We start from the raw sequence: 115380 nt of genomic DNA on the forward strand, positions 1-115380 counted from the left end.
ACATACCCACAACCTGACTCAGTACAGTATGTCTCAAAAGCAGAACGACACAAACCCGTCGCTTGCCTTGTCCTACAGGTAGCCCCACCACCCACCCCACTTAAACAATGCACGAACCCCACTCCACCCCACTTAACCAGCCCAACAACCCTTTCCCTCCCTCTCGCCCACCCACTCCACCTAATCCGCCTGTGAAACCACCAGCCTACACTAACCAATCCACCCACCCAGTTACCAACCTACCAACTCGCATACCATGCTCCACAAGTCAGATGACTCTCAATTCAACACACACACACACACACACACACACACACACACACACACACACACACACACACACACACAGACGGGGTGGATTTCCTTATACTAAAGATGAGTCTCACCGCTGAACTCAATCTGTCGGTAGAAAATAGTATCGGGTACTCTTTACTGGGAGTTTGCCAGGCCATACATAAGAGGCTTCATTCCGGCTACATACACATGATTTTATGCGATACGAGTAAATAACGTGCTCGAGCTAATCAGGGAATTTATGACGAAGGAGTTTATTTATCCCAGGATAATGTCTCGTCGGACAAAATGAAAGATGGTTTTTTTTCTGGGTAACGCCAGTTGATTTTGTAAAAAAAAAATTGTCAGGTCGCGTACCTTCTGTTAAATGCCTTATGTTCGCATTATTTTCCTCTGGTGATTGGCACCTGGAGATTTTGGCAAACTCATGAGTATTTTTCTCATTAACTGGATATCTCGCTCTGGACAGAGAGGCAAATTACTTGCTTAAGCACAGCTTTTTGTTAAACTAACAACATTTATCTCCTAATTCATTATTCCAACGAAAGCAATCCTAAAAAAGAGACAAAAAAATAACTTTATCACAATGCAAGTTCTAGTGACTGATGGAAGTAATATTCACACTGTGGCCTGTTTTCAATGGATCACAGGAATCCAGGGTTTCTCATCCCTTGCATTTCCCTGCGCCAGTCTGCCTCCACCTCATTATTCCAAAATTCACAGGCCCCCACCATACTTCCTCTCTCTCTCTCTCTCTCTCTCTCTCTCTCTCTCTCTCTCTCTCTCTCTCTCTCTCTCGGTAACAAATGAATGCTTCGAACTTGTTCACTTTTTGTGTTGGCTGATTCAAATCTACAGTACAGGAAGTCGTGGACTGAAATCAATGAAACATATTTAAGTTACTTGCTTGGTATTGTATGACAAAATATAGTTACTAAATAATAAATGTGATAAGTTCGTATTATCAGAGTCAAACCTTCAAAGTAGATATTACTATTGCTTTATTCATTAGTACAAGCCCAAAGCTGAAGGGATATTTTTCGACAGAAATGCATCGAAGGCAACTTCTGTGTTCGTGAATGCGACACTGCCACATACACAGGTTGGCTGGACGAGGGTGGCTAAGAACTCCTGGCCGCAATAGTACATAAATATATAATTTTTTTATTTTGATTTCTTTTTTTTTTTTTTTTTTTTTTTGGTATTATATTTTGTAGACCTTATAAAGAAAAACCTAATCTAAAGACCCTAAAACTAATCACCTAACAGACAAATCGCTAACCTATACTAAATCCTACAGAGACAAATAACTAGACCTACATTAATGGTATTAATACCTTGACTAACAGAGCACCATTTTTTTTTCTGGCCTATCGACCATTGGGGCCAAAGCCCCTGATCATTAAGGCCATATATGTATATACACACACACACACACACACACATATATATATATATATATATATATATATATATATATATATATATATATATATATATATATATATAGACACACTTCCATACATACATAGACACTTTCATGCACACGTACATATATATATATATATATATATATATATATATATATATATATATATATATACAGTATATATATATATATATATATATATATATATATATATATATATATATATATATATATATATATATATATATATATATATATAATAATAATAATTTTTATTTTATTTGTTTTTTGTATCTATTTTTATTTTTATATTTTTATTTTTTTTAATTTTTGACCTTACATTATTCATAAACATAAATACCTAATCTAAAGACCATAAAACTTCGCCTCCTTGTGCCTCTTTATACTGAACCAAGACAGTGTCCAGGATTCGGCTAAAACTGTAACACATTACTTTGTAATATTTTCGACCTCCTACGATATTTAAAGAATGTGAGAGATACGTTTGCACTTGACATACGTAGCAAAATGACTTACGATGTTGAAATTTTTGTGATAAGCGTACAGGAACTACTATGATAACGAAGCCAAAACAGTTAGGAATTCAAACAGTATTATTACCCGCTTCGAGTTATATGCCTACGTGACTGTAAACACGTTTCAGTAACATGAATTTCGCGCTTCACAAACGACTATCTTCAATATTCTTACTTCAGACATTTTCAATTCACCACTGCATAGTACACAAGGGGAAATCTATTAACTTCGGCAGGTAAATCTCTAAATCAGAATAGAAAGAAAGACATTCCCGTTTCTTTTTTTCTACTAAACTTCCGCGGTTATACTACTTTGTTAATAACGGCTGGTTCACTATGTATAAACAATCATATTCACATCAATGCTTGACTTAGTACTATCAATTTCAGAATCATGTTCATATTATGAATATCAACTAAGACCAGACTTAAATATAAGATATAACGGTTAAATGAACTGTACAGACTATATGATAATGCCTAAGATTATATTTACAATACTAGCTTATACTAACTTATACTAATACTTAAAATTATGGCACTACATATAGAGCAGGTGAGAAGTTTCGAATACATGGGTGCTGTTATATCAGATGAAAGAGGAAGTGAGAAGGAAATTGTAAGAAGAATTGGTATTGCTAAAGGAGCTTTGGGACGTATGAGAAAAAATTTAACTAACATAACTATGGATATGAGGTCACGAATAAAACTGTTGAAATGTTTTATCTGGTCAACGCTATTATACGGGTGCGAAACGAGGACAGTAAAGAAGGAAACGAGAGAGAGATTACAAGCAGCTGAGGTATGGTTTTTGAAAAGAATGATACGAATATCATGAATAGAAAACGTAACAAATGAAGAAGTTCTGAGAAGGGCAGGAGTGGAAAAGGAAAGGATGAAGACTGTAAGGAAAAGAGATGGAATTTTCGGGACATGTCATAAGAGTAAAATAACTTGAAAATGACTTGTTTACTTGGAAGAATAGAGGGAAGAAGAGCGAGAGGAAGACAACGATTAAAGTATATGGACTGTATAAGAAGCAATTTACAAAAAAGGATCAACAATGTGGAGTTTACCAGGATAGCTGAGGATAGAGGAAGATGGCGCTCCATGGCCACTAACGTCACATGACCGGCACTTCGCGGTAAAGTAAAGGTAAACTACTACAGTTGATTATGGTAGGTTGTAGTAGCAGTCAGAACTAAAACAACCACACTGAAATGGCTTGTTTTTGTTACCGTTCGCCCAAAACCTGTGCAATGGATGGTAAATGGTTGAGATGAAACTCTTCACGGCTTGTCGTAAGTACGGACTTTACCGGGTTAGTGATATGCTGCCAGAAGTGATCTCCTCCCACTTTGCACCTTCACTGACTGCTGCACGAGACGCCGATCTTCCCTTTATATATCAGCGGCTAGCATGATGCACCGGCGCAGATACAGGTGTTTTCAATGCGGTTAACTCGCCTGTGACATTAAGGCCCAGAACCCGAAAGTGTATACAAGCTTCCACATCAATTTGCCATATATGGAGACGCCTACTGTGAACCAAAGTACTAGATCAGACACGTTTTGTATTTGTCACATACGTTATAAATTATCGTTAAAAAATGAGGTTTTGCCTTTCACTTTTTTTTTTTTTTTTTTTAAGCACACGGATATTACTGTAAAAAATGGAAACATCATCCTGGTTTTATGGCGGCATATGACCTGGCAGTTGCGACGCCAGATTTTAATTATATTCAATCAGTCAATCATTTAATCCTGTTTTACGAAGTCGATATTTTCTTACTGCGCGAGAATTTAGTTTCATGTTGTGTGAGTTAAAAGGAAAACGTTAAAATTTCAAGATACTATTATTATAATTACTGCATCACAAACACTGTTCTTTTTCTATTCTGTATATGGTATGGATAGTAAATAAAAGAGCATCCGATACATGGGTTAAGGATTGCTATTTATATGGGCATATGTTTTGTCTATTTACAGTATTTATCTACATCCAAACGCCTTACTGTATTCCCGTAAAAAATGGTCACAAACAAATTACTTCAATAATACTCTATCCTTTGTCATTTGGTTGCCCTACCTGGAACTCACCTTCCCCCCCCCCTCCTCTAATATAGACCTCCACCCCATCCGTCCATCTCGTCCTTGGTCTCTGCCTCCTCCTCACCCTCAGTTACATACACCAAATTCAGTCTCTCATTTTCCATTCTCCCACTATGACCAAACCATCACAATTTCCACCCAGTGATTTCTATCTCATCGACACCAACACCACAACCCTACTTCACTTCTTCATATGTCTTTATCTCTCCATGTAACTCCGTAAGCTCCCCTTCATAAATTTTAGTAGTTGAAATTACATAAAGTGAAAGATACTGATATGTTATAATGCGAGCTACTAATTAAACTGATCCAAATATACCTGAGCAATCCGCTTATTTTCATATCCACTCAACTCCAGGAGCAGTAAATGTTTGTCACACTCTTTTGCAATCCATATATCCATTATTCAGTCGTTATTTACGCTGTCAGAATCATAAAGGTCCCGAGCGAGACTATTCGTTTGTGTGGAGTAGACTGTAGCACCAGTCGAGAAGGGCAGTACTCCCGAGGTGGATGGAAAGCTGATGACAGGGAGTGCTGGAGCTCCCGTTTCATCAGCCCTCAGGATTAGTTCCTGACCATCCCCCTTTGCTGAAGTTTTTCAGTGTCTCAGTTACACAGAGAGTAGGCCAGCATGCTCTCCAGTACAAATTTCTCTAACTATCTTCACCAAACTACATGCACAGTACACACTACACTTCCTATTCAAAATTCACCATAATGGCGTCGATTCACCAAGCCTCGGAGTCCCCAGGGAGGGGACCATAAATGCCCCCGCCATCTGCCCCTCTCCCGGTGACGACTCGAAGTGCCTGGAACCACTGTCTGACTCTCTTCTTCTTCATTTCTGCAACATTCGCGGCCTTTCATCTAACTTTCGCTCTGTTGAGCACCACCTCTCCTCCTCTAAACCTCACCTTCTTTTTCTAACGGAGATTCAGCTGTCTGAGGCAACTGACAGCAAACCCTTTTTCTGTATCCTCCTACTTTCTCTATACTCATTTCAAAGCCAAAGGTGGCCGTTGTGTATACATACGCAACGACTTATCTTGCTCTCGTGTTCCTGAACTTGATTCTTCTGAATTCTCCACACTCTGGCTTCGGCTTTCCTGTCATTCTCTGACTGAATATATAAGTGCTGTTTACTTATCCCCTAATTCTACTGACTATCAAAAATTCTTCGACTATCTTACTTCTACGATGGAACACATTCTCTCCATTTCTCCTTTCTCTGAAATCTCCATTCTTGGAGATTTCAATGTTCACCACCACCTTTGGCTCTCCTGTCCTTTCACGGATCCACCTGGTGAACAAGCCTACATCTTTTCTATCCTTAATGACCTAGAGCAGCTTGTACAGCACCCTACCAGTATCCCTGACCGCCTTGGAGAGAGCTCCAACATACTTGACCTCTTCCTCACAACTAATCCTTCTGCTTACTCTGTTAATCTTTTCTCTCCGTTGGGCTCCTCCGATCACAACCTTATTACCTTAACCTGTCCTATCACTCCGGTATGGCCTGCGGACCCTCCAGGGAAGCGTCGTCTGTGGCATTTTAGAGCCGCGGACTGGGAGGCCCTCAGGCAGTACTTCTTTGATTTTCCCTGGAATGATTATTGCTTCCGTGGCCGTGAGCCATCTGAGTGTGCCTTGCGCATTACAGAGGTTATTCTCTCGGGCATGGAAGCATACATTCCTTTCTCATATCCTTTGACTAACGCAAGAAAGCCTTGGTTTAATTACGCTTGTTCTAATGCTGTCCGCAACAAGGAGAAGGCCTACAAAAGGTACCGGAGCCAACCCACCCCTAAATCACATCGTCTTTACGTTTCTGCCCAGAATCGTGCTAAGTCTGTTCTTCGCTCTACTAAAAATAATTTCATCCATACTAAATACTCTCTACTCTTCAACTCGAATTCTTCCCGCTCATTCTGGCACCTTGCCAAAAATCTTTCTAACAACTTTACCTCATCAACCTTCCCTCCTCTTTTCTACTCTGATGGTTCTGTAGCTATTTCTTCTACTGATAAAGCAGATCTCTTCGCACAGACTTTCTCCTCCAATTCCACTTTAGACGATTCCGGTGCTGTTCCTCCATCACTTCCCCCCTCTGACTTCCTCATGGCTGACATTGAAATTTCTTCAGTTGATGTATTTTCTGCCATCACTGGCCTCAGTACTAACAAGGCATATGGGCCTGATGGGGTCCCTCCTGTTGTTCTCAAGAACTGTGCTTCTGTGCTTACACCCTCCCTAGGCAAACTCTTTCGCCTTTGTCTGTCAACTTGTACCTTTCCTTCTTGCTGGAAGTTTGCTCTCATTCAGCCAGTCCCAAAGAAGGGTGACCACTCCCAACCCTCCAACTATCGTCCAATTGCTTTAACGTCCTGTATTTCAAAAGTTTTCGAGTCAATTCTTAATAGAAAAATTTTAAGGCGTCTTTCCTATCACAACCTTCTTTCCGATCGTCAGTATGGGTTCCGTCAGGGACGCTCCACAGGCGATCTTCTCACCTACCTTTCAGACTCCTGGTCATCCTCCTTTCGGGACTTTGGCGAAAGCTTTGCCATTGCACTTGACATCTCAAAGGCTTTCGATCGAGTCTGGCATAAATCTTTAATTTCCAAACTGCCCTCCTACGGTTTCTATCCTTCTATCTGTGCCTTCATCGCTAGTTTCCTTTCTGGTCGTTCTATAGCTGCTGTTGTAGACGGCCATCGTTCTTCTCCTAGATCTATCAACAGTGGTGTTCCATAGGGCTCTGTCCGATCACCAACTCTCTTCCTTTTATTCATCAATGATCTTCTCAGCTGTACATCTAACCCTATCCACTCATACGCTGATGACTCCACCCTTCACCTTTCCATTCGATTCCCGCAACGCCCATGTCAACAGTTACTTCAACAAACAAGGGATGAGGCTATGGCACACCTAATGTCTGACTTGGCTCGTATCTCTGACTGGGGTAAAAATAATATGGTTGTCTTTAATGCATCTAAGACTCAGTTCTTACACCTATCAACCCGACAAAATCTTCCACAGGTATACCCACTAATGTTTAATAATATTCAGCTTAATCCTGCATCATCCTTGAACATGCTTGGGGTTTCATTTACTCGGGACTTATCTTGGAAAAATCATATTACATCTCTTGTAAAATCTGCTTCCAAGAGATTGGGTGTGCTAAGCTGACTCCGCTCTTTCTTTACCCCTGCACAATTGTTGACTCTATACAAGGGTTTTATCCGCCCCTGTGTGGAGTACAACTCTCATGTGTGGGTAGGCTCCCCACATACAGCTCTTCTCAATAGGGTGGAGTCAAAGGCTTTTTGTCTCATTAACTCTCCTCCTCTTACTGACTCCCTTCAACCTCTGTCTCTTCGCCGCTCTGTTGCATCTTTATCTCTTTTCTATCGCTACTTTAATGGTCACTGCTCCTCTGAACTGTCTGCTTGCATTCCTCCACCTCTACGACGGGCGCGTAGCACCCGTCTGGCAGCAAACTCTCATCCCTTTTCTGTCCAACTCTCTAATGCACGAGTTAACCGTTACTCCCAGTCTTTGATTTATGCAACAGGTCAGCTCTGGAAATGTCTCCCTCTGTCTGTATTTCCTGCTGCCTATGATCTCCAGTCTTTCAAACACAGTGTGTCCAGGCATCTCAAAATGATCGGATCTTGAATTTGGCTCTCTATTGTATTTTGTTTTTCTCTTGGAGGGAACTGTTACTGCGGGCTCATGGCCTTTGGTTCCTTCTTCCTCGCAAAAAAAAAAAAAAAAAGATAATGAAGGAGAAAATGACCAGTTGTTCGTCCTTTTAACTTTGCCATCCTTTACATTGTGATTTTTGTTTATTAGTAGTAAAATATTGAGACTGTGGAAGAATTCTATTTTGTCCTTATCACTGAGTAAAAATGAATGTTTGTCTTACTCTCCTTCATTATGCACCTCATCCACACATAATGCTTGCCCCTGAGTGGCCTTGTGTATTCTGTTCTATCCGTTCCGCCAGTTCAGTCTTGCTTGCTATCTGCCACTCCTGTGTTGCATGCCTACTGTACTCTGTTCTGCCTTACCCTGCTATTATTGCCTTGACCTGATAATTCTGCTCTGCCCTGTCTTGGCCTGCCTGTCTTGCTTGGCCTTCCGGCTCTGCCCTGGCCTCTCCTAGCTGCGCCACTCATTCTTCACTGCTGTTCTTAACCCTCACCAATATTCTCCAAAAACTGTCAGCAACATCATTTTATAAATGCACTAGAAAGGTAAGTTTACTTATCAGTACTGGCTCAGATCTTACTTAACTACAGCTCTGACAAGCTCCTCAGCTGTCTCTGGTCTGGGTGGCAGCCTGGGTAAGGTGAGAGAGGCGATGAGGCTGTTGCGATATGCTGTCCCCACCACCACACCGAAAAGGATCCAGGTACCGACTAGTCTGTGGTTTGAGCGGCTGTCCAGGTACCGACTAGTCTGTGGTTTGAGCGGCTGGTTGAGAGGCGGCCATAGAGTCCCTGGCCCATAAGACTGCCCACCGCCTCCAGCACCACCGACCCAGTGGCCAGATGACCGTGACGTGACCGCCACCTTTTGCTGCCTGTAATCTGTATACCAAGAGATCTCTCAAAACAGGCTTTGTTGGTTTGAAAGGGTAATGGTATGAACATTTGTGGCATTTTTGTAACTGTAATCTTTAACCCCTTATCCGTAGGGCATCACTTTCGTGATGCTCGGGTGCAATTAATCATACCGCGGGGCGTCACTTTTGCGAGACTGTGTTATTTTCAATTCGCCCGGGCTTTCAAGTGGTTGCTTGTATCGTCTTTCAGAACTGCCAGTGTCCAACAATAGTCAGTGCTGCTAATGTCATCTGTACTCCCATCCATTGTTGACAATTAAGCCATTTCTCCCCGATCTTGACTCCCCTCCCTACCTCCCCTCCATTACCCTGTCCTCCCGCCTGCCCCAGCTGCGCTGCGCTGTGCAAATCTTGCCAGGATTTTTCCACTCATTTCATCCATTGAAATGAGCCCTATGCCCTATTCTTATACAAAATAATATATATAAAAAAGGAAAAAGGTAGTTGATAGTGCCATACACCTGGAGTCGGCTAATTATCACCTGGCAACACCCCAAGTGCACTCGTTCGCTAATTTTCCCTGTTTATTTCCCCTTGAAGTATGCCATATGACCTGTTCTCATAATACAAATATACATAAGAAAGGAAGGGAGAAGCCTAAGTGATATTTACATTCACCTGGAACTACTTTTATTTATTATGTATTGTCTAGATTTCCTGCCAATCATTTCACAGCATATAAATTAGCAGCTGTCACCACGCTGACGTTGTCAAACCTTGGCGGCCCCATATCCGCCTCGTCATTCAGTTCAGTGTTGTTTCTTGAGGTGAAACCATGTCGCACTCACACCCCTCCATTTCCGCCAGTTCTAGAGGGCCCTGTGATCTCTACCCCTACTAAACCTCGTGTGGGAAGGGGTAAAGGACTAAGGGACTGCTGTGGAACATGAACTGGCTAATTTATCCGTGACAGTGATGGACAGTGACTACAATCTTTCTGGTGAATCGTGTGATGAGCCAGTGGAGAAAATGGTGATAAACTCCCAGTACGAGTGCTTCAGTGTCCCAGTTTCATCCTGGCTCCATGGGAAAGATGCCCTTAGTTACTGCAAGTGACAGTGTATAACAGTGTATATAAAATAGAAATGTGAATAATGTAAATAAAATAGAAAATGTAAATAGAAATGTAAATAATTACTAATATAAGAATATGTGTACAAATACTTGGAGTAATGACAGTGAAAGTGAAAGCTTTGCTCTTTACGCTAATTTACTGAACGAGAAAGTGAATGCCTGGAATGAAAATAAACTACTATTACTGAAGGAAACTTAATAATAAATGCTGTATATATATATATATATATATATATATATATATATATATATATATATATATATATATATATATATATATAAGTGTAATAAAGTACTAAGAATATAAAGTGCGAGTGTCTTTATGAATGATAAATGACAGAATACCAGGGGGGGACGAGCGCGGGTGGGAAGCTTGTACGCGCCCGTAATTTACATTGCTTTCACAGTGTTTTTTTTCTGGAGTATGGATTCCAAACTACTTGAAAATAATAGAATAGTGTTTCTAGTGATAATATCAGGCTGTGGTAATCATATTATGGAGTGTCGGGCAGTGTAAAGTGGAGACTTCGTTACCCAACTTCAGAAGTCTCCACAAGTCCTGCGGTAGTCGATGAAGGCTCAACAAACATCCCAGGACAAAGCTGAAGGTATCTGCCATATGCATATTTAATTATAATATTTTAGGACTAATAACTGAGTTTTGGCAAATATTTTAAAAAGGTCAGTCGGAGCGCGAATATCATCACATGTGGTGCACGTACCGCCTTCAACATGCCCGCGCTTAAGGGGTTTAATGGTTATTTATGGGTGCTTCGTGGCACTAGCAGACCATTGCACTCGCGCTCCTTCAGAGAGCTTTCAGGCTTCTCTGTCGAATCTCAGTCGTTTCCAGCTTTACAAGTTCAATTTCAATCACCTTGGAATTGCAACAAAATGGCTGAATGTATGGGGATTCTGTTAATGCAATCGAATATGTAAGATGTCACTGGTACCAGTTCATATATTCAGTTTTCAAGTGTGATCATTGAGTATTGAAAATGGCCAGTTTTCAGAAAATTATGTTTTCCCCCGTCACCACCATGAGTTCTTTGCACTACACATTACTGGCTCATAAACTGTATCTGTGTTCAGTAGTTATTCCTAAGTTACATTCAGGATTTTATATTGATGCCAATGATATACAATTTGTTGAGGAAAACATGATTTTGTGTGATATTTGTCTGTTCAAATGAGCGTCACTTTGCAACCGTGCCTGCTGCTGGTAAGATGTAACGAACAGCTGCTTCAGTGTTGGATCACTCTCCCTTGACGCATCCCAGGTAAGTTTAAGCCAATTAGGACAATTATTATTGAATGAAACACCAATTTAGAACATTTTGATCAACAGGAAATTGAAATGGACACTACTATGACCCAGTTGTAACTATCCTGCCAAGTTTTATCACAATCCTTTTTCCAGTGTCGCTCGTGCTACACAGACAGACAGACACATGCCTAGAATTGAAGCATATTAGATTACGTAATACATTGCCAAAATTATTGTCCTCTGATGAAAACACCTATCAGTGCTTTGTTCTCTAAGGATAAAATCCATAAAACATTGATGGTGCTGCATTATGAACAGATATAATAACTGATCTGCCTCAGTCTTAACCAAGGATTATGCATCATGTAGATACCTCCAGAGCGTAGGGCTTTCCATTACTCTAAATGTCTGGGATTACAGAAGCAAAACTTTATACCACTCTGCCCTGGATAATTGGATTAGCTAATGAGCAAGAACTGGGCTGGAATGTCAGTGTTGGAGACATAAAAGCAACGTTTTTCCTTACTGAAAGTAACAACGTGATTATCTTGAAATTCCATCTATCTGTTTATTGTCAGACGCCTTAATCCCGTACGGGGTGGCCACAAACAAATCGCCTCCACGTCGCCCTGTCCACTGCCATTTCACTGTCCTGCTCCCAACTCGCACCCCCCTCTCTCATATACCTCTCCACTCCATCCCTCCGTCTCATCCTCGGCCTCCCCCTCCCTCTCCCCCCTTCAACCTCACTCAAATACACTCTCCTCGTCAGTCTCTCACCCTCCATCCTCTCCACATGGCCAAACCACCTCAGTGTGTTCCTCCTAACGCTTCCTATCACATCCACATCCACACCACAACGCTCCTTTATATCCTCATTCGTCAGCCTGTCTCTCCATGTGACTCCACAGGCAGCAATTGTATGCTACTTCGTTTTTTTCGCCAACACTAGTTTCTCATTATTTAGGGTTTACCTACGTCCCATGGAACAAAATTAAACTTGTTGTTAAGTTCTCAGACACATTTGGGATACAGTATTGACCTATTGAAAGAACCTAATATTTAGCTTGCTGAATGGGCTAAAACTGCAATATGTGAACCAGATGTTTATGACCAAGTAATACAAATAACTCAACTTAGAGGTTTTTAATCTGCATTTAACCTTTAATAATACCTTTCTGGCGTTTATTGTTGCAAACAAAAGACAATAATTCACACTCTGACATCGTAAAAACTGAATTTTCTTACAATATTGAAAGTTGAAATTGAGGTTGCACATCACTATTAAATCTTACAACTTCTTTTTGTCTTAGCTATATCAAACTTCACAACCTTTTCTGCAGACTGAACTAAACCATTCACTTGACACAGGGCTGGGTGGAGCTGGGGGAACATGTTCCGACGCAGATGTTCCACCTACGGTTGATGAGACGTCGGGGACCACAATTTCCTGATTGAATTCCACCATTTCATCGGGGCAAGCTCCAGCTTCCTCCCACGAATCTGTATCTTTATATTTATCCACTACCTGTGCCACCAGAGAGCTGCACATAAACAGCCAAATAATGTCACACTGTGTGTAGTCTGCAGATACCGGTTTCAGGGTGTCTAACTTGTAGGTTATTTGTTGAGACACACTTGGACTTACTGGCGTGTCACAGATCATATATGGCATCTCTAATGTTTTTTTCAGAGCTTTGTCGTGAATAGTCATGTCAAGTTTGATGTCATTTGCTATGAAAGGAGCTTCAACTGCTAACTTCTGGGCAATCAGCAAATCAGCGCCATGAAATGAACCCGCATCACTTCCCAAGTCAATGTTATCAATTGCAAACAGTGGTCTAATTCCTTCCTTTACAAATGGAGGAATGTGTACACCTTGTGTGTTGGTGTTGATGTCATCCACGATAGCTGCTGTCATTCTCGTTGTTGTCCGCTCAACCTCATCGTAGGTGACGGAAACTTGTAGGTTATTCAAGGTCTCTACATCAGATCTGGATCTATTGGCCTGATATGAAGTCAGAGCAAGACCAACTGAAAGTGGGGTGATCTTTGATTTTTGAAATTTTCCATCAGCTGTTGATTTGTATTTCACTTGTCGCCTGGACCTAAATGACGACACAACGTGTTGAGCAAGGTTTCTTGAGGATTTTTCTATTTCCATCTCTCGAGTTACATTGAGATCCGTATGGGGGCCACTGATCACCCATTTAAAAAATTGTTGTAGCTTCATAGGTGTATTGAAGTCAACAAATGATCCAGTATAATGCCAGTCACCCATTTCTTCAATTTCCCTACGAAAAATCTGAGATGCCTTTAACACTGTTTCCATCTCATCTCCTTCTCCGACGTTTTCGTACATTTGCGCCATTAAGTTTTCTTTGGTCACTGTTGCGAAAATTATTTCTGGCTTTGGTCCTCGTTTGGCAAAATCTATTCCTGGTACTTTTTCCAGCAAGATATTTTTTATGTTTCTTGTAAGATGTTTTAGGGTGTGTTGTCACACCTTGCTCTTCAAGAAGGAGTTTATATGTGTCTTCCACAGAATTCATGTCAATGCTCTGAAATTCTGATGTACTATCATCTGTAATCATAAACTCTACAATTTGTGCTATTTCTATATCACACACTGCCTTGATAAAATTTTCATTTTCCGAACAGCTGTCAGTAGTAGATATAGATGGTTCCATAGCTCTTGTTTCTTTTCTCAAGCAATTATTATGATATTTCATATTTTGAGCAAAAGCATCCTTTTCATCATTAAGGTAAGCAAACCTGGCAGCGACTTCTTCACTTTTAGTGGATTCTTTAATGGCCAAAAACTTTTGCCCCATGTCACTGGAGGAAACACTATGCACTGCACTTTTTTCATTGCTTTGGCAAAATATGCAAAGCTCCTGGTCAAAAGTTTTTCTCGTTTTAGAAGAAGAAGTCTCGCTGCTTGTTCTACCACGCTTCTTACTTTCTGCAGCTGATGCTATGTCATCCTCATACTTTTTCTGAGCGCGGGTCAGATTACCTTTATGGCAAAGAGACTGGTAGCACTTTCTATGGTAGATGTATTTGGTGTCATCAGACTATACCAGACTTCTCACTCGGTTTAGAATATCCAAATTCTGTCCAATTTTAGTCCAGTCTTGACGAAAGGATTGTATGGTTTCTAGGGATTTTTGACTTGCAACAGAATAGGGGCCACCTCCTGACTCTTTGCAAATGATGCATTCATCCATTGTTGATGTGGTCGATATCGTTAAGCTGGCAATACAGTTACAAACACCCCATCAGTTGTCTTGCATCTGGAAAGAGATTTAAAAATAATTATGCATTTTATATAGCTATTAAAATAATGAAATGGACGCGGATGCATTGAATTTAGTGACATAAGTAATGTTTTTTGTGTAAAACATAAATATTCTGGCAAAAATTTAGTTTGCGGTGTATCCAACATATGTAGCTTCCTATATTATTGCAGACGATAGTATGTGAATGTTCAAAGCATTGGCATTTCAAGATGAATTGCATAGAAACTTAACAACAAGGTGAATTCCATTTATCTACATCTGTACCTTATGAATACGTAAAAAAAATAGAGTTGGCATGAAAAACGAAGTAGAGCCATGAAATGGACAAATGCCGCCTGACTACAACGTCCAAGCTTCACTTCCATACGTTAGAGCTGGTATCACAATACTGTAACTTTTTCACTTCCATGCTTACTTCCTTGTTTCTTATCACTGCCTTCAAGGAACCAGCAACCTTTCTTCCTTGTTCTACCCTTTCAAGCACTTCTCCCTTCAAACTTCCATCCTTACTCATCACACTTCCTAGGTACTTAAACGTACTCACATTTTCCATTTCCTCACAGTCCAACCTCACTATACATTCACTGACCTCACCTCTCTCAAAGACCATCACTTTACTTTTCCCTACATTCACCTTTAGATTCCGTTTCTTACACACTCTCCCAAACTCATCCACTAAGCCTTGCAGCTCCCCTTCGTTTTCACTTAACAACAAAGTATCATCTGCAAACAACAGTACAGGGAGTTTCCAAACATTACCCTCTCTCACTATGGCCACTCCAACATCCGCTGCCCTACTTTGTACCTCTTTTATTACCCCATCCATGTTCAGATTGAACAACCATGGAGACATGACACATCCTTGTTTCAATCCAACCTTCAAAGAGAAAAATTCACCCAGTTCATCATCCACACGCACTGTAGCCTTAGCACCATCATACATACTCTTCACAGCATTCAACAACTTCCCATCTACTCCATATATTCTTCATACTTTCCACAATCCTTGTCTATCCACCCTGTCATATGGTTTCTCCAAATCCATGAAGGCCGCATACAACTTCTTTCCCTTCTCTAGAAACTTTTCCACTAAGGATCTAAGAATTATCTGATCTACACAATCTCTTCCCTTCCTAAAGCCTCCCTGTTTTTCTCCAACTAATTTCTCTGTTATTTCCCCAACTCTGTCAATAAGTGTCCTACCATACACTTTTTTATTACACTAAGAAGACAAATGCCCCTATGATTACCACACACTTCTTTTTCCCATTTTCCTTTGTACAAGGGAATAATTATACCTGACTTCCAATCCTCCGGGACTCTGCATTCCTCCCAGGCTAATCTGCACATCTTCCACATCCATTCTACTACTATCTCTCCCCCATGCTTCAGCATTTCACCACACAGTTCATCAATTCCTGGGGCTTTCCCCAAGTTAACTTTCTTCATTGCTTCCACAACTTGTATCCTGCTGATTTCTTCCTGTCTTCTCACCTCCCTCCTTCTCCCAGCCATTCTCCAGCCACTTATACTAACATTACTTCCATCCTCTATGTTCAACAATTCCTTAAAGTGTTCTCTCCATCTGCTCACGTTTTCTCCCTTCTCCACTAGTAATCTACCATTATTATCTTTCCTTCCCCTGCTAACTTCACTTCCACCCTGTCTTACTCTCTTCACCTTATTCCAGAACATTTTCTTACAGTCCCTCCACTTTTCACTCAAATTCCTTCCAAATTCCTCATCCACTCTCTTCTTACTCTCTCTTACTAATCTTTTCACCTCTCTCTTCCTTTCTACATATAACTCTCTCTTCCGCCTCTCAACTTCTTCCACGCCCCTATTTCTCATCCATTCATTGTATACTTTCTTCTTTTGTGCCACAGCCTCTCTCACCACTTCATTCCACCATGCTGTTCCTTGCACCCCCCCTCCGTCTTCTCTTCCTTCCACACACCACATCACATGCTGCACATATTTCTTCTGTGAATATCCTGCACACACCTTCCACATCCCCTCTCTGCTCCAATTCATATTTACCCAATCGTTCCTCCACTTCTCTCTTATATTCTGCCTTTTTCTCATCCTCTTGTAACCTTTCCACTATCCTTGCAACTACTCCTTCTTCCCGTCCTTCCCTTCTTCTATTTCTCCATCTTACTTGGATCTTGATTCTGGCCACCACCAAGTAATGGTCAGCAAGTCCACTCCCCCAACCTCTATCAGCTCTTGCATCCATTACACATCTTCACATCCTTTCATCCACACACACATAATCAGTCATTGTCTTCCTTTCATTCAGTTCACCACCCACTCTTCTCATCACTCGCCATGTATACCTGTGGATCATTTTGTGCCTGAAGAGGGTATTGGCTATCACCAACCCCCTCCCGGCACAAATGTCCACTAACGCACTGTCATTCTCATCTATCTCAGCAGGCACACTCCACTCACCAACTATTCCATCCACCTTCACATTCCCTACTTTACGATTCATATCACTGATCAAAAACACTCTCTCATTCATACGGATTCACATTCAGCATACAGCTGTTGGCTCCTCATGTTTCGTGATCTCAGTTGTGCCCCTGTCTGGGTAGAGTATAATAATGTTCCCTTTTCTATTTCTGAACCACAGGCGGCTTTGTCACAGTGACGTGATTCTTCTGGCTGTGACGATATTCCTTATTTTTTTTTACATCACCTGTCTGGTGACTCCCAGTCATTTTGCTGTCATTGTCTAATAACGGATGGTGTACTGGTGAGTTGCCGGCTTGTTGGGGAGTTGCTGTAGTTATCCTCATCCCCAAGCCAGGTAAAGACCCCTGCACGTGACAGATTATCGGTCCATTTCTCTGACTTCTTATGTGTAAAATCTTGGAAAAGATGGGCATTGGTTGACTTCTGTGGTTTGTGGAAAGAGGTGACTGCTTATCTCGTCTAGTGTGGTTTTCTAAAATGTGATCCACCTCTGACACCTTGCTGTCCTCGGAATCTTCCGTCTATGAGGCTTTCATTACTAACAAACACCAAATCTCGGTGTTCTTCGATCTGGAGAAGGCATGCGACACTGGCTGGCATCCTGGCAATTTACTTCCTCTTCATGAGCTCGATCCATGGGAGCCTGCTATTTTATTCCATAGTTTTTATATAACCGATTTTTAAGCTCCCAAGTGGAGGAGGGGGGATGCTTTCTAATGCCCGTGCATTTCAAGGCGAGCTACTGCAAGGGAGTATCCTTAGTGTTGGTATCTTTGCTATGCCCTTCTACAGTACTTCCAAATGGTGTATGTGGCTCATATTATGTGATGACCTCTCAGTTCCCATCAATGCATTATGAATGCCTGATTGTGCAGGGATGTTGCACTAAAGAGTTTGCCTGTGGGCTGAGTCTCTCGGTTTCATTTTTTTTTTTTTTTCCATACAGACAGTGGCTATCCATTTTTGTCGTCTTCATGGGGTTCACCCAGGTTGTGACCTGAATCTCTGTGGTCACAGAATCTCCTCCATGAAAGAGACTTGATTGATTTTTTTTTTCTTATTTGATAGACGACTGCCTTGAGTTCCTCATATTTATTAAATTAAGGCAGCTGGTATTAAGGTCTTGAGTCTTGAGGGTTTTGGCTCATACCTTCTGGGGTGCTGACCATCAGACCATCCCCCTTTTGCATAGATCCCTCATTCTTTTCAGACTTGAACATGGATATGAGGTCGACTCGTCTGCTACAGATGCCCCTCTCTGGATGTTACATTTGGTACAATATGCAGGTGTCTGTCTGGCACCTGTGGCATTCGTGTCATCCCCAGTTTGGAGTTTGTTGGTGGATGCTGATTCTCTCCCAATGGATTTACGTCGCGAGTCATTGATGATGAGGTCTTGATATCATCTTCACTGCATTCCAGACTTAATGTCTTGTGCCATGACCAGGATTCTGGATCTTCTGTTTATGACACTTGTACTAGTTTCCCAAAGACTTTTGGTTACAGGGTCCGGCCTGTTGTGTTAGTCTTCTCTGTTCCACTGGCAGTTTGTCCACATCGGATCTCAAGAGTGGGTTTTAGTTACTTCCTTATGAAACATTTTGTAGTTCCATTGTTGGTAAAAGGAGCTCACATCCCTCTCAGGTGTCCCTTTCTCTCTTTTTAGAACATGCTTCTAGTCATGAGGGCTCTGTCCCTGTCTACAATGACCTATTAAAGACTGTTTCTGGAGTGGGCTTTGGTGTCGTCTCCCATCTTCAGTCAAGATGGTAATCTTCCTGGTACTGCTTCAGCACTGACTGCAATTCTATTTGCTCTTACAAATCATTTTTACTCTCCTCCAGTCTGTTTTTTTTTTCTTTTTTTTTTAGTGACTCCTATAGTGCTCTCTCTGCACTGTAGTCTTTTAATTCATCTCATTTGCTGGTTTTATCAATTTTACAGTGGTCTTACCTCCTTGGCCACAGTGGCTGTTGTTCGGAGTTTTGTTGGGTTCCTGTCCATGTACAGGTATCTGGAAATGAGCGAGCTGATCTGCTGGCTAAGCTAGCATCAGCTTGCCCTCCTGCTTCTGTGAAATTCCCTCCTCCCCCTCTGCATCAGCTGCCTGCATATGATTTTTACACTTTTTTGGTGTACAGAGTCGGCATTGTTGGGAAGACCATTGGGAAGTGGTGGGGCCAAACAAGATGCATGCAATTTGTGGTGGGGTGAGCTTCTTCACTTACTGAGGCTTGTCTCGCCGGTGAGAGACTGCTTTGTGCCAGTTGCGAATTGGTCACACCTGACTCTCTCATGGATTTTTATTGAAGGGCTCTTCCCCTCCAGTCTGTGAGGATTGCTTGATTCATCAGACCGTTTGGCACTTCTCTTGGGGATTTACGGCGTCAGTACCTCTCTGAGCAACAGGTGGGTGATGGTTCATACAGTGTTTTGTCAGTGCTTAGGGAGGTAGCTTGTTGTATAGGATGGGAAACCCTGAGCTTTGTGAAGGAAGCTGGACTACTTCAAAAGGTTTATAGTCGCAGCGCACGGGTCTGAAACTGTCATTATGATACCCTTGCAACCTACCAGTCAACAGTGAGTCCGATTTCGTACCATATTATAAACAGATCATATTATTATACACGAATATATTATACACGAACATTATTATACACGAACATATTATACACGAATCACACGCGTATCATATTATGCAAGAAATCGGATGCACTGTTGATGAGCAGGTTGCCAGGGCACAATACTGACACCTTCAGACTCACGCACTGCAACTACAGTATAGTACTGTTTTTTTTTTTTTTTTACATTTAGTGCTTTTTCGTGATTTTAGTGTGTTTTTATGTGGTTTAGTGTATAAATAGTTACTTATGAATAGTTACCCTGCTTTTATTTCCTGTTTTTGTTTATTGCCTTGATGTCCGGCTCCGGTTCAATTCCCTGAAGGTTAAAGAGAGGTAGATTCCAATGCTTGCCCTCCCCTGTAATGTAATGGTCAATGGTTCCCCCTTCCTCACCTCATCGTTAGGTGGAAAAAAAAGGTCAGTGATGATAATATAAATACTTTATTGAAGAGTAACTAAAGCCAGTCATGTTGCACAGCTTGTACATATTATTCATATGTGTCAGATTCCGTGCATATACCCAAGTGCCGTTCCCTGAGTCCCGGCAGTCTTGGTGCGTGCCACACTCCTTCACATATTAGTTTGGCTCTAAAACTTAGTGTACAAACGTTTTACGTACTGAGAATTTCATTCCTGATTGGTGTTTTTATGATCCGTCTTTCTGTCTGGTGTAAAATCAATAAAGTGTATTTTAAGGAAACAAATTAAAGTCATTTCAGACAGTAGACGACTTCACTAGCCAATTGGCAGTGGTTTTAACTTCCTGCCCCCCTTCCCTTATCTTGATTTCTTCCTTGTTCCTTTTCTCCTAACTGTATGATTATTGCGAACCAGGATGCATATTAGACTGTTGCAGATCAGGTTTTAGTAAGCTAGGGAAAGACGTGGAATAAGCAAAAACCTATTGTTAGCAAAGTCGTTAGTCCAGCCACAGCTCACGTCGACTGAATACAAACCAATACAGTATCTCTCATGCCGCTGGTGAGACTGAAGGTGCGTGTTGCGCTGAAGAGATTTGTGTTGTGTGGTTTTCTCAGCCCGGACTTTGAATGGAAAGCTGCTGCTGAGTTCCCTTCCCAGGAGTGCTAAGGGAGACTAACTATAACTTCTTCGTTTTCATGTGAAAGAACTGGGCCACAATCGCAAATCGAATGCTAAGACGTGGTTCCATAAAATTTAGTGAGTCTTAGTTATGAGATAGGAATCAATCTCTTTGTTTACTAGTCAGATCAGACTTTCAGTATGGATACACTTAGCCATCAACAGAGCTGACAGGGGTTACGAATTTTTCCCAGGTTAAAGTAAGCGAATTTTAACTGGTTTAGGACCCCATTCCATATTCAAGGCATTCCTAGGGACGATCGTGCCCACTCATTCCGTACACGAATATTTTATACATGTAGGGAACAACAGTACGCATTGTTTCGCTCATAAATGGCAGTAGTTCACTTGGACTAAATATATTACCAGACATTTCTTTATCCAACTTACTATCCTCACTTGCGAACAACTCATTTCATAAAAACTTTTGCTATAAATTCGTCTGGCACTACCGGTTTCCACCCTTTAAATAACTAAGTAACACTTAAAAGGTTTGATAATGTGAATATTAGTGCTTATATGTTCACTTTAAAGATGTATCTAGATGACAGTATTAGGTTACTTTAAACAGTATAAGGAAGTTTCATCAAATGCAAGCGCTTTTGAAACATTTTGTGACAATACTATCCGTTGCTTCCTAAACTGAATTTGGTCCCGCTTATGTTGCAATATATCCGATAAAAGGTTGAGTATTCCTCTGCGTAAAGTAGATCAAGTATGCAGGATATTGTACTTCAGCAAATATCTTTCGTGACATGAGATTTCGACAGTCCGTGGAATAAATCTTTTGTGTGTGCAGTGGATATCGAATGCCATAACCGCAAAACTAGCTTAACCTTGTTGATAGTGGGTTAGCTGGATGTTTGTAGTGTAAGAGGAAATGCATTTGATGAAACGCCTTTTGGCACACAGTAACTCTGAATATATTTACACAAGCCAAAGTGTATCACTGAATTCAGAGAAAGCTTGATTGTGAGAGATTTAGCCTGCCATAGACTTTGTGTGTGTGTGTGTGTGTGTGTGTGTGTGTGTGTGTGTGTGTGTGTGTGTGTGTGTGTGTGTGTGTGTGTGTGTGTGTGTGTGTGTGTGTGTGTGTATAGGAAGAGGTCCAAATGTTTCAAACCACATGGCACAGTACAGATAACAATAATATTTGTGAAAGCCGATAGGTAAATCCATATTATTTCAGTGCTTATGTTTTAAATTTCTCTTCCCTTCCTCTATTTTCTATCCATTTCAAGTATATAATAAAATAAATATTTCTCTTTTGGGGGAGGAAGATGAGATCTGTTTATGATTCATATTCTGCAGAATCTTTAGAATCTGTTAAAGAGGAACGATAATAACAGCGGAAATAGCAACCAAGTAAGGAGTGTGACAGTGGATTTCAAAGTTCCATTTCCATGTATTTTTTATATTGTGCAAGGGATCTGGTCCATTTTGTATGTACGATTTGAGTATTGGTATCAAATAATAGCCTTTTTTTCAGTATTTCTACTGGCTTATTTAAGGAAGTGAGAGAAGTTCTCCCCAAGCAGAGCAAGTGATGCCACAGAGAACCCCAGGAAGATCGAGTAGAAGGCGCCCTGCAGGTGGTTCAGGCCCAGCACTACCTCACGACCCTCCACCTGTGAAAGCTGTACTGTAAATGATTAGTTTGTATTTGGTATGTAATCCTGAGGTTAATCGTGGCCATAAAAATAAATCATCATCATCATCGTCATCATCATCATGATCCCATCCATTTTCGGTTATTAAACAAAATCAGTAAGATCCATAACTAGGAAAAGGAAAGCACAACAGTTGAACTATCAACATACCCCATACCGAAAAGGGTCATACATTTATACTTCCTATCTATGAAGCCTTGAAGCTGATCAGCTTTACCAGGACATGTGATTCCAAAACCAATAATGATAATGTCATCATATAGAATTTGGTATGAGGATACATAAATGGCCTAAAAAATATGTTATATACAAATTTATCTCTAAGGAAAGATGGTAGACAACATTTTGATCCACCGATTATACAAGTACAGTATTATGTTCTCCTAGTCTTTGTCGGATTGTGGGCACACTTTTTGTAGTGCCTGCCTGGCTGAATGTGCTAAGAGCATGTTATTCACTGGAGGAGTGAAGATGTGTCTGTAAAACCGCAGCTGGGAGACTGGGTGAGAAATAGGTTGCAAAGGTAGTTGACAGGACGAAGATTTGGAGGTTACATACATCGCCTCACTGTATGTATATCTTAAATAAACCTTAACACTGTACGACTGAGTTTAATTACATATAGAAAACGACCAAGAGCAGAGTCGAACTCCTTCATTCCGCTGTTTATATTTTATTTTTGCTACCAACAATTTTACAAAGCTTAGGAAAGTCTTAGAATGGACGGTATACAGTATGTATAAAGCCATCAATACCCACTTCATTATTAACAAGAATAAATCGTAAAGGAAGATGTACGACAGAGCCTCCTGAATGCACTTATATCTGCCACACTCACACTTGCCTTCTGGTCGACTTGTAAGGCACTTCCTCCTTGCTGCTGGGCTGCCACTCTTCTGTTCTGCCTCACCCTACGTGCTATCACCTGTTTAGTCCAGTAGTGTATGATTCCAGCGTCTTCCAGGCGATTCATCAGCTCACTGAATTTAGGGTAGAATGGTGCACCCTTCCTGGAAAAAATCAAGTACAGTAATATTAATAATCATCATCATCATCACCATCATCATCATCATCATCATCACCATCATCATCATCATCATCATCATCGTTGTTATTATTATTATTATTATTATTATTAACTAAAAAACAAACAAGAAGCCTCGGACAAGGACTGACCAAACGATGACGACCCAGGACCGGACAAAGGACTTGGTAATGAGTACATGGAATGTAAGAGGAGCGAATGACGAGGTGAAAGAGAGAGAGATTGTCCAGGTGCTTGAGGGTGCGAAAGTGGATGTATGTGGAATAACTGAAACAAAATGGGGAGGAGAAAGTGTGAGAGAATAGGAGTATGGATGGGGTATATGTGCAGGAGTAGGTGAGAATGAGAGGACAAAGGAGTAAAAGATGGAAGAAGAGCACAAGACAGTATGGATCAGTTGGGTCAAGGATTGTGTGGGTAAAGTTGAAAGTTGGAATATAAATGTGGGCGATTGTGTGTGCGTATGCGCCAACGCAAGATCGTGCTAGGAGAGTGAGAAAAGAGTTCTGGACAAATGTGGAAGTGTGCATGGAAAAGTTTGGAAGGAATGAGAGAGTGTTTTTCATCGGTGATATGAATGGTAAAGTAGGGAATGTGAAGGTGGATGGAATAGTTGGTGAGTGGGGTGTGCCTGCTGAGACAGATGAGAATGGGAGTGCGTTAGTGGACATTTGTGCTGGGAGGGGGTTGGTGATAGCCAATACCCGCTTCAGGCATAAAATGATCCACAGGTGTACATGGCGAGTGATGAGAAGGGTGGATGGTGAACTGAATGAAAGGAGGGCAATGATTGATTATGTGTGTTTGGATGAAAGGATGCGAAGATGTGTAATGGATGCAAGAACTTATAGAGGTTGGGGGAGTGGACTTTCTGACCACTACTTGGTGGTGGCCAGAATTAGGATTCAAGTAAGATGGAGGAATAGAAGAAGGGAAAGACGAGAGGAAGGAGTAGTTGCAAGGAGAGCGGAAAGGTTACAAGAGGATGAGAAAAAAGCAGAGTATAAGAGAGAACTGGAGGAACGATTGGGTAAATATGAACTGGAGCAGAAGGGAGACGTGGAAGGTGTGTACAGGATATTTACAGAAGAAATATGTGCAGCATGTGATGTGGTGTGTGGAAGGAAGAGAAGACGGAGGAGGGAGCAAGGAACAGCATGGTGGACTGAAGAGGTGAGACAGGCTGTGGCACAAAAGAAGAAACCATACAATGAATGGATGAGAAATGGGGGCGTGGAAGAAGTTGAGAGGCGGAAGAGAGAGTTATATGTAGAAAGAAAGAGAGGTGAAAAGATTAGTAAGAGAGAGTAAGAAGAGAGTGGATGAGGAATTTGGAAGGATTTTGAGTGTAAAGTGGAGGGACCGTAAGAAAATGTTCTGGAAAGAGGTGAAAAGAGTAAAACAGGGTGGAAGTGAAGTTAGCAGGGGAGTGAAAGATAAAATTGGTAGATTACTAGTGGAGAAGGGAGAAAAAGTGAGCAGATGGAGAGAACACTTTAAGGAATTGTTGAACATAGAGGATGGAAGTAATGCGAGTATAAGTTGCTGAGGAATGGCTGGGAGAAGGAGGGAGGTGAGAAGACAGGAAGAAATCAGTAGGATAGAAGTTGTGGAAGCAATGAAGATAGTTAAATTGGGGAAAGCCCCAGGAATTGATGGAGTGTGTGGTGAAATGCTGAAGCATGGGGGAGAGATAGTAGTAGAATGGATGTGGAAGATGTTCAGATTGGCCTGGGAGGAAGGTAGAGTCCCGGAGGATTGGAAGTCAGGTATAGTTATTCCCTTGTACAAAGGAAAAGGGGAAAAAGAAGTGTGTGGTAATCACAAGGGCATTTGTCTTCTTAGTATAATAGGAAAAGTGTATGGTAGGATACTTATTGACAGAGTTAGAGAAAGAATAGAGGAATTAGTTGGAGAAGAACAGGGAGGCTTTAGGAAGGGAAGAGGTTGTGTAAATCAGATATTCATTCTTAGATCTTTAGTGGAAAAGTTTCTAGAAAAGGGAAAGAAGTTGTATGCGGCTTTCATGGATTTGGAGAAAGCATATGACAGGGTGGATAGACAAGGATTGTGGAAAGTATTAAGAATATATGGAGTAGATGGGAAGTTGTTGAATGCTGTGAAGAGTATGTATGATGGTGCTAAGGCTGCAAAGCGTGTGGATGGTGAACTAAGTGAATTTTTCTCTTTGAAAGTTGGGTTGAAACAGGGATGTGTCATGTCTCCATAGTTGTTCAATCTGTACATGGATGGGGTAATAAAAGAGGTACAAGGTAGGGTATGTGGATGTTGGAGTGGCCCTGGTGAGAAAGGATAGTGTTTGGAAACTCCATGTACTGTTGTTTGCAGATGATACTGTGTTGTTGATTGAAGACGAAGGGGAGCTGAAAGACTTGGTGGATGAGTTTGGGAGAGTGTGTAAGAAACGGAATCTCAAGGTGAATGTAGGGAAGAGTAAAGTGATGGTCTTTGAGAGAGGTGAAGTCAGTGAATGTACAGCGAGGTTGGATGGTGAGGAATTGGAAATTGTGAGTACGTTTAAGTACTTGAGTAATGTGACGAGTAAGGATGGAGGTTTAGAGGGTGAAGTGCTTGAAAGGGGACAGCAGGGAAGAAAGGTTGCTAGTTCTTTGAAAGCAGTGATAAGAAACAGGGAAGTGAGCATGGAAATGAAAAAGTTACTACATGACAGTATTGTGATACCAACTCTAACGTATGGAAGTGAAGCTTGGACGTTGTTGGAAGGACACAAGTCAAGAGTGAGAGCAGTGGAAATGAGTTATTTAAGAGGAGCCTGTGGAGTCACATGGAGAGACAGGCTGACGAATGAGGATATAAAGGAGCGTTGTGGTGTGGATGTGGATGTGATAGGAAGCGTTATGAGGAACACACTGAGGTGGTTTGGCCATGTGGAGAGGATGGAGGGTGAAAGACTGACGAAGTGAGTGTATGTGAGTGAGGTGGAGGGGGGAAGAGGGAGGGGGAGGCCGAGGATGAGATGGATGGATGGGGTGGAGAGGTATATGAGAGAGGAGGGTGTGAGTTGGGAGCAGGGCAATGAAATGGCGGGGGACAGGGCGACGTGGAGGCGACTTGTTTGTGGCCACCCCAAACGGGATTAAGGCATCTGGCAATAGATAGATAGATTATTATTATTATTATTATTATTATTATTAGTAGTAGTAGTAGTAGTAGTAGTAGTAGTAGTAGCAGTAGCAGTAGTAATAGCGTTTTATTATTATTACTATTATTAACCGTCATCGTCGTGGACTTTATTATTGAATAACATCGTACTGTAGGGGTAAAGCACTCTTATCTGTGTGGGCCTCAAACCCATCTCGCCACTGCAGGTGTGCGACTTATTCCAGTGGGAGTGGGAGCGAATGTTAGCTCTTCCGGTAACGATGGTTGACAATTTTGTTTACGAGCGACCAAGCGAAGTTTACTGTAGGTGTATGGATGGAAAATTACAGTAAGCAGCCCCACCTGGCTTAGGCCTATCTGGCCCGGTCCTTCCCGACCGTCGAGCTCTTCATAGGCTAATAAATCTTTACCTAATGAAGGTAAATCAGTGATCTTGTTGTAGATGCTTGGTCGATCAGTTCAGTGTTGTAATTTATGATTCACAAAACTATTATTGCACCAGAACAATGTACAGTTTGCAATAATATAATAATGTACTACAAACGCTAGGTCATGAGCGAAAACGCCCTTCATATTGATTATCATTATTATGTCATCATTATTATAATAATAATAATAATAATAATAATAATTATTATTATTATTATTCTTATCATTATTATTATTACCAACCGCAATAGCTAAGCTGGTATTGCTTTCAATTTATGTGTGTGTGTGTGTGTGTGTGTGTGTGTGTGTGTGTGTGTGTGTGTGTGTGTGTGTGTGTGTTAGCACGATAACTTCACAACCGCCCAAGCTGTCATCACAAAATTTTACAGGTGTGTAGCAGGGAAAACAAGCGATCACGAATTCGAAATTGGTGAAAGTAAGTCAAGGTCTGTCTGTCTGTTACCTTGATAACTTCGCAACCGCTCAAGGTATCATCACAAAATTTTGCAGGCGTAAAGTAGGGATGAATATCTCCTACGAGTCTTGTTTTCAGTTTGACTGTGTGTCTGTGTGTCTGCGTGTCTGTTACCACGATAACTTCGCAACTGCTCAAAATATCATTACAAAACTTAACGGGTGTGTAGTATGAAGACCTCCTACGAGTTCGATATTAGTGAAAGTGGGTCAAGGTCAAGATCAATAATAATAATAATAAGTTATTATTATTATTATTATTATTATTATCGTCATCATCATCATTATCATTATCATTATTAATATTCACCTATTTATTTATATTAATGCCAATAGACATACTTATCCCAGCAGTAAAGAATTCCAGAATAATTCAGGGGATTTATCAGCTTGTCAAGTAAAGAGTAGAAAGAAGCTGCCTTATTTCTTTTTGTAGTTTTACTGTTTCGAAGTAGACACATGACTGGATGATGTTTTATGGGGCTATACATGTCGAAGGCTGCATTGCTTTCTTAACTTGACAGCCAGCAGAACGACTCTATCCCACAAACATTATGAAGTGCACACTTCATTGCATCATGTGCCTTGTGAGGTGTAGCCATGAAAATTGAAAGCTTAAATATGTGACCTGTTGTATGTATGTGCATGCTTTTTTTGTTTTGTTTTTTGAGAGTAAGTAGTGAGCGAGTGAGTGAATGAATGAATTAGTGAATGCAGGAGTGAGTGAGTGAGTGAATGAGTGAGTGAATGTGAGCTTTGTTTGATAGTTATTCAGGTTTTCTGTCTTCCTGTTCATGTTCTTGGAATTGCTGTCTTCAGTGTATGAGTAATGGCATTTTTACTGATTCATTAAAGAACGTGATGCTGGCAGCGAAACGTCTGAGGGCCTTCCTGCCGTTTAGCAAAGAAGATAATTAGAACGATGGTGAAAATACAAACACCACGCATTAACATTTACACACCAAAGTCAAAAATAAAGTACAAATCCACATACAATAAATCATTAGCTGACCAAGGAAGCTTACTTCCTCAAGAAAGAATTTCTTTCACTCATCGTTCACGTCTCACCAAGCACTGGGGAGAAGGTAATACCAGCCTCCTGCCCTACGCCTATCGACATATCAATGAACAGCAACTCCTAGACCGGGACAATCAATAAGCAAGTGCACAGCAAATTAAAGGACCAGATAGCCATCACAATAGGGAAGGGAGTCTTCCTTCCAGACTACAGTTCGTCTGGCATGCATGGCATATCAGTAAGCGAGCCATGGCAGCTTCGACGGTTGGGTATGGCATCAGATGCCCGGGGACACACAACCGGCATCATTATCTAGTACAGGTATGGAAAAAGGAAGTGTTTCGTGGCAAAGAGGGTTGGACGGATGGGTGGATGGTGCCACATACTCCTCAATGAATCCTCACCTGAAGCCCCATCCAAATGCTGCCTGAATGTAGATGCCACGGTTGCTGATGTAGAAGGGAGTCTGTCCAGTGCTGTCAGCAAAGTCAGATTCCACCACCACATTTATGTAGTTCTTGAAGCTGATGAAGGAGTAGCCACCAGAAAGCACTTTGACCAGAGCATCCTTGGCGTCCAGGATCTGCCCAGTAATAAATGCAAAGCCGTAATAAGGCAAAGAAAAAAAATAAAGAACCTACGCAGGAAGAGAGAGAGAGAGAGAGAGAGAGAGAGAGAGAGAGAGAGAGAGAGAGAGAGAGAGATCGTAAATATCATAGAGAATATTTGCGTATAGTTCACTTACTGTGTTCAGACGAAAATTCCTAACTCCATATCTCGGATTATGGCCAGATGTAGTCAGACTGGAAGGGTGATTTGCTTAGTAATCAAGGGACCTCATCCCAAATCAAAGGCATATAGAATTCCATGGAACCACAACCTTGAAGTTATAGAAGTGGCCCAGTTACGTCAGATGAAAGCAATCCAAATATAATAATTAGTTTTCATCTTACCTCCATCCTCCTGTAAACCTCTATGACAACCGGGTCAGTGTGCTCAGCAAAATATTCACTTGGTATTCCCCTCATAAGCCAGGCCTCAATGCCCCACTCCCACCTCTGCTGCCCCACCAAGTCCTCCAGCGTCCTTATCGGCTGAGACTTGCCCTGGACGGTAAGGTGGGCAATGAGGGAGGACCTGAACCCCGTCGTGATGATGAGGCAGGACACCAGCCACCACCCCACCAGCATCTGCATAAAACCAGTACATATTACGAAACCTTATCACCTTAATGCCTTAGGGGATGAAAAGTGGACGATAAGAGAGACTGGACAGGTCGCCAGCCATCACCCCACCCCACCAACATCAGTACATAGTATACAAAACCCTACCACTTTAATGCCTATGGGATGAAAAGTGGACGATAAGAGAGACTGGGCAAGACAACAGCCATCACCCCACCAGAGTCTGTATAACATCCACACACACACACACGCACACACACACACACACATATATATATATATATATATATATATATATATATATATATATATATATATATATATATATATATATATATATATATATACAGGTTTACGATGGAAGAGTCGAGAGGTAGGATGGGACTGGAGTGTATTGGTGTTGTGATGAGGAGAGGTAGATTGAGGTGATTTCGGCATGTGGAGTGGATGGGGGATGATAATTGGGTCCAGAAAATAAGGAGTGTTAATGTTCGGGATAGGGTTGCTAGAGGCAGACCGAAAAAGACCTTGGGAGAGATCACTGAGTATGATCTTAGGGATAAAGGACTGAACAGGGAAGCTGCCACAGATCGAGCAGTATGGAGACCCGCCATCAGGTGACCAAGGCCTATGCATGCAAGCATGTTGGAGCCTTCAATATATATATATATATATATATATATATATATATATATATATATATATATATATATATATATATATATATATATATACATGGAACCTTATCATTATTATGTTCATGGGCTGAGAGGTGGACGGTGAGGGAGCCAGACACGACAGAAACCATAAAGATATCAGTATAAAGTAAGTAAATACGAAATCTTACCACCTTTATGCTTATCAGCTGACAGTTGAATACTTTGGGAGGATTTGAACACTGTCGTAATGTTGAGGGAACACAACAGCCACCACACCGTCTGTGTCAAGCAAGTATAATGTATAAACCCTCATGTTCACACCTTCTCTCCTACATCATTTCACTTAATGTCAGACTGAGAGCAAGTCACAGGAAACATGGAGTGTTAATCAAACATTATATTGACGCTGAGTTTCTGTGTGTACCTTTACAGTTATGTTTGTTTGGTTGTCTCTCCCTGACAAAACTCCGAAACTTGATAAATGTTTTAAAGAAACTTTGCATACTTAGCCACTAGGAATTCAGTTGCTGATATTCCCAGTAATGTTCTTTGTGCTGGTGTTTCGGCCACTTTTCAGCTCCTACAGCGACTTCACGCGTGAGCTTTATGTGGCTGAGTGTACAAAGTTCTCCATGTGGTTGATAGTACAAAGGTCTCCAAGCACAGGGAATAACAGAGAAATGCTCCAAACTGATGTCCTATGACAGGCTGTTTTGGATGTCTTTGCATTTTTTAGACTGCTTAATGTTACAGGCAGCAGCAAAGCCACCATACGCCGATAGACGCACATTCAAGAGCGCAGCGCAGTAATGTGCTTGTACTGGTATTACCAAGCCTCTTATAGTAGGGAAACTATTATAGCAACCTATGCCAGCTAATGCAAAATGATTTTCATTAACTGGAAGTGAGTCACTGGAGCCTGACAGAGGTAAATCCTCCGAGACAAAAATGATATTTAACAGAATGAAATGAGATAACTGATTGACACTAAACAGACTTATATGACCCAGTGACTTAATGATTTAAATGTACCCATAAAAGAATAACATTATCCTCTCTAGCCGTTGCGGGTTAATTTGTCTTGGACGGTGAGGTGGGCATGTGTAATAATATGAACCCGGTTGTTATGAGGCATGATAGCAGCTATCAACCTATCAACACCTGTGTGAACGGCATTTATGAAATTTTATCACCTTTAAGCTAGGAATGTGATGGTTAATCTGAACTGGTTGTTATGAGGAGGCAGCCAGTATTTTACCTACTGGCATCTACATCAACCCCAGCATTTATGGTGAACCTTTGGTGCAAGATGGGCTAATCAAACAAGTTAATAGAACGGATGTTTGTTCGTGAATTGAGACAGGAAAATAGAAAGTTTTATAGCTACAATAGGGAATTTATTATAAATGAAAAAAAGAAAGACACGAGAAATTTTTCATTTCCATCCCATGTCCTTCCTTTAGAGATAAGTCTAGCTACGGCAAGGAGTTGCAGGAAAAAAGAAACAAGTTCACTGTGCTTTTTCCCCTTCTACATCAAACCAATAATCCTCTTCTTTATAGGAAGTATCCGAGAAAAAGTTTGACAGCTACGACAAAGAAGTGATTGGAAGTTTGTTGTCAAACTGACACGGAATTAACCGATTGTTGTGATATACTACAGAAAACTGACCCTAGAACAAGAAGAATAAAAAGACATATGGTGATTCTGCATTGATTAATTCTTTGTCCAGAGTGAAATATTTACTACGGCAATAAATTAACACAAGTGTGTAAGTTAATTCAGGCTGTTCATCATTTTCATGCTGTGACTGATGACAGCAACTGGGCTGCTTTATATGTAGATAATTGGGTACTTGTCGATTCTTTAAGAAGAAAACTGGTCGTAGGATCATGTGCTGCGTCAAGACATGTGCAACTGATTATATAAAAAAATAATAGCTAGCTTCTTTTTGGTTTATAACAGGGGGAAAATGATCGTCAGTTTACCCTTCGGTTAAAAAGAATTGTATATATATATATATAAAGATACAGCTTGGAATAGATCGTACTTTACCTTTTCTCAAAAAGACAATGATTACAGTATTTGTTTATAAGTTATGACATAAAAGTAATTATTTGGTATGAGATACGAAAGAGGAACTTACTATTTGAAAAATAAAAATAAAAATCTGCCATTTACCTGACCAGAGACATTGACAGAGGGGTCTAGTGGCGGCCGTTCCAGAAGGGCGCCCCAGCCGTACAGGAAGGCCGTGCTGAATTTAATTCCACGCCTACCTGCCACCCACGCCCACGCCCGCTGTAGCACCCACAGTATCACTCCCCACACCACCACTCCCACCAACACCCCCATCCAAACCTCAACTGAAGGAACATGTTTGATACAAACTTGAGTATTAGAAAAAACGTAAACATATGTTGCTAAAGGATGAGTAACTGATATAGTTCATCCACTATGGCAGCATCAAAATCGCAGGGGATTCTATGTTGATTATCTTAGACGATTATATTTTGATAAGCGAATCCCCAGGCAGATTATGAGTTACTTTTCCACAGGAAAGTTATCTGTTCTGTCAAGGTAAAAATTCTGGAGTAGATAAGGAGTTACTCACTTGATGATGTACAGTCATAAGAAAAACTATCGTTACCCTTCAGAGCTATGCACTATGACACAACGACGAAGTGTTGTGGAATCACGGGACTGGAAAGTATGCACCTCAAACCCGTCAATGTCGGTTATGTGAGACAGATATTAGAATTTGTGCTAGAGGTAATAAAAACTAATTAGATCGTTTGGCCTCTGTGCATAGAGAAAATACTCTTTATTATATTATCCGGCACCGAATTCATTAAATAAAAATATAACCGAATGGTCTGAAGTCGGCAACACATATGCAAAAAGGCAATGAGTATGTGCACCCATGCCAGACGTATGATAGTGTTTCAGCCGATACAAGCCACGTTAGTAAATTTCAGTGTAATAATGATATGTATTGCTATAGTAAACGTTGAGTAGAAGAAAAATAATAGATGTTTAGTCTCATTGCTTTAATATTTTGTTTACCCAGCTCCTGCGTCCAAAACTCCTGAAGCATCCATCTGAAGCATTTAACCACCCATCTAAAGCAAACAAATGAACTCGTGCACCCCTGCTAGACTATCATAAAAAAAAAAAAAAGATAGTCGATTGCTATAGATTGAATACCCTCCAAAATAATTTATTTGTTGTATTCTATAGATAATAAGTGTTGAATAGTAGGAAAATAATAAACGTGCCGAGTTTCATTATTAATCCCCAGCGGGGCGCTCAGGGTAACGCAAACACGTCCTATATATTTCCCCGCCATATGGCTCATTCTTGCTCATTATTCCAACTCTTGTAATGGGATTGTGATATGGTAACACTAGATATGGGAGGGGCGAACAGCAAGGACCCGCCCACATAGCCCAGCTAACGTTCGTTTAGCATCGAACATCCCTGAGGGTAACGATACTTTTTCTTATGACTTTACATAATCAGTGGAAATTCTAGAGCAAATAATGTATTACACACTTGATAATTGCCTAATCTATAGAATCTTAATGCAGCTAATGGTTACACAACTGATAAAAGCTTAATCAGTCAGTGGAAACCCTAGGGCAGATAATGGGTTACTTTTATATACCTGAAAATGGCCTAATGAGCGAGAGGTACTGCGGCAGGAGGGTGGGTTTCAGGGACGTCACCGTGACCAAATCTGAAGGGTATCCTCTGGCGTATTCTATAGCCTTAAGGCGGCCTGGTGATGGGCCCGACACGGTACAGAAATCCTTTTCCTCCCTTTGCAAGAGTCCCATCATGCCGTCAAAGGTGCCGTTCTTCTCCACGCCCCAGGACCGGTTGGGTTCCTCTTGGATTTCGAAGCTTTTGATGAGTTGAGAGAATGACCATGTAGGAAATGCAAGCAGGTTTAGGTTAATATCCTTTGACAATACAGTAAGGCAGTTGGATTGCCAATCATTGGTTTGTAAAATTTCCACATAACCCTAGTTGTGTTGTATGTTTCCTACTCCACGAATAGCCTGGAGAGTTCATTTTCTGAGGCTTATCATCCTGTCACACATTTTCACATGTAAACATTTGGTGCCTGGTGGTTTAGTGGGTAATTAAGGCACTCCAATCGGACTGAGCCTGTGTAGGTTTATATCCAAGGGGTGGTTGGGGTTTATTGCTCATGTAATGCCACTCAGGGATAAGTGAGGTTGGTCACTCTCATCTTAAATGTCAGGACCAACTTGCCTTGCCCTGGACTCCTATGCTTCTCATGGGGCAACATAGGATTGGATGATGGATGGATGGAACATTTCGGTTCAGATACACTCCGTCCATACTGAATACATGTCATAGTTGTCTTATTCAGAACTTATTTAATGGTATTAGTAGGGTATGTGTATGAAATATTGGAAGGTCTTCTGTGGAGGATATGTAGAGCACCCCCCCCCCTTTTTTTTTACGAAATTCAAGTTCTCAAATTCTCCTCTGACACAGCCTGGGACAAAAATGAATAAGCTTCCCCCCCCTTACCACACACACACACACACACACAATAACACACACACACACACACACACACACACACACACACACACACACACATGAGATAAAAAGGTAATAATGATGTTGGTGATGATGATGCTCCTGGATCCTTGTTTATTTCAACTGTTACGTAAGATTTAAAGTTGGGATAAAAAATGATGAACACAAGTATCAAACTGTTCTTAAAATCTGTCAACTAACGTGAAATTCAGGGTATGAGAGAAGGCTAGAAGCAAATTGGCATCAACTGAATCTTTAAGTGTGACGATGCTGCCCTTCTTCTTGCTGACTGGGGTGTAGTCCATGTAGGGGAAATACCTGGCGGTGATTACGTTGAACTGGTGCCCATGCAGGTTATGTAGCTCGTCTGGGGAAAGGTTAGAAAAAGTGTCAGGAATTTCTGGCATGCTGGGCGACTGTATGTGTCGGAAAATATACTATGAGTCAATGGCTACGCAGGTGTTTAACTGTTATTGGTCTTTAAGATAAGGAAAATACATTACGTTTTTTATGGCCATATGAATTATATAAGTTGGCTGGAATGAAGTGAGGAACTTGTCACAGGGAACGTATTTGAATCTGTTGCAGTTCAGACTCTGAAGCTGTCCTTTTAAGAGTAAAAAACTGATCCTAAAAAAAAAAAAAAAAGTGGCAATGATGATGTCACTTTATTCTACGTTTGGTATTTAACAAAGATTATTGTCAATTTAGGAAAGACTCTTGGAATAAGAATAGATATAATGCTAGTCAAGAAGAAGTGTCATGTAAAGGATTTACAGGTAATGGGTTTTCTTATTATTCCACTAAGTTGGATGAAATACACTGTTATAGGACGAAAATCTGACCCAGGCTATGATGAACGGACTACAGTGGAGATCTCTTAAGCTAATTATATTTATGTTGCAGCAGTAGAGTAAAAATAAAACTCAGTCACATTTGCCAAGGGTTTAAGAATACAAACCCGAAAAGATCTTACCATAGAACAGGTCCATTTCCTTAGCGTCAGGGTACAAAGAGGCTGGGTGAAGGCTGTGGTCAGACAATTTTCCCTGATAGGTCAGTTGTATGCCAGCCTCCCCTCTCCTGCAGTACATACATCGTCGGTATATATGCACACGGTCATGCTTTTTTGCTGATGAGAAAATCGTCATTATCATCACCATCATCATCGTTGTCAGGATAGTCGTCTTCAGAATTATCACTATCGTTATTGTCAGTATCATTCAGCGAAGTCATCAGCATTATGCCTCTTAATTTGATACAGTAAATTATTCAAATAAAAGAATTACATCCAGAGCCGCAATTTTTGGATATAATACATTCATTAAAGTCAGCATCTGTATCGTCATTTACAGTGACGTTGTGAGGCACAGTTCAGAGAGAGAGAGAGAGAGAGAGAGAGAGAGAGTTGTCAAGGAAGATGTACTGACCTTGAGGTGTAAGACTTGAAGGACTGAGCTTGCTAGGGTCACTTTGACCTGCATTCTGTACGGCGAGGTATATGGCGTGGATGGTGTTGCGGAGGCTGGGATGAAGCAGGACAGCCTCCATTCCTGCCCTCCCACCCACCACCACCACCCGCGTCCCAGACAGATGCCACAAACCAGCCTCCTCAATCAGCCTGAATAGAAAATAATGTATTACTACTTGTAAACCAAGTACAGCAGCAGTGACTGAAGGTTTGAATAATGTGCAATTATAGTCTTTTTTACTGGACATGCTGCGTTCTTTCTGTTTCTAGAGCAGTTTCCGCCATATATTTTTCGGTTTGAACACTGGTTGGATAGATGGAGATAAATGATAACACAGATTTAATAGAATAATCATTAATTCTTCGTAGTGATTTTCATCCAATAACATTCGACTATATCCAGTTACTGAGTCTCACTGTCAAACGGAACTCAAGATACCTTTATCAAAGGCTAACACATTCTGATTATCACTCAGTTACCTTGATACTGTCTTTACAAACCAATACTAACAGCCACTATACTCATATGTATACAGTGTATATATATATATATATATATATATATATATATATATATATATATATATATATATATATATATATATATATATATATATATATATATATATATATACGTTATCAGGAACTGTAAGACGTTGGAAATGCAAGTTTTGCCGTACAGGCTTTGTATACGTTCCATGTTGCAACATAAGGTCAGTGTGAGGGTAAATGTCAGCATAAGGTGCGACCGCTGTGTAATATGAGAATGGGTTAAGTACTGAAATCACACATGTTGCTTAACGAGTCTGTGTCAACGTACAATGTGTACCACACATAATGGAATGAAATGGAATGAAATTCTTGTGTTCTGGTTCTCCTTGCTTATTCAGCAGTCTTCGAAAGAACAGCATGGATTTGCGGGCATCTGCAGTGATATAAATCACCACAGATGCAATCATGAACTCTGGTTCCAGTACCTGGCCATACCAAGGAGAGCCTGGTCGTTTGGTGTTTTGGCATTCCAGTGCATCACCACTGTCAGGAAAGGTTGCAGAAGCCCAGTAGGTGGTATCCACTCACAGATAACAAGAAATGAACTTGATAACAGTAACTAGTCTGGATGCAGCAGCCAGATGAGTTGTAACCCCTCATAGCATGTAACGGTCTTTGCAGGAGGTAGGCTGAATTTGAACGACAGGACTGCTGGCCGCTGGTTCTTGGCTGTACTCTCGCTGCCCATAGGGATGTGTTGAGCCACTGCTTACTCATAGAGATTCGAGGTGACGCCATTAAAGTGGGGCTTCTGTGAAGGCAGGAAATGGGAAATTCTTAGGGAAACTGAAGCACTGCAAGTCTTCATGTGGCCTCACGTTATGAGACTGGCTCCTGTTGCTACCTTCTCTAGGTGTATTACTAGTGGACGATGACAAGGATATGAACGACGTTGTGGAGTAACTGTCATCGAAGTAGGGACTTGTTCAGGGGAAGAATGCTGGCATAGAATAACCCCCAGTGGCATGATTCAGAGGGCATCGTTGTTATTGCATATCCCTGGACTGTCTGGTCAAGCAGACCTGTCGACCACAAGTAAGCAACTGCTAATATGAGGCCGTCTTACAGGTACAGTTCACAACATGTGCCGTGTTGGGAACTACTCGTCGCGCCATCTCGTGGTAGGGAGCGTCTTGCCAGCGTCTGACCAAGGATTTTCCTCGTGGCGAGGTGCATGAATATATGATTGTCTGGCTCTAGGGTGGAAGCCGCAGCTGCGTCACACCCTCCAGTATGCACAGTGACATCATGTGTAGACTTCTCGTCAGTGCAATAGGGCATCGTTGTAGTAGTTAGGCTGACAAATACTGAGCTCTGTGGGACTTTAAAAATGAGATACAGCAATGCTTTTTTGATTCCTTAAAAAATACACAATTTCGGAGGTGGTTCAACCTGCAGTTAAAGTCAATATGAACATTCATTTATCGTTTTTGGGATATTCGTTTATATTTAAAATTACCCCGCTGAGAAAATGACCTGTTTCCATATCAGTTCTTCATAGAACTGGAATTACTGTTTCATTTTTCCTTTATACCAGCTTAAGTACCTGAGGGTGGTATTGGTGTTGGTAGTGTCACTGATGTGTATGATGAGTGCCCGGCAGGTGGTCCTGGTGTCCCCCCACAGTCCCTGGGGAAGGCTTTGCTGCTCCACTGACCCTGCCACCATCACCACTCCAAAATCCACGCGCCTGAAAAACATAGTCTTTTGTAGAAGTCGTATTATAATTCTATCCATAATGATGATGCTTGTTACCGTGCTGCTTCACAAGAGTTATCACATTCGGGAACTCTGTTATACGAATCTTCTGTCTTTTGCACAGTCTGGGGAACGCAGAGTGACTGGATATGCCGCGACAGTAATAGGCGCACACCACCCTCATTAAACAACTAATCTGCCTTGATATATGGCTATCATACCACTCAGGAATATGGCGGGACAACGGTATGAAAAATGATAATAATTTAACCAATTTTCAAGAATGTAAAAAAAAAAATCACTCAAGAGTTTCTGAATCTGAGGAAAACATTTGATAAAGAAAAAAAAAATGAAGTGGCCTCATCATTTTGGAACAGGGTTAAATGAAGATTGTATCTGGCACATTCGGCTGGAAAAGTTTCTCCCGCCTTTTCTAAAATCGTCCGAAGATAATAAGATTAAAATAAAAATGCGTATGGAGATACAAAGGATAAACTAAAGACATCATCATATTGAAATGGTTAATATAAAACATCTAACCACTTAGCAAAATACATCAACTTTACTATATTCATGCTCCCACAAAACTACTTTAATCCTACTGAAGTGGATAAGTGAGGTCTTAAAAGTGCTTGAAAGGGTACAGCAGGAAAGAAAGGTTGCTGGTTCATTGAAAGCAGTGATAAAGAGAGGGAAGAGGGAGTGAGCATGGTAGTACAAAAGTCGCTGCACGACAGTACTGTGATCCCAATTCAACATACAGAGGTGAAGCTTGGGCCCGGTTGGAAGGACACAAGAGTGAGAACAGTGGAAATGAGTTACTTGAGAGGAGCATGTAGGATTACATGGAGAGACAGAGAGACAAATGAAGAAGTAATGGAGAATTGTGATGTTGATGTGGGTGTGACTGCAGTGTTAAGAGAAAATTTAATAATTTGAGATGGGTTAGTCATGTGGAAAGAGTGGAAAATATGAGACTGACTAGAAGAGTGCATGTGAGTAATGTTGAGGGGGATAGGAGGAGGCGGAGGCCAAGAATGAGTTGGTGAGATGTAGTGGAGAGATGAATGAGACTGGGAGATGTGAGCAGAGGGCGTGAAGTCAAACGGCAAGGACAGAGCGACATGGAGGCGATTTGTTTGCGACCACCCCTTACGGGATTAAGGCGTCTGGCAATAGACACACGTAAAAATGAAGCATGCAGTAAATCTAACCTATCCAGACATAAAAATCTCTCCTACATTGAACTGAATCGTCTTCGGATAGCAAGAAAACACCTCAAGTCACCACAGCAGTAAAAGGGCTTGTAGAGATTGCTTAAAGCATTATGTACCTTGTATATGTAAAGAAAAATCGTCTGATGTAGCAAAAGAAAATCCAATGTCGTAATGGTACTAAGAGGGTTATTAATATTGTATTCTGTATTTAACATATTACGAGTCATAACATAGAGATATTAAGGAGGCGATCCACCTACCATACAAATATCAAATAGTTGCAACACTATATCAGTAAAGTTTTCTACTTTAACTCAGTCACTTTCATATTGTTGTTACATCTGACAGTCTCTCACATGTTGACTCACTTTGTTAATTTCAATCACTTGCCCACTCACAGGCATTCACATTCTCCCTCCGTCTCCCATTCACGCCGTGATATACGCCGACGCTTAGTGTCAGCTCTCTACTAACATGCAGCCTTCACTCTCCTGTGTTCATTCCTAGTCTTTCACTGACTCTAACACTTAGTTTCCCTCAGCCTCTCACACGCACTGAAGCTTACTTGTTTCTCTCCTTTTCATACTCACTCATATTCGGGCATTTTTTTTCACTCATTCCTTTACCCACTCAGTCTTTTTCATGTTCTGACAGATTGGTGTATATTGAAGCTTTTATATATATATATATATATATATATATATATATATATATATATATATATAGATATATATATATATAGAAAGATAGAAAGATAGATAAATAGATAGATAGATAGATAGTTATATATCTATATCTATATATATCTATATATCTATATCTATCTATCTATCTATCTTTCTATATATATATATATATATATATATCAGATCTCTCTCTCTCTCTCTCTCTATTTATATATATATATATATATATATATATATATATATATATATATATATATATATATATATATATTGATCATCGTTCAGTAAAAATGTCAACCATCCACCCTGAATGACATGTATTACCTGATAATGGCTGAGGTTAATTGTGTGTGTGGAGCAGTGGAAAGAAAAATCAAGTGACAGCCAGTGAGGTGCTGCTCCACCACCTGACCCACCATCTCAGCTACATGCTCAACGCCCACCTTCTGACTCAGCCCCTGGACCACCAGCACGAGGAGAACGAACGCACTTAAACAGAAAAGTCTTTGGTAGTCCATAGTGTCAGTCTGTAATTGTGAAAGTTAATCATCAATACGGATTCTCTCTCTCTCTCTCTCTCTCTCTCTCTCTCTCTCTCTCCTTCCTACCTCCAGACGACTTTATTGAGTCCAGGAAAGCTGTACTAAACTAAACGTTGAAGAATACATACATCTACGTCCTCCAGCTAAAACAATTTATTTCTTAAGATCTACGATGTGTGGTGGTACAGAGAATAAAGAATAAACGATGTCACAATGGTGAAAGGCTTATCTCTGTTACGGTGAAGTATTTTTCTGTTTATTCCTACTGCCTATATACGGTTGTATTATATTTAAATGAGACTATTCGAATTGCGGGGTTAGAATAAAACTCTCAATCGTTTACTAATGCTTTTTTTTTTTTTTTTTTTTACATATGAGCAAAGGAAGGAAAAACAATTATACAAGAAATATCAACACCCCAGAATACAGATGTCCTCCATTCGTAAAAAACTGTAGCAGTCGGACCTGAACTGCTGTGGGTTGAAGTTTGAGGGAAACCTACTCTGGGGAAATGACTTAAAAGAGAAGCAGTGCGAGGAATAACAGAGTTTTCGTAAGTTAGTTCAAGTTGTTCAGTACAAATAAGAACTAAACTCATTTTGAAGTTGCCTATCAGAAAGGGAAAGGGTTTTAATTAAGAAAATGACAAACGCAGTAGAAGATCTGTGATATCATAATAATGGTTTGCTTGCAAAGGAAGAAAGCCAACTAGTCTTTATCACATGGAACGCACCAGAAATATACAAAGCTATCATTTCTTAGGGCAGGCTCTGGTGTCTTCAGGCAGAGATAAGGGAATGTGTTCCACTTTAAATAACTGTTTATCGGTGTTTTGTAAACATCGGTCTAGCCATGGATCCTCAAGCGACATCTATATTTAGGGCCGCAGTCTCGTTGGTTGAGGAAGCTCCTTAACACCTTTTCCTAAGCGATTTATTTGGTTTGTCACAGTTTACTGTCTTCTGTATCACATAAAGCCCATTTAATATCGCCATATTCTGCATAAGTGACGTACAAAGGGATTTTAACCATCCATCTAAAAAAAAAAAATTGCCAAGGAAGAGATGTTAAGAATCTTGCTTAACCGATGAGACTACAAGCCTCAGTGACTGAACCAATATTCGAAGTGAAAGAGGTACTGGTATGGAGAATTTCATGTTAACGATTGGTTAACCCACAAGATATATATATATATATATATATATATATATATATATATATATATATATATATATATATATATATATATATTTTTTTTTTTTTTTTTTTTTTGAGGTGGGCAAGGAGGAGTGTGTCAAATTTTTACATGTTGAATAATTTAACTGACCTTTGAAATATTCCCAAAATTTTGGAAGACAGCAAAAGTATTGGCCAATTATAATTTCGTGAACACCTCTTGGAGCGACCCATTCAGTCAATCACACCTATGGTCTTAAGGGTACTGGGAGCTTCGCTACTGTGGACTGCAGTGATGCCCCATATTACGCCCCTTATTGTTCCACATCTATCTAGTATGTATGTACATGTTAGGAGAGAAAACAAGACGGTTTAAATCAAATTACTGTCTGACAGAATTGCGTCTCATGAACATAGGTTTTTGTGATGGACTCCAGAGGGGTCGTGATGCACTGTGCAAATGGCTAGATGGTTGACAAATGATATTCTGTGTAAGAAATTGCCAAGTACTTAATATAAGAAACTTCGTCGAGGATAATTCATACATTTAAATTAATACAGAAGTCAATGAATCCAAATTTAAGAGGGATCTAGAAGCCATTATCAAGAAAGGTCTACAGCATTGAGAACAGTGTATCGGGAGAAAAAGTAAACAAACAGGTTTGCGGTCTTTATTTCTTGAATGATATTAAAAGGACATAAAATGCTTTGCTGAGGTTTCTAACTAGAGAAGTCAGCTATAGTTAAGAGAAAGTAATATGGATATAGAGCGATGGATTAGTAGAACATAGTATCCAGTGTGTAGTTAGTATCCTTTATTTTTAGTTTCAAAATTACCGGTAGGTTATATTGGCTGGTATAAGCTGGGCATCCATCCTAGTCACTGAAACACTCAGAACAGAATTATTGCATAAGATTATATTTCTCCAGGTTCCATTGCTATGGTATATTTTCAGTTCTCCCTTTCATATAAATGATCCATGGCAACTGCATGGTGTACCTCTCGCATTACCCTGACGGACTAGCAAGAGGGTATGTTGCACGGGTGATTTTTCTTTCTCCCTCACTTATTGTTTTCAAATAGCCTGGTCATACCCCTGAGCACCAATTGCCTAGCTTTTTTTTTATGATTTAAGATCGTATGTTTAAAGAAAACAAGACACTGAACTGATATAGTTATCATTTTGTTTAACTCCGTTACTACGATGGGTTTCCTCTTAGCTGACACAAATTGTCTGAAAGCAGCAAGTATAAAAATGAACTAGACATTTTAATAAGATTCGTCACTTTCTCATGTACCGTCCAGCTGTATCTCAGCAATTATTTTCATCCTGAGTGATGCCATAATTTGTTCTATTCTTGTGACTACTTAACGATTTTGGTCAAATAAAGGGAACTCACTATACCCTTTTTACTCCGATTTAGCTTAAATTGTCATCTCTCCATCTTGATTGCTTAGTTGTAGCAACAGATGAATCTTAGAAAATTATACTTGTCACGAAGCAGTCCTACGATACGTAGCGCCGTAGTCTTGTCGTTCTGCCAGTGAGCTACGTGAAGCTAGCTGCACAAGGACAATCACATGTGCCCAGTTAAGGTGAAATAAAGATAGTATGCTAGGGGTTGATAAATATTCTATCTAATCTAACACAAATAATCTCTAGTAAATTGAAGTCTCGTCTGTGGTTAACTATTTTATAACACAAAAGACGTGCCGTACTGAAACAGTTAATCCACACCTTAAGTTATTCATTACCTTGCCACCTGCCCCTTCATTTTTTGTTTAATCTTTCTCAAGTCACATAATGTCTGCCAGTAGAAAGTATAGAATGAAAATGTGTCATTTTTGTTAATAAGATGACCAAGGAAATATATATATATATTTTTTATTGCAGTGTCAGACATGAATGAAAATCATCTCTGGAATCTGTCTCTGTGTTGATTTTGACCTGAAAAGTTAAAGTGGAGGCATGCGTCATGAGGTACTCAGTTTCGATGCTCCCAGTAAGTTAGGCCTTTGAGCCTATGGTTGGTTATTCATCAACCATCAAAGGATACAAAGCCTCGGCACCATCCTGGTTATCACACATAAGCTCCCCTATGTGTTACCCTAGTTAATCATTTTTCCTGCCAACCCACTGAGGATGGATATGTGCCTGGGCTGAGTATCGCAAGCGCCCAGCATCGGGATTCGAATCCTTACCCTATTGGGCCGGCAAGTTCGTAGGCAACCAACTAACCACTCGGCTACATTGAGTTACACCTGAATGTGTTATATTGCAGAATATAAGGTTGTACAATGGAGAGGATAAACGAAGTAGAGAGATAATATGTAGGAGCTATTATGGAAGGGTTGTGTGCCATGGGGAGAGTGATCGATACTGAATGTGAACAATCGCCTGGAGATCCTTTTGTAGAGGCCATCCCTCACAAAATGCAGCATAAGGCAACATGTTCATAACAGTATTAATATGCAATGGATAAGTACCGTAACTGAAAATGGAAGACACACATTTTCGTCCTCATGTGAAAGTCACATCATGAACAGAAATTACTCTCACTACGTTTATTCATTGCATCTGTTTTACTTTGTCATGATTTTATCCAGTTTCTGAGAGACTTTGCGATCTGGACGGGTTAGATACAGCCTCCATTACTCCTTCGCTGCTAGATATCTCTCCTTAAATAAATATAATCGTCCTTAGGTAGCAAAAATAAAGCCAAAAAACGTACTAAGGCTGAAGTGGTTATATACAAACCATTACCGTATAGGGACGTAATGGGAAAAAAGGAAAAAACCTAGAACCTCTATACAAGATGGCAGACCTGGAAACTTTATTTTCTATACAGCTGATCATGAAGGATAAGCAAATGCTTTTTTGGAGGCTTCTATCCTTTCGTTCCTTCTGCCTTTCATTAAAAAAGAAAAAAAAAAGGGTACCGGTAACCGTTTACCAAACGGGCGCATAGATTCCACCTATTTTATAACAAACTCACGCTCTCAAGGTGAGTAGTTTTGATACATTTGCAACGCAGTTAACTGTTGAAATGTGACAACAAGAAGTGACTGGAAGAAACAAAATATACCTATTTTGGGGTAGTTAAGGAAGCAGCCTGGACGCCCGCTGCAATGTTTACCGACGATCTCTTCGGCTGGCCGCGTTGTTTACCAACCATCGCTCCAACTGCACGTGTCAGTGTATCCCGTGCCAAAGCTATGGTAAACTCAATAATTTAACCAAACCAAGCCTAATCCAACCCAACATCACTTGCGTTTGACTGCCAGCATTCAAATTAAAAGATGCCTGTTAAGAACATAAAATATGGCCAGCTACTGGAAGACATCGGCGGAATATATAGGCTATGCACGCCTTCTCTAATCCTCATTTATAGTTTTCAGAGGTAAGAAGATAAAAATGCCAAGTAGTTATGGTAATCCAGGAACAGAAACAAGTACCCTGTGAAAGACTCATTTCAACATAAAACATGGAAAGGCGGCGCCAATTTGGCAATTAATTAATGAGAATAGTAATTTTACTGAGATATCTTCAGGATGACTTTTCCTACTCTGTTTTAGTTTGGTTATGGGTAGAAATTGTGTTGGCGATAGAGTACTGGGCGTATGGAATAAGCTACCTTGTGTTATATTTGCTACTCTTATCACTGGAAGTTTAAGAATAGGCGTGATGAGCATATGGCAAGTAAGGGTTGAATATAAAAACTGTCCTAGTCAGTAATTATTTGTCTATCTTTTTCAGGTTTAACTATGACATTCTCTTTTTTCCTTTTACACTTTCCCATAAAAATTTTTATATATTGTGTGGTGTTCTTTTTGACTTTTTTCCTGCTGGGTTCGGCTGGAAGGTTTGATTAACGGGGAGAGCCTTCATCTTTGCCATCCTCTTAGTCTAGTAGTTTAGTTACGCACTTGCAGGAGCTACCCAGTATGGGCCAACTGGCCTACTGCAGATATCCTCTCTTCTTATGTTTATGTGGACTTTTTAAAATCTGCCATTAAAGCCTCAGCACCAACATAATTACAATATGTGTGCCATAAATCATGATACAAAATTAGAAGACTGTAAATTTTTCTCGCGTACGAGTCCAATGCCTCCTGTGGATAGTATAACCGCATGGTGTGGGTCCAGTGGCTGGGCTGGATATGGACATTATGGTGTGCAGCCGCTGCAGCTGCGGCAGCCACCTCCCGCTGCCACAACACCGCTCTGGGCCGCTTTTTGTAGGGGCGGGTCTGTAGGGATCCCTCCTCCTGCCAGCGACGGATCCATCGGTACACGGTGGTCACGCTGGCACCTGTCCTACGTGAGATCTTACGTACGGCTGTACCCTCCTGCCACAGACGCACAATTCTGGCTCGTTTAGCTAATATTGTAGCCACGCTCGGCCCGTCATTCAACATACTCTGCCAGGGAAAGACGTTCCATGGATTATTCCCAATCAATCCAGGCCGAAAAAGTTGAGTCAACAACAATCACAGTTTGGTATCTGGTTGTAATTCAAATATTTCAGCAATTCTCGGCTCGTCACGCCACACTATATGTTGTGGAAGGAAGTTTGAAGCATGATGCCATTGCACACTGAAACTACATTTATCTTAAACGATACGGAAGTTTCGATATTCCATGGGCCCTCTTCGAAGATCAAAGTTCAACCGAACCATAAATATCAGTAATACGGATTTCACTGTATGGCCATAAGCCATGTAGTCTGTCTACCTGTCTATTGCCAGACGCCTTGATCCCATACAGGGTGGCCACAAACAAAGCGCCTCCACGTTATCTTGTCCCCCGCCATTTCACTGCCCTACTCCCAATTCACACTCTCTCATATACCTCACCACTCCATCTCTCCATCTCATCCTTGGCCTTCCCCTCCCTCTTTTCCCCTCCACGGCACTCACATACACTCTCCTCGTCAGTCTTTCACTCTCCATCCTCTCCACATGGCCAAACAACCTCAATGTGTTTCTCCTAACGCTTCCTATCACATCCACATCCACACCACAACACTCCTTCACATCCTCATTTGTCAGTTTGTCTCTCCATGTGACTCCACAGGCTCCTCTCAAATAACTCATTTCCACTGCTCTCACAGATGACTTGTGTCCTTCCAACAACGTCCAAGCTTCACTTCCATATGTTAGAGTTGATATCACAATACTGTCATGTAATAACTTTTCACTTCTATGCTCACTTCCCTGTTTCTTATCACTGCCTTCAAGGAACCAGCAACCTTTCTTCCTTGTTGTACCCTTTCAAGCACTTCACCCTCCAAACTTCCATCCTTACTCATCACAAAACCCAAGTACTTAAACATACTCACATTTTCCAACCTCACTGTACTGTAGATTCACTGACTTCACCTCTCTCGAAGACAATACCTTTACTCTTCCCTACATTCACCTTTAGATTCCGTCTCTTATACACTCTCCCCAACTCATCCACCAAGCCTTACAGCTCCCCTTCGCCTTCACTTAACAACATAGTATCATCTCCAAACAACAGTACAGGGAGTTTCCAAACAATGTCCCCTCTCACTATGGCCACTCCAACATCCACCAGCCTACCTTGTATCTCTTTTATAACCCTATCCATATACAGATTGAACAAGCATGGAAACATGACACACCCCTGTCTCAACCCACCCTTCAAATAGAAAAACTCACTCAATTCACTATCCACACGCACTGCAGCCTCAGCACCCTCATACATACTCTTCACAGCATTCAACAACTTCCCATGTACTCCATATATTCTTAATACTTTCCACAATCCTTGTCTACCCACCCTGTCATATGCTTTCTCCAAATTCATGAAGGCCGCATACATTTTCTTTTCCTTCTCTAGAAACTTTTCGACTAAAGATCTAAGAATGAATATCTGATCTCCACAACCTCTTCCCTTCCTAAAGCTTTCCTGTTCTTCTCCAACTAATTCCTCTGTTATTTCCCAAAGTCTGTCAATAAGTATCCTACCGTATACTTTTCCTAGTACACTAAGAAGACAAATACCCCTATGATTACCACACACTTCTTTTTCCCCTTTCCCTTTGCACAAGGGAATCATTATACCTGACTTCCAATCCTCCGGGACTCTACCTTCCTCCAAGGCCAATCTGCACATCTTACACATCCATTCTACTACTATTTCTCCCCCATGCTTCAGCATTTCACCACACACTCCATCAATTCCTGGGGCTTTCCCCATTTTGACTTTCTTCATTGCTTCCACAACTTCCATCCTACTGATTTCTTCCTGTCTTCTCATCTCCTTCATTCTCCCAACCATTCCCTAGCCACTTTTACTCGCATTATTTTCATTCTCTGTTCAACAATTCATTAAAGTGTTCTCTCCATCTGCTCACTTTTTCTCCCTTCTTAACTAGTAATCCACCATTTTTATCTTTCACTCCCCTACTAACTTCATTGCCACCCTGTCTGCCTCTCTTTACCTCTTTCCAGAACATTTTCTTACATTCCCTCCACTTGACACTCAAATTCCTTCCATATTCCTCATCCACTCTCTTCTTACTCTCTCTTACTAATCCTTTCACCTCTCTCTTCCTTTCTACATATAACTCTTCCATCTCTCAACTTCTTCCACGCCCCTATTTTACATCCATACATTATATGCTTTTTCTTTTGTGCCACAGCCTGTCTCACCTCTTCATACCACCATGCTGTTCCTTGCACCCCCTTTCGTCTTCTCTTCACCCCACACACCACACACCAGGTAGTAATCATAATAAATTTTGAGAAATATTTGAAGTCAAAGGTTAATGGACTTGATAATTGTATGTCCTAATCAACTCCACCACTAAGAGAATTCTAACGTAAGTTATGTGAAATCATGTCGAGGTGGCAAAATTATGAGGAGAATTCGTTATGGAGGACTATTTACTGCTAGCTAGAGATATGATAATGAGAGAAGAGAAAGTAGTACCAAATGGGAGGGAAGTGGTTGTAAAGCAAATAGGATAAGAGTCGTAGGTACCAGTAAAAATAATGAGGCTCATATATTCAGTGAAATTGGACCTGGTTGCTATTTTCTCACTACTATTTGGTGTGTTGTGCCACTTTCAACAAGAATAACTTGACTACGATTCTCGGTCCGGTCAAATGTTCCTTCCTTCTTGGCTCTCTTTACTTTACAGCTTAACTGGGGACTTGAATAAAAGCACTGACGGTTGCAGGACGTATTTTTTATTAACTACCGTTATGTACAACATAGTTACATCTTGAATTAGGTCCACTTCAAGATCGAGCCTTCTTCTCGGAGTGAGAGTGATAACAACAATTAACACATTCCAATGCTAGCGAAGTACGAATGGGGAAGAGGTGTTTATAGGAAGTGATTCCTGAGAAAGTGGATGTGTTCTATGTATATGCTGTGTATGTCGGTCTGAATATGTCACCAACAGAACCATCTGTGAACATGAATATATTTGAAAGGAGGCATTGTCAGCGCTTACTCTAAACATCAGCCGCTGTTCAGGCTCGAACTTATCACAGGGTGAGTACACTAACACCGAGCCACCTTAGCTCTAGCTGAGAGACATTATTGTAAGTCACTGGTTCCACACTTTTACCGCTCTGTGTCTATCCATAAGAAGTGAATAACCTCCACGGCCCCCTTCTAGCTTACACATATTTTCTGGAGAATCAAGTAGCAAATCATCGCTCAAATGCACATGTTGAATATGAGAGTCAAAGAACTCAGGCAAGTAAAACTGAGGACGTGGTCAATGCACATAAATGAGCACTAAAAGTTAAATAACGACAGTAGAAATAATTAAGCTGCATATTTGGTAACAGGTGAGGTAAAGTTGTCACAGGAAGGGGACAGCAGCGATCATTTTTTAAATGAAGACATCTGTTCTGCTTTGACTGATGCACAACATACAGCAAAACCCTCTTTGCAGAGGTAAATGGACGAGAACAACAAAACCACCCGGATTGCCGACTTGCTGATAAAGGAGTCGCATATTATTCTTACTCAAACATCGGTCAAGCTCCTCTCGCCTATGTTATTAGCAACTGGATTACTTTTTATATTCAGGAAATTACCCCACATTACCTCCGAATATGCTGTTTGGGAGAAGGTTGACGCAAAAAGAATCCCTCGGAAATTCTGACTGAGGAATATCAAGAAATTCTGTGCCTGTACACTGTGCCCCCATCCCTCCAGTGGGCCGCAGTCCCCAGGTTGAGACCCACTGATCTGAACATTGTTTTTTTTCTGTGAGTTCGGTAATACTGTTACTCTTACCTGTTGAACGGTATGCTGGACTGGTGATGCTCTAGCTTGCACATACAGCACGTAAACAGAAACCCCCCTGTTTGCTTCTCGTGCTGGTCGAACTCGTGGTCTCAGACTGTATGTTCACGCAGCAGTATACCTGAGGACATGGATGCAAAGAGACTACCTCGGGTTATATACCAGGGTGAAAATGAGACATATCAAGAAATTATTAACTACCTTAATAAGCTTCATGCAGAAGATAGACAAAAATAGGCCTTCTTTATCCTCATTCTCTCTCGTACACTTTTTGTATCATATATCTGCAGTGTCACCCTACAGCATACACTGGAATAAATTTATATTAATTTGCAGCAATTTATTTTATCTGAATCGCTGTCATCTCATATCTCCTGAACTTAAACAGTTTCGTTGTGATTGTCGATTTAGGCATTTATTCAGGCTACAGTCGGATTATTTCGTTCAACAATGGAAACTTTTTGTCAAGGCGAGGATGTGTCACTAAGCGGTTATAGTCATCTTAAAGAAGCACACAGTAATAAAAAATATCTAAATAAGACTACCTAACTCTTAAGAGTTAGAAAGTCTATGCTATATTGAATAAAATATAAAAAAGAGTAAAGGTTTGAAGGGCTTAAAACCGTTTCTGGTAAGCTTTTCAGCTGTTACAGTAGATTTGTTAACAGCGCTATCACCAGATAATTTACTCTGAGTTTCGGGAAATCACTTACACTGGCATGGTTAAGCTATGTTCAGCTCTTAAAAGCAGTCAGTAAATTACAGTCCATTTTACTAAGAAGAATCTTGTATTTTTCCTTTCTTGTGTCTAGGCTGCTTGAGAGAGATGCTTTCACGTGGTGACACAGCTACAACTGTCCTTCAACTTCTTCTTAACCCTCGAAAGGAGGATGGCGGATTGTTAAAGAATGACAGCATTAGGCTACGGTCCACTGGGTTAACATTCAGATAAGCTTGACGCAACAACAACATCAACAACAACCACTGCAAGAAATATAGTGGCAACAGCAACAAGAACAACAATAACAGCAGCAGCAATTTCCTGAAGACTGTGATTAATTTCCAGAGATACTTTTAGTAATAGAGTCTTCATGAATGTTCTAAGTACAGTATGAGGGGGTTGTCCAAAACTGAATGAAATTCTTTATAATAGCAAGAATGAAATATTCATGTCCACACTACATACTATAATGTATGCCCTTTTTTAAAAGTAAAATGTCGATGTAATTATGAACTGGATATTGTGAAAAAGAGCGTATGCCGCAAATGAAAATATGAATTAATGTATATTCTATATCTTATCATGTTACTCCATTTTATTCTGAGCTCTGTGTAAGAATGACTGTACTGAAAAGGGAAAATTTGATATAGATTTGTAAATTCAGTTACAGTCCAGATTTTAGTCTTGTTTTTTTTTTTTTTTTTTTTTTTTATGTGTCCGACTCTGGGCATAGGCTTCACAGCCTGCTTTCAATTAATAAATAAACTCAGCCTGTGCGAGCCCCCTCCAAACCCCCAAAGGTGCCGGAACGGTCATCAATGCACAGGACGAAGTCTCAGTGCCGCTTCCCGTTCAGGGGCTCGCACTAAGAATCCTCATCGTGGTGTTTGCACTCAGCATTGCTTCCCAACCTTCATTTATTAGTAATAATGATATTGGAAAAAGAATATAATGTGATCCTTCTTCTCTTACAACGAAATCCCTTGTGTTCTCTGCATTGTCTTTCATAATATCCTTTACCTTCTCTTTACTGTCATGTAATAACTGATAGCATATTGCAAGGAACATATGACATTTATGGAAAATGATCGAAAATCCAACTTATTTTCTTTCTTACCTTTCATACTCGTATTATTCTAAACAGCTTCCTGAGGGTACATGAGGCCAGCACAGGATATTATAAAACGAATATATGTTACTGAGGAAACAGGACTACATAGTTCGCTTCTTGATTTTTCATTTTTCGATTTGCTCTAAATGTAATTTTTCCATGTAATGTCAGTCCATAAATCTGTTTGTCTGACGCCACATACAGTGAGGTTTGGTCTGGACAACATCACAATCAGTCATTTCCATCACTAAACAATAATGGCCTTTCTCTGGACGAGTCAACTGCCTTTAAAAACATAATACACCAGCACCTTTCCAGCCTTTTCTCAGTCTCCCTTCCCCTCTCCTAAATTCCTTACACTCTTACACTCCTAGTTAGTTTCACAGCCTCTCTCACTTTATTTTTCTACGTTGTCTCAGTCTATCCTTTTACCACCTCACTGATACGCTACCCTAATGATTTCTCGTTCCGTCTCATATTTATCCTCTTGTACCATCTATCACCACATCTTGTCTTGCTGCTCTCACCCTCTCACCCACCTAACTTTCATGAACTGTCTTAACTGGTCTCAGAATACCTCTTGTATACACTGCCATCTCGTGTTTCCGCTTCACTCTCCCTCTTCTTCTCCTTCAAAGTACCTCACTACTATCCACTCTCATAGCCAATCTCTTCCTCTTCATTTCACATAATTTGATAGGGAATAAAAAAAAAAAATTATTGTGAATGACTGGGCAAGGGCAGAGTTTTAGTTTATTTCAAAATCTTCAGTTGGAGGGCGTTATCTTTATTAATTTCTTCCTAACTCACAGCGATTTTACTGATTTTGGACTGATGAACTTGGTAAATTAAATACGACGTTCATTGGCCTTTTCATTTTCGGGAGAGTCTTCGAAGCAAAATACAGTCGTGTGCTATCAGTTGGAAAAGATAAAAAACTTCTCCATGATTAGGGGCTTATCACCTTATTCCATTTAAAAAACTATGCATATATTACAACACCAGTATCAGAAGCGGCAAGTGGTGTTTAAGTATTAATGCCGTGACCATCACTGTGAGTCTTGCTAATTCTCTCATAGTTTTCATTCACGTGAGCAGAAAAAGTGAGTCCTCGTAAAATCAGGGGGAAGGAGACGAGGCTTTCTTGTCTGTGTACACCCCCTCCACGAAAAAAAAAACGAAAAACTCCACTAACTGCATGTGGAACTGCACTAGTTTTAGTTTCGGTTCATATAACGTAAATAGCCTCGTATCGGAAATCTTTCTCATTTCCCCGAGTCTCAGTTCGTCGTACTGTAGTTAGTTTTATACCCCCTCCATATCATAGGAGAAGTGTACTGTGAAGCCACTTACTGTGTGTGGAGGAGCAGTGAAGGAAAAGTAGAGGGGCCAAGGCAAGAGAGCCAGTGAGTGAGGGAGGCCTGGTGCGGGTACATATAACAGTGGCCTGGTGGTGGTGGGCGGTGCTAAGGAGGCCAGTACTAGTCCCACCAACCATAATGTACCGCTATTATGGTGTATAGTCTTACTGCCGTGGGGGGAGTTGCAGTAGTAAGTGTATGTGTGTGTGTGTGTGTCACGATTACCTAAGCCGGATCTCTCTCTCTCTCTCTCTCTCTCTCTCCTTCTGTGTGTGTGCGCGCGCGCGCGCGTGTATATGTATGTGTGTGTGTGTGTGTGTGTGTGTGTGTGTGTACTTAAGCACAAACACACTTTGCATCTATCTATCTATCTATATCTATCTCTCTATCTGTATCTATTTATCTATATACCTACCTACCTACCTATCTATCTATCTATCTATATAAATATTTACTACTATATATATATATATATATATATATATATATATATATATATATATATATATATATATGCCACGGACTTTTTGCTTGGAAAGCACATTCATAAAAGGAAGTGAATCACCAGGGCTTGTACAGTACATACATCATCATTATTGGCTAACGTTTCGGTACAATACATCCACCATCATTAGAGCCTAAGAAAGAAATAAAGGGCTGTCCATGTAATATTCTTCCTTACTGTATTTTAGTCATAAGTAATAAAATAAAATTGCATTAATTTCTGCATAAAAGCCTTTGCTTGACAAGTGCAAAATGAATACTTTTGGGTGAAAATAACCTAGTGAAAATAATTAATTTTAAAAATCATTCCAGGTCAAATAACAATAAAGAAATCTGAAGGTGAGTCTGGAGTAAAATTACTACTAAAACAAAGTAAACAAAAATCACAAGCCGTTACAAAGTGTGGAAAGAAGTCAGTAACGTACCAAAAACTTACGTACACACAAGTATAAAAATCCTAATAGTAAAAATAACGAATGCACTAGATGACACAATAGTTAGCAAAACTTTGTTAAAAAAAAAAAAAACTAAGAAAAGTCCATGACAAAATTAAAAACATATCATTTCTATAGATACATCATTATTGCGGATAGTTGGTTTGTCCCTGTATGGCAGAAAGGACTCCAGTGTTAACAGGTAACTGTCTGAGGAGGAAGTGGTCAGCACAGAATATATATATATATATATATATATATATATATATATATATATATATATATATATATATATATATATATGTGTGTGTGTGTGTGTGTGTGTGTGTGTGTAAGAAGAGAATATATATATATATATATATATATATATATATATATATATATATATATATATATATATATATATATATATATATGTGTGTGTGTGTGTGTGTGTGTGTAAGAAGAGAAAGAGAGAGAGAGAGAGACAAATCTGTTCTTGAGTGGGACTTGGGTTTCCAGTCAATCTGATAAAATTAAAATTCACCAAGAAGTTTAACATTAGTGTGATAACAGGGAAACGGATGACAGATCTATCACATGCATAAAGCTGGAAGGATGTTGCCATCTTTCGTACCAGTTCATAGTATTAATAATCTCGCCTGGTTGTAGCAACAAAGATAATGCACCAAAAGGATGAGAACAATAGTAAAATTGGCTTGTGATGTAGATTTCACGATGACAGTTAAGAATATCTGTTTACGAGAATATGCTACTGAATGCGGATTAATGCATGGACAACTTTATCTCCTGAAGAAATGAACCAACTGCACCAAAACTGATGTTCTGAGTCGATGAATGTAAACTATCTGGGGAACATGGATTGCTTAGTTGTGCTCCTGATTGTTGCTGTAACATGTGCTCCATAACTGTGCATATTCGCATGTGTCGATGTATCTCCTGACGTAATTAAACCAACATCACAGATTTGTATATGCACATCTTGAATTACTGATGAAGGTACATTTGGCAGAGATTTATTTCAGCTGAATTTTTAAATATGTATCTGCTCACGCGCAGATCTGCCTCAAAAACCAATCAGTGGCTTGGCTCTTGTAATTACAGGTACATTATTTGGCGATTTCCTATTGGGTATATACGCAAGCGCATACATGTATGTACTTAGGTTAAGAAAAACACAAATATGATGAAAAATACAAAATATTTCAGATTTATTACACACTGTTTAGGTTTTAATTGCTTACATGTCATATAATTCATAGCAGAAATGTTTATTAACGTAAGCGTGCATGAGCGAGGCTCTCCGTCAGTAGAGAGAGGGCGGCCAGGGTGTAGCTCAGGAAGAGCAGGTAGAAGGCGCCCTGCAGGTGGTTCAGGCCCAACACTACCTCACGGCTGCCATTCTGTACGGGTCAGAATCAGCAAAATCAGGTTTTCACATGGACAGCAGATAAAAGGCATCATATATGAAATTCACGACTGCATCAAGAGCCGTTCCTATTGTTAGAACGATGGCAACTGAATTTTCACTCTGATTCCGCTTCCATGGCCGTCTTTGGTGATGTTGGAATGCGGACTGTTAACACCAGCATGAGAACAGTTACCATGAGATCCTGAGTCAGATACATGTATAGTATTCCCCCAATGATGTACACGAATTATGTATCCTTTGCTTGAAGATAAACTAATTAGCTGTGGAAGCGGCCCTCAGTCCAACCATCAACATTAACACTGTTATCTTCTTGTAGGTGTCCAGATCATCGTCATCTTGGTTCCTACTGCAGTATCATTAAACCAGACATCGGGAAGGGGAAGACAAATCCGTATTTCTGACATCATTACTGAAATAAATAACTGAACATGCAAGGAGCCTGACTTTTGCCCATTACTTCCAATCGTGTTTTGAATTGTGATATGAGCTCCATATACTCATGTTATTATCCTCACAGTGTTACAATAGTGACAATCAAATTCCGGAGCTGCTTGCACCTTGGCGTACTCTGTTTTCGTAATGCGGCCATAATTTCCAGTTCACGATGGAATGAAGTAGGATCCATTAATAAAGAAACACAAGTACAGAAGGAATTATCAACACCATGCCCAGTGAGCGGTAAGCATCAGTCTGTGTTCAGTGTCTCTTGGTGGAATCATACCCAAATTTTAATGCGACGCCTGTTATAAAGCTATAAGGATATAACCCCTTCAGCCTTGGGACGTCTTTTCATTTTTCATACATCATCATCGTCGCGACCTTATCTCTGTAATAAAGGAGTTAATATGCAATACTTCTAAATAAAAATCTTTACTGAAATTATCTCTCTCCAAATCTAAATGATACCTTCTGGAGTTGGTAAAAATGTTACATAAGTTGTTATCAGTAGTGTAAAAGATGACAATGAGTAAGGGACAAATTATACCAGTTACTTTAAATGTGCCAGCTGTGAAAATACTGCTGCCTCGGCCTTACAAAGTGAAGAAGAAAAACAGATACCTGAACCGTTTATTGTCTATTGTGGGAAATATAGGAACACATGAAATAATTTGTGTGACATTAGTTTCAGCCGTACTGTGAGCAGTGTCTAATTTACTGTGTTCATCTGCAGTATTATAAATATTTGTAAAGAGAAAGTGAGCTAGTGTAGGTCACTGTTTCTCCCATCCTTATAATCAATACCAATAATTTTTATATGCCTTAATAATCTTTATGTGCATTCGAGAAAAATAAGCATATCTTAACTATATAGCCGGAATCATAAATCTGTGTTTAAGTGTGGAAATACAACAGTTTCGGCCCAGCTGAACCCTTTCCAAGTATAAAATGAGACCGAATGAGAAAAAAGTATTTTTGTTATCCTACAGAAAGATTAAAAGATGGAAGTGATACTAACCTCCGTTGTGACGAAACTGTGCATGGATGTTTCAGTTTGGGAAACGGCTCTGGAGGAGAGATTCATAAAGATTTGTAAACAATAATTCCGACCTTTAATAATATATACATCATTTCAGGCCTTTCAGGATTCGTAAGTTTTTATCTACTTTTCCCATTAACATTCAAGAAAGTGTATTATGTACCTTGTCTCCCTGACTCTCCTGGCAATCACCTCGTTAGTCCAGTACTTGATTAGTCCAGCATCATCCAGTCGGAGCATCATCATATGGAATCTTTTGTAGAATGGCGAGCCCTTCCTGGAATGAGGTTCTTAAATGATTATGTCTTTTTTTTTGCTTTCTTGCCACCGCCGAACGTTCTAATCGGATTGGGAGCAACCATTAGTAGTGAAAGGGCTAATAAATGCCCACACGAAATGAAAGCAATATAACTTTTAATCCCTACAGTAGAGCGACATCATTTTGTTTTTTTAAGTTCTTGTTATTGCCAGTCGATTTTATTTAGCCTGGAACAGACGTGTCAAACCAGAGAGGCTAAAAATAGCAATCATTAGTCTCTTAATTAATAGGAGCGTTCCAGTGTTTAACAAAATAGGCTAGAATTTGCACACACACACACACACACACACACACACACACACACACACACACACACACACACACACACACACACACACACACACACACACACACACACACACACACACACACTGTCTATCTATCTATCTATCTATTGCCAGACGCCATTATCCCATAAGGAGTGGCCATTTGACTTTGAGTTATTTGTTTAACGGGGAGGGGCACTGACCCTCCACCAACCCACTTGTTGACACGTAGGAAGCACGTATGGTTTGGTTATATAGTTACCACCCAGCGTTGTAAATGGTTTCTTGGCTTACAGGAAACCATTTGGCTTGTCACTCAATGTAAAGCCACCTGTAAAGGAAAGAAAGGCAATAAGAAGTGAGAGGAAAGATGGGAGAAATAGGAAGAGAGGAGGGTAGGTACAAAAAAAGAATGATAGAAGCTAAGGAAGAAGTAGGCAGCACTACATCAAGTGAGTGGATGACGATATATATATATATATATATATATATATATATATATCGTCATCATCATCAGCCGTTGAGGTCCACTGCAGGACCGGCCTATCCTTACCGAAGCAGGGACGATACAGCAAATGTATCTCTACCCAGTGGCTTGGGCTGTCTAGGAAAGACTGTCTGTAGGGTGAGAAGTGCTTGTAAGTGTAGTTGTAGTGGCTTTGGATATGTGTGTAGTCTGTTAACCAAGTGTAATCGGCCCGCCTTAAGCCGATTGGGTGCAAGCATACTAGTATGAGACACTGGGTCAACCACAGCGCCCCTTATGTCCGCCAAAATAGCAAGTGGCTCGGTGAACGATTCCCAAAGTTTTTACAAATCTGGCGGGAGGCGAACCCTCGTCCACCAGCGTGCGAAACGAACACCTTACCACTGTACCACAAAGGCTCCACACCGTGTGTATATATATATATATATATATATATATATATATATATATATATATATATATATATATATATAAAATAAGTGGAAGGAGCATTTTGAATCTGTTCTAAACAGACCAATCCCAGCTGAAGAGGACATTTTGCCAACCGAGAGAGATTTGCAGATAGAAACAGGGGATATAACCTTTGAAGAGGGGGCAAAATCTATGAAGGAGTTAAACAATTTTAAGGTCCCAGGAGAGGATGGAATATTCCCCGAAATGCTTAAGGTGAAAAATAATGAGTTGATGAATGCCCTTTTGAAAATTTTTAATGTGGCTTGGGATAATGGTGGAATTCCAGAAGAGTGGAAAAATGGAGTGATTATAAAAATACCAAATAAGGGAGACTTAAGTTTGTGTGGAAATTAGAGGGGGATAACTTTGACACCTGTAGTTGCAAAAGTCTTTTCCAAAATCATGTTGAACAAAACAGAGACAGTAATTGATAAAATTTTAAGAGAAGAACAAGCGAGATTTAGAAAGGGTCGAGGTTGTAATGATCAGATTTTTATTGTAAGGCATCAAGCAAATGAGATGAGAATACCACTTAGTAAATGTTTTGTTGATTCTGAAAAGGCGTTTGATAGTGTTTCACGTGGAGCTATGTTGAAAATTATGAGATTCTATGGTATACCAGAAAAGTTTGTAAATATTATTAGAAGCCTGCATGAAGGTACTTTATGTAAGGTAATGGTGGGTAGTTCTTTGAGTGATCCATTTCAAGTTAGGTCAGGAGTGATTCAAGGAGGGGTTCTTTCGCTTTTGGTGTTTGTTTTGGTTATGGATTATGTTATGAGAAAGATTGTAAGGAGAACAGGTGCAGGACTTAACTGGAAAGAAAATAAGAGGCTGATGGATTTGAACTATGCTGATGATATTGTATGATTTGTGGAAGTATTTACGAGATGCAGAGGGTGCTTGATTGTCTGGTGGAGGAAGGAGAAAAAGTTGTAATAAATTCTGGAAAGACTGAAATTATTAATACGAACGTGGAGAACCAAATCGATTGTGTAAATGGAAATAATGTGGTGAGGAATGTAGAAAATTTTAAATATATGGGAACGATTGTATCATCTAAATGATCATTAAACAATGAAATTGAGGAGAGGATAAGACAGGCTTGGTGAGCTGTTTGGATGTTGAAATATGTTTGGAATAATAATATGCTTTCGGTGCATAGTAAAGTAAAAATTTACAAATCCATGGTTAGATCAATTTTAATTTATGGGCATAAGTTATGGTACAGTGCAATTGCAACAGATCAGAAAGTATTAGGATCTGAGAATAAAATACTGAGAAGGATTCTTGGGATAAAGTGGCAAGACAGAGTTACAAATGAAAGAGTAAGGAATATTACGAGAGTGGAACCAGTTGTTGAGTTTGTGAGTCTGTCTCGCTGGAAATGGCTGGGGCACATATATAGAAAAGAAGGCAGTTTGTTACAGGATGTGCCAGAGTGGGCTGCTAGAGGAAGAAGAGGAAGAGGTAGGCCGAGGGAAACCTGGTTGAGGACAACGAAAAGAGAAACGGGAGAGGAGTGTTGATGGGACCTGAAGGAGATGGCAAGAGACAAATACTTGTGGAGTGAGTTCATCGAGGCCTTATGCATCCCGTGGGGTGCCACAGGAAATTATATATATATAGATAGATAGATAGATAGATAGATAGACGTTAAGTGAGGACGAAGGGTAGCTGCAAGGCTTGGTGGATGAGTCTGGAAGAGTGTGTAAGAAACGGAATCTAAAGGTGAATATAGAGAAGAGTAATGTTATGGTCTTCGAAAGAAGTGAAGTCAGTGAATGTACAGTGAGGTTGAATGAGGAGGAAATGGAAAATGTGAGTACGTTTAAGTTCTTGGGTATTGTGATGAGTAAGGATGGAAGTTTGGAGGGTGAAGTGCTTGAAAGGGTACAACAAGGAAGAAAGGTTGCTGGTTCCTTGAAAGCAGTGATAAGAAAAAGGGAAGTGAGCATGGAAGTGAAAAAGTTACTAAATGACAGTATTGTGATACCAACTCTAACGTATGGAAGTGAAGCTTCGACCTTGTTGGAGGGATACAAGTCAAGAGTGAGAGTAGTGGAAATGAGTTATCTGAGAGGAGCATGTGGAGTCACATGGAGAGACAGACTGACAAATGAGGAGGTCAGGGAGCGTTGTGGTGTGGATGTGAATATGATAGGAAGCGTTAGGAGAAACACATTGAGATGGATTGGCCATATGGAGAGGGTGGAGAGTGAGAGACTGACGAGGTGGGTGTATGTGAGTGATGTGGAGGGGGCGAGAGGGTGTGGGAGGTCAAGGATGAGACACACACACACACACACACACACACACACACACACACACACACACACACACACGAACGAACAGCCGGAGAGAGCAGACGTCCCAGCCATCGCTCCTAACCTTAAGTAGTTTCAGGAATTTTGTCTGTCCTGTCTCCTAAGGTCTTGTCTTAAATTTAAAATAATGAAAGTTAATAGACTACCAAAAATGTAAAGATTTATTGGCTATAGTATACATGAATGTTTGTAGTTTTTTCGGTAACAGCTGTTTTGGTACTTTACATTAAACATGGCCGAAAATGTAAACAATGAGGGACTCGAATTTCAAGGTTTTGATACAAATGCCAATGTCATAGACCTGGTTAAAACATTAATTATGAGGATTAGTGGACTTGAAAAGAAAGTAGAGAATCTAGTGATAAAAGATGTGTCTGAAAATACGGATAGTACCATACAGAGTCTGATCCAATCCAATGAAACAGCGAATGAAGAGATTAGGAATTTGAAGCGGGAAAATGTTGAATTGAGGAGGAAACTAGAAGAGAGTACTAATAAAACGGAGAAGGTGAGTAATGTATTAGAAGAGCATAAGGCAAAGTGGGCACATGTAGAAGAAGAACAGAAAGAAGTGGTCAGCTTAAGAGAGATCATCCAAGAAGAAAGGGAAATGAACAAGAAAAAAAATGGAAGAAAATGTGGTGAAAATACTGAAGAAAAAAGAGAAAATAGTGAGAGAAACTGTAGAAAGGAACAGATTTGTGGTAGTATTTGGAAACAGGGAAGAGGAAGAAAAGGTTAGGTTCGTAAGACTCGAGAGAGACATGAACCTGGTGAGAGGAATATTGGGCAAGATTGACCCCGAAGGAGACAAGTGGGTAAAAGAAATTGAGGAAGTAAGGAGGATAGGGCCTTATAAGAAAGGGGAAACAAGACCAGTGAGAGTAAAGTTTACATCAGAAAGTGTAATAAATGAGATACTTAAAGTGACTTGGAATTTAAGCAAAGAGGCGGGGATGGAAAATATTATAATAAGAAAAGATCTGAATGAAGAAGAAAGAGAAGTTTTAAAATCATTAAAGGAAGAAGCAAAGGGAAAAAATGATAAGAGGACAGAGGAAGAATGTAATACTTTTTTTTGGAGAGTATTGGATATGAAAGTAAGGAAGTGGTATTTAAGGAAATAGAAGTGAAGGAAACTAAGGGGGATGGCTGTGAAAGATCAGAAGTTGAGGAAGTTTTACAGATAGAGAGTAGGAGAGAAGAGGGTATTAAAAACGTCAAAAATAATTTGAAAGTGATATATACTAATGCTGATGGTTTCATATCGACAAGGATCGAAATTAACGATTTCTTGAGAGAACATGAACCTGATATCATGTGCCTTGTAGAGACCAAATTAAGAGAAGATATTGATGTTCATTTGGGAGATGGTAAATACAAACTGTGGAGAAAAGACAGGAAAGAAAAAAAGGGAGGAGGAGTGATGATAGCAGTGAAGAACAACATAAATGTAGATACTGCGGAAATGGGAGAAGGCAGGGCTGAAGTGATATATATGAAATTAGAAACTGGAGAGAATGTTAAGATAGATATGGCGGTAGTGTATGTTCCCCCAAAGACGAGAGCATGGAAGAATGACGAATACCATGAGATGTTGTCAGATATGGCTATCTATTTGCAAAAAATAGTTGAGAAAAGCAATAATATAATTTTAGTGGGTGACTTTAACTGTAAAGAGGTGAACTGGGAGGAATGGTACTCAGGAGGCGGCGAGGATTCATGGGGCACTATGTTATTAAATATAATAATGAATAATGTGATGATGCAATGGGTCAAAGAAGAGACACAGTTTCGAGGTGAGGACACACCAGCAAGGTTAGATTTACTGTTCACCAAAGAACCCGATGTAATAGAATCATTGAAATATCTCTGTCCTTTAGGAAAAAGTGATCATGTGGTCATTGAGTTCCAGATGTTAATAGGGAACGTCGAGCCAAGAGACGAGCTTCATAGACAAGGAAGATACAACTTTGGGAAAGCAAATTTTACAGGATTGAGAAACTTTTTTGAAAATGCGGATTGGAGAAAATTCAGAGAAACAAAAGAGATACAGAAGAAGTGGGATATCTTTCTGGACCTCTATAATTTGGGAGTGGAAAAATTTGTACCAAGAGTAAGAGGGAGAGAAAACAGGAAAAAGGAGTGGTTTAATAGAAGGTGTATGATAGCAAAAAAAGGGAGAGATAAGGCATGGAACAATTGGAGAAAGAGGTAACAACAGAACAAAGGAAGAATATAAAAGAACAAGAAATGAATACACAAGAATACGTAGAGAAGAAGAAAGGAATTTTGAAAAAGGTATAATAGACAAATGCAAGGATGAACCCAAACTGTTTTATAGATTTGTTAATGGCAAACTGAAACAAAAGGAAGGAATCACCAAACTGAAAGTAGAAGGAGAGGTCTTTAAGGATGCGGCAATGCAAGCAGAAATAATGAACAAATGTTTCCAGTCAGTTTTCACTAAAGAAAAGGAGCTTGTGGAAGGGGAGGGAGTGATTAGAAATGTTCCTGAGATAAAAGATATAAAAGTGGAGGTACAAGAAGTGTATAAATTACTGGAAACTCAAGATGTAAGGAAAGCCCCAGGACCTGATGGAATTTCTAATTGGGTACTGAAGGAATGCAGAGAACAACTGGCGGATAAAATTCACAGTTTAATCGTATGCTCACTGGAAGAGGGGAAAGTGCCACAAGAATGGAAGAGGGCAAATGTGGTACCAATTTACAAGGGAGGAAACAGGGAAGAACCCCTGAATTATAGACCAGTGTCTCTAACCAGCATGGTCGCAAAATTGTGTGAGAGAATCCTGAAAGACAGATGGATAAAATATCTGGAAGAGATGAATATTTTGGCTGAATGTCAGTTTGGATTCAGAAGTGGAAGGTCATGTGTTTCTAACTTGTTGAGCTTTTACTCAAGAGCGATTGACGTGGTACAGGAGAGAGATGGTTGGGTGGATTGCGTGTACTTAGACTTAGAGAAGGCCTTTGACAAGGTACCTCATAAAAGACTAATATGGAAACTAGAATATATAGGAGGACTGAAGGGGAAACTTCTGGAATGGATGAGAGACTTTTTGAGAGACAGACAAATGAGGACAGTAATAAAGGATAGGATGTCTGGATGGAGGGAAGTAACAAGTGGAGTCCCTCAAGGCTCGGTGATGGCGCCAGTAATGTTCCTGATTTACGTAAATGATTTGGTAGATGGAGTGAACAGTTATGCAAGTCTGTGTGCTGATGATGTAAAGATCCTGAGGAAGGTAGAGGTTGAGGAGGATTGTTAAATACTGCAGGAGGATTTGGATAGGATACACAATTGGAGCCGGACGTGGGAAATGAAATTTAATGTAAAGAAATGTAAAATATTGGAAATGGGTAAAAGTACCAGGAGGCCATCACTGAATTATTTGTTGGGTAATGAATTAATCACAAAAAGGAGAGAAGAGAAAGATTTATGAGTGCTGGTCCAAGATAGTTTGTCAGCAGAAAAGCACATTAACAAGATAGTTGGAGAGACTTATAAACGCTTGACTAACATAAGAGTAGCGTTTCATTATATGGATGAGGAGATGATGAAAAAATTGATAGTGGCAATGATCCGCCCCAGGTTAGAATATGCAGCGGTAGTGTGGTCCCCACACAAAAAGAAAGATATAAACAAGATTGAGAGAATACAAAGAACAGCAACCAAGATGGTCCCCAGTCTGACAGACCTGTCATACAGAGAGAGGCTGGAAAAACTGGATTTGCCTTCCTTAGAGGAAAGGAGAAAGAGGGGAGACATGATTGCAGTGTTCAGGACCATGGTGGGAGTAGATAAAATTGACAAAAAAGATCTGTTTGTATGGGATAAGAGAGCAACAAGAGGACACGGAATGAAATTGAAAAAGTCAAGCTGCTTGAAGGATATCAAGAAATATAGCTTTCTTTACAGAAGTATAGACTTATGGAATAGCCTGGACAAAGAGATTGTCCAGTCTAAAAACTTAAACGAGTTTAAAGCCAAATTTGACTTATTGAGAAACAGCGATGGAAACCCACGAGCATAGTACATTCCGTGTATATCACAATTAGGTATAAATACTTAAATATTGGAACGACTTAGACAAAGAGGTGGTGCATGAGAAAAACATTCATGTGTGTAAAGGTAGACTTGATAAATGTGGATATGGAGACAGGACAACACGAGCATTGCTCAATTCCTGTATACTACAAATAGGTAAATACACACACACACACACACACACACACACACACACACACACACACACACACACACACACACACACACACACACACACACACACACACACACACACACACACACACACACACACACACACACACACACCTGCGCATGCGCGAAAGCCACTCAAAATGTTCAGGAGAGACTTACCGGTGTATATTGTTTTAGGAGCGAGTGCTGACGGCCTGAGGTGCAACGGCGTTCATCCCCTGTATTTGTCATAGTAATGTTGGTGGGGTGAGGTACGCCTGCGCTCAGACCCCTCCCAGCAAGAGGAAGGAGAGATGGAGGAAAAGAAAGGAGCAGGGGAGAGGGGAGAAAGCATGAGAGAAGAAAAGGTCAGTCCGTCAAGAAAGGGAGACAAAGTGAAGATGGGCAGAGAGCTAGAGGAGGAGGGGAGAAGGAAAGAAAGAAAGGAGGGAAAGAGATGAGTTAGAGGAGGGGAGAAGGAAAGAAAGAAAGGAGGGAAAGAGATGAGTTAGAAGAGGAATTTAAAGTAATGTCAAGCAATATTAAAAACGGAAAGAAGGGAGGAGAAATAGGGAGGAGGGAAGAGGAAAGAAGAGTAAACTAACAATAGTGGCCGTCGCCGTGAAACTGAGAAAGCCCAGGTAAACAGTGGTCTAATCCTGATTGTCTCTGTCCTTTAACTGCCCGAATTTCCATAAAAAAGGAATTATATGAATTAGTATTAGCCTGAATATATTAAGTTACTTCAGGGTAGCAAAAAGAGCTTGAATGCTGCTGCTGCTGCTGCTGCTGTTGATGATGATGATGATGATGATAATAATAATAATATAATAATAATAATAATAATAATAACAATAATAATAATAATAATAATAATAATAATAATAATAATAATAATAACAGGGACAACAAGAAGAGCGACGAGAACAGGGACAAGAACTTCAGCAACAAAAACAAAGAAGAAATAGAATAACAAGAAAAAGCATAACAAACAAGAACAACGAGAACAAGAACAAAAAAAACAACAACTACAACAACAATAACAGTGCAAAAAAAAGAACAACAAAAATATTTCATAAGAGTTTGGCGCGCTCCACGTTGATTCAGATTTTCGGATTTAAAATTTTTATGAAGAAAATTTTATGGTGTAACTAGGTTAAGAGATGGGGTAAGGAATTTCATGCATTCATTTATTCACAAGCTCAAAATTAACATTAAGTAATTATAAAGTCAGAAAATACATAACAAGAGGTAATCCACTCCAATTGTTTGAAATGTTAATGAATAAAAACATAAGTAAAAGAGGATATTACAAAACTAAAATTAGCTTTTGAATTAAGATATTGTACAACTATATGGTATAATAATCTTCCATCGAGATATAACACGTATCTGAATTTATTTACTTGCCTTCATAAAACCCTACGGGCAGTACATTTGATCATCCTGCATCCCAATTGGCACAGTGCAGTCACCAGCCATGAGTCCAGGCATGTTCTAGCTTTGGGAAGGGAGGTGGGGCGTGCAGGCTGCAGAATGTCCCGCACAGAGTGGTTACCTGCCTCGATGACGCGTAATGCAGTCTTCAGACGTAAATCTGTTTTAGCTAACTAGCCTGGCACATCAGTGAGTTTCAAAAGTCATTGTTGATAATCCCGCAATGTAGCGTAATGGTGTAGATGGAATTTAATCTCTGCTATAGAACATCAGAAATTATAATAAAAGCTTGAGAGGACTGCCTCCATCTCCACGAGTTGAGATTTAAGCATACGTCTGAGTCACGTGAATCAAGAACGTGAGTGAGCTAAGGTCTCTGCCAGCAGGGTGAGGACGGCCGGGGTGGAGCCCAGAAACAGCAGGTAGAAGGCTCCCTGCAGGTGGTTGAGGCCCAACACTACCTCTCGGTTTTCTTCCTGTATGAGTAAAAATTAGTGTATAGATAACAATTTTGTGTCGTCGTATATTAATAATTGCAGCCAGAGAACGTCTATTCTATTTTTTCTTGCTATTCCTAGACTTTTCTTTTCATTTGGGAGAGGGCTTTTATTGTGATGGGGTTAATGCAGGCTATTTCTGATTTCTCTTGTTGAAAATGTCTACCCAATTTTCTTTTATGCAATAGTCTGGTGATATCAAGACTGAATTATCAGACCTTTATAAGAACAGTTTATATAGATGCAACATGAACATGCAGTCCCATATTATCAACTGTGAGGACACCAACGTTAGGTGACTTTAGGACCCCAAAGTTAGGCAGCAGTAGTATCTAAAGGCATATGAAATACTCCAGTATGTCATTTGTGGCTTTACATAATCGAGAAATACCCAGTCACCTGCTGAGAATTAAAGCAATGTACATGGCAATGCCACCACTCCAACTAGGGGATTTTCATCTCTAGACTACAAGGTGCTTACAGTATACAAGGGTCAAAGTACTTTAGAAGTAACTGACATCAGCAGAGCCATAACTGATGGTGGATGGCTGTGACTGGGCAGCTGCTCTGGTCTGTCTCACCCTCCTGGCAATCACATCGTCAGTCCAGTACTTGATGAGTCCAGTGTCATCCAGCCAGTGCATCATAGTCTGGAACTTTTTGTAGTAAGGTGAACCTTTTCTGCGAGAAAAGTTTACACGTGTGAAAAGTGGTGTACTGTTGATCCCAAGCTCACAGTTGCATTTATTTATACCGGTTTTACACCAGTTTGTGGTTTTCAGTGTTTTCATTATCATCCAGTTTGTGGGCAAAACGTAACCAAGTTGATGTTCCATTATAAGAGTTGTGCAAGTACAAAAAAAGTAAAAGTAGATTCTACATATATTTAGTGAGACAGAGGTTATAACTACCAACCTCATACTCCACCCTAAAGAGGCAAGTAAATAAGAGCCCTGTTTGCTGATATAGAATGGAGTCTGGCCTTTGTTGTCTGTGTACCTAGAGGCAACCAAGACCGTGATGTAGTTCTTCAGGATAATGAAAGAGAACCCTCCCTCTAGTACCTTACCCAGAGCTTCATTTGCTGGCATCACCTGTAAGAGAAAAGTGATGGGACTTTATCATCATAATCATCACCATCATCATCGTCACTTTCTTAATCTTCTCTGTCATCATCATCTAGTATTCTTCCCTATGGCCTAAAAAATAAGTGTGGACACATATATGCGATATTTCATTACCGTCATCATCGCATCCTCCTTCATAGTCAGTCAGCCGTTTCATCATAGTCATCAGTCATCCACATCTTGACCATTATCCAACATTCATCCATCATCATCCATCCATTATTCCAACATTTATTCCTCATCCTTCTTACATCTATCATTCATCCCTCAGTCAGTTATCCATTATTCATCCACTATCTACTCATCAATCCATCCTTCCATTAAACAGAGAGAGAGTGAGAGAGAGAGAGAGAGAGAGAGAGAGTAACATACTATAAATCTTTTAATATATCGCTAGTTGTATAAGGATATATGCACCTTAATGTACAGTATTTCTATGATGCAGTTGTAAGAATTCACAGTATAGCTGCTGAGAGCCTGTTATGACCAGATCAAAGTACATATTAGCAAGTTAGTCAGACGTTAACGAAACGTGACCAAAGCATCCTCGCCCAGTGGCCCGCTCCCACGCTCTCGTTCTCAGGAATAAGAATGTACATCTCAGTAGCAAAGAAGTCTTCCTGCCAGTGGGAGGTGTAGCAGTTGTAGCCGCTGTCCTGTATAAACTGAGAAATCTTCGTGACGGGGTTTCTCAACTTACACCAGCTGAGTTTGTCTGCTGTTACACAACTGTCACACACACACACACACACTTGTCCCAGAGTCCTAGTCCCAAGTACTGTAGAGTGTGTGTGTGTGTGTGTGTGTGTGTGTGTGTGTGTGTGTGTGTGTGTGTGTGTGTGTGTGTTTATTCATCAAATCATTCTAATAAATCCACATCACAAGAGAAATTAACCTGCATTTCTTTCCTCACTTGCTGCACGATTGGATCTGTGTGTTTGGTAAAATATTCAAGAGCAGCCCCAGTACAGAACCATCCCTCTGTACTCCAGCCCCAGTTGTCCCTCTCCACCAGATCACGGAGAGTGTCTATGGTCTTTGAAGTGCTCTTGACGGTGAGGTGGGCGATGAGGGAGGACCTGAATCCCGAGGAGATGATCAGGCAGAACAATAGCCAGCATCCCACCAGCATCTGTATGAGGGTCAGCCTTTATATTCTATGTTTGCTACTACCAGACTCTCACATAACTCAGACTCCGTGGAAGTGATGGAATGCCAGCCACTGGAGATGCCAATCTCACATATTTGGCAACATTTCTGGAGAAAACAAGAAGCGATGCAGCACAGCAAACTCTTCCCCGGCAGTCATTTGGATGCTGACGTATAAACACAACAGGTTATCTAGTCAAAGATGTCACACAGCAAATTTTAAGTAAATCGGTTGAAAATTTACGATTTTATGGCCATTTGAAATTTTAGACCCGACCCACCTGACACTGACCCCCTACCGCTAACTGGGGGGTGATCCCCCTGATGTAATGAAGCATGTTATTGGATGCAGATTTGAAAGATGCACATTTAGATTTTGGTTTCATGTTGATATGACGATGTTGAAAAGAGTTATGGTGAGAAAACGATTTTTCTTAAACTTTTATTTTTCTAATTTTTGGGGGGCCAATAGCCTGGTGCCTTGGCCCAATTTGGCCCAAAATTTAATTAGGTGATCACAAGATCATACCCCATCATCCCTGTAATTTCAGTCACAATCACACCAACAGTTTTCGCGTAAAGTTGTTAACAGACAGACATACAGAAAAACAGACAAACCGAGTGAAAACATTACCCGTCCCCGAGCCCCTCCGGGACGGCAACGGGTAATAACATCTACAGAAGGGAACAGTTCACTTAAATCAAGATCATAGCCAATAATTTAGCATCATTCTGAAGATTATAAAACAACAAAATTTGATAAAACCATCTGAAAATGCAATTTAAACGAACTTATTTAATTTCTGGTCACGTTTTGATCCCAATAAAGGGTTTTAGGCAATCACATAGCTAAATGTTGGCTGATGGGGTCCTCTTAGATTTTTTTTTTTTCTGAGCTTGCATTTATACAATTAAATAATCACTGAAGTTCAATCACATTTGTCCATAAATAATAAACCCATGAATATTCTTATAAAACCTGAATTAGAAACATTCTCCATTATCTTAGAAAGCCATGAGATGTTTGGACAGTTTTTAGATTAAAACGGCAGATAGAGGGTAAAATACTATTAAAATATCAGTCTGAAAAGCAAGAGAACCACTTTAGCAACCTCACCTGTCCTGAAATGTTGACTGAAGGGTCTAGGGGTGGGCGATCCAAGAGAGCCCCCCAACCATACATGATGGTGGTGCTGAACTGGAGGTCACGTCCTCCTGCCATCCATACCCACGCTTTCTGAAGTGCCCACAGTATCATTCCCCACACAACCACGCCCACCAGCAGACCCAGCCATACTTCATCTATAAAATAATTCAATTAATTCATCATCGTCATCGTCATCGCATCATCATCGTCGTCATCGTCACTGCGTTATTGTTACCACTGTCGCTATTTTTGTTAGGTTTGGAGTTTAGTAGCAATGGAGAGGCACTTGGGTAGGCTACACCAGTTCTCTTATAACAGCTGTATTTTTTAAATTTCAGCAGAGAAGACAGTGCCTTGGTGAAGAATACTCAGATTAACACCCACTCACACCTTTTCGTATCATTCAGATCCTCAGGGAAGACTTCTTGCTGTTACCGACACTCAGCCACCGACACTCCAACCAATATTCCCCAATGAATAGACTCAACTAAACTCTGCATGCATATAGACTTTGAGTGCTAGGTATACATCTACGAACTAACAGTATAACTCTTATATAAAGCATATTACACATCTACAAATATATATCACACACACACACACACACACACACACACACACACACACACACACACACACACACACACACACACACACAAATGATTCATACTTACTTGAAAAAGGTCTAACCAAGGCCAGATGTGCTGGTAGTAGTGCTGGCTTAAGTGACGTAACCACCATCACGTCGGTAGGGTACAGTCTGTGGGAGAAGGACCTCTCTCTCTCTCTCTCTCTCACACACACACACACACACACACACACACACACACACACACACACACACACACACACAGTAATAATCTTGAGTATATATAACTGTATAAATGTTTTGATTCATTAAGTGTTGTTGAATATGATGCTAAGAATCGAAGACTAGTGATTCTTACAATGAGAAGCTGTAGAATATTTCCAACTAATCATCAGAATTAAGGTGCGAGGCCTCACTGTAAACCACAATTTGATTAGAAATATTCAACAAAGAGCAGAGGGAGGTAGACGATTCTTTGCATTGTCTTGAGACTATTATAATTATCTTCGAATTATTCGTGGATATAAAAAACTGTGCACATACTGGGTTGTATTTTGCGTTGATTTTACCTGGAAAACAAGGCAGTTTAGAAAATAAAATGTGTCCCAATTATATTTCATTCTGAAGTCATCAATTACAAGATATCAGTGCCAACCTTCCTTGCTGAGGGGAATCACCTTGACATACTGGTGGCTTGTATTATGGCTGGCTATGCCACCTATTCTGGAGGCCTGCATACCTTTGTAAAGTTCGGCATCTGTCAGCCTCATGGGCCAGGAACCCCCTTACATCATTGGTAGAGAAGGCCAGCTTGTGTCGTTGTTCGTCCCTGTCCATTTCCCATCTTGAGTGGGGATTTTGTCTCCTAACGTGTTTGCCGTGCATGATGTCCCATAATACTGGGAAATGGGAATCCTTGGGGTTGAGTGATGCTCCACAATGCACCCTGAAGCTGACAACACACCTCTTCTGGCTAGATGGGTGGCCTGGTTGGGCTTAACCAGGTCAGTCGGCTGGTGACTTGTTGATTAGGGTCAAGTGGGCACTGGAGGGCCTGGTGGCTCATATCGTCCTAGAGTCGCCGTTGTCTGGGTCGCCTTGTGGTTACCTGCGTATACTCCCTTGCTACACCAAGGGTGTTATCTCTGGCATATGACCTCTCCCTGTTGGGCCATGGTGGGTGGAGGGGTGAGAAAATGAAGTTCTTTTTTGCTGTATATGGCATCGTTAACCGGTGCACCTCAGGTGTTGGATGGGTCTGATGCATGCAGGGTCCCAGAAGTCCCCTCCTGTGTTTGATTGATCCGGCAGTGCTTTCCCGCTGCTGTTTAAAGTTCCTGTCATTTTTTTCACCACCATGATCTCCCAGGCACTGGGGTGACTGTGAATTAGTCATCTGAGTGCAGTGCTAGCATGTGGATGATGAGCCTTAATTACAGCTTCTCTTTTTTTGTCCCACTGTCTTGCTCGCGCCTCATGCCAACCATGGAAAGTGACCCCGACGACCCTTCTGCCTACCCTGCATCTCCCTACCCCCTAGATGAGTAAGTAGAGTCATCTAAGAGTCTAAGGGTGAGGAGGAAGGTGGGGAAGGCGAAAGGTAAGAGTGTAATGTAAGAACTTAGCAGTATTACCATTGCACAATTATTTTTGCCATGTGATACACGTGCGGGCACCTATGCATTGCCCTCATTGCTCCACTCCGCCTCAACATCCCGCATCGCCCCTACCATGTGTTCTTTGCATATTATTATCAGCTCGTAACCTACTAAGCGCAGGTGTGTAGGGGCTTGTAAATAGTGTATATAAGATTGTGGGTAAATAGTGTGTGTACTGTAGATTGAGAAAAAAGTGCCACAGTAAAATTAAGTGAACAAAATAGAAGTAGGGCTATTGATCAGTGTAGCCAAGAAAACAGAAATGTAAGGAAGTGATTTGTACATATGTAGTAGCATATAGGAGAAGAAAAGTACGCTGCATGATAAGTGAAAATATTCCAAAGAAAATTAATTATAAGTGTAATTATGATATGCATTATCACAGTGTTTCAGGTTCGATTATCACTGGCTCATAACCTACTAAGCACAAGTGTGTGTGGCTTTGTAACGTGTATATAACAGTGTGTGTATATAGTGTGTGTGTAAAAAGTCCTTGAGTGAAATTAAGTAAAATAATGATAAATGACGTAGAAATAAGAAATAAGGTTTCTGAAAAGTGCAGGAAAGAAAACAGAAATGTAAGGAAGTGATTTGTATATTTGTATTCGTGAATAAACACAGAGATTCAAGTTGCATGAGCAGTGAAACTAAGGATCATGTACAGACGACAGATTTTTGGCCCTTTTCTCTAACTTCTTGCATGTGTAAGTTCTTGGAAAAGATGGTAAATGGACTGGTTGTGTGGTTTATGGAGAGAGAGGCGACTTCTTATCCCCTGTCCAGTATGATTTTCATAAAATACGATCTACTTCTGATGTCATACTGTCCTTGATTTCTTCTGTCTGTGAGGTTTTCTCCACCAACCAACGCCAGGTCTTGGTTTTCTTCGATCTGGAAAAGGCATATGACACTGCCTGGCATCATGGTATTTTGCTTTATCTTCGTGAGTCTGGTTTTTGTGGACTTTTGTCTATTTTTATTCAGTAGTTTTTATCAAGCCTTTTTTTTTTGGTGTGGGGGGGGGGGAGGAGCCAAGTGGGAAGCCTGCTCTCGAATGCCCGTGCAGTTCGAGGCGGAGTTCCGTTGGGAAGTATCCTTAGTGTTACTTTCTTTGCTGTGGTCATCAATAATGCAATCACTGTGCTCGCAGATGGTGTAAGTAGTTCATTATGTGTTAATGACCTTTCTATTTTCGTCACTGCATCTTGAATGTCTGGTTGAGTGGAAGTTGCAGCTGTCTCGTGGTTTCCATTTTTCTTCTTCAAAGATTGTGGTTGTGCATTTTTTGGTGTGTGTTCATGGGGTTCACCCAGACCCTGACCTGTGTCTCTGTGGTCGTAGAATCTCCTATATGGAAGAGACTTTGTTTCTGAGTCGTATATTTGACACATAACTGAGCTGAGTTCCTCATATTCTTGATGTTAAGGCAGCTTGTGATACGGCCTTGAGCTTCTTGAGGGCTTTGGCTTATACATCTTGGGGTTCTGATTGTCAGCCCTCCTTCTCTTACACAGATCCCCTATTGTTTCTAAACCTGAATCTGGGTATGAGATCTACTCCTCTCCTGCACATACCCATCTCCAGATGTTATACTAGGTTCATCATGCTATTGTTCATCTTGCAAGTAGGGCATTCAGGTCATCCCCAGTTTCGAGTTTGTTGGAGGATGTTGATGCCCTCCCTTTGAATTTACGTCGCCAATCATTAATGACGAAGTGCTGGTATGATTTTCACCGCCTCCTGAACTCAGTGCCGTGTGCCGGGATCTCACAGGATTCCTGATCTTCTGTTTAAGACACTCTTCCTAGTTTCCCGAAGCCTTTTTGTTAAAAGTCTGTTCTGGTTTGTAGGCCATCTCTGTTACTAGACTGACAGTTTGTCTGCACTGAATCCTAGGGGTGGGTTTTTGGGTATTCCCTTGTATGATATTCTGTAGGTTCGTTATTGGTAGAAGGAGCTCACCTCCCTCTCAGTGTACCTCTAACTCATGATGGCTATATTCCTGTCTATGTGTATAATGATGGTTCACGTATTGATACTAGAGTAGGGTTTGGTGTCATCTTCTCTTCCTTCAGTTAATTAGGGCGCTAGCCTTCCTGATATGGCTTCCGTTTTTACAGCGGAATTGAGCGCAATTTTATATGCTCTCTAAAATGTTTTTACTCTCTCTCTCTGTTTTTGTGATTTTTAGACTCCCACAGTCCTCTATCTGCACAGGAGTTTTTTTTTAATAAATCTCACCCAATGGTTTTATCATTTTTAGAATGGTTTTTCCTCCTTGGCCATCATGGCCATCGTGTCTGATTTTGTTGGGCTCCTGCCCATGTAGGCATGCCGAGGAATGAGCTGGCTGATCTGCCGGCTAAGGTAGCATCGGCTAGCCCTGCAGCTACTGTGAGATCAGGGGCGTCATTTCAATTTTCCTTGGGGGGGGGGGGATAGGCTATTTAGGAGGCCCCCCTACTCACACCTCCCCACATGGATGGGGTGGCGAGCGAGCATTTTGAAGCCACATGCAAAGCTATACTTAGGGAATTAAAGCAGTAAACAAATATAAATATACAATTGTTTGTTAAACCAATTACTCCATGACACACATGCTAATAGATATTCTAGCACTGGCAGTATTTCTGTGTAAAGTTGAATATATAATTTAAAGTTCATGTTAAAGTATATACATTGCATTATACGTTAATGACCTTGGGAAATACGCCAAATAGCATTTTAAAAAATTTTATTGGTGAAAGCTTAAACTGACTTCATTCTTATAACCTAATGAAAAGATAATGAATATAAAACTGAGAAAAATTGAAAATGAAAAGTGTAAACTTGTAATTTAATTAAAAATTGAAAGATTTTAGCTTACTAGCCACAAAAATACCATGAACCATATAAAGTAATGTGACAAAGTAAGCTTTACACTAAGAGGCGGGAAAAGTAAAACCATAGTTTTTTAATTTGGAAGAGGCTCAGGTAAGAAGAGTATATTAATTTCAGAATCCATCAGAGGAAATTGAAAACTAAACTGCGTATATTTCTTGAACTGAAAATTGAACAAACTCCTGCAACAGTGGATATCTCCGTGATCTCCTCTTTGTAAAATTGTCAAGCAGGGTGTTAAAGTTAAGATTTTTAACATAAGTTTCTTCTCTGAGGCCATAAGTAGAAAGTCACTTAAGCGACCATTTCTCATTGGGGTTCTTAGCTATGTCTTGACTAAATAATGTACTGAAAAAGTCATTCATTGCTTGCATTAATTACTGGAAGGTTGATAAGAATTTTGACAATTTTCACTATTTCTGAATACGCACAATCTAATGGTTTGAGTTCATATAATTCAAACAGATTCTTTGGCTTGCCACTCGTACTTAGAAAATGTCTTTTTGCGACAGATATTTGGGAAACTAGAAGAATTTCATGAATGTATATATCTTTGTAAGACTATACTACACAAGAAAGCTTCTCATACTCTAGAAAGTCTCTGGAATTGAAATAAAGTGCATCCATTGTTTCTAGCTGGAGTATGTTTTGTGTGAGGCGAATATCAAGCTCTGAGAGAAATGAATCTATCAAAATATGTTCTTTTGGTTTCAGTCTTTGGAGCAATACAAGTATTCACCTCATTTCTCCCTCGAGCTGAATCAGTTAAGAAGCTCTTTTGTCCTGATGATACTTTCTGAATTCTCTTAGGTTTGCTCAACTGATCTGAATTGTTCAAGTTAGTATCAGTCTCATATGCTGATGCAAAATCTTAAGCTTTGTCAAAAACGTCAGAGAAAGCCTCGTCCGTTCTCAAGACCTGCAATTCTTTAATAGTTGACTGTACCAGAGTGCAAGCTTCAAATAGTTAGGCTTCCTTTGCTTGAAGCTGATTTGACAAACTATTGGTAACTCTAAGGACTTGTTCAATAATATGTAAATCCATTACGAACCTGAAACTTTTTGTACAGTCCATTTACTTCTGCTGCAGCTTCTGAATCGGAACCCTCTGAAACTGTATTAAGCAATGATAGCAAACTTCCATTGCGAAGCTTAACATATGATATTGACTTATATTAGTAAGACCATACAGTTATAGTAGATTTTTCTAATGTCAAAACCTGAAGATCTGTTTTCTGTGCCTCTATGAAAAGTTGGTTCCCTGTGTTACTGTCAGCAACAAATGTGTACAGTGTGTTAATCACTGGAAAAAAATGAAGAGAGGTCACTGGTATTCTTTATGCAGTCGCCCAGTACTAAATTCAGCCTATGTGCATGGCAATGACTGTATACTGCTTGGGGAATTTTATCCTGTACTTTTGCTTGAACCCCGCTAAAGCATCCGCTCATTACAGTAGCACCATCATAACACTGAGCCACACAGTTAGACCAAATTAAACCAGATTGCTCTATCTCCTTATATATAAAATAAGCTAAACTTGCAGCATCAACCTTTTCCATGTGATAGGTTCCAATGACACGTTCCTTCACAATACCCTCACTAAAGTACTGCACAAGAATAGCCATCCGTTCCTTTTTTGACAAGTCTTTTCCTTCATCAACCATAACTGAAAAGTACTTGAACTCTGGTGCTTCAGCACAAATTGTGTCCTTGATATGGCTTCCAACAACTGATATCAGCTCATTCGAGTATTGAGAGGTTGTGTAATGGCCATAACGTCTATCTGACTTTTGTTTTAAAGAGGGATTTAATTCAACAATTAGGTAATGAATTTTTACAAAATTTCCTGAATTAAATGTATCACCACCCTCATTATGTCCACGAAAAGACAGGCCTTGGCTTCCCGGTAATGCAGTGACTTTTAAAAGCAACTTTACATGTTCCCTCTTGTCCTCAATTTCTTGTTGCCTAGCTGAAGACAGAGAAGATGCTACAGACTGAGTGGACCCTGACTGAATATCCTTGAAATTAGACCAAGCTATCATACTATTAATGTGTCTCTCACTTGCCTGATACTGTTTGAGAAGGGTACTGATATCTTTCATTTCCTTGTTCCAACATCAATAAACGGTCTCCTGCCTAGTCCTTCCCCCTTACTAAAAGATGCTCCAGCAAAGTGCCAACATGGAAAGCAGTAACACGCATCTTGCGAGACCGAGTATTCTAACCAAGAAAAGATATCAGAATAGGGCCTTCCGATTTTCCTGTGATTCTGATTGCTTGGGTAGCTTGGCAGTTTTGGTTGACTAGTTTTATCAAAGAGGGACTTAGATATATCCTGGAGTTTGTGATGTGGATGGACTGTCTTTTGTATCTTTCTGATCTTGGTTCAGTGCAACAGTATGTGCTAATGTGACTTCTGGTTCATCAACAGGAATCAAATCTGAGTCATGACAAGGGGATGATGTAGTGGCCAAGTCAGTATTGTTAGTTGCTTTACTGGTTGAAGAACTTGAAGCTCTTTTTTTATGTGAGGAAGAAGGAACCAAAGGCAACGAGCCGGCAAAACTGTTCCTTCCAAGAGAAAATCAAAATACAAGGAAGATCCAAATTCAAGATCCATTCATTTCAAAATGCCTGGACACACTGCGTTTGAAAGACTGGAGATCATAGGAAGCAGGAAATACAGACAGAGGGAGACAGTTCCATAGTTGACCTGTTGCGTAAATTAAGGACTGGGAGTAACGGTTAACTGTTGCATCAGAAAGTTGGACAGAAAAGGGGTGAGAGTTCTCTGCTAGACGGGTGCTACAAGCCCGTCTTACAGGTTGAGGAATGCATGCAGACAGCTCAGAGGAACAGTGACCATTGAAGTAGCGATAGAAAAGAGATAAAGAGTGCGGCGACGAGAGAGGTTGAAGGGAGTCAGTAAGACGGGGAGAGTTAATGAGACGAAAAGCCTTTGACTCCACCCTATTGAGAAGAGCTGTATGTGGGGAGCCTTCCCACACGTGAGAGTTGTACTCCACCCAGGGGCGGATAAAACCCCTGTATAGAGTCAACAATTGTGCAGGAGTAAAGAATGAACGGAGTCACCTTAGCACACCTAATCTCTTGGAAGCAGATTTTACAAGAGATGTAATATGATTTTTCCAAGACAAGTAGTAAATGAAACCTCAAGCATGTTCAACGATGATGCAGGATTAAGCTGAATATTATTAAACTTTAGTGGGTATACCTGTGGAAGATTTTGTAGGGTTCATAGGTGCAAAAACTGAGTCCTTGATGCATTAAAAACAACCAGATTATTTTTACCCCAGTCAGAGATACCAGCCAAGTCAGACATTAGATGTGCCATAGCCTCATCCCTTGTTTGTTGAAGTAACTGCTGAGATGGACGTTCTGGGAATCGAATGGAAAAATGAAGGGTGGAGTCATCAGCGTATGATTGGATAGGATTAGATGTACAGCTTCGAAGGTCACTGATGAATAAAAGGAAGAGAGTTGGTGATAGGACAGAGCCCTGAGGAACACCACTGTTAACAGATCTAGGAGAAGAACGATGGCCGTCTACAACAGCGGCTATAGAACGACCAGAAAGGAAGCTAGCGATGAAGGCACAGATAGAAGGATAGAAACCGTAAAAGATCAGTTTGGAAATTAAAGATTTATGCCAGACTCGATCGAAAGCCTTTGAGATGTCAAGTGCAATGGCAAAGCTTTCGCCAAAGTCCCGAAAAGAAGGATGACCAGGAGTCTTAAAGGTAGGTGAGAAGATCACCTGTGGAGCGTCCCTGACGGAACCCATACTGACGATCAGAAAGAAGGCTGTGATAGGAAAGATGCTTTCAAATTTTTCTATTAAGAATAGACTCGAAAACTTTTGAGATACAGGATGTTAAAGCTATTGAACGATAGTTAGAGGGTTGGGAATGGTCACCGTTCCTTGGGACTGGCTGAATGAGAGCAAACTTCCAGCAAGAAGGAAAGGTACAAGTTGATAGACAAAGGCGAAAGTGTTTGCCTAGGCAGGGTGCAAGCACAGAAGTACAGTTCTTGAGAACAACAGGAGGGACTCCATCAGGCCAATATGCCTAACTAGTACTGAGGCCACCAATGGCAGAAAATACATCAGCTGAAGAAATTTTAATGTTAGCCACGAGCAAGTCAGAGGGGAGGAAGTGATGGAGGAACAGCACCGGAATCGTCTAAGGTGGAATTGGAGGAGAAAGTCTGAGTGAAGAGATCTGCTTTATCAGTAGAAGAAATAGCTACAGAACCATCAGAGTAGAAAAGAGGAGGCAAGGATGATGAGGCAAAGTTATTAGAAAGGTTTTTGGCAAGATGCCAGAAGGAGCGGGAAGAATTCGAGTCAGAGAGTTGAGAGCATTTTGTACGGATGAAATTATTTTTAGCAGAGCGAAGAACAGACTTAGCACGATTCCAGGCAGAAATGAATAACAGATGTGATTCAGGGGTGAGTTGGCTCCGGTAAGTTTTATAGGCCCTCTCCTTGTTGCGGACAGCATTAGAACAAGTGTGATTAAACCAAGGCTTTCTTGCATTAGTCAGAGGATATGAGAAAGGAAAGTATGCTTCTATGTCCTAGAGAATAACCTCCATAATGCGTGAGGCACACCCAGATGGCTCCCGGTCATGGAAGCAATAATTATTCCAGGGAAAATCAAAGAAGTACTGCCTGAGGGCCTCCCAATCTGCAGCTCCAAAGTGACACAGACGACTTTTCTTTGGAGGGTCCGTAGGCCGTACCGGAGTGATAGGACAGGTTAAGGTGATAAGGTTATGATCGGAGGAGCCCAACAGAGAGAAAGGATTAACAATGTAAGCAGAAGGATTAGTTGTAAGGAAGAGGTCAAGTATGTTGGAGCTCTCTCCAAGGTGGTCAGGGATATGGGTAAGGTGCTGTACAAGCTGCTCTAGGTCATTTAGAATAGAAAAGGTGTAGGCTTGTTCACCAGGTGGATCAGTGAAAGGAGAGGAGAGCCAAAGGTGATGGTGAACATTGAAATCTCCAAGAATGGAGATTTCAGAGAAAGGAGAAATGGATAGAATGTGTTCCATCACAGATGTAAAATAGCCAAAGAATTTTTGATAGTCAGTAGAATTAGGAGATAAGTAAATCGCACAGATATATTTAGTCGGAGAATGACAGGAAAGCCAGAGCCAGAGTGTAGAGAATTCAGAAGAATCGAGTTCAGGAACATGAGAGCAAAATAAGTTGTTGCGTATATACAGTATACACAACAACCACCTTTGGCTTTGAAATGAGTGTAGAGAAAGTAGGAGGACACAGAAAAGGGTCTGCTGTCAGTTGCCTCAGACAGCTTAGTCTCAGTTAGAAAAAGGTGAGGTTTAGAGAAGGAGAGGTGGTGCCCAACAGTGCTAAAGTTAGAGGAAAGGCCACGAATGTTGCAGAAGTGAAGAAGAAGAGAGTCAGACAGTGGTTCCAGGCATCTTGAGACGTCACCGAGAGAGGGGCAGAAGGTGGGGGCATTTATGGTCCCCCCTCCCCCTAGGGACTCCGAGGCTACGTTATTCGACGCCATTTTTTAAATTTTGAAAAGGGTGTGTGGTGTGTACTGTGCATGTAGTTTGGTGTTGATAGTTCGAGAAACTTGTATTGGAGAGTATGCTGGCCTATTCTCTGTGTTACTGAGACACTAAAAAAGTTCAGCAATGGGGGATGGTCGGGACCTAGTCCCGAGGGCTGATGAAACGGGAGCTCCAGCTCTCCCTGTCATCAGCTTTCTATCCACCTTGGGAGTACTGCCCTGCTCAACTGGTGCTACAGTCTACTCCAACAGGCAACATCATCCTATAAAGTGGAAACATATCTATTTATCTATCTATTTATCTATCTATATACTGTATATAGGATGATGATGCCTGCAGAGCTTTAAGCTCTTCAACCAGTAAAGCAACGCCCACTTTGAGAACCACTGATCTAAATGAACTCTTAAGACTCCTACCTACATGTATGTACTTCCTAAGATGAATAAAAGCTATTAATGATAGCCAGATAAAAATGGCACTTCGTCACTGGAGTTATCTGAACAGCGGGCTAGGAACATATTTACATTGACATGCTTAAATATACCAAGTAAATTAGTGTGATTATTACACACACACACACACACACACACACACACACACACACACACACACACACACACACACACACACACACACACACACACACATACACAAGATATGTTTCACTCAAAATGTATTGAGGCTAAACACAAATTATTTTTAATTTCACGGTGTTAACCTTATAATTTTTTCATTAATTGTAGCTGATTTGGAGGCCCCCTCAGAAAGCTTGGGGGGGAGCGCAGCGCCCTTCGCTGCCCCCCAAAGACTCCCCTGTGTGGGATCCCATCCTCCTCTGCATTAGTTGCCTGCATATGATTTGTACTCCTTTATTGCTGGGCGGATTTTGCGTTGTTGGCAAGACTGCTGGGATGCGGTGGTGGCTAACAAGATGCGTGCAATTTGTGGCAAGGTGGGCTCCTTCACTTACCGAGACTTGTCTACCGAGTGGGAGACGGGGTTATGTCAATTGTGAATTCAACACGCATTCTCTAATGGATTTTTAATGGAAGAAACCCCTTCCCCCCACTTTTTTTTTTCTGATTGTTTGGTCCCCCTGACTGTTCTGCTCTTGTTTGTGGAGTGCCCCAGTCTTCAGGATTTACGCCGTCAGTACTCTCTGAGTACCAGGCTGGTGATGGTTTGTACCGTCTTTCGTTGAGGCATGGGGAGGTTCCCTGTTGTATGGGAGGCGAAACCCTCAACTTTGGGGAAGTAGCTGGAATGTTTCATAGGATTTATTATTCTGTGTTTTTTACGGTCCTTAGTGATTATTGCTTCATTTTTAATTTTTTTAGTGATTTTAGTGTCTTCTTAGTGTTTGTTTTTTTTTGTGTTGTAGAGTCTTGTTGCTATTATTCATTGCTGTTGTCTTTTAGTTAGATGTCCAGTGGCATATGACCCTGGCAGGTGCACCGTCAATTTTTCGTTTCGTTTATAACATTCAATAAATCAGTCATTGCCCACCAACAGCAGTTATATTCACAACTACGACAGGAAACTGTCGGAACTTACGTTCTTTTAATTATCACGTGATCTGTCGGTGAATAAGCATCATCATCAGATTCCCTAAGTGAAGTGATGTGAGTTCCCTGTTTTTATAATTAATGATAACTCATGCAAAGAAACAATCGCTGCACTATGAGTACATGCAAAAACTCTTTGGTACTAATTTAAGCTCATTGACGTAATTTGTACACCTCCGGACAGAAATTCGTGATACACTATAATCTGCCACCAGAGTTCAGGTTAATCACACGTCTACCCCCCCCAAACTCCCACTCCTTACCCCCACCAAAACACTGACCTGTTTGGGGGATGAATCGGGGATATGAAGCTTCGCTCACTCTCACGTCTTGCCGCATGTAATGTTACTTTCATTTATATTAGTGTTAGGTGTATTATCAAGTGCATAGATCCATCTTTAGTTCCATGAGAAGTGATTATATCGAAGGTTTAGCAGATTTCAATACAATGACCTTAATGTATACAGTCTGGTTTCCAAAGCGTTATTCAACGTGTTCTAAGCGATAGACTAAAATCCAAGTAATAGTTAAAAGTTCTATGGCCAGATAAGTCCCTTTCTTGCCTTGTCATGAGGACAGCCACATATACACCCACCTACTTATCCACCTACCCACTCAACCCATCCAACACAACCCACCGACCTCACCCCTGCCACCCACCCAGCCCATCAATCCCTGCTATCTACCCTGCTAACCCACGAATGCCACACACAAAGTTCACCCAACAATGCCACTCAACTCATTTATTCATTCACTTCACCCTGAACCCATCCAGTCACCCAACCCAACCACCCACTTAGATCATCCCGACCACGCAATAGTCTCAGCCACCCTGGCGACCAACGGTGCCCACTCACACTGGCGACTCACTTTGCCCACACATCCCGACAACCTATCTTGCCCACCGACCGCTGCCACTCACCCTCACCACTCACAAATTCCACCCACCCTGGTCACCCAACAATGCCATCCATCTCATCCATCCACACAACCCTCCCACCTCTCCCTGAACACTTCCCACCCACCTCACCCTGCCCATCCACCCATCCTGTCCACGCACTCCTCCCACCGGCCCACCTGCCCATCCACCCTTCTTACCCAACCCCATTCACTCTGCCACCCCATTCACCCATTTGAACCCGACTTATCCATCAAACTCATCTTAACCAAACCTACCCTTGGGCTATTGTCTCGGCCAGTGGTGGGGGTCATGGTGGTTCGGCACCACTCCAGTGTGCGGACCTCTGCAGAGGGGCCCTCTGTGGAGGCAGGACCGCCGCTGGGCTGCGGCTGTTGGTTCCGGACGTGCCGTGGCTCAGCGGCGGGACTCTCGGTCATTGGCCGGTGACCCTTCGTTGTGCGGGAAACCTTTGTTCTCTGGTGCAGCATCACTATCCCTTCCAGGGCGCACACTGGAGTTTGACCTCCCACTAGGGTCGTTGGCGGGCCTCTAGTCTCGGGGTTCACCCGTAATCTCCTTCCTTTTTCGACCGTCATGATGAGCCTTTTCTGTTTCATATACCATTATAGATTTGGATATTAGTTCCCCCTCCCCCGGTTCTGCCACCAACCTGACCCAGGTAACGACTGCGGCTTCTCTTTGAGACGTCCCACCAACTACCTCCACTTTTTCATCTCTTTTCTCCTCCTCCTCCTCACCTCCTTCCTTTTCTGCTCCTCCGATTTCTGCCCAGTCCTCCTCTGCTAGCTCCTCCTCTATCATTACTCTAGAACCTTTATCTTCCTCTTACCTCATCTACCTTTTCCACTCGTATCTCTCATCCTCGTCCATCTCTGCTCCCATTTCCTAAGCAAACAGAACAAGACAAATTCCAAGCTTTGTTTGGCCCCCAGACCTGGACCAAGTTTTTGACATTCCCTCAACTGCCCCTCTAGCAGGCGATGACCTGCTTTTTCAGTGTTGCCTACTGAAGCAGGTGGGTAAAGATGTCCAGTTTATGTCTCGTCCAGATGGCTCTCGTATTGTAACAGTTCAGTCCGAAGAACAGGTGACTGCCATGACCAGTTTACTTAGTCCTGCCGGTACACCGATTATTGTAACAAAAAATGTTCCCCTCAGTTCTTGTATAGGAACGGTCTTGGTTCCCAGTTATGTTGGTCTTGGTGACCGTCAGTGACCAGAGTGTTCTCCTCTTATCCAGGAGATTTTAGAACTCCAGGGTCATAAAGTTGTTACGGTACAGTGTTACTCGCTTCCTCCTACACATCACCGCCGCTATTCTATAAATATTGCAAAAATCCCTTTCGACAGCCGTACCTTACCTAACACTGTTATGTTTGGTGGTCTCAAGCTAAACGTTAAAGAATCTCCCCCAGTCCCTCGTCAATGCCGTGCTTGCTGGAAGTTTGGACACCTGAAATTTTGCAGATCCACTCCTATGTGCCGCCTTTGTTCATCTTCAGATCATAAGGATGATGAATGCCCCTCAGATCATCACTGCTGTCCTAATTGTAGAGGTGAGCATACCGCTACTGATCGTCGTTGCCCTTCGTACAAATTTGAATGTGAGGTTCTCCGAATCCAACTGTCCACTGGACTCCGCCAGGCTGAAGGTCACCGGGAAGCATGACATCAAGGCTATACAGATGCTACTGCCACAGTCTATCGTCTCTATTCTTCTGTTGCAACCTCAGATGTCTTTGTCACTTCTTCGTCCTCTCCCTCGTTTTCTTTACCGCCTTCTTGTTCTCTTTCTGCAGCCCAACCTTTGTCTGCTTCTCTCTCAACCACCTCTTGCCCTTCTTCGTCCACCCCTATTCCGTTATCGAATTCCTTTTCAGTTCTCTGTTCCTCTACTTCCACCTCTCTTTCGTCTACCCCACTTACGTCGTCATCTACTTCCGCGCCCGTGTCACATCCTTGCCGTTCTCGGCCACGCCCCTCCCACCCGTTTCGGTCAAGAAACGTAAAGCCCATCGTGGGTCGCGTCCTGTTCCCCAAAAGCGCTGCATGCCTCCTCTTTCCTCCAGATCTGACTTCCGTCCACTTAGTCATGCATCTTCGGGTGACAGTTCTCCCGAAACTATCCAGAAAGTTACATGGTTTCTTCAGGATACTTCGTCACCATCGTTTGTTCCAACCACTGCTGCAACCGTCCCCATTTCCACTTCTACAATTACCGTTTCTGCCGACTTTCACTCCCCTCCTCTCACTCTTCCTTCCACTCCCCTTCCCCCTGAGGCTGCAGCCTCTACATCCTCGACTTTGCTGCGGTATTCTGCCAAATGCTTCCCTAAAAGCAAAATACATACCGTCCACCCATCCTTCTCTTTTCTGTAGTGTTTCTGCAACTGTATCATAGTAGCTTAGTATTTTTGTAACACATGATTTTCCTTTTCTAAACCCGAATTGTCTTTCTGTTATCATATTGTATTATTGCAGTTGGTTTACCTAAATTTTTCTCAATGTTTTTCTAGTACCTTCCTTACAACACTGGTCAGAGATACTGGTCTATAGTTGAATGGATTCTGTTTATTTCCTTTCTTGCATAGGGGAACAATGTTTGTGTGTTTATGTATGTGTGTGTGTGTGTGTGTGTGTGTGTGTGTGTGTGTGTTTATGCATGTTTTGTTTGTGTCTTACTGAGTCAGTCTCTCTCTCTCTCTCTCTCTCTTTCTCTTTCTCTCTCTCTCTCTCTCTCTCTCTCTCTTTCTCTTTCTCTCTCTCTCTCTCTCTCTCTCTCTCTCTCTCTGTATGAGCCAGTGTGTGTGTGTGTGTGTGTGTGTTTCTGTCTGTCTATCTGTCTGTCTGTCTGTCTGTCTGTTTATGTGTTTCTCTCTCTCTCTCTCTCTCTCTCTCTCTCTCTCTCTCTCTCTCTTTCTCTGTGTATGTGTGTGTGTGTGTGTGTGTGTGTGTGTGTGTGTGTGTGTGTGTGTGTCACTAGGTTGGGTGGGATGAATTGATAAGGAGTAGTTGGTGGGTGTGGTAGTTCATTGCATCGCCAGGGTGGGTGGACTGTGATAATGGTGGGGGGAGGACAGTTGTTGGGTGTGGTGTGTGGAGTGGTTTTGGGTGGGTTGTAGGGGTATTTGGGTTAGTGAGTGGATGCATTTGGTGGGCTGGGTGGGTAGGTGGCTGGATATGTGGGTGGTCGGGGAGGGGTTGGTAAGCCTGGTTTGGATAAGATGAGTTTGATGGATAAGTCGAGTTCAAATGGGTGAATGGGGTGGCAGAGTGAATGGGGTTGGGTAAGAAGAGTGGATGGGCAGGTGGGCCGGTGGGAAGAGTGCGTGGACAGGATGAATGGATGGGCAGGGTGAGGTGGATGGGGAGTGTTCAGGGAGAGGTGGGAGGGTTGCGTGGATGGGTGAGATGAATGGCATTGCTGGGTGACCAGGGTGGGTGGAATTCGTGAGTGGAAAGGGTGGGTGGAAATTGTGAGTGGTAAGCGTGGGTGGTCGGGGTCGGTGGGCAATATAGGTTGTCGGGATGTGTGGGCAAAGTGAGTCGCCAGTGTGAGTGGGCACCGTTGGTCGCCAGGGTGGCTGAGACGATTGCGTGGTCGGGATGATCTAAGCTGGGTTGGGTGACTGGATGGGTTCAGGGTGATGTGAATGAATAAATGAGTTGTGGCATTGTTGGGTGAACTTTGTGTGTGGTATTCGTGGGTTAGCAGGGTGGATAGCAGGGATCGATGGGCTGGGTGGGTGGCAGGGGTGAGGTCGGTGGGTTGTGTTGGATGGGTTGATTGGGTAGGTGGATAAGTAGGTGGGTGCATATGTGGCTGTCCAGATGACAAGGCAAGAGAGGGATTTATTTGGCCATATAACTTTTAACTATTACTTTGATTTTAGCTATCGCTTAGAACACGTTGGATAACTATTTGGAAACCAGACTCTATACATTGTCATTGTACTGAAATCTGCTAAACTTTCGATATAATAACTTCTCATGGAACTGAAGATGGATCTATACACTTAATAATACACCTAATACTAAGATAAATGAAAGTAACATTACATGCGGCAAGACGCGAGAGTGAGCGAAGCTTCATATCTCCGATCCATCCGCGAAACATATCTGTGTTTTGGTGGGGGTAAGGAGGGGGAGTTAGAGGGGGTAGACGTGCGATTAACCTGACCTCTGGTGGCAGATTATCGTGTATCACGAATTTCTGTCCGGAGGTGAACATATTACAATCTTCATGCTTACCACATGATTTGTAGGCGGCTTAGAAGAATTTCCTTTCAATGAATTGGACAGTAAAATCACTCTTAAATTGGGGAAACTCGTCCTATTCTATATTTTGTGCTTTACTCACATAATGTGAAATAAACTTTGATATCACCACAATTTCCCCTGTTGACTGATCCTGATATAATAATCTCCAAGGAGGCCAAAACATTTGACATCTTGAAGATGACAAATGATGGTAACCTTGAAGAGAGTACCATGTTCTTGTCCTGATAGCTAATGCAGAAAACTAATGTATCTAGTTTGAGTTCCCAAGGTTGAAAACTGTACCACGCATTACACTAAGCAAGTAAAGAATTCCACAGACATACAAAGTGGTTGATTATAATGTTTCAGTGGGTGATGGAAAGATATAAAATGTTGTAACGTGTGAAAAAAAAAAAAAATAACCTGAGAAACTCTACTGCCTTGATCCTTCCTGGTGTTGGTGCAATGATGGTGGTGAGGTCAGACTCCTCCCGCTGCAGCTGTCCCACCATGCCTGTGAACTGACCGTCAGCCTTCTCCTCACCAAACAGTCTGTTCGGTTCAGCCCAGTACTCATACCTTGGGCAAAGAGATCAGTAGTGATTTTATTGCTGCTTTGTAGGCCAGACACTAAAAGATCAAGAGCATAACTAATCATCATCATGACTGAATCAATACCATTATTGGTATTTATTCTCGTATCAGTAATCAATATCCTACTACTGCAGTTTGCCATCTACCCCCAAAACACTGGAGGTTTCTCACTGGCAAGTAATACTATGTGGCGTTATCCATAGTTATATTAAAAAGTAGTCAAAGTTTAAGGCTTAAATTCAACTGGTTTATTAACCCGCAGTCCTCGTGAGGTTTAACGGTGACGAGTAAAATCGCGTTTGTTTGCCAAGGTATCATTTCACTGTCAGCACGTAAACATAATACACAGGTTAATTGAATCCATACTTTAGGAACTGAAATGCACTCTTTATCATATTCCTGGTATTGGCCGGACACTGCTCTTGGCAGAAGCTGGCCTAGGAATGCGATAGTCTCTAAGAGACTAAGTCACTCGTTGTACCCAGGAGAGAACTGGGCCAGACTAGTATCCCCAGGGTGGCTCTAGCATTCTTCCCTGTATCTAACTAGACGCTAGGCGATTGTAACAGATCAAGCAATCTAAAATCTGACTTTTTTTTTTTTTCTTTTTAAAGAGGGAACGACCTTCTGTGGCCATTTTGTCCGTTTTATGTATCATACGCCAGCCAGCCCGACGCATGTCTGGTTGGTGACCTATTGCGGCCATTTTATGCCTTTTTTATCATACGCCAGCCAGCCTGGTGCATATCTGCTGGGCCGAGTCCTAGCACAGCACAGCCATTGCATTCTATACTGTCTTAGTACTTGAAAGCACCCAGAGAGCACATACCTCCGCCAATGCCACTACCATTAAAAAGGATTCGGATCCGAATCCGTGGAGTTATCGTGAGGAATACATACTGTAGGTTCCGGATCCGCCCCCAAATTTAATCAGTTCTTTCTTGGCCCATGGCCCACCCTTCCACAAAATTTCATTGAAATTCGTTGAGAACTTTTGGAGATATTTTGTGCGGGATAAATAGAATTCTGATCCGGATCCGCCCCAAAGTTTTATTAATTCTTTCTTGCACTATGGCCCACCCTTCTACCAAATTTCATTGAAATTCATGGAGATCTTTGGGAGATATCGTCCGGACAGAGAAACAAACATAGATGTATGCATAACCTCCTCCAACTTCGTTGGCAGAGGTAATAAAAGTCTCTCAAGTGAACGCCAAGGTTTGAGCCTCATGATATATAAAACGCATAAACAAAATGTATAGTATATATGTATCAGAAATGCAGCTAAAAAGACAAATAAACACTAATAAATGCGATTCATAATTCAGCTCATAAACCTCTGGCACCGCACAGCAGAACACGTGCATCCATCTCTCTCTCTCTCTCTCTCTTGAACCGGGTTAGGAAACATTAGCTATTCCTCGCCCTCCTCTCGAATCCCCTAATGTCTCCTAATTAATGAAATACAAGAATATAAAACAAAAAATATATATTTAGTTTTGTCATGCTTTTGAAGGGTCTGGCAAACAGCAAATGCTGTTCTAGATAGAGAACCAATATCCCAGCCTGACGATGAAAGTACCTTAGCAACATGAGTCTTTAATTAATAACCATAAAATGACCTGACGCAAATGTAACTCACGTAAAATTTAGGGTTCTAGCAAAGGCAGTGAGCATCCTATAGTCTAGTGAGTCTTTGGGTGTGACCCGCCCCCCTTGTGGCTCGCCCTCTGTGGCAGAGAAGTCGATGTACGGGAAGTAGAGCAGGGTGACGACACGGAGGCGGTGGCCATTCAGAGAGGTCACTTGTTCTGAAAATGAGTACCCTACATTGCTACAGTGTATTATTAACAATAACATTACCATCTCCATCATCATCATCATTATTAACGGTAGCTATTAATGGTCTACTGATGAACAAAGACCTGCACCAGGATCACTACAGGTCCTTAGGTGGCAAGGGTCTCTGCCAAACACACTCAGTGAGTCCCGTGACTGTCAGGTTTTCCCTACAAACTTCTTTTTGTCATCTCTCCACTGCATGCATGTTTTCTTTGCTGTGTTTGCCATCTGGAAAAGTGTCATTTAATCTCTTACCCCATCTTCTACCTTTTCTTCTAGCTTCATATCCCGCCCACCGGACTTTTATCTGTCTATCTGCCAGTCCATTTATCTTTTATCTGTCTGTTTGCCTGTCTGTCTGTCAACCATCTCAATCCTCTTCCCCATTACTTTCTGAGACGGGAAGGTACCGGAACCACTATGAGGAAAATACAAAAGCTAAACAAAAGTATCAAACAGCACCCAGCGAGAAAGGTCAAGAATCCAATCATTTTTTTTTTTTTTTTTTTTATGCGAGGAAGAAGGAACCAAAGGCCATGAGCCCGCAGTAACAGTTCCCTCCAAGAGAAAAACAAAATACAATAGAGAGCCAAATTCAAGATCCGATCATTTTGAGATGCCTGGACACACTGCGTTTGAAAGACTGGAGATCATAGGCAGGAGGAAATACAGACAGAGGGAGACAGTTCCAGAGCTGACCTGTTGCATGAATGAAAGACTGGGAGTAACGGTTAACTCTTGCATTAGAGAGTTGAACAGAAAAGGGATGAGAGTTTGCTGCCAGACGGGTGCTACGCGCCCGTCGTAGAGGTGGAGGAATGCAAGCAGACAGTTCAGAGGAGCAGTGACCATTAAAGTAGCGATAGAAAAGAGATAAAGATGCAACAGTGCAGCGAAGAGACAGAGGTTGAAGGGAGTCAGTAAGAGGAGGAGAGTTAATGAGACGAAAAGCCTTTGACTCCACCCTATTGAGAAGAGCTGTATGTGGGGAGCCTCCCCACACATGAGAGTTGTACTCCACACAGGGGCGGATAAAACCCCTGTATAGAGTCAACAATTGTGCAGGGGTAAAGAAAGAGTGGAGTCGGCTTAGCACACCCAATCTCTTGGAAGCAGATTTTACAAGAGATGTAATATGATCTTTCCAAGATAAGTCCCGAGTAAATGAAACCCTAAGCATGTTCAAGGATGATGCAGGATTAATCTGAATATTATTAAACATTAGTGGGTATACCTGTGGAAGATTTTGTCGGGTTGATAGGTGTAAGAACTGAGTCTTAGAAGCATTAAAGACAACCATATTATTTTTACCCAGTCAGAGATATGAGCCAAGTCAGACATTAGGTGTGCCATATAGCCTCATCCTTGTTTCTTGAAGTAACTGTTGAGATGGGCGTTGCGGGAACCGAATGGAAAGGTGAAGGGTGGAGTCATCAGCGTATGAGTGGATAGGGTTAGATGTACAGCTTAGAAGATCATTGATGAATAAAAGGAAGAGAGTTGGTGATAGGACAGAGCCCTGAGGAACACCACTGTTGATAGATCTAGGAGAAGAACGATGGCCGTCTACGACAGCAGCTATAGAACGACCAGAAAGGAAGCTAGCGATGAAGGTACAGATAGAAGGATAGAAACCGTAGGAGGGCAGTTTGGAAATTAAAGATTTATGCCAGACTCGATCGAAAGCCTTTGAGATGTCAAGTGCAATGGCAAAGCTTTCGCCAAAGTCCCGAAAGGAAGATGACCAGGAGTCTGAAAGGTAGGTGAGAAGATCGCCAGTGGAGCGTCCCTGACGGAACCCATACTGACGATCGGAAAGAAGGTTGTGATAGGAAAGATGCCTTAAAATTTTTTTATTAAGAATTGACTCGAAAACTTTTGAAATACAGGACGTTAAAGCAATTGGACGATAGTTGGAGGGTTGGGAGTGGTCACCCTTCTTTGGGACTGGCTGAATGAGAGCAAACTTCCAGCAAGAAGGAAAGGTACAAGTTGACAGACAAAGGCGAAATAGTTTGCCTAGGCAGGGTGTAAGCACAGAAGCACAGTTTTTGAGAACAACAGGAGGGACCCCATCAGGCCCATATGCCTTGTTAGTACTGAGGCCAGTAATGGCAGAAAATACATCAACTGAAGAAATTTTAATGTCAGCCATGAGGAAGTCAGAGGGGGGAAGTGATGGAGGAACAGCACCGGAATCGTCTAAGGTGGAATTGGAGGAGAAAGTCTGTGCGAAGAGATCTGCTTTATCAGTAGAAGAAATAGCTACAGAACCATCAGAGTAGAAAAGAGGAGGGAAGGATGATGAGGTAAAGTTGTTAGAAAGATTTTTGGCAAGGTGCCAGAAGGAGCGGGAAGAATTCGAGTTGGAGAGTTGAGAGCATTTAGTATGGATGAAATTATTTTTAGTAGAGCGAAGAACAGACTTAGCACGATTCCAGGCAGAAATATAAAGATTATGTGATTCAGGGGTGGGTTGGCTCCGGTACCTTTTGTAGGCCTTCTCCTTGTTGCGGACAGCATTAGAACAAGCGTGATTAAACCAAGGCTTTCTTGCGTTAGTCAAAGGATATGAGAAAGGAATGTATGCTTCCATGCCCGAGAGAATAACCTCCGTAATGCGCAAGGCACACTCAGATGGCTCACGGCCATGGAAGCAATAATCATTCCAGGGAAAATTTGTCAACCAAGCCTTCCAAATTCTTGACGCCCATTCACAGACCAAACGATCCACATATCTTGGCATTTCTAATGCTTATGGGCAAAGTCTGTCAGTCTACTACACAGTAAAAGTGCTGTACTTGTCCACCCATGCAATATTCGTCGGTTCATTATTATTATTATTATTATTATTTTTATCTCGCCACATCCCTCCAATATTTCGATTATTACATTTCCAAACAAAAAAATGTTCTTGTGTGTGTGTGTGTGTGTGTGTGTGTGTGTGTGTGTGTGTGTGTGTGTGTGTGTGTGTGTTCTAATTGATGTTCTCGTTCTTCTTACCAAGGCCCGTTCCAACGGCTTATGAGTCTGGGTCAAGTGGTCTGAAAATTACTATGTACCTGGACACATCTCGTAACGATTATCTCATTTTTTAAATTCAGGCTTTTAAAGGCATTTTACAGACCAACAAATGTATTAAAAAAAAAAAAAAAGAACTGCACCACAAGGCGAGCGAGAAACAATCGGACGTCAAACAACCATCCCAGTCAGGCACGTAATCAATTCGTATTCACCTTCCATCATATTCTGGTACGAACCAAATTCTGTTCGAACATTCCCTATAGCTTGTTCTCTCGGGTTTATTTTCACGAGTTATAATACAAGGAAATACATGTTCTTAACCATAAGAATTTTTGACAAATCTTATGAGCTTCTCACAAATTTTGCTTCGTGTTTTTCTCTTCCTGCTAGATTTTGGTGTTTTCGTACATCATACAAACGCTCGATGCTAAGGCATCAAGACTATATATTTGGGGGAGATTGACCTAAAACTTGTAAAAAATGTACTGTATTTGGTCATAGTACCTCGAAACACCTGTCCCACATAGTTTGTATCAGAGCTGTGCGCAGGATTTTTGGAAGGGGGGTTGAAAAAAATCATTTCATAACATAGTTTATTCGCTATTTTTCATTCATCCATTAATTCATCATCTAATCCTGTGTTGCCCCGTTAGATATTAGGAACCCGGGGTTAGGCAAGTTGGTCCTGACATCTAGGAGGAAAGTGACCAGCCTCACTCATCCATGAGTGGCATTAAGCGATCAACAAACCCCAACCACCCATTGGATGTAAACCGGCACAGGTTCAATCCAATTGGAGGGCCTTAATTACCCACTAAACTAAGTAACGCATTCCGGTAAACTTAGGTACTGTGACTGACAAAAGTACTAAAAGGGTACAAACTCAGGGTATTATTTACTTACTGAACTCTACAGAACCTTGGAAGTGACAGCAAAGTGGTTATCAGCGGATAGAGCACCATTGAAGTTAGGACGATTCAGAGAGGGTGAGTGTTATATACATGGGAGGTGTTTCAGAATATCATAATTTTGACCTAACAACTAAATTGCTTTACATATAGCAATGGAAGATTAATATATCAGTAAAATTTTCATGTAATTTAGTGAGGCATTAATAGTTATCAAGGAATTAATAGCACAACAGATCATCGAAACATGTCATGAAAGGATTTTTTTTTTTTCACCTATAGTTATCAAGTGAAGGCTGGCAACTTTGGGGAGTTTGTGAACGCTCCTATTCTTTCTTTCTTATATTTTGTATAACTTTTAAAACTCTTTTTGTATTATTTTTCTATTTCGTAACATTCTTAACAGGATTTAATTTAATGAGTTGCGTTTTTGGTATTATTAATTTCATTCTAATTTTTCATTCTTTCCAAATGAAGGGTAACCCTCCCCCCCTCGTGTGCACGGCCCTGTGCTTTCATAGCTTCAAACTGTGAAAAATAAAAGGGGGGGGGGCGAAATTCTAAAGAAAAAAAAAAACAGTGTCACCAAGGGACCGGACTGGTACTATCGAACAACAAAACAACAGTACCAATAAAGGCAAATTTGTTCTACTGGATTACAGTGCTGTCGGAGTACGGGGTGAACTTGGCTCGAATGTAGCAGCAGTGGACAATAAAGGATATACTTTCTCAAGAAACTGGGATATAAAAAGATTGTGTTAGATGAAGAAGGAGTTAGAAAACAATGGGCTGTATATGGGATAAAATTCACGTATTACTTACCATGAAAAATCTGAGAGGGAAGACTGAGTAAAGGCATGTTGGCCTGAGTGACAAAGGTAACAGCTGGCATTCCGGTGTTGCTGTAAAGACACCGTTGGTAGACTTTCGCCCGCTGACCCACCTTTGCTGCACAAGTAGAGTTCGTAAGGTAGGTGTAGATTTAATATGGTATAAAGGAGCAAATGAATAAGGTTAGGTAACACCCTTAGACTCCTACATTTCCTCTCAGCTGCATTAGTTCGTCTAGTCAGCTGGATTAAAATATTATAGTTGTCCCAATAATTAGAGAGTTAATGGTTCAGTAAGTTTACATATGAGGAGTTTGAACGAATTAAACTAATTCTCTACAGTGATATCTGTTACAACTTATTACCTCAGCTTAATTTTAAGATGCAAAACGATGATGGTGATGATGATAATGATGATGATGATGATGATTCCTATTAACCCAGGACAATTAAATTCAGTTCGGATAGACTTTTCGAACTGTAGGTGATTTCATTTATGGCCACCATTAACCTTTGCACTATGAAAGATAACCCACCTGAAATAATGGTTACTGTTGATTATAAAGTACATATATATTCCCATAAAATTGTACGCCAAAATTTCATCTAAGATATTTGCCACAAATTAAAGAAGAAGAAGAAAAAAAAAAAGGTCGGTGGATATGGTATGATTATTGGCCGTGAAGCAAATGTGGCTCCGTCAGTGTTGCCACACGTACGATAATTATCGTATATGTACGATAATATTGCCTTTGGTACGTGTCCGATACCATTTTCTATTATCGTACGGTTTGTATAATAATTTTGGGTTGAAAGCTAGCATGGCAGTAAATTTTGTGGCACGCATAGCTAATTATGCACGGTTGTTGCACAATTTGACAGATGAGTGATCTTAAGGGTTAAGGTAATGGTGATCACTGAAAATACTTCTTTTATTGTCTTGGTGAGTTATCATCTGCAAGAGGAAGCACATTTCTAAGAGTTATCTGTTTAAGTTTTATGGACTGCATTCTGCTGCTAATCAGACTGATTTTCTAGAGTGACACAAAGGCTATTTCTTGTAACATTATTTTTGTAATAAAGGATATGATTATATTATTATAATTATATTATTATGCGATTTTCATGGTGTGCCCTAATTAGTCTGATACAAAATAAAGTGATAAATATACACCAAAGTATGTCAGTACCTTACAAAATTAATGTACTGATGAAGATTTATTGTAATGGGTAAGTTTTCAGTAAATACACCAAGGTATCGGCGAAAGTTTTAAAATACATCAGATTATTAAACACTATAAAAGTGAATTTAATAGTGTACGATAATTCCACCGAAAAAACGATAATTTTGAAGAGCCAGTACGATAATTCCCATCCAAAAGTGTGGCAACACTGATATTCTCCGAATCTCCGATTCTCCGTTGCTCTAGTCAGTACCTGCCTAGATTCTGAGGTGAGAATGTATGTGTTTACCCTCGTGGCTTCATTCACACTCCACCACTTTAGCTCCGTTATATGCCGCTGAACCGACTCCAAAATTATAAAGTAAGGAATATTTTATTTGCATATGATGTTAGCAATAGCATGCGTAATGTACACCTCGCTGTTTAAGTACAAACTGACAATTATAGTCTAATAATGACGAGCCCTTAGTTCATGAAACAAAGTTGGATGGCCATAGGGAGTAAGCGGAAGTATGGCACCATTGCTTGTTGTCACCGATGTTATACAAAATATGTAATGAAGGACTGAGGGCTCCAAAACTGCATTGTTAAGGGGTGAAAATTACAGAGGTTTCTCTTCCCTTAATCACAAATGGGAGCCATATTAAAAGCTAGGTGGCCAAAGCCTTGTTTCGTGGTTACTGTAGAGACTGTTGCGGTGAACGCTGCGAATATCGGGTGGAAAGTAAAGGGTGGAGTCATTAGCGCTAGATGCATAGCTCAGAGTACAACAGAAAAGTAGGAAAAAGAAAAAAGGTGAAAAGAAAGAACCATCAGAAAACCACTGCATGTAGATTTAAAACTATCTGTAAATGCAGAGAGGAAATCTGTGATGAAGCAACAGGAAGAGGAAGAAACACAATGGGAAGGCTATTTGGAGTGCATTGTACATACTACCGTAAATGTAGGTTGATGAATCTTACAATATGAACTTTGACCAAGCTATGATGTGGATGAGAAAAATGTTTATACTTGTTAAATTAAACTTTTGGGCACTAGATGCAAGCCGGTCATACTAACACCACGCAGGACAAACTGTATGTTCTATCACTGTAAAATAAGACTGTCAGACTTGTAAGGGGAAGTGAAGCGTTGTCCAGGTGACTGTGGCAAAATTTCACTGGAAACGAGTCCCAATCTGTCATGAAGATTTTTTTTTTCTTAATCGTTTTTGTTTTAAGACAAATACTATTTCCATTTTAACTAGATTCATTCTTTATTTAATTTCTCTGTGGTCTTATTGTCCAACTACTACATTCGAAAGGGCTGTATATTTGTAATTATGAATGCAGCGTATCATGACAGCAAGTCACTCCGGAAAAAAAAAAAAAAAGGCGATGCAGCTAACTTTCGGACGTGTGTGTGCAGAAATGGGATCCTTGTTGAGAGGGATGGAATATGTTGTGGTGCAGTGCGAGGTATATGACGTGGATGGTGTTCCGGAGGCTAGGGTGGAGCAGGACGGCCTCCACTCCTGCCTTCCCACCAACAACCACAACCCGCGTCTCAGGCAGCTTCCACAGACCAGAGTACTCCAAGTTGCTGGGCAATATTATCTTACATTACATACATTTCTTGGATCTTCTTATGGTTTTATATTTCACACTATGGGTGTTGAAAAAAAGGCATTAGTTCTGAAACAATAATATCACAAGTTACACTTTCTTCCAGTTTGTATCCCACGCGGTTCACGTAATAGTCTCAGAAAGTTCTGTCTGTCTCTAGCTTGAGCAGAATAATGGCACCCTGGAAGCTGGAAAATGACATAATTACCCGCCAATATTAATTTCAATCCCTTATTTTGGGGCGTCTTGTCATAAAACAGCAAGCTGTGCCTGTCAGTGTCATGGCATTCAAATATCAAGCATTTCAACCCACCAGTAATGGAGCTGTTTAATAAAGAATATACATGTGCATTCTGTCCCCATCATTATTTTTACCCAGCTGTTCTCAGAATGCTATAATGGTGTCAACGCTATTCAAGGTGTTAATGACAGTTTCTGGCTAAATATGTTTATTCATTTTTTCATTCATTTCCAGACGCCATGTATCCCAAACGGGGTGGCCAAGGGCTTAGAGTTAATTGTTTTACAGGGAGGGGCACTAATCCTCCACCAACCCCACTTGACACGTAGGGATGCCAACAGCATCTGGTGTTCCCAGGTGATCACCCATCCAAGTACTAACCAGACCCAAAGAAATATGTTTATAATTGTAATAAAATATTATGACTTTTTCCAGATGTTGGTCACATACCTCAGGACCATTTCAGTGGTATTGGTGTTGGTTGTGTCGTTTATGTGTATGATGAGTGCCCGGCAGGTAGTCCTGGTGTCACCCCACACCCCCTGGGGGAGACCCTGCTGCCACACTGACCCCGCCACTATCACAACTCCAACACTCACATGCCTACGGCAAATGAAGAATATCACTGTACGTTAGAATTTTCTTATACACCGTACCTTTTTGTACCCGCTTAAGTAGGATAATGGATATTTTATGATATAATCTTGTGAAAATACTGGTCTTGATAAAGACAGGAATTACAGAAATATAATCCTTGAATATCTGAGCAAAACTAAAACAATGATTATCATCCTACACCTCAGTTTTATATGTTTTTGCTCATCAAGCTTTGAGAGAAAATGGTATTTGTACTAACGCTTGTGCCTGGATTGTGATGTTATTTCACGGAGTGGTATTATACGAAAATATTCCCCAAAATATGATCAAGACTAAATATAGTATAATGCCCAATGCCTCAATTTTCTGTGGGGAAAAGAGCTGTATGGAAGCTGATGAGATAAGTGAACTAAAAAGAGACTGGCTGGTTGGATGAATTTTGTGCAGAGTGTATGACTAGAGATTGGCATCTCTTTTTAATTTGGCAGTCGTCGAATTGACTGTGTCGGATAGGTAGATGTGAAATTATGTGTGGAATAAGCTATACCTGTCTGGTGCAGCCAGGATTCCGAGATCTTAAAAAGTTATCTAATGGCTGTGTGTTCCATTCAATTGGCCAAACTTTCGTTAGTATCTCCTTCGATCATCTTTCTCTTTTCTGGCCTTCTGGACTTAGCCTTACCCCCATCTGGAAGGAACGGAGGTCTGGATGATAATGGTAACGATCGCTTCATCTTCACTGGAAATACTACTTCTGTATATTTTTGTGCTGGGTCTTGATATTAGTCTCTTGGCGTAATGGGAAAAATATGGATAAATGAGGCGATTAAATTACACTTCAGGGGAAACATTGAAGCAGAAGGAGAGTAGAAGAGTGATGAGCATCTGTCTGGAAAGTAATACTATATCCTCATGCCCATGAGGCCCAGTTGAGGCATTATTACGGTTTGCAAGAATTTACGCTACATTTATATCATTAATAATAGGACTCTGACTGGCAGGAATTGCGTAATTATACGTTCCTGTCGCCTTCAGAGTAATCTGTATGTAGGTTTTATGTGTCATAATAAAGGCCAGTGACTCACAAGCACACATAAACAGATAAAAGAAACGTGTTAGGTTGCCTCCAAATTTTTTTAAGCATATGATTCTTTTGTTTGTACCTATGCAGACAGAAAGTAACATGCTCACCTGGAAATAGCTGCAGTCAGTGGTGAGTGTGTTGTGGTGGTCAGGAGCACCAGGTGACAGCCGGTTAGGTGCTGCTGCACCACCTGACCCACCATCTTGCCCACCTCATCGATGCCCACATCCCCAGCCACCTCCTGTGCACCCACGGACACTGCCCTTATTATGAAAGGGACCAAGAATGGCAAGTAGTGTCCCAAGCCCATTGCATTACCTGAAAATTACGGACAAGTCCAGTAAAAATAATTAACACCTATCAAGGAGGTCTCCCTTAAGGTGAATAATGCCATTTGAATGTAACCAGAATATAATATAAAAGACATTCTATGATATAAGTGATTGGTCTGGATTCATTTTATTCCGTCTGTGTGAGACGTCTTTCCACAGTTGAATAAACCATCCATCAGTATTCTGGAAAAATTATAACTAACTTCCTCTGACTGTAGGGATTAAGTCCATCGTTTCAGCCCAAGCTTGTACGTTGAGTTTTAGCTACCATATTCTGTACAGAATCCTCTTTTTTTTTTTTTTTTTTTTTTTATGTGGCCGACTCTGAGCATAGGCTTCACAGCCTGTTCCCAAGGCCCAGTAGTCCTCCTTCACACCATACACCTCTACATGTCACCACTTCGGCGCTAACACCCACCGTCCATATTGAATACATGCTAGGGCTGTCTCATACAGGACTGGTGTATTGATATCAGCCGGGGTATTTTTACGACATGTCGGCGGTTTTCTGGTAGATCAGTAGAGTCTGCTTTTATGAAATTCAAACACTCAAACTGTTCCCTACCCCAGCCGGGATTCGATCATGGGCCCATTAGGTCTGCAGGCTGTCTCTCTACCGATTGAGCCACCGCCTCCCACTGAACTCATTTAGACTGTAAAGGGATCTAATTTATATAATCAATAATCATATTGGTTGGATCTGGCTCCTTTAGCTTAGAATCTCTAATATTTAAGGGGATTTATGGTTGGAGTTGTACACTGAGTGCGTATGTCCAGAAGTCATAATAAAATATATGTAAACAGAAGTAACTCTTTAAGGTGTAAAGTATGCGGATGAAATAACGAGATGTGAAATGGAGGACATGCTGTACATGAGCGGTTGTGGAGAGAGGAAGAAGTGAATGTCAGCTACCTGTACTTGCAGATAATGCGGTGCTAATAGTATATACAGAGACGAAGATACAGCCTGCTAGACAGCTTTGCTCGTGTGTGTGAAAGAAGAAAGTTTAAAGGTAATGTAGATAGAAGAAAAATTAAATGTTGAATGAAGCTCAGAGACGAACATTATGCCAGGAGAAAAACTGTGAACGTCCAAGTACTTAGGATCTGATGTGCAAAGGATGACGAAGTGAATGTGAGTTTGCAGGGTAATTAGGTGGCAGGGGCATTAAGGACAACAACAAGAAAGAAGAGAGGATTCGTGGGATACATGGAAGCATCACATGACAATATTTTAGCTCTAACACTGACGTACAGGATGATAAAGGGATATAAATCAAGAATGGGAAATGATGAAACAAGTTACCTCAGAAATGTCAGTCAGGAGACGTGGAGGAAAGGATACACAATGGAAGGGATTCGTGAAGAATGTGGTGTAGAGACTGATGTTGTGGAAAGAGTACAGGAAACCACTCCGGGGAGTTTTGACAGTCTGGAGCTCTTTGATAGTAAGAGATGGACGAATATATATGAGAATTTGATTGATAGTAGGAGAAGGAAAGGAAAACCATGAACGAGATGGTGATATTAGGTGCATAAACATGAAAAGTTGTTGTTGTTGTTGTTCCCTAGGCAGTCTGGCCGAACAGCCCCGAGTCCCTGAGGAAGGCAGTGGGCGAGACCGAGCTATCCCACAGAGCTCTCAAGGACTGTATGTTGTGTTGTTGGCGTAGGTGATTGTGTGCAATGCAGTCGTCGTGGGTCTACCTCCAGGAGGCTGTCAAAGCAGAAGAGGAGGACAGCATGGGGGCCAAACCACCACAAATCCCCCCGGCCCTTCATGAGGCCCGAGAACCTGAGAGTGGCTTCGGTCGCCCAGGCAAGTACCACATGAAAAGTTGGGTGATTCGACATAAGAAGACGTGTCATTACTCACTAGGAACAGAAACGCCTGGGAATCCTGTTGTCAAAGCCACCGTTCAGAGGATATTGCATCTGGCATCAAACAGACACATAGATAGACAGCAGTACCTATACTTACTGCAATTTGTGAAATAAACTGCACTTTTCGTTGATGTATTTCTATTCTTGGCTCAGCCTCACAGGCTATGCCACTCATTTGTCTCTTCTTGAGCCTCATGGGATGTTCCCATTGTTGTGAACTACCAGCAGAATATATTCCCTTTTAAAGACCACATCTGACCATTTCGCAAATGTGTGTCACGACCACATTTAAGGTGATCAGCATCATTATAATATTAATAATTTCGAATATCTGCAGTTACTCCGTTTATTTACAACTGAGTATGAATTTCGCTGGAGTTCCATAAAGTTCAGAGACTAATATAATTTACTAGAAAGTTGTTACATTCATGTAAATGAACTTAGAAAAAATACTCCTTGTCAAGGTCAGGTGTTTTTATGACTGTATGTATGTCGTCTACATTTATAAACACATATACTTAAAGAAAAGTTTCTCTTGATTTTTGACAGATTTAGGTGCTGTAATCAAAACTGAGTTATAATGTATTTAGAATTATTATATTTAGTCTTACTCTTTCTCCTATGGCTTTCAGTGATCAACTAGCCACAGCCATAGCCTAGAGAAACCACCGACTGGCTTTCCCGGCTCTGTATGATTTTGTAATTCTCCTAGCGTTTTGCGAGTTTAAACCGTCGTTTTCAGTGTAGTCAAACGCCAAAGTATCTCCCCATTTCAAGTTAAACAAAGCCCAAGCCAAGGCTATTGAATGTCCTGGTGTCCGGACAACTGTCTTCCCCGCCTTTCCTCCTGATGATACCATTATCATCAGAGATGTCACTTTATCTTCAATATTTCTTCAGTCGGGATGGGCAGAAATTTGCACAAGGCAGAACTACAGGCCACAAAAGTCCTGTCGCTTATAATGCTTGTCTTTGTACAGATTCTGAAAATTAGTTCTTTGAGTACCATCGATGTCATTATGGCAAGAGTCAGTCGAGACAACTGTTGCAGATTCACTACACTGATTATTGAAGTCTTTGGAAAATGATCAGAAATGGCATGAGGATGTTTGTTGCCGACAGTGTATTTCTCCTAAATCCACTCTAGAATGTTCCTTCTTTTTTTTTCTTTTTGTCTGCATATGTGTTCATATAATCATCTTTTCTATACACACACATGAAGTTACTCATGTCTGAAGATATCGGCCGAGCTCTCTGTTGTCATAATCTCCGTTCGCTTCTATAACTCTGTCATGGGGGGAATAGGTCGCCACTTGCCAAAGGGGAAATTTAAGTAAGTTTTGGATTATAAACTCTTAAAGTTTTACTTTATTCTGGCTTACGTCGCTGAGGGGTGTGTAATGTCTCCTTGGCTGTTTAATATATATATGGATGGGGTCGTAAAGGAGGTACAAGGTAGGGCAGTGGATGTGGGGGTGGCCTTAATGAATGAGGGTGAGATTTGGAAGCTTCCGGTGTTGCTGTTTGCTGATGATACAGTATTGTTGAGTGAAGATGAATGGGAGTTGCAAGGTTTGGTGAATGAATTTGGGACAGTGTGTAGGAGGAGGAAGCTGAAAGTTAATGTAAACAAAAGTAAAGTTATGGTGTTTGAGAGGAATGAAGTCACAGAGTGTGCAGTGAGGTTGGATGGTGAGGATATGGAGAATGTGAGTGCATTCAAGTACTTGGGTAGTGTGATGAGTAAGGATGGAACTTTGGGGGATGAAGTACGTGAAAGGGTACAGCAGGGAAGGAAGGTTGTTGGCACACTGAAAGCAGTGATGAGAAATAGGGAGGTGAGTATGGAAGTTAAGAAGTCACTGCATGATGGTATTGTGATCCCTACCCTGACGTATGGAAGCGAGGCGTGGACCTTGCAAGAGGGGAACAAGTCAAGAGTGAGAGCAGTGGATATGAGTTACTTGAGAGAAGCATGTGGAGTGACGTGGAGGGACAGGTTGACGAATGAAGAAGTGAAGGAACGTTGTGGGGTAGATGTGGATGTGGTTGAAAAGATTAGGAGAAATACACTGAGGTGGTTTGGACATGTGGAGAGGATGGAGAATGAAAGACTGACTAAGAGGGTGTATGTAGGTGAGGTGGAGGGAGGGAGAGGGAGGGGTAGACCGAGGATGAGGTGGAGGGATGGAGTTGAGAGGTATATGAGGGAGGGGGGGGTGAGTTGGGGGGAGAGGAGTCAAATGGTGGGTGACAGAGTGACTTGGAGGCGTTTTGTCTGCGGCCACCCTTTGCGGGATTAGGGCGTCGGGCTATAGATAGATAGATAGACGTCGCTGATTCACTGAAAACGAGAAATTTATAAACTTTCTCTTAAAACAGGGCACACTGAGAAAAAATCACTGATGGCTGCTGAATTAATAAATACTGTCGGCCTCTAAGAGAAAGAATGAACCTTGCTCCCTGACAATTAATAATTTACCCTAGAACATGGTGTTACGTCCTCGTCCCCACATTGCCACAGGCTCCAACAGCAGTAGTAGAGTATAGGAAGGACGTTGCCCTGTGAGTTGTCCTTCCTATGGTCAGCGTTTTGGTGTACAGTACACAAGATCAGCTGAGGCACAAATAAACACTGGCTCCTTAAATTTCACTGTCTTTATTTTCTAAATAATTCAACTTAATGCTTTCCAACTTCTCTTCGCTATTGTCACAAGCACTGGAGCTATACACACTTTACTAATTGCAACACTTAATGCTTGCCAACACTTCACTTATTACACAAGTATCGAAAATAATCTTCACTGACAGTAATTACACGTAATGCCTACCAGCAACTCTTCATAAACTGCACTACACTGAAAACCGACTACACTTCCCTCAAACTGACCTGAAACCTGACTAGACCTGTAATAATCTCTACCCCATCTTATATAAGCTTACATTATTCGAGAGACGTCTACATTCTACGAAAACAACAGTTGACAATCGGAGATATAAAAGCATGCCAGAGTTGTCTCACATTACATAACACTCTAAATCATCTGCCATACGAACTTAAAATACATAATTTAACAAACAATCACTTAAATAAATCATTATAAAGAAAAAAGAGCACAAAAATTCATAGATAACTTATGAAACAGCTATCTCACAAATGGCAGGCAAACTGGCAACAGTGACTCGTACCAGAACTTACGGTACGAGAAACGTCGAGAAAGATCTCGGCTACCTAACTGGCAAATCTCACTTCTTAACTGTAGAAATACTAACCCAGGTTCTTGCTTTCACCTCTGCTAGCTTGCGCGAATGGTTTTATTAAGAATTAACATGAAAGAACTGGCTTAAGTACCAGCCGTGATTAAAAAAAGTTTGTGCAAGCTGGGAATAAAAAGTTTAAGAACTGTTTGGAAGAGAGAAAAACGATTTTACATTTGAGTTCAAAAGGAACGCTGTAAATTCATTATTTACAACTAAATGAATGCTTACCTGGCAAAGACACTTAAGCGAGTAAATTCACTCAGTCTTGCAATTAAGTTACTTAACCCTCTTGAATCTAGAAAACAAAGAAAATAATGGTAAATGGAAAGAGATATGGAGTCAATGGACTGCAACGAGACTGGGGTGATCTGCTGAACACTGCTGAGGTTGCAGTGCTCTCTGCTACATACACCTCTCGGAGCTGTCGGCAGGAGAGATATGGAGTCACAGAGCTGCAAGATGACTGGGTAGTCTAGTCGCTAAAACACGCCAATACGCAAGGATTAGTCTTCGCTGATTACTGCTATCTTGCACTGGTCTGTCAAAGTCAGTCTGTCGTGGCTGCGAGGCTCCAACTGCTTATTTTCTCACAAGCTACAGGCTATGAGAAATGGTTGGAGCTTCCTCTCTCGGCAGTTACGGGGTGGGGTGAACGGTAGGTTCATACTACTTTCGCTCAGTGATACAGTAATGTCTGTGCCAGTTGCTCCTGAAACAATGACTCAGGATGGTTAGCTGTGCAAGTTTTTTTTTGGAATTTCCACTGATGTTCGTAGACTAGCATAATAATACAGTATCGCAAGTTCCCATAATAATACAGTGCGCCAATTTGTGACATTATCTGGTATTTCTCACTACACACCCCATAATAATACAATATCGTGAGCTCCCATAAAAATACAATGGCGCGAATTCGTGACAAACTCACTTTTCCATGACACATTTTACTTCAATACTTTTATTCTCGACTGCTTTCAGTGCACATTTTCAGCCATACTGGATGATCATCCTCGATTCCTCGTCTAATCCTTCATCACTGTAAGTCACTTCCTGGCTACTAAAACAAACTCCATACACAACACATCACTGTTAACTCATCATCATCATCCATCAGTCAGTCATCCATCAAACAGTCATCATCATAAGTCATCATCATCAAAGCATCTTCGCCACATTCTGCAACTTTTTAATGGTAAAATGACCCTCTCATGGTACGGACAACACTTCTGTTCTGATCCACCTAATGCTAGATAATATTAATCAGGTGGGTGTCATGGGAAACTATCTATCTATCTATCTATTGCCAGACGCCTTGATTCCGTAAGGAGTGGCCACAAACAAATCGCCTCCATGTCGCCGTGTCCCCCACCATTTCACTGCCCTGCTCCCAGCTCACGCCCCCCTCTCTCATATACCTCTCCACACCATCCATCCATCTCATCCTTCGCCTTCCCCTCCCTCTTCCCCCCTCCACCTCACATACACTCCTCGTCAGTCTCTCACTCTGCAGCCACTATACATGGCCAAACCACCTCGGTCTGTTTCTCCTAACGCTTCCTATCACATCCACATCCACACCACAATGCTCCTTCATTTCCTCATTAATTTTGTCAGTCTGTCTTTCCATGTGACTCTACATGCTCCTCTCAAATAACCCATTTCCACAGCTCTCACTCTTGACTACTGTCCCTCCAGCAAGGTCCAAGCTTCACTTCCATACGTTAGAGTTGGTATCACAATACTGTCATGTAGTAACTTTTTCACTTCCATGGTCAGTTCCCTGTTTCTTATCACTGCTTTCAAGGAATCAGCAACCTTTCTTCCTTGTTGTACCCTTTCATGCACTTCACCCTGTAAACTTCCATTCGTACTCATCAAACTATCCAAGTACTTAAACGCACTCACATTTTCCATTTCCTCCTCATTCAACCTCACTGTACATTCACTGACTTCACTACTCTCGAAGACCATAACCTTACTCTTCCCTACATTCACCTTTAGGTTCCGTTTCATACACACTCTCCCAGACTCATCCACCAAGCTTTGCTGCTCCCCTTCATCTTCACTTAACTACACGGTATCATCTGCAAACAACAGTACAGGGAGTTTCCAAACACTGCCCTTTCTCACTAGGAACGCTCCAACATCCACTGCCCTACCTTGTATCTTTTTTTCACCCCATCCATATACAGATTGAACAACCATGAAAACATGACACATCCTTGTTTCAGTCCAGCCATCAGATAGAAGAATTCTCTCAGTTCACTATCCACACGCACTGCAGCTTTAGCACCTTCACACATTCTCTTCACGGCACTCAAAAACTTCCCATCTACTCCATAATTATATTCTTAATACTTTCCACAATCTTTGTCTATCCACCCTGTCATATGCTTTCTCCAAGTCCATGAAGGCCGCATACAACTTCTTTCCCTTCTCGAGAAACTTTTCGACTAAAGATCTAAGAATGAATATCTGACCTACACAACCTCTCCCTTTCCTAAAACCTCCCTGTTCTCCAACTAATTCCTCCGTTATTTCCCTAACTCTGTCAATAAATATCCTACCACATACTTTTCCTATTACACTAAGAAGACAAATGCCCGTATGAATGCCACACACTTCTTTTTCCCCTTTTCCCTTGTACAGGGGAAAAATTACACCTGACTTCCAATCGTTCGGGACTGAGGAATGTTAAATGCTATCCAAGCAAATTTATGGGCATCCTTCCACTTGGTTCTTTACCTACATTCTCCTATTCCATATATGGATTGCCTTATATTATCATTATTTTATATATTTATTTATTTATTTTTGTCGTCTGGTACAATTATGAAAAAAAAAAAAAAATACATAGCTTGGGTTCCGAAATACTGAAGTGAGATTTTGGAGCATGTAAGAAGTGTTAGTTTGTATAGCAACGCTATATAATTATGAAATGTTTTGTAACTCACGGAGTCGATTGAACTGAAGTGTGCTTGTGAATAAACTAAAGATACAGTACAAAATGTATTTCTTTTTTCAACTGAGAGTTAATATGTCAAGTTAACTTCAGCCATAGTAATGCATTCACACCCTTCTTACTTCGTTATTTACGTTAACTACATCACTCTATTTTTTTTTTTTTTTGTCCTACAGTCTGTCTTCGAGTTTAATTATCACAGTTTCTCCTTGTTATCTGAGTATTTGGTTTGTCTGTTACCTGGAGATTATCAAATGGCGGTTGGAAATGGAATTATGGGGAAGAAAGGCTGATTTGGGATTCTTGACCTTCCAGAAATTAATGTTTGCATAATAACTACCTGACACTGTTATGAGGAATGGAAAAATAGTGATAATGGTATATTTACACAGCTGAAAATATACAGCATTAATGTTAGTTTGGTATATAAAGACTAACATTTAATCAAGTAAAGCTGTTTTTGTGACGCTAAGAAAAAATAATTAGCGGTTGCATAAATGCATAAAAGTAGTATCATGATCAGTTTCTTAAAAAAAAAAAAATCAAATCTAAATTAAATATATTACTTCATTCACGTTACAAATAGTGCTGTTGAGATCCCAGATGCCATGTGTTATGAGTGTGAAGATCAAGACTGCGTGCATAGCAGTTGAATAGGAAATGAAAGTAGGGGACTTGTAAGTAATTCAGAAAAGCACCAGAATGACATTTCTTCGGCATGACAGGATATTCAGCATTGTTCTGAGCATCATTATCTATGATAGAATATCCTATGCTCTCCTGAGCAGCATTTAGTATAAAAGGATATCCCAGGTTTTCTTGAGCACTTTTAGCAATGGCAACCTTTTCCCCCTTTTTGATCTGTGTGTGACTCTGTTGTTCAGAAATTTTGTGTGGTCTTCTCCTATTTGGTGTGGAGTCTACCGTGCCTGCGCTCTGCCTTCGTGAGGACATCAGAGAATTTTGCACTTTTTCTTGAGCACTTTTAGTGTTGGCACACACTTCTTCCTCACCGTTACACTTTTGTTTAGATTTTGACCGAGTCTCCAATGTGCCTTTCTCATGCCAGATTGGGTACATCGTAGAATAATCCACGTTTTCATGGGCAGCATTTGCAGAATATTCCACGATTTCCTGAATGTCAGTATTGTTGACATCCACTTCTGCATCTTTGCCACTCTTCTGCTCACTCTTCTTGCATGGTATTCCCCTGTTTGGTCTGGTGTGTAGTGTGCCCTCATCCTGCCAGCGCCTCACCCAGCGGTACACCGTTGACACGCTGGATCCGGTGTAGTACGAGATCTCCTTCACAGACATCCCACTCATCCACAGCAATACCATCCTTACCCGCAAAGCTCTCAGGATAACGTGGTTTGTGTACCTCATCTCCATTTGAATCGAATCTGCTAGATACCATAAATAGTTATTGATTATGGACATTGTAACACGCCACCATTAAATTCAGTCAGATATACCCTATTGTTCTGATCTCCTAAAGGAAGAGGTGCGCATACTTCATTTTTTTTTTCTAATTTACTTGGGTATTAATGTATTATGCCACATGTGTATGTGTAAATTTCACAGAATTCTTGTTAGATGATTAAAGAATGCTCAGTACAATCTGCCACTGTGTAAAGTCCCTTCAGTGCATTTGGCAGTTGACAGCATAATTTGCATAATTAACTTTCCAGTTGTGTAAACTTCGTGTGAATTACAGTTCATGATAATTAGACAGAAAGGAAAAATTAAATCTATCGTACTTAGGAGGGAGAGGTGGTTCTGCAGACCAGTAAACTACTGTGGTGCGGTTCAGAACCGATAAAATGGTTTTCTTTTGTACGAGATAAAGTCGTCAGCCACGAAGACCAGAAAGAGTAATACCTAGTAATAATATTAAGCCATTTATTTTGGTCTGATTACAACTGCCGAAATAGATGAGGTTGTATATTTTTGGTACTTAATTTCATACTGCAAGAACTATTTATGACCCGGCGTTTGTATATCGACAAACCACCATTTTTTTTTTTTTTTTTCAGCTCCAGACGTGTTATAGTGGAGGACTTCGTGAAAGCCATATCTTATCCCTCTGGCTCAAAAATTCTCGCCTTAATTGAAGAAAGTCATCTGCCAGTACAGTAATAAGAACACTAGTGAAGAGGTGTAATGCTAATCTCCCTCATACCAGTTAAAGATATTTTGAATACAAGAGAGCGCCTCATCAGATCTGGAAACAAGACAACAGATTCAGCAGTAATTTGTAAGAGGGAACTTCAGTGGATCTGAGGATGAATGTACAAGGAGGAAAGATGATAGTCTTACAAAAGCGAATTGGTAAAAGGACAAAGAGAACAAACTAGGAACAAATTCGAGGAAAAGAGGAGTATGATGAAAGTTGAAAAAGGTAGTGGAGAGTAAGGAATATGACAATAGGGCTACTAATATCTAAGGTATACATATAAGGGAGGAGCAGGAAAGTCATGAATTCACTTAAAAACAACACGAAAATTAAAAGAACTGCAATGAAACTTAGACCTACGTACAAAGAATATCAGGTTTTCTTGCTAGGTCTGCTTGCCACTATGGTCAGCTGTATTTGTTGCTATTTGGACTGAATGGATTGGTGAAACCTATTATAGGGTAGCCAGCCCTTTGTAGGACCAGTACAAGAAGTGACTGCTTGCAGAACACCTTTCACCACATTCCAAACAGCGGAACTGCCTATCATAATTCCACTTGGCTATTATGGCTCTACTGACCACAAAGTTTCAGTGACTTTTTTTTCTCCATGCCAAGGGAGTGTTCCTTTTAAGTAGGTCATTGTATTATTGGATAAAAGCATGGTAGTAAATTGTTTTACTGAAGTTCGTTCGATGCTATCCCTCACCTATAGTGAAGGCCGGGCCATACATTAGCCTGATGTTTTACTAAAATTCCAAAGTTCTAAATGTTAGTAGATGTCAAGTTTTCAGAATGTATTTTTAGAAATGAATTCCCCTGCATACTTTTAGAGCCTTAGATGAAGAAATACTGCATGCTTTATCATGGAATATAATGGATCTTTGAATCACAAAATATCAAAATTTAAAAAAAGTTCTTAAAGTAGGAACGTTTGTTGAGCGACTGGCCTACTTGGCGTCATGAAACCGTAACAGAGGAGTAAAAAAATTGGCATGGTGTGCAAATGAATAGGTGGGCCTAATAGTCGAACATTAACTTGTTCATGGTTTGCATATCCTTACGGGAAAGTGTACCTCAAATGACTGACAGCAACGTAGTCATACGGGGAAAATTACAATTGTCACTAAATGCTCCAATGCCAGTTATTTATTTTTCTATTTAGTAACTTTCAGGATGTTTTCTAAATAAGGAGATGTGAGAAGCAGCTTTTATTTTAACGACAGGAAACCACTATAGAACCGTCAATGTTGTGGCCTCTTTCTTTCCAGTAAGGTATAATCGTCGGCTGTTCGTCTTTGAAGGTGTAAGCCAAATTTAGTAAAGTAAATGAAAAATGATACTGTAATCAATAATTGTTGGTAAAATGTATTACTTTTTCTTCCTTTGATTTTCAGTACAAAATAGTCTGACTCCTTTCTCAGAGCCTAGGCATCTTTGGAGACATTAACGGGATAACCATCGGGCTTTATTATAACAAAAAATAAAGGTTCTTTAAAAGCACGTGCATAAATCATATATACCATGCGGAAGAAGGAAATATTTTTTTCTGCATGTGGGTAAGTTTGGTCGACATTTTTTTAACGTGTTGCAGCAGCTTTCACATTCGTTCATTTCCACTGCACTGTGATAATGATTTCTAACAGTTAACTCTAGAGGCCATGTTAACTCTTCTCAGTATTCGGTATGCGGTTTCGTATTCTCAGACTCATTCTTATAAAGTAATTTTGACATAGATATTTAGATTAACTGGAACCTCTCGGGACTAGAACTCCCACATGGATATGTTTCTGTCTTCACGAATTCATTCTTTCATGTCATCACATCATCCTGATTACCATAGTTACATCTCTTAGGGATTCATTTTACCTGCCATCCGGTAAAGGATGGATGAACTCCTGAGTCAAGTGACGTCATCTACCTAGACAAGGATTTGAACTATGCAGGTAACGGGCCGGCAGCATCTCAGTTAACCGTGCTAACCACTCAGCGTTCTCGGCGGTAATAGGCAGGCTGTTAATTATGGCATCCACATTAAGGTGGATGTCATTATGTAAGTGGTCAGTTTTTTCTTCCAAATAACTTTTAGTTCAAGGCCATTAGTTCACTTAAAACTTGGAACAGTCGATCATTTCTCATTTTGTATGGTCTTAGGCCCATTAACGAGTTTTATGTTAGCAGGTGTCGACATAATTCGTGAAATGTAGCAACAAAAATCCGTAAACTTTTCCAACTTTTGCGAAGAGATATGGAAGAATGATCTCCTTGAGTGATCGAAATTTCCTTTTTTGTAAAGACCATCGTACATTGCCTTGGGAATGTTGAAAGTTTGTAATCAGAGATAAGCATTACCTTTTGGGGAGATATTAAGTATTATGATTAATATATTACTTAAGTACTGGCGATAGAAAAGTTTTTAACTTTCCTGAAACTCTCCAATAAATCAGCCGTAAAAGCTGAATTACTCTGGACTGATGTGGACTCCAGAGTAATGAGGAGATCGTGTGATACTGACTCTATGGCACATCTCGTTGGTTCCTCTAGTTATCACCCATTATCGGTGTATCTCTGCATATGCCATACTCTTGTTATTTTAAATCGGTAATCTTTGTCGATATTAAATTACATAAAATAAACTGTTATACAAAGCGAATAGCTAAAAAAGCAGATGTCACAAAGCCTCCTTACTCTACAAGAGCAGGATCCGGAGTAACACTGTTACCTGCAGGTGGTGTGTTGAAAGCAGGATACGTAGTGTGACAGTGAGGGTGTGGCGGCTCCTCGTATTTATATACAGGTGATAGGGCGCTGCCACCTTTGCGCAGTGCTCTCACCTCACACTAAATCACCCATTGGACTGTGAGTCAGTAGCACAATGGGTTTCGTGCCAATTCAGCAACAGGAGTTTTGAATCATGATTGGAATAACTTCTGATAACTAAATAATCTAACAAACTATGTGTTTATACCGGGTATATGTATGTACAGTCGTGGCCATAAGTAATCACCTATCCTCGTGTACCCCGTGCCTCTTGCTGGCTCCCTTACGCGCGGCAACTCACACTGGGGTAAAAGGGGCTGAGAGGGAGGGGCCAAAGAGAGAAGGGAAGGTGGGTGGGGGGACGAGTGATGGTGCTTAGGTGGAGTGTGGGTGGGGTGGGTGGGTAGGTAGGGGAGGGAGAATGAAATGCGAAGTTGTGGCCACATAATATGTCTATTTTCTTTCATTCAGGGCATCATATAAAGGAGTTACTATTCGGTAGATAAAGTTGCACTACACCTTGTATAGCGACGTCAGATAAACTTTGGATAGGTGGTGATGTCAAGGACTGGCTCTTGAGAAAAGTATCCTGACGTGACAGATCAAATATTAGTGCAGAGTCATCGAGATTTTGTCGGCCCAGATTGTCAATGTGTGGATAAGGCGACCAGATTCCCGTCTTTATAAAGGCTGGACGGTCCTGCTTTTTTTTTTTTTTTTTTTTTTTTTTTACCTGTCCCGCTTTTTTAATTGTGACTAAAATGTCCTGCTTCTGGGGCAAATTATGTAAAATGTCCCGCTTTTAGAAAATTAATATTACATTAGATATAAAATGACCTTTTATGAAATTATGATGAATTAGTATAATTATGCATAATCCAAACAAAGTGAAATACTAAATTGTTAATATAAAATTTATAATACTAACTGGTAACTTTGGTGGGCCAATTCACCTTACTGTCACTACTGTGCTGTATATTGGTTACTCAGTTTCTAGAGTTCGTTTGAGACGTTAGTGTTTGATTAGCAGCCCGAGGGCGAGGGTGAGGTGTTGCGTAGCAGCCGTCGCACACTCACATTCTCTCTCTCTCTCTCTCTCTCTCCACACACACACACACACACACGTGACATTGTCCCACTTTTAGCTCCAATAAATCTGGTCACCTTATGCGTGGAAGCCAGAGAACGAGGGGGGCCCGCCTCCTCCAGCTCACCAAAGACGAGTGGGAGCTGTTCAAACGAAACCAGCAAACCATCAACAACATTGTTTCCCCGGTGCCGCGACGTCTGCATGAGGCTTTTAAGGCATGAGGCCACTGGCTTGACCAGTGTCGGTAGACATTGACATTGATATATTCTGGGAGTTTGGGTAAGATTTTGTTTCATTTTCCCTCTAATAGATTATGAGCGATAACGTTACCATATCCACCCATGAGCACAGACATCAAATTTATTTACCTTTTATGTGCAATTATTTTAAAAA

General features: G+C 40.8%; 1 protein-coding gene and 1 pseudogene across 1 annotated transcript; both read right to left on the bottom strand.

Moving 5' to 3' along the window:
* Positions 1-22354: 22354 nt before the first annotated feature.
* LOC145397237 (uncharacterized) lies at positions 22355-100833 on the bottom strand. The gene is made up of 26 exons (XM_080270432.1): positions 100631-100833; positions 99293-99445; positions 98385-98578; positions 95806-95931; positions 90852-91020; positions 89039-89194; positions 85950-86001; positions 84610-84942; positions 74223-74304; positions 71137-71321; positions 69784-70002; positions 68659-68837; positions 68262-68424; positions 67615-67722; positions 56113-56226; positions 46496-46818; positions 38623-38766; positions 37407-37559; positions 36484-36674; positions 35255-35420; positions 34143-34381; positions 32657-32841; positions 29586-29822; positions 29037-29215; positions 23361-23532; positions 22355-22474 (listed from the first exon to the last, which is right to left on the bottom strand). The coding sequence occupies exons 1-26, from the start codon at positions 100831-100833 to the stop codon at positions 22355-22357; spliced, it is 4545 nt and encodes a 1514-aa protein (XP_080126558.1).
* Positions 52178-52364, bottom strand: LOC145397378 (small nucleolar RNA U3; annotated as a pseudogene).
* Positions 100834-115380: the final 14547 nt, after the last annotated feature.

The sequence above is a fragment of the Coenobita brevimanus genome, chromosome 40 (genome assembly GCF_032717465.1).
Source record: "Coenobita brevimanus isolate Jiangsu-jjx chromosome 40, ASM3271746v2, whole genome shotgun sequence".
Taxonomy (NCBI): domain Eukaryota; kingdom Metazoa; phylum Arthropoda; class Malacostraca; order Decapoda; family Coenobitidae; genus Coenobita; species Coenobita brevimanus.

Excerpts from the sequence above, each read along its gene's own strand:
- LOC145397237 (XM_080270432.1), bottom strand. The coding sequence starts at position 100,833 with ATGGGCTTGGGACACTACTTGCCATTCTTGGTCCCTTTCATAATAAGG. Across the intron at positions 71,322-74,222 it reads AGGACAGTATGACATCAGAA|ATGAAGTATGGCTGGGTCTG; the intron begins GTAGATCGTATT and ends ATTATTTTATAG. Across the intron at positions 67,723-68,261 it reads TCAGTTATGGCTCTGCTGAT|GAAGAAAACCGAGAGGTAGT; the intron begins GTCAGTTACTTC and ends TTACTCATACAG.